This window comes from Misgurnus anguillicaudatus, chromosome 1, assembly GCF_027580225.2.
Source record: "Misgurnus anguillicaudatus chromosome 1, ASM2758022v2, whole genome shotgun sequence".
NCBI classification, from domain to species: domain Eukaryota; kingdom Metazoa; phylum Chordata; class Actinopteri; order Cypriniformes; family Cobitidae; genus Misgurnus; species Misgurnus anguillicaudatus.
This window is the reverse complement of record NC_073337.2, coordinates 9,629,718-9,773,896: the sequence shown is the minus strand read 5'-3', so window position 1 is coordinate 9,773,896 and position 144,179 is coordinate 9,629,718. Positions and strand designations below refer to the sequence as shown.

Genomic DNA, 144,179 nt, shown 5'->3' with positions numbered 1-144,179 from the left:
TGAATGTACCTTTACCGTGGGTTCACACCAGCCGCGTTTGAGACGTCAAAATTGCGCCCAGTTTGCCGCTTGAACAGTTTGAGTTTACTCGCCTCATTCGCGCATTAAAGCAACACTATGTAGTTTCCATGTAAAAATGCCTTACAGCTCCCCCATGTGGTTGAAAAGCGCAACAGTGCCTGGTATCAGACACTCTTCTGCAGGCAGGGGGAGGGGCGGGGCTGTGTTTCCTACCCTCCACCGTGTACTTTCAGAGTGTGCTTGTAGCAGCTAGGAGGCTGCTCAGGTTGCAACAACAGTACAATTTATCCAGTTAAAAGTTGTTCTATCACTGAAATAATTTTAGAGACATTATTTAAAGGTAAAAAAATTACATAGTGTTGCTTTAAAGCCGTGCGTGAAATTCTAGTAATTGAGACATTCACCCAGAAATTTGCGTCATGGGAGGGGCTTCTGCGACTCTGCTTGCTTCATGTAATCCCGTCAGTACTAGAGCAAGCTCCTGATTGGTTAACGCGCCACATTTTTCCGCCAAAGTTCACATTTTTCAACTTGCGCGTTTGCCGCTGCAACCCTCAATTCGCGTCATTCGAGCGAATAAGGTGGAATCGCGTCTACCGCGCTAAGCGCCTCATTTGCGCCGCGAGACCTCCAGACGCACGTCAACGTGTCTTTACATTGACTTAACATTGAAATCACTCGCGCTTGACGCCTCTACCGCGGCTGGTCTGAACGCAGCATTAGACCGCCAGCGACAAGCAGTAGCAGAGCAATGTGATCACATTCATTTCAATGGACGCTTGGCGTCTCTGCGACACATTTGCATAAAGTTAAACTTTCTTACTTGCTCGCGTCGCTGGACACGCTGATATTGTCGCCTACGGTCGCTTTTGCTCATGTTGCCGGAAGTCGCCATACTTTCATTTAAATTAATTTGATTAAGTTGCTCTGCTACTGCGCATTGCTGGTGGTCTAAGTTGGGCGGAACTGATTGGAAGAGACACAACGTGCTAACACGCAAAATGTGGTTATAAAAGAGTCATTATCATGGAAGAACAAAAAAGACAACATTTGTTGCCAGATATACTTTTAGGGTTGTTAATATTCCTAGGTGGCCTGCCCCAGTAAAGTCAATGTGTGGAAAACTGATTTCTGTAGTTCAAAGTTAAAATGGAGTTGATAATTGGAATCTGTTTACTTTTTGATATTACTGGCCTTATTTTGGACTTGTAGTGCATGTTATTATAAGGACACCCCCCACTTCTGATAAAATCCTGTCCTACATTTTTATCTTGTTAAATATTTGTTTCATCTCAGCTTGTAAGTTTGGTTTAAGCATCTGCATACATTCTGGTCATTTCAATGAGGTGAAGCCAACAGGAACATGCACAAGGCTGCTCCTGAGTTTTTGCATACTGTGGTTATTATTTTATTTGCATGTTGGCAGACGCCTGTGGGAAAGTTTAAAGTATCTGCATGTTTCTAGTATGACAATCATATCCAAAACTTTAGATTGTGATGAATAGTTGATATGAAATTGACCTAAACGTCATGACTGCAGTACAGCTTTGAGCTTTACATTTTCTTTTCAGCAGAAAATCAATGCTTATATGTAATATGAGCATACATGTATGTTAAATGTGAATGTGCAAAATGAACATTTTTGCTGTCGTTGCCTGTTATGAGCTTTATTTAAATGATTGTTTATATGCACATTTTATCACATTAAGTTTCAGTTTTGTTTAAAATGAGCTGAACATTTTTTCCGCCAAAATAGGGTTTTTTCCTTAATCACAAATTTCTTTATATTGATGTTCTCATCACACACATTTTTACTGGTTTAAACTGAAAATTACTGCTTTCTTTTCCTCATTTGATCACAAGATGCTGTTAGAAAAATCGATTTTGAGATTTTGTCTTTAACATCATGTAAAGCTTTTACCTTGTATTTTAAATGTGGAGATTGAATGTGATTGGACTCTGTTTACTGTACTTGTATGTGATTTGCTGCCTGGTCTACAGAGAAATATTTAAGAACAAATATTTTAGGCCTTAAAGGATAATTCCGGTATTTAACACTTTGAGTCTCATTTCTGGTTTGTTTTGGATGAACTACAGTGATGGACACAGACATTTTGACAATGGGTCGTGTCTTGAGTTTTTGACTCGTTTAGAAGCATCTCTTGACTGCTTCAGAATGGAAGTCAATGGCCATGCACAAACATGTCATTAAAACAACACTTAACGTTCATTTTCAAAACTGTGTTACTCACCGAGTGGTTCGTGGTGTTCGTTGATGATTAAAAACAAGTTGTGTAGCGAAATACAGTTTCTGTCGTGTTTTATTTGGCATTTTGTAAAATTCCGTTGACTTCTCTGGAAGACTGTTTGCTCGCTGATATATCACTCCGCCGCCGGGAAACAGAAAAGGGACTGTTTACATGTGGTTGTTGTTTTTTCTCTTGGTATCTCTCATAATAAATGTTTCCCATATTTGTAGGGCTGGACCAGAATATTCGAATATTCGTTCCGTGGGTTGACATTCGATTTTTTAAGTTTTGAGATTTGAATATATATATAGGCTATATATATATATTTTACAGCGTTAATGCAGAGCTTTTGCCAAGCAGGAAGTGCGCTTCACGCTCCCGCTCTATAGGTGGCGCAGAGAGACCAACATCCACAGCCAACAGCCACCAAACGGCCCCAGTAGAAGAGATCGCCTCAAACAGAAAACGCGCTTCCTGCTTTGGCATTCACGCTAATAATGTTGTTAATAACGTTCAGTTTCTTGCAAAACCTGATTGATTTGCTTCACAAGACGTCAATATGTCACACGGAGTTATGGGGGATTACTGTTGTATTGGATATATATGCTTTAGCTCTTAAAGTGTGCGGATCTGTTTATGCTTTAGCTCTTAAAGTGTGCGGATCTGTTGACTTGCATGACGGAGCACTGGGGTTTCTGCAAAATATCTTCTTTATTGTTCTGCTGATGAAAAAAGCATATTGGATGGTGTAAGTGTAATAAATAAACTTGATTTTGAAAGTATGCTACCGTTTTATTACAGTTTGTTGGACTACGTTCATTCATGCTTCAGACTCAAATATAGAGCGGAAGTATATACGCGGTTGTGAGGTATCTGAAAAAATAGTTCCACTATAGCAAATAACACGGATTGAAATCATATATTGCGCCAATATATTTGTTTTTAATCATCAACGAACACCACAAACCACTCGGTGAGTAGTACAGTTTTGAAAATGAAGGTTAAGTGTCGTTTTAATGACGTTTTGTGCATGGCCATTGACTTCCATTCTGAAGCAGTCAAGAGACGCTTCTAAACGAGTCAAAAAGTCAAGACACGACCCATTGTCAGAATTTCTGTGTCCATCACTAGGGCTGCACGATATATTGAAAATTTATCGTCATCGCGATAACTATGTAAGCGATATGCGTATCGCAAGGAGCTGCGATAACTTGCATTTATTTTACGTGTCTATCATTTGTGTGTTGCATGCATAGATCGTCCAAATTACACCAATCAGAAGGTGGTTCCCACACACTTACTTTACTTGGGCGGCTCTCTCAAGTATATTAACAACTGCCCACGTATATTTAGCATCAAATTTTGTCTTTTTTTGTCCGTGATAATGACATTATGCGTGAGAGCACGTTGTGTCTTTTCTGATGAGTTCGCTGTGCGTTCGCGTGCTTTCTGTTTCTCGATGAATTAGGTGCGACGAAAAGCTGTCACATTGTATCCTTCCATGTTCCTGAACTTGATCAGTTTTATCCATTAGAGGTCTTCACGGAAGGACACGAGTCTATAATTAGAAAGGTCAGTCGGGTCCGAGTCGGTCCCATTTTAATAAATTCAGGTACCGGGTCTGTTTAAACCCAAGTCGATCAGAGACGGCCGTGAAGAGTCAGTCAGCGCTAACGCACTATAGCGCATGTGCAGTCTCAAGCGTGCCTTCGGTTTCTATGGCGATGAAAACTTACTCTTGTTTATATAAAGTCCCGGCCACGCGCAGCACTTTCTTTCTCCCATGTTTATAGTATTATTATCAATGAACCGTCTTTTTATATCTAAAATGTTTGCTACAAAGATGGTAGCAAATAACCAATGTTAATGCCAAGCCCATTGTACTAAACGAGCAGCACAGTCATTATGTAAGCTGAATCTACATACTTTATATAGAGCATACTTTTGAATCTAAAATAATGACGGATTAAGCTCTTTTAATCTGCAACAGAGGAATAGAAAGAGAGGCACCTTTACTGCTTCTACACAAACCTATCAACTTTATAATCTTTAGACCTATTTATAATCCATAGACCTGCATTGTCTATCATTAATATACTATACATTTAATTGTATAAAGTTAGTCTTTTTACACCTCTCACAATGTTAAAAAATATTCACAAGTTCATTCAGCTTTGTTCATGTCAAAGAGAAAGGAAAGAGAGTTTGGAGTGGTTGGATTTATGAAATTAATATAAATATTCAATAAATCAAAGTACTACGTTATGGTCACACATTACTAGTTTTTTGTCACATGTATAGCATCATTTAATTACATCTTAAGAATATGCATTACCTCTTTATTTCATTGCATATCTAAATGCTAAAATAAAAGCAAATAAAAATATAATTTCTCTGAGTAAGACATAACGCAAGGCATATCGCCATCGCACCCACCAACAGAACTATCGCATATCGCATATTTTCTCATTATCGTGCAGCCCTATCCATCACTGTAGTTCATCCAAAACAAACCAGAAATGAGATTTAAAGTGTTAAATACCGGAATTATCCTTTAAATAAAATCGGAATAATCAAATGTTGGTGTTGATAGCATTGTGATATTTCTTGATAGTTTGGCATGTTCTGGAATTTTGCTAAACTCCGAAAACTCTTCCTATACACATTTTAATTAGTTGTCCTGTATTTTATCCACTGTTTGAAAAATAATAGGAAAATCTAAGGCTTTAGCCGGATGATCCTTTACCTTATTGCTGAATTAGAAATGCACACTGGTGCACTATTTGACGGGACAGGCAGTGGTTGTGTTGTCTGAAATTATAGTGGACATTGTCAAGTGCACTTATTCAATTCCATAATGCATCACAATAATGACTGTACAACCGATGTACACTCAACCCAATGCAGAAAAAAATTATTAAATTGGCCCAAAATATGATTTAAATATATGCGATATATATATATATATATATATATTAAAATGTATTTCAGGGGTAACAAATACATTTCTATTTTTTACAACCACCCACATGGCCAAAAATATGTTTCCTGGACAAAATATAAGTTTGTATAAAATGTATCACGCGTAACTATGGTCACTTTCTAAAGATTTTCAAACTTTATAAAAAAAATAAAATTAGTTTCCTGATAGGGAAATACTCTGGATGAATTCCCATCACTGTGTTTTTTTATAATTGTGCCCACCATGTTTTATTTTTAAGATTATTATGCCACGCTGTACTTCATTGTCTGGAATATTGAGATTGACACACCACCTTCAATGTTCTCAAAACCAAGCTTAACAACTCTTTCAAATTTTATGACAAATTATTAAAGACATGTGGATAAAAAACATGAACTACTCTGTGGATGAATGTCCATTTTTTTAAATGTTGCATTATTATTATTATCAAGATTTTTATGTTATAAGTCAAGACGTTAAAGGGGACATATCATGAAAATCTGACTTTTTCAATGTTTAAGTGCTATAATTGGGTCCCCAGTGCTTCTATCAACCTAGAAAATGGGAAAAAGATCAACCCAGTAACTTAGTTTTGGTAAACCATTCTCTGCAAACATGTGAAAATAGGATATTGAAATTTGGCTCCCCTTGTGATGTCAGAAGGGGATAATACCGCCCCTTAATCTGTACTATCCAACCACGACACTTCCATGTAGTGCACAGATCAACTCATTTGCATTTAAAAGGACACACACAAAAACTGCAAATTTTTGCTCACACCTACAAAGTGGCAATTTGAACATGCTATAATAAATTGTACATGGGATAATGAGCTAAAACTTCACATATGTACTCTGGAGACACCAAAGATTTATCCTACATTTTAAAAAAGTCTTGAGAAATGTCCCCTTTAAAGCTTTATCAAAATGAGGTGGTGCAAAAACCCATTGATTTTAGGATGAGGGAACTAGTTCTGCTAAAATGTGAACTTTCTGTGTTGACTGCTGCCCTCTACTGGAATAGAATAGCATGGTCTTCATTCTACTGAAAATTGAAAATGTCATTTTTGTTTATTTATGGTTTTATAGTGTTATGCTGACATGGGGTTAATGTCCTCAGTTAACTGCTTTGTTGTCTTTGGGTTTAGTTGTGGATGTGCAGAATGTCGTCTTATCTATGGCTCACTGCTGCTGTTGCTGTTACACATCCTCTATAATTGCACATAGATTACTGGTAAATTTTTTTGAAACACTTGATTGAAATATTTCATTAAAATCTTTTAATCTGAAGTGCTTAAATGTTTGAAATTACTTTAGTAATACATAAATTACATACTTTTTAGAAAAACATAGTTGTGCCAAACAGATTAATTTCTTTTATTACAAAAATTTGAAATGTATTACAAATATTCTTGAAATGATGACTTGACTGAATGGATGTGCACTCCTTCAATAGAGAAAATCATCTCTGGATGAATCCTTAACAAGCTGCTTGATTTGGCAAATTAGGCAACACTGAAGATGATTAAATATAACAGCAGTAGTTGTAACATATCCTTTATTTGTCAAACTGTCAATCAATCTGATTTAGGACCTATTGATTTATGGCTTTAAGCGGTGAATTAAATATATTAGCATTGTTGTGCTTTTATGATAGTGTCTATCATGCCTGACCTGTTCCTGTGTGTGTGATCCCCACCTTTCTGCAACAATTGGTTCTTCCTTCCTCTCCCCCAACCCCTTTGTAAATGAGTAGGTATGATGGTTTCTGAAAATCTTGATAAGGGTGAGTTGCTCCAAAGGTTCACATCTCAGACAGAAAAATTAAGCTTTAACTCTGACTTAGGGTCTAAAATACCTTAGGGCTGCATGATTATGTCAAAAATCATAATCATTTATAGGCTACTGTATTTCACTGAATTAAAAATTATGAATTTGAAAAATACAATCAATTGCAAGGCTGCAGAAAACACTATTGCGGACTTAGAGTATGTAGGCTACTAAGGATTTTTTTATATAGTCAGTGAGGCATGAAACTCCAGAGCTGAAAATGAGTCCCACTCTTAGTTTCAGTAAAACATGATACTCATCCTCATGCTGCCAAATTGATGACAACTTACAGCTCTGTTAAATTCTACAATATAGTATTTATTATTTTCTATATCCAACTTATTCAAGTGTCTTTCCGGGACCTTGCACATGCCGGCAAATCATTGGCAGTGTGAATGAAAAAAATCGAACGATCCCGAAAAAAAACAGGATGCATTTTTCGAATGTCTGTGTAAAAAGGGCTGTACGAACACTCAACAGGCTTTCCCATCGTAGAGATACTGGCTGACTATTAAAACGGACGTCTCGCACAAAGAAGGGAAATACGTCACGTCACTTACTTCCGTGTTCGAAAATAAGTTGGATAGAATTTGTAAAGTATAGTTTATACTAAATTCTAGAAAATATTACTGTAACAGCAGTGTGAGTTATTGATGCAATCGATAACACAGGGGGCCGTATTTTAATGATATAAGCACATGGTCTAAAGCGCACGGTGCAAGTGCACTGGATGTCTCCGAATCCACTTTTGCTAGTTTAACAACTGGAAAAATGGTCTATGCACCTAGCCTGGGTGCCAGCCGATCTTAGCCCCGCCCACAAGAATGTGAAAACGGGAAGATCGGTCTGGCGTTTCTCCGTTGAGGAGCTACTATGCTTGGACAAATGCTGGTCGAACCAATCAAATTATGAGGGCGGGCTTTATACGATGATGGACAGATAATCAACAGTAACGTAATGAACCACGTCACCAAAGAGCGCGTGTGTTGAATGGCTGCTGCTGTAGAGTTCAGATGTGTGGAATGGATTCTGACATTGAGTCTGTTCTAAAATATATCGACAGAGCATTGATTTTAAAAGAGGAACAGAGAAACACGAGCAGGGCATTTGTTGATGTTTTTGCCGTCCTTCCTATTCGGCAAAAGTTGGTCGCAACTGAAATGGCTAACGTTATCACGGCGATGCAGCTCAGCGTGCACGACGAGATGGATATAATTAGCGGTCGTTGCCAGCTTCTTTTCGGAAGCCCGGAATCGTGGTTGCTGAATAAGTGGAGGGACATGCTAGGCTCCAATATTTTCAAGCAAACGTAATGGGTATTGTCGTGGATGAAGTTCACCTAACGTACAAATGGTAAGAGATAGTCTTACTCTACTCTATGACTTAGTAAATACTTCATGTTGTGATATAAACGAAATGTTGTAAACATAGTATGTGTTGATGTACATTCGCTAACTCAGTATAATCACAATGTTAGTGTCATTGTTGCGAAATAACTAGCAGTTCGGTCAGGCTGTAAAAGACGTAACGTACGTCACACACTCCGTTGCTCTGATTGGTCGTAGGTCTATCCAGTTGAGTGCAGAGGCATTTTTCGGTTGAGACACGCCTCATAATTAAAGCTCAATGGAGCAGTATCAGACTCAAATTCTGACTAGAATTGAGTATGACAACGTCAGGCTACTATGCACCTGGTGCACAGTCTAAAAGGTTGTTCCTATTCATGTAATGAGTAATGGGTGTGTCTCGGGCGTAACACGCAATAAACCAATGAGAGTCTCATCTCCCTTTCCCTTTAAAAGCCAGTTGCGCAATCTGAATTCCCTATTTACATGGCGGAGTTTGTACGCGGAAAAAATGTAAGCAGAGGAAGAATACAACATGGCTGCTGCAGTCTGTGATGATCAGCTTAGTTTCTTGGAACATGTTGCCAGCACCGCTCTTTTGGATTCATCCTCTACGACATTAGGAATATTAGACTTTTCCATCCTGACCATGCAAAACAGTCCGTAGTCCAGGCTGGACTATTGCAAATAATCTCGTACATTTAATTCCTTTAATTTTTTATATTTAAAGGAACAGTATGTAGGATTGTGGCCAAAACTGATATTGCAATCACAAAACGTGTGGCTAAAACTGGTACTGCAATCACACAACTGGTGGCCAATACACAACATGACAACATAAACATCAGTTGAGGGCTGCAACTCCACTTTTTAAATGACAATATCCTGGCCAGACCACTGTTGTCAGTGATATAAGTATTGGAAATGAAAATGATTTCTTTTTTTTGTACTTGAAGTCTTTATTTATTTTCAACATTTTAACAAAACAAACAAACAAACAACCATATAAAAAAAAACATTTAAGAAAAAAAAAAAAAAAAAAAAAAAGGACAGCTTTAAAACACGATTAATTCACATTTACATTTTTGGCCAGTCATCAATAATCGTTACAGTCAAATTATAAAGTGCCTATATATGTAACCCTACAAAATAATAGACTTAGTCAAAAGAATCAATCAATCTCAATCAAAAATTTGTCCCCAAGATTTGTCAAATCCCTCCGTATCATCATTAGTCCTGGCTAAGAATTTTTCATATGACACAATTTTCAGCATATTTTCTTTCCACCTGTTCAACTCCGGAGGAGATGTATCCTTCCACACACTGAGAATCACTCGGGCAGCTGTAATCACTCCCACTTTAATAACCACAAGTGACATTTCAAAACTCCTGGTAACACAGACTGATCCCCTAATAAGCACAATCTTGGTGACATGGGTATTGTCAATCCAATCCACCTTCCTATACTGTCCAATACTCTTTTCCAAAAGGGGTAAACTGTCCTACATTCCCAAATGGCATGCAAAAATGTCCCTGGTTCTGATCTGCATTTCCAGCATATATTATTGGGCATAATTCCCATTCTGTGAAGTTTAGAAGGAGTGAAGTACCACCTATGTATTAATTTGTACTGAGTAAATTTACCCTTAGCCTCTCTTATATATTTATTGGAATTTGACAAAACTTGACACCAATCCTCTTTAGCAATGGTACAATTCAGATCTCTCTGCCATATGTTCCTCAAATTTTCACATATATCTTTTTTAAATTGTTAAATAATTTGTAGAAAACAGCTGCTCTATGTACTGAGCCAGATAATTCTAAAAACTCCACCACTGCATTTGTGTTTTGAGTAAATTTTCCTTTGGTAATACAATCCCTTATTTGTAAATATTTCCAAAAATTGTTTTTCCTAGTCAGACCATATTTTTGGGTTATTTCAGCAAAGGACATAAACAGTCCCTCTGAATAAAGATCACTTATTCTATGTATGCCTTTGGCAAGCCACTCATTCCAATATACAGTTTTTTTTCCAATCTGTGCAGCGGAATTGTTCCATAATGAGGCATAGGGTTGTCTTAAATGAGATACTCCACAGATCTTGTGTACTTCTGCCCAGACAGCTTTAGAATGCATGAGTACCGGGTTATAATGAAAGTCCTGTCCATTATTAGCCGCTCCCTGTGAAAGAACATCCAAGGGTGTAAAAGGGCTCACCAGTTCCTGTTCAATCTTGATCCAGCTCAGTTCAGAGTCCAGCCCTGACCAGTGTTTGACCAGTCTTGACATTTCAAATGCTAAATTATACAGTTTCACATTTGGAAGAGCCATTCCACCAATGTCTCTAGTGGCCCACATTTTCTTAATATTAACTCTTGGCTTCTTTTTGTTCCACAGAAAATCTTTAATTATTTTCTCAAATTGGCTAAATATATGTGGAGAAATTCTTACAGGTAACATCATGGAAACATAATTAAACTGCGGGGCCACCACCATTTTAATTATATTAATTTTACCCCATAATGATAGATTTAGTTTTCCCCATTTATCCAGATTTGTTTTTATTTTTAAAAGGAGAGGTTCCATATTTGAAAGCATAATGTCCTCTAGGTTTGGGTGTAATAATATTCCTAGATACTTCATACCTAAAGGTAAACATTTGAAATTGAATGTAGTAATATATTTAGAATGGCATGTTGCTGAAAGCGGCATGCCTTCCGATTTGTACCAATTTATTTTATACCCTGACAACCCTGAATAAGACTCAACACATGCGAGCAACGCTGGTAGAGATTGCATGGGATCAGTTAACACTGCTAAGATGTCGTCGGCATATAGAAACAACTTATGTTCTGTACCTCCTGCATGAACACCTTTGATATCTGTATTAGCACGGATAGCTTGAGCCAGTGGTTCAAGAAATATCGTAAAGAGTAGTGGGGACAAAGAGCACCCCTGACATGTCCCGCGTGTTAGAGGGAAAAAGTCTGACACCAATCCATTTGTTAAGACTGCTGCCCTCGGACTGGAGTATATAGTTTTCACCCATCTAGAAAATCCAGGACCGATTCCAAACTTTAAAAGTGTTGTCATCAGAAATTCCCATTCTACCCGGTCGAAGGCCTTCTCTGCATCAAGCGAGAAGGCCGCCACCGGATCCAAACTAGATTTACTTTTGTGTATAAGATGGATAAGTCTTCTCATGTTATCGCCCGAACACCTATTCTTAATAAATCCGACTTGATCACAATTGATAATGTCTGGTAATATCTTATCCAAGCGAGAGGCTAAAACCTTTGTCAAAATCTTACAATCCACTCCTAACAGGCTTACTGGTCTATAATTCGCTGGGTCTGAAACATCCCTATCCTTTTTAGGAATGAGGGAAATGAGTGCGTCGTTAAATGTACTCGGTAAGGAGCCTATTTCTAGTGCCTCAAGATAAACTTTGTGCAAGACCGGAGCCAGAATATCAATATATTTCTTATAGTATTCAATCGGGAAGCCATCCAAGCCTGGCGATTTCCCATTTTTCATTGAAAAAATAGCAGCTCTGACCTCTTCTTCCGTTATAGGTGTATCCAGCCTTGTTTTTTGCTCAACAGAAAGAGTTGGTAATTGTAAACCTGAGAAAAATGTCTCCACCTCTTCCTCCTTAAGCACACCAGCAGAGGTATACAAATCTTGATAGAATGATTTGAAAATTGAATTTATTTCCTTTGATGAGGTTACCACTTGGTTATCTTTTTTAATCATTGATATATTGTTTAGATTATCTTGCTGTTTCAATTGTCTCGCTAATAATCTGCCATTCTTTTCACCACCTTCATAGAATTTAGTTTTAAGCCTAAATAAGGCATATTCAGCCTTTTTATTATAAATATCATTTAATTGATATTTTAATTTACAGATAGCCTGGTATTTATCATTTGAATATTGTCTCGCCAAATCCTTCTCCAGTTCTCGTATTTCTTTATCCAAAGTTTTTTCTTTTTCTAAATTACTTTTTTTCACTTTTGACACATATGCAATTACCTTCCCTCTTATATATGCTTGGGACGCTTCCCATACCGTGGCTACTTTATCTGTCGAACCTATATTGACTTCAAAGAAAAATTTCAAATCTTTTGTTAACTCCTCACTAAACATTTTATTTTGCAACAACATAGTATTGAGCCTCCAGCGACCCTTTTTTGATTTATCTGTGTTCAAATCGATTTGTAACTCTACTGTGGCATGATCGCTAATGGCAATGGTACCAATCTCACAACCTACAACTGCATCTACCAAAGATTTTGATATTAAGGCGAAGTCTATCCTCGAATATGTTTTATGACAATTAGAATAAAATGTATATTCCCTTGAACTAGGATTAACTAACCTCCAGATGTCTACTAGGCTAAGGTCATCTGTCAACAAATGAATAGCGTCTCTGTCCCTAGGTGAAGATTTACCCCTGGGTTTGCTCTTATCTATTATCCCATCCATCACCTGATTGAAGTCTCCGGACAAAATAACCTGCCCCTCACAATCACCTATTATTTTGTTGATTCCATGAAAAAAATCTGGCTCCTCTTTATTAGGTGCATAAATGTTACATAGAATTGTTCGAACCCCGTTAATTAGGGCTTCCAAACATATAATGCGTCCTTCTTTATCATTATACTTTTTCAACATCACAAAACTTAAATTTTTATTAATAAGGATCATAACACCATTTTGTTTGCTTGAATATGAACTATGAAAGACGGTGCCCACCCAATCTCTTTTGAACTTTTTTGCCTCTTCCTCTCCTACAATGTGAGACTCTTGAATAAATGCTATATCTGTATTTTTAGATTTTAAGTATGTCAGAACCTTCCTCCTTTTAACTGGGTCCCCACATCCTTTTATGTTCCATGATATTATTTTAATGTACCTATTCATCTTTATCTATAGAGGAAAAAAAAGAAAGAAAGAAAGAAAAAAAAACACATAACACAACTCAAATATATAGGCACTCACTATTACAAAACACATCTGGCCATTCAAACTAGCTGTCTTAATAAAATCAAACATGAACAAAATGAACACCCCTCTTTGCATAGCAACCCTGAACAACGTTGCTAAGCGATCCCCACCACCCCTCCCACCCATCCAACCAAACTCACTATAGCTTAAGTCACTAAACGTTATCTGGTCCGTGAGACACGTTATATGTCAAATGGCAGCACAAACCATGCAGCCCCGCTACACCCATTGTTTGTTACCTTATAGTTTTCCGCTGACTATCACTTCTCCGATATGTTACATTACAGTCCTGTACTCTTCTAAGTCGACTCCTGCAAAAAGTTATCAGCCTTCTTTCCATCTTGGAACGTCTTCTTTTGTCCGTTCCACATAAAAACAAGTGTTGCAGGATAAGCCAGCCTATGCTTTACTTTTAGTTCTCGAAGACGCTTCTTCGCCGGGTTGAACGCTTTTCTCTTCTCTGCCAGCTCCCTCGTAACATCCTCAAAGAAGGAAAGCTTAGCGCCTTCCCAGTCGATCCCCCGTTTCTCTCTAGCCACTCGTAGTACTTTCTCCTTGGCAGATGAACGTAGAAAGCGGACAAGTATCGCCCTGGGAGGTTCATTCGGGTCCGGCATTGGTACAGGGGAACGATGCGCACGTTCAATTTCAAATTCACTTCCCGAAAGCCCAAATGCTTTATCTAGAATCTTCATCACATATTGATCCACTTTTCCGGGTTCCTCCACTCCTTCTTTAAGTCCGATAACCCGCACATTATTTCTTCTACTACGGTTTTCAAGGTCCTCCACACGTGACCATAACACCTCCAGCCTCTTGTCGCATTTTTCCACTTTTGCCTCAGTAATCGCGTTAGCATCCTCAATGTCTGATATACGCTGTTCCGCCTCGCCCAGCCTCGCTTTTATATCTTCCACTGAGTCTTTTAGTTCTTTAGTTGTGCCTTTAATAGTTGTGACATCTTTTGCCACCATCTGAAGAGTAGCATTCCTTTTTTTTATTTCTTCTAAAACGTCTTTTTTGATATCGCTCTCCATACTCTCCTCCGTTGCCGCTGTGTGGGTGTCATCAGTCGCAGGTGCTCTTCAGGCGATTCTAGCTCTGTGGTTTGGGCCACTAGCGGAGCCGTAGCGATGCTAATGCTAGTTTGCTTCCTCCTCGTGTTTGCTCCCTTGAAAAAGTTCGCTTTGTTATTACCTGCCATTTTTCTGAAGGCTGTAGTTTTATAAAACCTCAAATTCGACACAGAGTGTCAAGATTATGTTTACAATTGAAGTGTATGTCTCAAAATTCAGAAGATTAATCAACGGGTTATGGGAGCTCCTCTAGTGTGCCGCCATCTTTCTCGGTGGTCCCACGTGACTCCATGAAAATGATTTCTTAATGTCTAGTGACATATCAGGGCCATTTTATGATTAATTGATATACATTTCTTACATACGGTTCCTTTAAAAACGTTTGTGTGCTGCTGCGCATCCATTATGTGTAATAAGAAAATGCGTGTTGTCCCTTTAAACAACGTTACACTGGATGTGAAAATGATAACTGCGTCTGACTCAAACTAGCAAAAAAACACTTGCGTTGCGCATTTCCCAGAGGGTTTGATAGGGCCCAGGGTCTCTTTATCAGGGGTGTTTATTTATTTATTGTTTATTTGACAGGGACGTTGCACAACAAATGTGTTGCACAGACCAGAAATAGCTTCAAGCTAATTTTCATCTGTAGTCCCTGGACAGCGGCAAAGTGACAACAAGTTAATACAGTGTACAATAATCATTTCTACCAATAAGTCCACTCACAGTACAAAATACAAATAAAACACCTATAAAAATATCGTCTTAACAAATGCACTAACTGCAGTATTTACAACTATTAAAATGTACCTGCTATAACCCAATTTACCAATTTTTGTACTAATGATTACAAGACTGCCCATTTTTCAACCACTTTTTAAGGTTAAATTTAAACTGTTGCAATGTGGTACCCTCTCGCACAGTTAAAGGCAACGAATTCCACATCCCTGCTGCTTTTACTGAGAAGCAATTCTGTCCAAAGGTAGAGGATCTAAATTTAACATAACAGTCTCCTCTAGAGGTGGCTCGCGTTGTTCTCATTCCTACCTCTTCACACGATTTTACCAACATTCTCAGGGGCTGTGGTGCCAAATCATGAAAAATTTTATATACTAAACTAACATTCGAAAACAAAATAAAATTTTCAAACGTTAGTAGACCATATTTCTTCACAATATTACAATAGTGGTATGAAACAGGTTTTTTGTCTAAAATTTTAAGTGCCTGTTTATACAAGCTTTGGAGCGGCTGTAATACAGAGTTGGTTGCTAAAGACCAAGTTGTGCTGCAATAAGTAAAATGTGACAATATCATTGCATGCATATAAAGCTTAGCTGCATCCGTGCTCATTTGCTGGCGAAGATATCTAAACTCTGATAAATTAAATTTTACAGTTTTTATCAGTTTGGAAACATGCTTTTTAAATGACAGTGTCCTGTCCAACACCACACCTAAATACTTAACAAACTCTGCTTCGTGAATTCTTGTTCCTTTTACAATAATTTCCGGCGCCGAGTGAGAAGTATTCCTTGTTGAAAAAAACATGCTGACAGTTTTACTATAATTCAAAGTCAAGCATGATTGCTCCATCCAAGCTGAAATTTTTTCCATCGCTCCCTGGAGCACTGCTGCTGCATTCTGATTTTCTTTTGCATGCACATATATCACATATACATTTGTACATGCACATCAGCGTAGCAAGCTTTTCAAAAGTGTGGGGGATGGATAACATTTTAAATTTGATATAAACACACCAGAAACACGCGTATGTGCACCTGGGATGGAATTAAGCACCACCCATGACACAAACACATCCTCTCTTCTCTCATAGACCTCTTTCTCAAACTGTAACATTCATTTTTCATTGCTCACCTGTGAAACTTTCTGTGCCTCTCTCTCTCTCTCTTTAAACTGATGCCTCCAGCAACCTCATCTCCTAAACAAGGGTGCAGTGATAAAGGAATAAGGCTGTGGTACTAGCAAACCTTAGTGAAACTTAAAAAGTAATATACTAAATTAATCCAAAAATATATAATGGTAATAGGCTACTGTTGTTTAATGTCAACATTTATCAACTTTCAGCTTTCAACTTCACTTACAGGATTTCTCTTGAAAAAGGTGTCAATCTTCTCCTGCCTCTTTCTTTTCTGTATCTTATTTATACTGCGTGACAAAAAGATAGTGGTAAGCTTGAAAGTGACATGGTCTGACAGGACTGTGACTGCTAAACTTTGCTTACTTGCGCACTGAAAAGCTTATTTTCTTGTGTTGTAAACAATGTAACAATTTACCGTTTTTAAACATTAAAATAATATAGGCTACACTTTTCTTTCATTGTTTGCATACCTGTTGAAGAACTATGTCATCATTTCTCATTTTTTCTCCTCAACAAGTACAATCATACACAACCGGTAGTATTAACAAAGTATTCAGCTAATCAACAAACAATGCTCAAAATATCAAATTGATTGCACTAGGAATAAACCCATAAATACACTGCTAAACAATTGCAATCTATCCCTCATCCTCGTCAATTTAGCCAGCTGCTGAACAATAACCCAATTAGCATTAGTCCCAAATACATATCAAGCTTATTCAAAAACCTCAAAAGCATACATAGAGTTATTTAAATGTTTAATAAAGTTTTTTAAACACAAATTCAAAGTAGCCTACCTGAAAAATGGAGATGTAAATAAACAAAGTTCCCGCCTCCTCAGCGCGAGCTGACGGAGCTGACCGATCAATCTAACCCACCAAGAGAGGCGGGACTTAAGGCAGAACAGCCAATCATCAGCCGGTAATTCTCAACGCTGGCGTCATGTTTGAGAGGGGAGGGGGGAGAAGGGCAGCGCAGCGCAGCAGACACAGAGCGGCCAGAGAAACGGAGGAGCGACTTTAATAAGGCGTTCTTGCAAAACTGCATAAAAAGTGTGGGTGTTGAACCCTCTCACCAGGAAAAGTGTGGGTGTTAAAACACCCACATCCCCCACGGGTGCGACGCCCCTGCACATCAGGACAAATAGCCGGAAGATCATTTATATACACACTGAACAGAAGAGGGCCCAAAATGGAGCCTTGTGGCACACCGACTGGGCAATCTAAGAATGACGACATCGTGCTCTTAACTCTTGTGCAGTGCTTCCTATTCTTTAAATAAGATGTAAACCATCGTAATGTCTCTTCAGAAATGTTATGAGTGGACAATTTGGATAAGAGGATGTTATGGTTTACCGTGTCAAAAGCTCTTTTCAGATCTAAAAATATAGCCCCCACCACCCCCCCTTTATCCAACATGGCTTTAAGTTGTTCAACGAAATAACAAAGTGCCGTTTCAGTCGAATGATGTTTTCTAAAACCGAACTGAAGTGGATTCAGGGGGTGCTCTCCAAAATTCAAATGATCCATTAGTTGCATGGCCAATACTCTCTCAACTACTTTAGATATTACCGGTAGGATACTCACTGGTCTATAGTTGGCCAGCTCAGCTTTGTCTCCTCCCTTATGCAATGGTGTAACCACTGCCTTTTTTAGACAGTCTGGGAAGACCGCTTCTCTGATGGATCGATTGATTAACTGAGTAATAGGTCAACATAGGGTGGCAGCATTCCTTGTTATCATACACAAATCTAACCCATAACCATCCTGTGATTTAGAAACTTTAAGTTCTTGTAAAATTTTAATGACCTCTGGCTCCGAAACCTCATTTAAGTGAAACACTCGTTTTGTTAAATCTACAGATTTCAGATCCACTGTTCTATTATCAAAAACAACTGCCAATTCATTAACAGAATCTTTAAAAAAACTATTAAAAGCACTAGCTACCTTTTATTCATCTTGCGTTAAAACATTGTTTATTTTAATTTCATAACATTTCTGAGGCATTTTTTTCCGAGAAATAGTATTAATGTGCTTCCAAACCAAATGATTGTTTCATTTAGCTTGTGTTATCAAATCAATAAAAAAGTTTGCCTTCGAAATTCTTAATTCTTTCACTACTTTATTTCTGTAGTCCTTAAATAGACGCATGTCATTATCAATTTTCGATTTTATAGCCTGTTTAAGTAGAAAATCTCTTCTCCTCATCAAATTCCAAATCTCTTTTGTCAACCAGGGTAAATTTACTTTTTTATTTAAGTTAACACACTTTTTAATACATTTCACTTTAACATTATTAATTAAATCTAAAACGCTCCCACAAAATGGGTCTATTTCATCATTAGGATTTAAAATTTTCCAGTCAACCTTCTCCAACTCCTGATCAAAATGTACCAAGTCTTTATTGGGTATTTTATAAAAAGTCTCTTTCTTTGTCCTAAATGTAAATCTATTTTTGTTTAATTTCCTTACTATAAGAACTAAATTATGATCTGACATACCTGTAATAAAATTTAAAGATTTTATAATTCTGTCAGATTTATTTGAAAATACCAGGCCAATTTGTGTTTTAGATGTTTTAGTTATCCTTGTCGGTCCTTTTATTAGCTGTTCAAAATTATAAAGACCAGTTATTTCCTTTAACCTTTTCCTACTGTTTTTATCTATCCAATTAACATTAAAATCACCTAGTACAATTACTTCTTTACCAAGAGTATTTAATTATTTTTAAATCCCCTTAAATTATGTATAAAATGTAACATCAGCAGAAGGTGGTCTATAGAACCCAGCTACAATAAATGACATCTGAGGTGACACATAAATAGTTAAAGCAATACATTCAATCTCTACGTCAACTTTATCTTGCACATTAATCTGTTGGCATTGTAAATGCTCTTTAACATAAAACAGTAGTCCACCACCTCTTCCAATAGGCCTATCCCTTCTAAATATGCTATAGCCTGGAATGCGGTAGGCAGCTTGTGGAGAAGCCTTTGTTAACCAGGTCTCCGATAGACAAATAAAGTCCAAGTTCGAGTCAGTAAGCAATTTTTCCACCTGATCGATTTTAGTGGAGATACTCCTAACGTTTAAATGTCCCCCCAGCAGTCCTTTAGGTTTCGATTTAGCGTCCCAGATAACTTTAGTGTGGTTGAGTGTCTGAAAGAGTGTCAAGTCATACCTTCGTAACGATGGTTTTAAATGATGTAGAAAACTTCTCTTTTGGCATCGATTGATACGTTCTGTGGCATTTCTCCACCGCGTACTCCCCGCCGCTCCACTTCGTTCTCCCTCGACGCCTCGGGTGCTGTATCCCTGCTGAACCAACTCCAAACTAGGCTGTTCGTTTATCACTTCTTCGCACCCTTGATCCTCGAGTAGGGCACTATCCGCTGTACAAATATCCTGTCCAGTGAACCCAAAACACAAATCTCCATGCATCGATTGACTAGGTAAATCCAGGAAAAAATGCTCGCCGACATTTAATCCAGCCGGGTGGGCGCACACCACGTCGTCACAACCCGTCACTTTGTCAAAATCGCCGCTGTTGGAGAAAGGGCCTGGGCATTGATGAACGTCTCCCGATAACAGGAGACACAGGATAATAATCAGCGTTCCACCTTGCGAACATCGCACAGGCTGTTTTTTAAGTCTTTTTTTCAATGAAGTCAGGAGGGTCGGAAATACGAACGTGGTAGCCACAATAGTCTTCCCGTAGCCAAAATGCTTTTCCCCAAACTTGATGGAAACATTTGCCTCCTCCTGGTTACTATATCCATTTAGATTTAGTTTCAAATGCCATACTTGTTCGCCGCACTTTGGAACTGATAGTGTTAGAATAAACGCATAAAGCAGAAATGCCCACAGCACACCAAACCTACTGCACCTGCCCGCCGCCATGTTGTCCATTCTGTCTCAAATAATACTGGGTCAAAAATGCTTGACCAAAGCTTGTATTATAATTATTAGCATTATTTATAAGGTGAAGAACAGGTTTCACACACCAGCAGCTTCAGTAAAGCAAAAATAATGACAGATCAATGAAACCGTAAACTCAAGAAACAATAAGGTTACTCACATAACCCTGTTGCTAGCAATTGTGGTCCATATGAAAGAATATGAGGTGGGGCCCCCTGCCATACCCATTTCCCACCAAATAATCCAATCTAGCTATTAAAAATCAATAATTTAATTGAAAAATACAGTACAGTAATCAAATATTCAGAGAAAATGCAACATTCTTAACAAAGAGTAAAGGTTATTGTGACCCTGCCTGTGAAAACCCAGCTTAAGTAGTTATTTTTGCTTTAATGTTTTCTACATAAAATCATTCTATCAGGAATTGGACAAGAAGGGAACCCAAATGCAGATGTGACAGGGACAAAAATAATAATTTATTTAACAAAACTGAAAACAAAACCCACGAGGGGGCAACAAAACAGGGCAAATACTAAACTACACAGAACTACATAACATATTAACAAAACACTAAGCTTAAATTAGAACACACTACACTTAACTTGAACAGGAACACACTGGAAACAATGACTGGCAAGACCAACGTAGTAATACAGATGAACCCGTACTGAACAACACACACAAGGACTCTTAAATAGGGAGAAAATAAATTACATACACCTGGAACTAAGTACAATTAAGGGATCGAGGAAAAAGTGACGAGACCCGGCACCCGGGAAATGCGTGGTCAGAATAAATCAATACAAAAACCACACATCTCCCACATTAAACATTGTACTGTCGGAACCCTGCCATGCTGACTAGATCTAAATGCAAACAAGGATCTGGCAGGAGTCTGACACATCCTACATAATGTAAAGAACGTTCTTTGAAATTATAAACTTGATATATTTAATATTGACTGAGTAAGTTAATGTCAGCAATTAAAATCATAGTGAAATTAATGCTTAAAATCAAACTTTATCTCACATTAAGATTTGACACTTTAGTCTAATTTTCACAGGCAAGCTACTGACATACTGTATACTTGAGCTCTTACACACACCAATAAAATTGTAACATTTAAAAATGGCAAACAACAATGCATGTTTTCTAGAAATTTAACTTCTGTCTCAAATAAGACTGGGTCAAAAATGCTTGACCAAAGCTTGTATTATAATTATTAGCATTATTTATAAGGTGAAGAACAGGTTTCACACACCAGCAGCTTCAGTAAAGCAAAAATAATGACAGATCAATGAAACCGTAAACTCAAGAAACAATAAGGTTACTCACATAACCCTGGTTCCCTGAAATAAGGAGAACGAGCATTGTGTCAGTAGCTGACGCTATGGGGGAAACATCTGTAAAAGAACAGACAAATGGCATTTGAGCCTGTGAAATGGGGCTGAGATTACGCCCTTTATAAGTCCGGATCGAACAGCATATAGTACCTTTTCGACTGAACCACGCAGTCTAAAACAATTGCTGCGTGACGTTTAAGCACAGCCAGCTACGCAATGCTTGTTCCCGTTATTTCAAGGGAACAAGGGTTACGTGAGTAATCTTATCGTTCCCTTTCTTACGGTTCACTTAGCATTATGTCAGTAGCTGACACTATGGGGAAGATATCCCATCATGCCGTGCTTGTAACGGACTGTAACGGACTGTAAATCAGAGATGCTGAATGGGGCCTCATTTAACCAGCTATCGAGCTCAGGATAATGGAGCTCGAAGTGTAAAGCACTATATAAACAGTTCTTGTGTGTATAGGTGGGCTATCTGAGCGCACCGCCAATGTAATTAAGTTGTGATTAAGCTGACAGGATCTGCGTTTGTAAGGCAGGAGCTTCCAGGCTGTAAAATCTGACAAATGTAGACGACGTGGACCAGCCGGCTGCTTTACAATGTCTGAGATGGAAATCCCTGTAGACCATGCCCATGATGAAGCCATACCTCATGTAGAGTGGGCCTTAACAGCAAGGGGCAGCTCTCGTTCAGGGAGGCGTATGCTAATGAGATGGCTTTGATGATCTATTTGGATAACCTCTGTTTAGTGATAGGCATACCCAATGATCTGCGAAGCTTACAAACAGCTGTTCTAACTTTCTAAAGGAGAGAGGCCATCTGCCGGAGGAAGGGGGAGCAGGGAAAACCACTTGAACTCTGAAAGGTTCTGGCTGTACTGAAAGGCGTAATGGTCAAAGAACCAAGTTAAAAAGAAAAGATTGTGATGAATCTTACTGCCAGATGATATGACAAGAAGTTTTGTCTTTGGAAGATGGTAATCCTTCATCGAGAGAAAGAAAAGCCATGTTTAAGAATGATAGAACCCAGGAATGTCATGTCAATGTCATAGAAAAGAGCAGTGGTCCAAGCACTGAGCCTTGAGGTACCCTGGTATTGAGATGTTTGCGTTCAGAGAAATTACCTCTCCAGAATACTCTAAATGACCTACATGAGAGGTAGGACCTGAACCATAGTAGCGCCAATCCAGAGACACCCATAGCCTTGAGGGTAGACAGGAGGATGTAGGGATTGACAGTATCAATAGTGGGAGATACATGTACAGATTATTTGAAGGCTGCCCTTGCCTGCCTTTGAGGTTCAATGAGAGCAGCGCAGTTTCAGTGTAGTGACCGCTCTTGATACCAGACTGGTTGCTGTCTAGGAGGTTATTTTGAGTGAAGAAGGAGGAGAGCTGGTCTAAAACCACACGCTCAAGAGTCTTGGCAATTAAGGCAAAAAAAGAAACCGGCCTGTAGTTTTCTAACATTGCAGAATTAATTGGGTAATTAAGTGGGTTTCTTCAGCAGTGGTGTTACCCGGCCTCTTTAAAAGCTGTGGGGAATGTACCAGTGGAAAGAGATGAGTTGGTAATGTGGGTGAGAGCAGGAATAACCAATGGAAGAATGGCCTGAAGAAGATTGGTGGGTATGGGATCTAGCGGGCAGGTAGTCAGGTGGTTAGAAACAAAGATTGTGGAAACATCTGGTTCAGCTAGAAGAGAGAAAGAGGGGAGCGAGCATGCATCAGGAGTTTGAGCATGAGCAAGAGGTGGCAGCGCAGAGAACGGACTGCTGATGGTGTTAGTTTTCTTCGAAAAGAAAGAAGCTAAATCACATGTTTGCCAAGCCATGTTATTTTTTATTTGCTGGAGGCTGTTTTGGAATTGCGCTCTCGCACTAAATTGCTCCGTTTAGTAAATCTGGGCCTGTTGTAACTTTGCAGATTTCTTATGCTTAAAGGCAGGATAGGCAGGAATTATCTAAAAAACTTTTTTACAAATTTGTTTAAACTGTCTTTATTTACCAATGTATAGTAAAATGTAAGTACTCTGAAAAAGAGAGCATAAAACTTGAATGTCTGTAGACCTCTCACGACCACCTGTTTTAAACACAGCTAATTATTTTCATTCGGGACGAAACAAATGATTGGCTGTCACTGTCACTGTCTCTCGTAACCATGGCTACCACCCCTGTTGCTACAGGATCTGCCCACACATGCGCACACCCGGTTGATTTGAACGTGCACGAGGCACAAAATCTAAGAAAAGCAAAAGTACGGCAGAGAAAGAGCAATCAGAACTCACAGTATCTGCATATGCAGTCAGCGAAGGCAAACAAGGCATACAAAGGAATAAACGAAGAAATCAAACAAGAGTAAATATCGTGTGTGTGGCTTTTCCTCGAGTCGACGATGCGGTAGCGGTATTGTCTCCGGAGTGTAGTCCTCAGAGTCAACAATGGTTTCATCACGGAAACTCTTACATACAAAACACCGTATATGTTATGAATTTTCCTCGAAATTCACCTTCATCACAGTGTAACTGATGGTAATAAAAAAACTTGTATCAATGAAACCTGTTTTTACATTTGTCTTATAAATATAACTAGCTCGTATGTTACAGAATCAAACAAAATATATTTTAAACTTACCAGTATCGTTATGCTAGCTTAATTTTTTTTTTTTTTTTATTATGCTTAAACAAAAAATATACAGAACAGTACAATATATAGAAAAGAGTACATAACATAACATCGTGGGTTACATTACATAAACATAAAAATAAAGATAATTAAGTTAGCTGAAAGGATTGACACCATTGTAGAGTCTTACAAGCAACAGTATTTTTTGAATTCCTCAAGGAAATTAAATATATATCAACATCTTTCTTAAATATGAAAAAAGAAGGAGTTTTCTTTGAGAATTTGCATTTGTGAATATAAAATTTAGCAAGGAGAAGCAGCAGGTTAAGAATAAATTTAAAATGACAAGGGTCTAATCTCATAGTTTCACCAAAGAACACAATTTTTTGGTTTAAACAGAAATTTACAGAAAGACATCTTTTAACAAAATTTGAAAAGTCAACCCAAAATATTTTGCAGTATTCACCTTATTTTTCACGACAACAACGGCGGCGCCATTGCGCTCATTTTGTCAACGTTCTTCCGGCCGCATAGACGATGAGCAGCTGAGGCAGTGACTGAAGGCGACGCGTTAAGCTTAAAAAGCTCACTCGATCGCCTTTATGTTTCTTTCTTACCAATTTTAAGCCAACTGAGGAACACCCTTATCCCATGGTTCGACTACGATGTTCCGGTAACTTTAAACCACGCCGGGTGTTGAAACGGTGGCCAGTTTCAGGTAAGCTATCTTAGCTAACTTTGTGCTCGTTCGCCTAAAGTTAGATTTGTGAAGTCCGTTCTACAAATACACTTAAGATCAGTAACGTTAGTTTATAAAATGCAACTATTTGAATGGTTTTGATTGTCTACCTATATTTTTATATTTACGATAGTACAACGAGATTTTATAGTAGGCCTACATTGCATTCTTACAGTAGCCCACGTGATTCCTACAAGTTACTGAGATTTCAGATGCTAGAATGTCAGTTCATTTCTCATTCAGATATCGATAATGACCTATTAAACAACGTATTATTTAACACTGAAGTTAAATGTTGTATGTATAATGTTACCGTCTCTTTTTAATGCATCTCTCTCTTACACACTGTTCTGTTTAAGTATGGGTGCCATTTATATATTAATTCTCATGATGCAAGTTCATTTTAAATACTAACATAAAAATGTTTATGGTTATATTATTTTCACAGATGCATTGATGTGTAACGTTAGTGATGCAGTGGACAACTGTGAGGATGATACAATCAACATGTTCCTAAACTGTGATGCAGAAACACAATGGGAGGACCCACAACTACACTTTAAAATCACAAATCAACCTGAAGCAACCTACATCTGATATGGGAAAACAATGGTGCGGTTTCCCGGACAGGGCTTATCCTGGTCCAAGGCTAAAATGCATATTTGAGCTACAATAATTTAAAAACACCTTGTACTGACATACCTCAACATATATGAGTGCCATTGTTTTGTCACAAGATGCGCACCAGTCTTGTTGGTTTGTTTGTAAAAACTAAAATGTCCTAATATAATTAAATCCTAAACCCTGTCCGAGAAACTGCTTCAATGTGTTGAGCTGGCACAAATGTACATACTGTATCTCTGCTGAGAAACAACCATCTTTGTCAGCTTTACACAGGGTTGATATTGCATCCATTACACAGTCGCCAAGCACTTTACCAGTACATACACCAACAGCTTCCAGATAAACACTTGGGTTCAGCTCCTGATGACTCTTATAAAGCTGTGTCTTAATTTATTGCAGGGTGGTCTTGCTTTACATGTTGTAAAGTTACATTAAACCTTCATGTGATCAGATGTCATGCAGTAATATTAAACATTTACAGTGTGATCAGATGTTGTGCATTTATATTAAACCTTTACAATGTGATCAGATGTTGTGCATTTATATTAAACCTTTACAATGTGATCAGATGTTGTGCATTTATATTAAACCTTTGCTATGTGATCAGATGTTGTGCAATTATATTAAACCTTTACAATGTGATCAGATGTTGTGCATTTATATTAAACCTTTACAATGTGATCAGATGTTACCTGTCATGCAGTTATATTGAACATTTACTATGTGATCAGCTGTAACCTGCCATGCAGTTATATAAACCCTTACAGTGTGATCAGATATTATCTGTAAGGAATTTCTTAAACCATATGTGAGCTTTGTAGATTCCACTTAAAAGGATTTAAGTCTCCTGATTTGAAGGATGTTGGCAAGTTTGCAAATGAATTGTATCATGGTACCACATAAAAACGAAATAGTTATTGGACTGGCTAAGGTGCACATTTGCTATAAAAAAGACGAAATCACTGTGTAAATATTGGTAGACATACTTTTAATAATTTTCAATGCTGCTCCATCAACTCCTGACAGGACGAGGTAATTAAATATGCCAGGTTACTTGCCGCGGCCGCTTCATATCGTCTAACCACGAGACGATTGATGGGACAATATAAGACTATCCCAGCGTCGTATGAAGTTTTAACCGTGCACCTAATTTAAAACATTTACAGCTGTAGCGATATTTGTCATTTCGCTAAAGTTATAGTGAACTACAAACAATCTTCTAACCACCAAACTAACCACCGAATGCACTGTGCCATATTAGCAGCGGAAGTCGGTTGACAAAATGCGGAAGAGCGAAGAATTAAAAAGGGGCGTGGCGGAATAAGGTGAATATACATTCCCAAAATAAATGAAGGATTGTCTCATCAGCCTGATGACAAAAGGTGCACAGGGGGGAAATATTATTATTAAATTTAGCAAAGTTATAATTAACTGGGTAGCAGTTGTGTATAATTTTAAAGGAAATCTCAACCACTTTATTAGGTAAAAATATTTTTTCCTTAAGGAGCCAGAAATCTTCCCATACTATATCATCAAATTTATTATTCCAAAAGCTTACGCAAGCAGGTAAAGACATCTGATCTCTGTTAAGGATTGAGCGAATTTTTTTGTTTGATAAACTACTGAGAAGATTTTGATCAACAAATAGATCAACAACCCACTTTTCATTTAATGCTAGAAAATATTTGGTATCTGCAACATTTTTACCTTTATTGGATTATGCAGATATACTTTATATGAATGCCCCAACACAATATTTAAAAAAACTTGATACAGTTTTCCATAGTGCCTTGCGTTTTATTATTGGGTGTAGTTATCAAACGCATCACTGTATTTTATATGAGAAGGCAGAGTTACCATCCTTGTATACTCGAAGAAGTTTTAATTGGTATTGTTTTATTTATAAGTCGATTTGCAGTCTTAATCCACATTACTTGTCTCTTAACTTTTCAAACCCCAACGGACGCTACCAACTTCGCTCAAACGATTTCATGCATTTTAAAGTTCCTAGGGTTCGAACAGAGATAGGGAAAAAAGGTTTTACATATAATGCCGCCTCCTCTTGGAATTATCTACAGGATACTTTAAAGCTCACCACGTTGCCGTCACTAAATGAGTTTAAGCTGCTTTTAACAAATAACATGTTTTATCCCTTGGTAAATTGTTGTTGTGATTTATGAGTGTGTTTTATGTTTTGTTGTATATTGTATAATTGTATATTTTAACTATTTGTTGCTGCCTTCTTGGCCAGGTCACTCTTGTAAAAGAGATTTTAATCTCAATGAGTTTTAACCTGGTTAAATAAAAAGAACAGATTAGTATTATTAAATATAAAAGAAGAACATAACAGACCTTTAGGGCCAGGATTGACTAAAGGTTTCACACAATCAGGAATTGCCCCAAAAACAATGGCATATTCTCTTGGGGGGACTGGAAAAGAAAAAACTTGCATAAAATGTTCATAAGAGAGCAAGACACCCCTCTCATCTAACAGTTGACTCACTAAAAGTATATTTTTATCAAACCAATTATTTAAGAAAAGAGACTTATTTTTATATTTAATATTTTGGTTGTTCCAGATAAAATAGTTATGTGGAGAAAATTTATAGTTATATATCAGGGACCAGCATATTAAGGCCTGTTTATGAAAACTGGACAAAGTTAAAGGTATTCTGGAAATGTTATAATTGCAACGCAACAAAAAATGCAAACCTCCAACTGAACTAAAAATATAATTTGGGATAATATTCCAAAAAGATGTAGGATTGTTCAGGAAATATTTTATCCACTTAACCTTGAAAGAATTATTCAAAGTGGAAAAGTCCACTAAGTCAAATCCACCCATTGTCCGATCAGCTATCATAACACTCTATGCTAGCTTAATAGTGAGTACTAAAAGCCATCCTATTTGTTTATATTCATAGTGATAAAGTTAGATGTATTATTACATGTGATTGTGACATGATGTTGTTACATGCACCGCGCTCCTTCCTCTCCGCTCATCTCAGGTAAATGCTTCTCCCGGCAGAGCCGTTCATGTGTTTTGGGGGCGTGGCTTTAGAAGAAACCCAGAATGGAGGGGGTGGAGTGAATGGAAATAATTATCTGTGTTTAAAACATTCGTGAGAGGTCTATAGACCCTCGATTTTTATACTCTCTTTTTCAGAGAACTTACATTTTACATGTATTATATAAAGACAGTTTAAACAAATTTGGAAAAAAGTGTTTTTTAGACTTAAACCTGCCTACTCTGCCTTTAAATAGCAACATTAGACACTAACTGAAGTTAAAAAAGTAAAATCATAATCAAGGACCCCTAAGTACTTGCAGTATAAGTAGATTTTTTGCAGAATTGGGTATACCTAAATTTTAAGTTACCTACCCAAATCATTTGGAGTAAATTATTATCTTATTTTACAGAAAACTTAAAGAAAACTTATGTTATGCTCCACAACTAGTAATATGTATTAATGAAAAAAAAATATATAGATATAGATATATAGATATATATAGATATTTCTAACAAATTGACAGCAATTGTTATAGATGATGAGGACAGACTTACTTTGTTCCTGTTACAATAATCATTATACCAGAGATGTGGAAATGCAACAAAGCAGTCAAACAAAGCACGAGCCCATCTTTAAGGCGGTGCCACACCACACCGCAGGCCAACAAGGAACTGGGAAACAAAATCAAAACAAATGTACTGTACTTGCCAAACACACATAAAAGACAGACCATCATTGTTTGCATAACCTACATACATACCGAGTGATAGTCACATACCACATCCATCAATAAAGACATTTGAGAATTTAAAAAAGTATGAACAAATTGAAAATGATTTCAGTTGATGCAGAAAACAGGATTACGAGAGCCTGTACTTAACAATGACCACTTTATATCTTTTATGATCATTTAGTAAATGAAATGTTCATGCTAGAACACACACGTTGCCATTTTAGAATACTGGAAAGTAGAAATCATGTATCTGTACGTATAACACTATATTTATTATTGTTTATACTGCACTGTTGTACACGAATACTAAAAGCACACTGTACTTAGGCTTCCCTGATGTACCCACTTTGGCAAAAACTGACAAAAGGGCAGAGCCACAACAAGTTTGCATGGGCTCGTTGCAATATTATCTGTCTACAATGCCGGAGGCTGCAGTTTCAGGGCCGCAGTTCTAGGACCGCAGTTCCAGGACTCTAGTTTTGGAGGACCAAAAAAAGTGCCACCAATGAAGTATTTTCACCCAGTTTTAACTACTTTTAGAGTTTTAGATGTTTTTAAAGGTTTATTACACCCAAATACTGCTTTCTTTATTAAAAAATATCTGGTTTCTAGGAATGTTGAGTAATTATTGGGTCTAAGTTGCATTATTTAATAACTCATCAAGTAAAATAAACAAGGAATCATGATAGGCCTATAGCCTTTTCATTCAATCACATATTCAAGTACAGAGGGAATGAACAAGGATGACTCTGGAGTTATATTTAAAATTTGTGTATATTTGATAAAATTATATGTTGCAATTGTTGAATTTAAACACACAAAAACAAATTTGTTCATGACGTGAACAACATAGGAAGAACTGAATGGACTACGTCTTCACTGACTCCTAAGAGAGAGAAAGATAAATACATGAAGGAAACCAGCAACATTTAGTTGAACATGTTCAACTCTCTAATTTTTAATTTCAAATTTTAAATATCTTAGTCACCACAGAGCACACACATTATATACGATACAAACTCATATCAATCTTCATACCGAGTAAAGTTTATACTACTGTTGCATACTGTTCATTTTAATATAGGAACAAAGGTTCTTGAAACGTTCATGTCAATAAAGCCCATCTGAACTGAGAAAAAAACCCAGAGAAATAAATATAAATATTAAATATTTAAAAGCAGCACTACCAACCATCTGGATGCTCTCCCCTCTTTTCTCAGTTGTTTGTCTATAGACGGCTGCATATATGAGCAAAAACAAACACCTAATCCTAACAAAACTCTAGGTTTCTCAGCTGTTTATTTGTAGTATTAGGTGTCCGTAATAACATACTAAAAGTTTACCAACTATAGGCCTACCATGATTCCTTGTTTATTTTACTTGATGAGTTATTAAATAATGCAATTTAGACCCAATAATTACTCAACATTCCTAGAAACCAGATTTAATTTCAATAAAGAAAGCAGTATTTGGGTGCATTAAAAACATCTAAAACTTTAAAAGTAGTTAAAATTGGGTGAAAATACTGCATTGGTGGCACTTTTTTGGTCCTCCAAAACTAGGGTCCTGGAAATGCGGTCCTGGGACTGGGGTTCTCCAATTTGCCAGGTGGTGCTGTAACCTTAAAAATAAGGTTCTAGAACTGTGAACCTAGAACTGCGATCCTAAAACTGTGGCCTCCGGCATTGCAGATGGATAATATTGCAACGAGCTTGTGCAAACTTGTTGTGCAAAGTTTGTCAGTCTCTGCCAAAGGGGGTACCTCAGGGAAGCCTAAGTACAGTGAGCTTTCAGTATTCATGTACAACAGTGCAGTATAAACAATAATAAATATAGTGTTGTACGTCCAGATACATGATTTCTACTTTTCCAGTATTCTAAAATAGCAACGTGTGTGTTCTGGCATGAACATTTCATTTACTAAATGATCATAAAAGATATAAAGTGGTCATTGTTAAGTATAGGCTCCCGTAATCCTGTTTTCTGCATCAACTGAAATCATTTTCAATTTGTTTATACTTTTCTAAATTCTCAAATGTCTTTATTGTTGGATGTGATATGTGACTAACAGTCTGTATGTATGTAGGTTATGCAAACTATGATGGTCTGTCTTTTATGTGTGTCTAACAGGTTTAGTTATTGTAATCTTATTTCCCAGTTCTTTCTTTACCTGCAATGTGGTGTGACCCCACCTTAGATAAACTCCTGCTTTGTTTGACTGCTTTGTTAATAAGTGTTTCATTTCCTCCTCTCTGGTATAATGTTATTGCAACAGGAACGAAGTAAGTCTGTCCTCATCATCAATATTTGCTGTCAATATCTCCACAACACAGCAAAATCACCAGTGTTAAATGTACACTGCTGGTGTATACACTTGTACAATGTGATCTTACTGAGATATCAAGATTACATTTTCAAAGAATGTTTTTTATATGATAGATGATTTAATTTAAAAACATTAAATAAAAAAACTTGAGTTTTCACACAGACTGCATCATTTTATTTTTTAATTTTTTATTATAAGTATATATTATTAGTTGTGGAGCATAAAATAAGTTGTGGAGCATAAAGTTGTCTTTAAAATAAGATTTACTCCAAATGATTTGGCCAGGCAAACCCAATTCTGCAAAAATTTATACTGCAAGTAGTTAAGAGGTACTTGATTATGAATTTACTTTTATAACTTCAGTTAGTGTCTAATGTTGCTTTTTAAGCATAAAAAAATCTCCAAAGTTACAACACATACAGATTTACTAAACGGGGCAATTTAGTGCGAGAGCGCAATTCCAAAACAGCGCAGATGGTAGGGGTCATATCTGCAGGTTATTTACTAAAAACGTGCAAATTACATAACACAGCTGATGCTCCTGCAGGTGTGGGTGATCCACTAATGCCTGACGCGCTTGAATCCAGCACCATGGACATCTCAGAAGAAAATGAAGGACAAAAATGAAGGTTTACAAGAAGTTTTGAAACACCTGCTATTGTGTGACTTCTCCTAGTCACTCCTCTTTTATTTCCTCCAGCAAATAAAAAAAATAACATGGCTTGGCAAACAATATTTTTGAATAATATGTTGCTTGTACCACGTGCTCTCTCTGCCAGCAACAATTCCAGCCATTTCAAGCACAAAATGATTTTTTTGGCATTTAATAATGGCGCAAATACTAGTGTTGTAGTCAAAACCACCTAAACCGAGACCAAGTCATGACCAAGACCAAGACAGGCCGAGACCGAGACAAGACCAAGACTTTAAAGAGTCGAGACCAAGTCAAGACTAAGACCCAGACAGGCCGAGACCAAGTCAAGACCAAGACCACATTCTTAAGAAAAATGGTTCTATATAGTACTAAATAAGGGTTCTTCGGCTTGTAACAATAGCAGCACCCTTTTTGGTACTATATAGAACCCTTTTTTAGATGGTTCTATATAGAACCTTGCCTTGAAAAGTGCTACATAGAACCTCAGTGGTGCTATAAAGAACCCTTTCATTTAACAGCAGTCAGGTTTAACAGTTATAAACATGATTCTGCTCAAACTACCTGTTTGTCAGTAAATAGGTGAATGCTTGGTGAAAGATTTATTTATAATTTGAATTCACTGAATCCACATAAACCACTGTTATCAAGCCAATGGCGGACCTGCAGAGCTTCACTCACGATCCACCTAAAACAGACAAAAATAATAAGTAATTCTGCTATTACAAGTAAATGTGCCACATAATCACACAATCTCCAAAATGTTTTATCAGTAAATATCTATTATTATTTAAATGTCAGCATTGAAAAAACATGCATACATTACCTTTAAAAGCAGGATGTGTTTCTCATATCAAGCGGTCATATGCACTCTAAACACATGTTGTACCACATTCTTTTCATAACTAGTTTAATAAACATAAATATACATGTAATAGCTTTTTAACACTTCAACAAATCATTATCCTAGGTCATGAGTCCACTAAATATATCATTTAAAACAGTATGAAGCTTACCTGTTATAAAGGGAATGAAGCTTACAGTATAACATTGACCTGTTATAAAAGAAATAAAGTACAATAAGATCACACATAACTTTAGTTTTTTAAATGTTTTTAAGAGTAAATGATGATTATTGTACTCTCTTACCTGTTCGTGCGTGTGTGTGCGTGCGTGTGTGTGTTTGTGTGTGTGTGTGTGTGTGTATGCGATCAGAGAAGTTGATAAAATAATCAAAGGCATTGCAGATATGTGGGATTTTATCTTTGTCTATAAGCTAATTAAAGTGAACAAACACTAAAGAGCTGAAATCAACTTAACCATTTAATCTGAACTGTCTTTCGATGGTTGCCACTTAACACAATGCAGGCGTTTTTAGGGTTACACTTTGTTTTGATAGTCCACTTTGGACATTCTACTAACTATAAATAACTTCGCAACTACATGTCAACTAACTTTCAATAATTTGCAACTATACGTCAACTAACTGTCATTAGAGTATTAGTAGACGGGAAGGGTTAGGGTTAGGGAAGAGGTTTTGGTTAGTGGAATAAGTTGACATGCACCTGCAAAGATACTTATAGACAGTTGAAAGTCTGTTGAGATATCATCACAATAAAGTGTTAGTAGATATTAAGCAGACAGTTTACTAATTCTCTAAAGATTGGTAGTTGATAAGTAGTTGGAAGGTTACTTATAGTTAGTAAAATGTCTAAAGTGGACTATCGAAATAAAGTGTTACCGTTTTTAGTAATAAAATTAGAAAAATTGTCATTGGGAGAAACTTAAATGTCACGGAGTGACTTTTTGAAGGGGCGGAACCAAAAGTGGCCGAAGATTAGTTCCGCCCGGACGCTATACTTAAAACACCAGCCACTTCCGGGAACCCCGCGAGATCGAAATTGGGGCAGGATTGACAACAGGTGTGTTATTGAACGTGGCGATCGATGATTGGGCGATCCAGCCGGGAAGAGGAGTATAAAAAGGGCAGTAGGAATACAGGAAGTTGTTGTTGATTTCCAGCAGATGCTGTGGGTAGAGCGGAACGTTGGGGCATTCAGAGAGGAAACAGAGAGGGATATACTACAGATTTGGACCGAAGAAGAAGCGGGACAAACAGAAGATACAGGTTTGGAATGGGAAACCCGCTTGGATAAAACGCTGTGATAACTTGTGCTGCCTGTATGCAAAGAGAGATACTTACCCGAAGAGCTGCTAGGGGATTTGGAGCCCAGTGAATGTCACCCTTCTGGCTGTGTATGTGTGAGTAGCTGCAACGACAAAGAGAGGAAGATTAGCATCAACAGATCCGTGAGTACATTGAATGATTAATATATCTAGATACCTTACCTTGAATATAGAGTACCAACTGCTGTTGTGAATTGTGGAACAGTGTGCAAACGGCCCCACGGTGGAAAGGATTTGTGGGCGAGCCGGGTGTCGATTGTAACGAGAGGACGTTATTCTGTTGCGGCTGCAACGTCAACTGTGGGCCACTTACAGTACCAGTAAACTGGATTCTCACCGGGACGAGCTCTCGGTCCAAACGTAAGGTGCCGACCGTAAGTCACTAGAGTGTGTGAAGTATATTTGGTGAGTCTGTGTCGACGTGTGTACACTTGGAAATTGCAGTGCTGTGCCGTGTCCCTGTTGTTTGCACTTGTCCTTTAGGCTGAGAAGGAAATCCTGTGGGGAGGAAAACGTCTGCTGCGCCAGTGGTGACCACCCCTTTTATATCTGCCGCTTATAACTTCTGACCCTCTGTATCCATCGAGAGACAGTGAAACGATAGACAACCAAGTAAGGTACCCCGAACAGCGTGGGAAGACGTTAATGTGGGGAAGTATTCTCTGTTGTACGTAGTACTGCTGTGTGACCGCTGAGTGTGTTGATTTACTGTGGAGTTCTTCTGGAAGTTCGCCCCTGTCTAGATCTCTGGTCCCATAGTGTGGAAGAGAGGAGAGGGAAGCATTCAACCCCGGTAATTGTCTGCATCCCCGGCCTGGCCGTGGTAGGTCCAACGAACAGCAGTGCTCGAGTCATATCCCCCCCATCTGTCCTTGTGGAAGGTAAACGCGCTCAAGAGGAGCATACATCTTGGAAAGACTCACATGAGTATCCCTGGAACGAAGCTGAGCCTTCCTGGTCCATACACTCAGGACCGAGAGTTGATTTTAGTTCCCCCTTTCCCTTCCCCTGCTTACATTTTAAATAATTTAAATAAAGTTTATTTTAAAAGTACTTACCTCTTCTCGTGTGTCTGGTCATTGGGGTGCTCTTGGGACCTCCTCGAGATGGAACCTAGGAAGGGGCGTGACTCATGACATCTGTGGTCCGCTCCGACCTGTGACATAAACAATGTTAAAACAATGCCAACATCATATGCCAAACCTGAATAAACTGCATACAATTAATGATAAAAGTAAAATTGTGATGTGCCATCAGTTGTGGTCTTGACGAATCTTGAAATAAAATTCTGAGTCCTCTTTGTCTGAGACCAAGACGAGACCGAGTAAAAATGTGGTCGATTCCAAGACGAGACCAAGACCTTTAAAAAGTGGTCTTGAGACCGGTCTCTACAACACTAGCAAATACCAGCTATCACACGCACAAAATTAGTAAATCGCGTTGCGTAAATCATTTAAATAATCTCCTCCCATAAATTTTGCATCTAAAAGGGAAACTGCTAGGAATGCTTCTGCAATAAGGTCATTTGCAAAAATAACTAAAAAACTTTTTCAGCATTAATTATCAACTGCGAGTCTTTAGTAAATCCCAACGGTCGTTATTTAATGCCAAAATGATGGTTTGCGCTGGCACAAGCTGTTCTGATCTCACAAAGTTCCGTGGGATAGGCACAGAATTTTTTTGCTAATTTTTCTGCTTTATTCTTTTATATTTTCTAAACAATTGTCGCCTGGCATTGGGGTTAGAGTTCGGTTTGTGAGAATGCCACGGAAAAAGACCATCCGTGGTAGGGGCATGGAAAAATGCGGAGATCCGTGAGAATGCCACGGAAATTATTGTTGTGGACTGTAGACTGTCCCCCTAAAACGGGAGACTTCTGGTTTCCTCACTGTAGATTTGCCGTCTGTAATTAAAATAATGCCTTCAAATAACAGTGTCTAAAAAGTATAAGACAACTATAAAAAAACACATAACATTCTGACAAGCCTGTAACAGGTTGAACATTGAGGGGGACCAAAAGGACTCTGATTGACGGTTTGAACAAACGTCCGATAGACTTCCACATAGAATCAATAACAACAGTGTCCTTTTACTGTAGTTTATTTCTAATAACAATGGAAATAAATGAAGTAAATTACCTCTGCTTATATGTCATATCTAAAACGTATCAACTACTACACCGAGCTATCGTTACTGTGTAAAATTAATATGTTAGCTGCTGCCAAAGTTCTCTGCACAGTTGTAATATATGCTCGTCTTCTCCCCTCTTCATTGTTTCAGAGATCAGTTTACCTATATATGCTACCATTAATAATACAATTAGGCATAACAAATTAGGGATGGGCACAAGTACTCGATTGATCGAGTACTCGAATGTGGCTTTGCTGATCGATCACGAAAATGACGACAAGTCACAGCTAATCACTAAAATGATAGCAAAAGACTTAAAGCTGGTTAATGTTATGAAGCTTGTGCTTTAACTGGACGTGTTTAAAAGCGAGCTGTTTATGATGCACATCCACAAAGGGAGTTAATTAAACTTTCTGTACATAACTTAGTTGAAAACTTAGTTGAAGTCTTGCATTTTATGCAGATAGATGCACATTGTACATTTATGTTGAATAAAGGCTTACTATTATGTAGAGTGCGTCATATAGAAATTACTTCTGTTTGTGCTTATTAACCCTTTAGTTTCTCTTCATCACGCAACTATTCCTGTAAGAGGTTTCTGTTAAAAACATTTCATTTATTAATTATCTAGTAAGTGTTCATTGTTCTGTCATAGTTTCTTCAAAATTAAGTTTTATTTGAGTGTTTTAATAAAAATATTTTCATTTTCACCATGACGTGTACGCCCCGCCCCTTTGATTGCGCTGCCCCCAGTTAATCGAGTGTTCACTTCAGATCAATTTATTTATATAGCACATTTAAAAACAACCATGGTTGACCAAAGTGCTTAACAATGTCCAGAAAAAAATCACACACAAATAAGACAAATACAGTTAAAACATCAAAAATGTCTTAGCTCAGCTCGAACTAAAAACCAAGAAATACAGGTGTGTCTTAAATAATGACTTAAAAATTCCAACAGTCTGAGCAGTTCTTATGTGTACAGGTAAAATATTCCACAAATTCGGTGCCACCACAGAAAAAGCTCAGTCACCTTTATTTCTCAGTACATTGAGGAGAGCCTGATTGGACAGGCTCAGTGCTTTAACAGGAGCGTGGACATGTAAAAGATCTGATAAATATACAAAGATTCTTGCTAAATGGACGAACAAAAACGAACCTAAATTACCAAGTGCACCAACACAAGCACTTAAATCCTCAAACATTCTCAGTCTTATTTATATTAAGACAAATTAAGAAAATTCTGATCCAGGCATATTTTTAAATCTCTCAGGCAATTAAAAAGACACTTTACCAATTTACATTAAGCTTTGTATTGTTAGAACCCCAGTCATGTTTTTGAATGGTCGTGCATCATTCTCTCAGTTTCCCATGATAGGGGAGAAATACAGATTTCAGTGTTGCACTTCCTTCTTTCAAGGATGTAAAAATCATCATTTTGCTTCATTGAAAGAAGGAACTGCTATGTCTTTGTCGAGGGTGAAAGTCTACAGACACTCATTCCTCATTTTTCCAAGGTGAGGGCTATGGGTGGGACCTACTCAGGCTACAGACCTATTACAGATGGGTGGGACTTACGAAAATATACAAACACAGATGAAAAAAACAGACATTGTGGAGCGAGCCAGACTTCATGTTACAATAATAGTGAAAGGTTATTGAGGAGTAGGCCGGACCCTGGGCTTTGGCTGCGTGGAGGATCCCGGGGAAGACGCCGCAACCCTCCGCCTCTGCTGCGTAGAGAAGCCCGGATTGGCTCGATCTGCATCAGATCAGGATATGAAAGTTTGTTTTGTTTATGTCCCCGGGCAGGAAGAGGTATTTGCGCGTATTTATTTCACAGACGTGTTTCGGCTTCAGGCACAAGGGCTGAGCCAGGGCGTCAGTGGAGTATATGAGCTTGGACGGACTAGTAGTGGCCGTACTCTCGCTGTGTGCTTTCTATATAACATTTCCGCATCAGATCAGGATATGGACGTATTTCACAGCCGTGTTTCGGCTTATGAGCACGGAGCCAGCGCATCTGTGTAGTATACCTATTGTGCGGTGTACGCGTTTGTGTGCAGGATGTGGCATTTTCTTCTTTGGGAATATACATGTTTGGCCAAGCACTCTCAAAAATATTTCAAACTGAATGAAGTTTGCTTCTACCTATATTTTATATATTTTAGAATCCTTAACTGGAATCGACAGCCAAAGCCTGCAGGGATAAACGAACTTCTGACTATAAAGTGAGTGTTTCTATTTTCTTTGTTATACTAACATGGCATTTATGTACACAATAGCATATCTGAGCAGTGTTCCAATTAATGTGATTGGCTTGCAGAGCTGTGCATTGTGGGAGTTGTAGTTTTCCATAAAAAAGTGCCCTAAATTCACGTTCTGTCTTTTCTCCATTAAATAGGCACAAAATTTTAAATTTATGTTACATTTCGACTACAAATATGACCCACTTTCAATAAAGATTAATGTTTCTATCGATGAAATGTCCCTTCAAGAGACAGAAATGAAGCTTTGTCATTTGTTTTGACAGGCAAGTAAATTTGGAAGGTGATATTGTGTTTTCTAAAAATATACCCCATATACCAAGAAAACAACATAGGGCCCAATACTGATCCTTGGGGCATCCCACAAAAAAAGAGGGCCAGCAGATGATGAAAATTCACCAAGCTGAACAGAAAAACTTCTGTCTGTCAAATATGATTACAACCATTTAAGAGCTATGCCCTTAATGTAGACACACTGTTCAAGTCTAGATAAAGAATAGAGTGGTTGACCCTATAAGGCCGCAGTCAAGTCCAAAAGGAATAAAACAGCAGAGTCCATAGTTAAAAGAAGATCATTATAAACTCTTAAAAGAGCTGTTCCTGTACTGTGACGGGGTTAAAACCAGACTGAAAAAAGTACTAAATTCATCTATAAATGATTGAAGTTGATTAAAAATAACTCACTTTCGATAAAAAAGGGAGTTTGCACAACAGCATGTTTAAAAACCGATGGTACACACCCTGAGCTGAGAGACAGAGACAGTGTCAAAGACATCTTTAGCCAAGCATGCAGGAATAATGTCAAGGAGGCAGTTTTGCAGGACGTAGCTGTTTAACTATGTCAGAAAGATAGGAGAATGTTACCGGCTCAAACTCCTAAAAGATAGCTGGGGAAAAATATGGGGGAGCTACTAATATCCGTGATGGGTGGAAAACTGAGAGCAGCCATTTTGTCCACAAATTATTTCAGAAAGTTTTCACATAGTATTAAAGATGGCACAATACGATCTGAATCACATGGGTTAACTAGAGAATTAAAAACATTAAAAAGAACCTGATGCCACTGACTGTTACTGGCTACAAAGTCAGAAAAACAGTTTTAGCAGATTTAACTGCTCTCTGGTATTAACATAATGCGTCCTGCATCATTTCGAACAAGATTTTAAGTTTATCTCTTTTCCATTTTCTCTCGGCTACTCTGCAGGCATGTCACAGTCATCAAGATTGTAAAACGAGTCTTTAAAAATACAGCGCCGCACAGTTCGAAGAATCCACACCACTTCTACGGACCCGAACCCGCATAGGAGGAGAAGACACAGTTGACAGGTCGGCCTCTGAAGTCATTCTGGGGAAGACAGGACGGAGCCACCTGCCTCTCATTTATAGCGAAAACCTGGCACCAGGAACATAACATCCATCATGAGATGACATCACAGATGTGGACACCAGGCAAGCCTTGAATCTGACCAGGACACCTCTGCGCTTCCCCCGTCGTCTTCAACGCTTCTTGCGAGGAAAAGCACATGGTGATTGGTGTAAAAACGCTGGTATATCTGCCAGGACGGGTGTAAGGCCTAAAGTCTGAAAGGCTGAGTGGTTAGCGAGACTTGCTTGTAACACAGAGATTGGTAGTTCAAATCCCACGGCCGGCAGGAAATTACTGAAGTGTCCCGGTGTTGCAATGGATAGGTGAATTGCAGAGACAATCATCCCATTTCGCTTTTTTCATGTCTCTTTTCCTTACACAGAGGTCCTACAGATGTCAACCTTTAGACATGCAGAAGACGTCGAAAAAAAGACGTCGACTGGCTTTACAAAACAACCCCTTTTATGGACCAAATTTGGACGTCCAAAAATTACATGAAAAAGACGTCATTCCAACGTCACTTTGCGCAGTGGGTTTATGAGGTCCTACAGTTTGGACCTCTCATGCCTACCTGGTAACCCGGTTCTTATGTCCTGATTTGTGCGTAAACACCATGGTATGATGTGGATTCGTTCCCCAAAGTGTCATTTCGTGATGCAGCAATGAGTTCCCTTAAAAGTCGAACGTCTTGGTTACGACTGTAACCTCTGTTCATTAATACAAGGAACGAAATGCTGCATCTCATTGTCATAACTCCTTGTGCCTATAGAGCTCTCTTCATTATTTTCCAGAAGCTGACATGCCTTAAATACCTATGGCAGTGGTTCTCAACTCCAGTCCTTGGCCCCCCCAGAATGTTTTAGATGTCTTCTTATATGAAACACTTGATTCCACTCATCAGGCTCCTGCCAGAACATTTCCTTAAAGGATAATTCCGGTATTTAACACTTTGAGTCTCATTTCTGGTTTGTTTTGGATGAACTGCAGTGATGGACACTGAAATTTTGACAATGGGTCGTGTCTTGAGTTTTTGACTTGTTTAGAAGCGTCTCTTGACTGCTTCAGAATGGAAGTCAATGGCCATGCACAAACATGTAATTAAAACAACACTTAACGTTCATTTTCAAAACTGTGCTACTCACCGATTGGTTTGTGGTGTTAGTTGATGATTAAAAACAAGTTGTGTAGCGAAATACAGTTTCTGTCGTGTTTTATTTGGCATTTTGTAAAATTCCATTGACTTCTCTTGGAAGACTCATTGCTCGCTGATATATCACTCCGCAGCCTGGAAACGGAAAAGGCTCTGTTTACATGTGGTTGTAGTTTTTTCGCTCAAAAGAAATTTTTCCCACATTTGATGGCTCAGTGACCAGCCTTAGGTTTGAAGTTGAGCTCGATTGTGACTGTCTATACGCTAGACACGAGTTCCGTTCAGCGTCCTTGTACAGCAAAGTGGTTGTCGCCATCAAGTGGTCGGGAGTGTGCTAACGCTTCAGACTCAATAGAGCGGAAGTATATACGCGGTTATAAGGTATCTGAAAAAATAGTTCCACTATAGCAAATAACACGGATTGAAATCATACATTGCGCCAATATATTTGTTTTTAATCATCAACGAACACCACGAACCACTCGTGAGTAGTACAGTTTTGAAAATGAACGTTAAGTGTTGTTTTAATGACATGTTTGTGGATGGCTCTTGACTTCCATTCTGAAGCAGTCAAGAGACGCTTCTAAACTAGTCAAAAAGTCAAGACCCGACCCATTGTCAAAATTTCAGTGTCCATCACTGTAGTTCATCCAAAACAAACCAGAAATGAGACTCAAAGTGTTAAATACCGGAATTATCCTTTAATATACACACACTAACAAGCTGATGAACTGAATCAGGTGTTTTATATATGAAGACATCTAAAATGTTCTGGGGGAGGGGGTGAGGACTGGAGTTAAGAACCACTGCCCTACGGTATCGTTCGTCACCGATGTCATCATCTCTTGTCACCCAAAAGATGGACTAGTTTATCAAGATATTCAAATACTCAAATGCTAATGCCGTTTCCCAAAAGTGTAATTTCATGACGCAGCATCTCATTCACTATCTCAGGGAACAGAGGTTACAGTAACCAAGATGTTTTGCTTTATTTTTTAATCGCAACATAAAAAGTATGTCAGTGTTCTGAGAACATGTGTCCCTTGTTATTGTGTTTGTATGTATAGAGGTGGTGCTGTTAAATACTGAAGGGAGTTTGGAGCTGGTTGAGTTGAATCCACCCGACCCTTGAACTGTGGACCCTCGAGAGGCACAGGAGCTACAAGTTGGAGAACTCACGGTAAGGTTTACACAATCTGTAATCTCCTCCTCATTTCAATATTTTTACTGCTTGTGTTCAGGTAATGCTGGTGTGCTTTATATCGAATGCAACCATGCCCTGGAAACATTACTAAGTGACACACTCATTTCCTTCTCACACACAATGAAAATTCTGTACAGGATTAGCATTTAATCCAATAAGTTATATGAAATGGCACTGAGTAGACAGAGTTGTATGACATTGAAGTAACGTGAGCGTGATCTAAAAGCACTTCACTGTATTTTGATTTCACACGTCGATCAATCTGCACAGCACAACATGAACTCAAGCACACCTATTTCAAGGTGTCCCATGCAACGTATTGCTATAGAAACAAATAGCTATTCTGGGAAACAAATCAAACTTGAACAGTTGTGATAAACAGTGTGGACAGTCAGTCATTCAGATATGCAAAACAGTGTGAATACAGTCAAAATAGCATAAGGTGTATGTATGTGCATTGAGAGTCTCATTGACTCTCTGGAAGGACAGTAAAACTTTGCCAAAACTAGAAAGCTGGTCAATAATGGCTGAATTTTGTCAGTAACAATTCTTTGAGCAAGGCACCTAAACCCCAAATGCTGCACATGTTCATTATTCACTTGGATGGATTAAATGCAAATGTCACATTTCGAGTATGCGCTCCATACTTGACAAACGTACCACTTTTACCTTTTTAATTTCACGTTAGACCGCTTCCACATTTGTTTTACATGTCTTCTATTGAAAATGAACTACCGGTAGACCAACTCCAAGCCTAATTAAACACACTTAAACCTGCCAGTCAAGCTTTACCTGGCTCCCTATACAATTAGAGTCAAGTGTGTTGAAGCAGGATTAAGTATGCAGTAGGGTGGGTCTCGAGGAACAGGGTTGATGACTAGTCTGGTCTAGTTCATTTCAGTTCATCTACACTCTTAGAAAGGATTTACACATCTTTGTGCGTTAAGCTTTTAACACATTATTTGTAATTTTAACACATTGTGTGTCATTTTGTGTTGATTTTTTGTTCAAATAAAACACATGTTGTGTTAAAAGTAACACAAAATGTGTTGTTTCAATAATAACACAGAGATGTGTGGATTCCAGTGTGTTGTCCCAGAATCAACACTAAGGGACTGTTCGTTATTTATTTGAGGGGCCGCCGGAGTTTTGAGATCTGTTGACAAAAAAGACATGTCCCTTCACCTGCAATACATTTTCTGTGACCCTCCAAAATGATTGTGAAAAAAATGAATGACCCTCCCCGATAATTTATTGATTTCTGTACTGGTTCGCGCTTGGCAAAGATGTTCAGAAGCCATTGTTTTTTGCAACTATGATGAACGACAAACCACTGTGTACTTTACACATCACCTCCTATAGAGGACTAGTGAGAAATTGCATGTTTTCTTTCAGGCATCCTCGCACGAGTGCTCTTACGTTTAAGACTTAAACACGAGGTCTGTCCCTACAGAATCAAACTTAAAATGCAAAACCAATTTATATAGTTTTTCCCCAAAACCTCCAAGGTGCCACCTGCCATAGCAACAATCTACACATCCAAGCATAAACGCTTCCCATAAATTTAAATTTATTTTAAAAAGCTATACATTCCGAAAGTAATGCTACTTTTAAAATAAAGCAGGTATAGTGTATGGGTGATTTGGCATGGCAGCAAAATCCTGCGTTTGGCTCTACTAGATCATCATATGTGTTCAAACTTTAATGCTGTTGTTATGTCGACTGCAAGCTTGAATTTGACGCGTTGTTTTTTTTCTGATTCGTCTTGAAATACTGTATGTGTATATAAGTCCATGTTTGTAAATGTTGGCTGCCTGCAAGAGTTAATATTAACCTAACTTTACGCTCATAACCCCATGTATTTTTAAGGGCGTACCGGATGTGTCATAAAAATATGCCTAAGATTCAATATGAATTAATTTTTAATTAACGTAATCACAATTAGATTTAAAAACACTGTAATGTATTACTTGTATAGCCTTTGTTTATGAAAGAATATAAAAAATAATAACTTAATTTTTGCTATTTTTTTGCTATTTCACAACATTCCCACAGCTGCTCTGTTGCTGATGACAGGATTTCTGATTGTCCGTTTCTCAAACGGAGGGCTGCATCCTCGCATTTGCCAAAAATAGTAAACATCTACCAACCAGCTATTATAAACGCTATATCAGATTGTTTTATGTATCCTTATAGATAATGTCTGTTTTATATTTATGTTTGAGTATTGTTGGGTTTGAATATTGTTGTAATGTTGTTTATGTTTTGTTTAAATTTAGTTAGCTTATTACGAAAGATAGACCGTAATTTTAAACGCCATATAGGGCATTGTAAAGGTCAATTTGAAGGTAGAATTGTAATGGGTCAGACATTATTTTTCGAGTTTAATTTAAGTTTTTCTTGCTACTTCAAAATGAATTTCATTTCATATAATTTGTCTCTAAATTTTAATCGATGTTTTGTTGATAAGTTTTGTGAATATAAATTAATAAAAACAAAAAAATCAATGTCATTAATATTTAATGCTCGTTTAGCCGATTGCGCTTTTTGCTATTTCTGTGTTGCTAGCGGAGGACGTGCACGTACACTTTTAAAAATTAACGCCATACTAATTTTTATTTATTAATTGCACACTAAACAGCGACAGGTAAGGGAAGATAAGTGATTTAGTGTTTTTCTGAAGAATACAGTCGTTCGTACAAAAATTTTCAAATGGACTATAAGATCATAAATATGAACTGTGAACAATTAACTATTATAACTCCCTACATTAAAGCAATAAGCATTTCTGTAGGCTAAAGCTATACTTTATACTTTATAACTCTTATTATGTTTGAGAATTCGCGTCCGAGAGAGAGAGCGCGCATCAAAGAGCGCGCGTGTCAGAGAGAGCTTAAAAGTGATTGATATTGGTCAGGTCGGGTTTGGGCTGAAAAAATTGCAGGCATTGTCGGGCTGGGGTCGGGTAGGGCTTGAACACTTCGGGCCAGGGCCGGGTTAGGGCTGGAGTTTTAAGCCCGTGCAGGGCTCTAATGCAGCCTGCATATGCGACCTCCGAAGGATGCAGCCTTCTGTTTGATAAAACAGCCGCTGTTTGGATTTTGGAACAGAGAAAACAAGTTTTGAGCAGTTGTGAGCATTTTTATGTAAAAGCAGCAGAAACAGCTGCCTTTCAGATAGTGATATGCGTGGAAAAAATCTAATCTTAATCATGTATCAAGGAGTCCGTGGCAAGGGAAGGCTACCAATCTTACACACGCTCCGCCCATGCTGCCAGGATCTGAAAATTATCCAAAACTCCATTTCTCAAATCTTAAATTTGGGAGCTTGCATCCACTCCTGCCCTCTCAAATGCCTTGAAAATGTTGTCGATTGCACAATTTCAAATCACTGGGACCGAAAAGATATTTGAAGAGTTGCCTACACACATTCGCTATTTGCTGCTTCTCAAATGTTTTCAAGGGTTGGGGGATGGTGCGATTTTGTTGGGTCAGACCCATTTGTTAGCGATGGAGGAGGGACTGAGGGAGCTACATGCATTCAATAAGCCACTTTGAAATTTTGATGTTTTCATGAATACAAAAGTTGAGTGACCCTCCCCTTAGACTAAAAAAAAGTTGGATGACCCTCCCCTCAACAAAGAAAAAAAAGACATGACCCTCCTCTATTTTCCTCCGGTGGCCCCTTCCATAAATCCGAACGGTGCCTAATGTGTTGTTTTTAACACATCCGTTCTAAGAGTGTAATTTACACAAATTTATAATGCTTTAAAGGGTGTGTTGCAAGGTAAATTTTTCAACTAATTTGTGCAATTTGCTTGTAGATAATAGCCATTTAAACTGTTATCCATTGTATTTTATATTGTTGGGTATCATAAAATGAAATATAATACGAAAAAGCATTACGGCATTACGTTGGGGAGAGAATTTAGCAAACCTGCCTTGAGACCATTAAGAGTGACTAGAGAGACGAGTAAAGTATAGTATTCAGATAGCGCATAGATATATATAAACTAGACAGACAGACAGACAGACAGACAGACAGACAGACAGACAGGTAGATCCTGGAAGCGTCACATCTGGTCGCGGGGTAAGTGCCTCGACCAGCGACCAAAACGCACTCACTTCCTTACAGTCAGTAGTGGCGCGCCAATCGTGAGAGTCGTGACTTTCCCGGTGGGCCTGTCTGATAATAGTTATACATTGCGAGTTATATTAGCAACACCGTCTGGCGGCGTGATGTGCGGCCGGTTCCAGCAGCCCGCTGGTCAAACTGTGCAGCCTCTCTGCTCAACAAAGTATATAAAAGTGCTCCACCCGTTCAGCAGGTCCAACCATGTCCAGGATTTATAAAAATATGGGGATCAGTGAGCGGTTTCTCCTCAAATGGCATAGCATGTCGTCCTTTGATTTAAAAAGCTGCCGAACACCTGTTTATTGCAGTATGTATGCAGTCGGATCCGAGTGTGCTGCAGCTGCTGACCGCTGCTTCTGCGTATAAAATGATCATGTGATTCGTTATGATTGCATAAACAATATATCAAAGCATCCTTTTATTTCACAAAATAATATATTTTAGATATTATTTGATAGACTAGTAAGTGTGGATTAAGGATGATTAAAAATGGTGTTCAGGACATGAATGGATCAAATCAGCAGATTTGCAAAGTTTTATTTATCTCCACATATATCAAAAATAATAATTAGCATGGTAACTTTGCAGTATACCACATTATATATTTCCTACTATGTATATATGGTTTCCATACTATCTACGTAAGTATAAAACTGCAATAAATGTCTCATCTATCTCTATTGCTCTGGCTGAGGCTCCATCCACTTCTCCCCAACGTGACGTCATCGCCGAATTGCGAAAAAAACAAAAACATTAATACCAAAAACATAAAAAATGGTCTTTGAGACATTTTAAAAATGATATACATATCTTGAGTGATTTATGTACCCATTAATCAACAGTAGTGGTTAACCTGCAACACGCCCTTTAACTTCTCTAACACACAAGCTCAAACAAGACCAAAACAATAGATTTTAATGTCAAATTTACAAATGCTTTCACACAGCATGTCAAAACAAATAACATCATGTGCTAAACCTGACTTATAGTCAAAGTAAACATGCTGTTCATATGATGAATTGAAACACAAATATATCCCCTGTATTTTATTCCATTGGGGATGAAAAACAGCTGCTTGTAACAATGCAAATATATAAATCACAGCTGATACTCATCTAAGAAACAAACTCAGGTTCTTTCAATTACATGATGGTATACAATAAAGTAAAAGAGGACCTCTTTAGGTTGATCTTGTGTGGAAAAGGAACAATATCAGCAACACAAAAAGTAAGAGTCAGTGGAAGACCACCAGGACAAGAGAGATGTTTTCCTTCAGTCCCACCTGGATGCAGTAGATGGTGCATTCCCAAACATCACGACTGAACAATGTCAGGGTAGATAAGACATGGTAAAACATGAGATTTCTTTTTTACAGTTTTTTATTCGTTTTGGTAAAACCTCACAACTGTTTGTACAAAAATCAAAGGAGATCATCAAAAAGTCCGTTTTTTAAACATGTAATCACATGTTCAATTGATTTAATACAACACACAAAATTATACACTCACTTTTTCACCACACCAAATCAGTGTGTCATCAAAGAAATACCTTTCATATGAAGTAATTGCCTCATCACAATGCAATGCTCACAACACGTTTGATATGCTTCTCATCTGATTTGCGTAAATACATTTGACCAGCACTTAATCCAACTGATCTTAATGGTTAATCACTGACCCCTTTGGTAAACCTATATATTTTAATTTCAGCAATATACAGTATATGGATTTTGTGAACTACAGAAATAAAATGTGTGTTTGTACGAACATATACATTATGTGTGTAACCACACATGATAAAAAGGGGAGAGCATGGGCAAAAGTACAACCCCAAATCAGAATAAGTTGGGACACTGTAGAAATTGTGAGTAAAAAAGTCATGGAATAAGTTACAAATCTCATAAACTTATATTTTATTCACAGTAGAATATAGATAACATATCAAATGTTGAAAGTGAGATATTTTGAAATGTCATGCCAAATATTGGCTCATTTTAGATTTCATGAGAGCTACACATTCCAAAAAAGTTGGGACAGGTAGCAACAAGAGGCCAGAAAATTCAAATGTACACATAAGGAACAGTTGAAGGACCAATTTGCAACTTATTAGGTCAATTGGCAATATGATTGGGTATAAAAAGAGCCTCTTAGAGTGGCAGTGTCTCTCAGAGGTCAAGATGGGCAGAGAATCACCAATTCCCCCAATGATGCGGCGAAAAATAGTTTTCTAAGTTTCTCTGAGAAAAATTGCAAAGAGTTTGAAGTTATCATCATCTACAGTGGATAATATCATTCAAAGATTCAGAGAATCTGGAATGTGCGTAAGTGTCAAAGCTGGAAAACCATACTGGATGGCTGTGATCTTCGGGCTCTTAGACGGCACTGCATCACATACAGGAATGCTACTGTAATGAAAATCACAACATGGGCTCAGGAATGCTTCCAGAAAACATTGTCAGTGAACACAATCCACCGTGTCATTCGCTGTTGCCTGCTAAAACTCTATAGGTCAAAAAAGAAGCCATATCTAAACATGATCCAGAAGCAGGGGCGTCGGACTGGGGGTAAAACCAGTACTGATTACCAGGGCCCCTAAGAAGAGAGGGCCCTTGAAAAGTCTGGAATATATTATGGAAGTGGGGCATGGGGGCCCATCAGGACTGCCTATGCATAGGGCCCGAGATCTTGTGCAACGCCCCTGTCCAGAAGCACATGCGTTTTCCCTGGGCAGGCTCATTTAAAATGGACTGTGGCAAAGTGAAAAACTGTTCTGTGGTCCAACGAAACAAAATTTGAAGTTCTTTTTGGAAAACTGGGACGCCATTTCATCCGGACTAAAGAGGACAATGACAACCCAAAGTTGTTATTAGCGCTCTTTTCAGAAGCCTGCATCTCTGATGGTATGGGGTTGCATGAGTGCGTGTGGCATGGGCAGCTTACACATCTGGAAAGGCATCATCAATGCTGAAAGGTTTATCCAAGTTCTAGATCCATATGATCCCATTCAGACGTCGTCTCTTTCAGGGAAGTCCTTGCATTTTCCAACATGACAATGCCAGACCACATACCGCATCAATTACAACATCAAGACTGCATAGAAGAAGGATCTGGGTACTGAAATGGTCAGCTTGCAGTCCAGATCTTTCACACACAGAAAACATTTGGTGCATCATAAAGAGGAAGATGCGACAAAGAAGACCTAAGACAGTTGAGCAACTAGAAGTCTGAAATAGACAAGAATAGGACAACATTCCTATTCCTAAACATTGGTCCTCCTCCAGCTGTTCCTTGTATGTACATTTAAAGGCGGAGTGCACAATGTTTGAAAAACGCTTTGGAAAAAGAGACGGGCCGACTACCAAAACACACTTATAGCCAATCAGCAGTAAGGAGCGTGTCTACTAACCGACATCCGCGGATGTGTGGGGCGGGTCTTTTAAAAGAAGGTCCAGATTCTATTGGGGTAGGGGCGTGTTTGTTTAGGTGATTTCAAATATCAACATTGGCTTTCAAACATTGTGCACTCCGCCTTTAACTTTTGTGGCTTCTTGTTGCTGTCTGTCCCAGCTTTTTTGGAACGTGTGGCTCTCATGAAATCAAAAATGAGCCAATATTTGGCATGACATCTCAAAATATCTTACTTTCAACATTTGATGTGTTGTCTGTATTCTATTGTGAATAAGGTATGGGTTTGTAAGATTTGTGAATTGTTCCTTTCCTTTTTTTGCTCACAGTTTCGGCAGTGTCCCAGCTTTTTCTGATTTGGGGTTGTACAATTTTTCAGAAAAACTTGAAAATTTTAAAAGATAATGTTTTAGACAGATATATTTTTGTTGTGGTCAATAACTGACAAGTGTGGTCTATCAAAACCAGGTGAAATTTACTAAAAATGTAAAACTTCAGTATAATTTCACTTTAAACACAAGTAGACTAGTGTATTGTTACTTTCGACCCCACATGCAGGGATGAAATTAACACACAGGTGAGTCAAAAGTAAAACAACAAAACAAGATAGATTTTTGTGTTACACTTGGTTTTATAAAATATACATGACTATGACCTCATTAATATGTAACTGCAAATTTATTTTGTCATTTATCTTTGTAAAATTAATGAAAATAAATTTTTTTATTTGAAATTTCAGTTTTATCAAATGTTTCAAAAGTAACCAACAGTACAAACTTAAATTGTTTGAGAATAAAATATTTTTTTAACAGTTTGAACACTATTAATGAAATTAAATCAAATTAGAATAATATCAGTTTCCTCTCCCAGTGTTCCCTGGTTTTCGCGCTCCAGCCACAAAGGTATGCTACTTAAATGTCAAAAATCGCTTTTGTTTTATCTCTACTAACAGGGAGAGCGTGAGACTAGGGAATGGCTGTCTGGGAGGCGAAGGCTCCCTGTTGTGAGAGTTCTGATGAGAGATGGAGAAGTTGTTTGATCAGTCTCTGTAAGGCTTGTCCAGGGGAGTTCGTCCATGACAAACTTCGCAATTAAATTCAAGACTCTTGCCGCTTCCAGTGGATGGAACAACTCTGCCCTAAGGGCTCAATTTTTGGACGATCTGCAGGGGAACATTCAGGATGAGATCGCCTCTCATGATCTTCCCACATCCCTAGAGGGGATGATTGATCTGGCTCTCTGAGTCGAGGATCGTCACAGGCAGCGGAGGATTCAACGCACTTTCAATCAACGTATTTTGAATCCTTCACAACGCGTGACCAACACCACACCCACATCATCTTCCTCCTTTGCAGAGCCCATGCAACTGGGTCGGTTCCCGCTTACCACCGAGGAGAGGCAACACGTCTCGTTAATGGATTGTGTCTCTTTTTTGGTAAGCCGGGCATAGAGCCATCAACTGTCCGATAAAAGGTGTTGCCTGCCGGTAGATCCGGGAGTACCGGTGTGCGCATCTTCAATCAACACATCTTCCGGATCCCGCACCCTGTTGTCTGTCACTCTACACTTTGCTAACAGTGTTTTCCATTCCCAGGCCTTACTGGATTCAAGTGCTGAGGCGAGTTTTTTGGATGTTTCCCTCACTGAATCTTGGGGTATTCCTGAAGTGCCTTTATGGCACTGATCACTCACCGCATACCCTCTGTAAGTCTTTTTGGTTCTGGCAATCATCGTGAGGATATTGAACTTTACCTTTTACAATCATCACAATCACCTCTTGTTTTGAGGCACGATTGGCTGGTTATAGATAATCCTCACGTTGATTCGCAGAATAGTGTTGTTTTGTTGTGGAAATGGTCTTGTCTCTCTCTTGTCTTGGTCCTGCTCCTTCTGGCTCTGTCTGTTCTGTTTTTCAGATTCCTGTGGCCAATATCTCTAGGGTCCCGGCAGAGTATTCTGATCTGCATCAGGTGTTCAGTAAAGCCTGGGCTAAATCCCTGCCGCCTCATGGGTTGTATGATTGCGCTATCAATCTCCTCCCAGGTACTTCTCCGCCTAAGGGTCGTGTTTGCTCCCTATCTGTTCCTGAAAGAGAGGCTATGGATAAATACATTAACGAAGCGCTTAGTGCCGGTCTCATTCGCCGCTCCACCTCCCCAGCTGGGGCGGGGTTTTCTTTGTTAAGAAGAAATACGGTTCCTTACGTCCATGTATTGATTATAGAGGATTAAATGACATTACTGTTAAGAATAAGTACCCCTTGCCATTAATGTCTACAGCCTTTGAGCTATTACAGGGAGCTTGTGTGTTTACCAAGTTAGATCTGCGCAATGTTTATCACTTGGTGTGTATTAAGGAGGGCGATGAGTGGCAGACAGCATTTAATACTCCTTCGGGTCACTATGAATACTTTGTTTTACCATTCGGTCTCTCGAACGCTCCAGCTGTCTTCCAGACTATGGTTAATGAAGTGTTGGGAGACATGATTAACAAATTTGTCTTTGTGTATCTCGATGACATTCTCATCTTTTCTCCTTCCATGCAGATTCACAACCAACATGTTCATCTAGTTCTACAACGGCTTTTGGAAAATCAGTTATTTGTTAAGGCGGAGAAATGTGAGTTCCACACGGAGTTGGTTTCCTTCCTGGGTTTTGTTATCGCTGCTGGGGAAATATGTCCCGACTCCGCTAAAGTCAAAGTGGTCACCGAATGGCCAGTACCAGACATTTGTAAAGAGTTAAAGGGATTTCTGCGTTTCATTAGAAATTTTGGTCAGATTGCTAAACCTCTTACCGCGCTTACTTCCACTAATATGTGTTTCCGCTGGAATAATGAGGCCCAGAAGGCCTTTGATGAATTAAAGTCACATTTTATCTCTGGTCCTGTTCTCTCTACTCCAGATCCGGTTTATCAATTTATAGTGGAGGTAGATGCTTCTGATGTCGGGGTAGGCGCCGTTTTGTCTCAGCTGTCGCCCGCTGATGGGAAAGTGCACTCGTGTGCCTTTTTCTCGCATAGGTTAAACCCAGCAGAACAAAATTACAACATAGGTAATGGGGAGCTGCTGGCGGTTAGACTCTCTCCCATTGGTCTGCTTAAACCTTTGCCCGTGCCCTCCCCCCCGGTCTCATATAGCCCTTGATTTTGTCACCGGCTTACCAGCATCTGATGGTAACACTCTTATTTTGTCTGTGGTGAATCGTTTCTCTAAAGCGGTTCATTTTATTCCCCTGCTCAAACTGCCTTCTGCCAAAGAGATGGTTCAGGTTCTGATTAACCATGTTTTTCGTTTACACGGTCTTCCGACTGACATGCTTTCAGATAGGGGTCCTCAGTTCATCTCTCATTTTTGGCAGGAGTTTTGTAGACAGATCATGCCACAGCCAGCTTGTCTTCTAGTTATCACCAGACCAATTGGCAATGCGAACGGGCTAATCAGGATCTCGGTTGAACTCTCCGCTGTCTGTCTTATCGTTATCCGAACTCCTGGTGCCAACAGCTTCACTGGGTCGAGTATTCTCATAACTCTTTTCCCCTGTCCTTGACCAATTTATCTCCTTTTGAGTTATCCATCAGTTTTCTGCCTCCTCTGTTCCCCTCACAACCTGATGCAGTGTTTCCGTCTGCTCTAGTCTTTGTTCGAAGGTGCAAATGCACTTGGAGGAGAGCTAGAACCCTTTTATTACAAACTCCAGAGGAACCAAGGCTGTGGCTGATTTTCACAGGCGACCTTCTCCTAATTATGTATGTGGACAGAAAGTATGGCTTTCTTTCAAGAATCTGCCTGTCCGTAAATCTTTTGTAAGCTGGCTCGCGATTCATTGGGTCACACAGTATTGTTAAGGTCGTCAGTCCGGTAGTGGTTAAGCTTATGTTACCTCCCTCTCTTGGTCGGGTTTATGCTGTTTTTCACGTATCCAAAGCTAAATCTGATTTTCACCCGCATTAAGTCTCCAGTTTCTGCCCCTAAGCCCCCCGCCCCACAACTAGTGGATGGTGCTCCTGCCTGATCGGTCAGGAGACTACTTGATGTCCATCGTAGTGGCAGAGGTTATCAGTATTTAGTGGACTGGGAAGGCTACGGCCCGGAGGAGAGGTGTTGGGTACCGGCACTGGATCCTGGGCTGATCGAAGATCTTCGCCGGCGGTGAGGTGCGTCTCCCCTGAGTCCGTCCAGTGCCGGCCGGGGGGGGGTACGGTCACAACCCTGGGTTGATTGGTTGCACTGTGTGTGTTTGTTTAACTTTGTTTTGACAGCTCCTCACGTGTGCTCCACTTTGTGTCTCCTCCCTATTGTTTCGCTTATTGTTTTCCATCTGTGTCTTGTCTCCTTAGGCTTATTTAAACGTGAGGTGTTTGTCTTTTGTTGTGCGTTTGTTCTGAGTTTTCTGGGTGATCACTGCCATGTTTTGCTCGTCTCCTGCCTAGTATTTGTGATCTTGTCATGCCTGTTTCATTGTTTACTCACTGTGGTTTGCTCTCAGGATTTAGCTGAGGTTGGTGTGTATCACCCAGTCTGTTTTCTGCCTCTCGTCTCTGTGGAGTACGTATGTGAGCTTTTGCTCAGTGGATTCTTGCCTCATTGGTCGTTGACTCTCTCTCCGGATCAGTCATCGGTTTGTCTCGTCTTCAGGCAGTACACTGACCATTTCCATTGAGATGACCACTTTTGTTTACTTTCTCTCGCTCCCCCATCTGTGGTAGAGGTCTACACAGGTCCAAAAATTCCTGTCCAAAAAAAGACCCGTAAATGTGCTACACTGAACCGACCCGGACCCGTCTGTTATTTTGAAAGCTATACCCCGAACCGACCCGGACCTGTCTATTATTTAAAAGCTGGACCCGTAACCGACATGGACCCGTCTATTATTTAAAAGTTGGACCCGAACCCATTCGGGAAGACACAGACCCGACCGGCAAATATTCTTAAGCTAAATGTTATTAATAAGTCAATAAACAAGAAGCGAACATTAAAGTTTTTGTCTTACCCATAAAAGTTAGCCTTCTGCCTCCTTGTACCTGACTGTGACGCACAATCCTCATTGCCAAGAAAGTTCCATCCATGTTATTCCTTGACGATTAAAATGCTTAATGCTTATTCCAGCTTGAAAGTCCACTTTACAGTCACAGTGATGAATAACACAGTTTTACATTTGTTTTTTATTGGTTCAACTTGCATAATAATTTATACTGTTTGCCCATTTGGATTATAATAACGATTGCTCGTTCAGTGCCATGGCTGCTTTTGTTAGCTTTACTTCTTTGGTATCATATCTGTGCTTTTTGAGCAGAGTCTGTGCAAAAACTTTAGACATAACAGCAAGACAGTCAATTTATAGTATTATAATATACGCGCGGTATGGCGGAAAAAGTTCCCCCTTCTAAATAAAAGAGCCAATTGTCAAAGGTAAAGTCATTGCGTCTCACTGCAGAAGCTCCTGACTGGTAGCCAGAGAAACATTACAAGAGCACATGCGCATTAGCTGCATGGTTGGAGCAACCAAATATAAACTGTGTCCCAATTCAGGGGCTGCGACCTTATAAGCATGCGACCTTAAATATGAGCACTCGGTCTTTCAAGGTCGCAGCCTCAGAAATCCGCGAAGAGAACTGAAATGAGACGGTCTAACCTTCGGATGACCCATAATTGGCGTCACCTGCTGCGCCTGTTAGCAGGACATTGCGGAAACGTTTCTGACTTATTAAAATAAATATGAAATCAGAAAAATATTAATTTAGTTTAGAAAATATGACACGTTGATATAGATTAAACTATTCAACAGTATATTAAATTTAATTCATCAACCTTAAAAATATATGCATCATAAAAATAATAATATTAACACAAAACATAACTTATAATACTAAAACAGTGACAAACTTTTTTTGATAAATACACACTTTTATTTAATGAAGGTTTTAATTGTTTATTTTATAATATCCAGCCGCCGTTGCAGGCGCGCAATGAATCTTGGGATATCCTCGGCTGTTAAGGATCCATTCGTTCTATCCTTAACAGCGCGGAGAAATGAGGACGCATTTTGAGGCTTCATTCTAAGCATCCTTCGAATTGGGACGGCCTTACCAGCCTGAAGTCGCGCTGCTGTGACGCAATCGGTCTTAAAATACGTCCTTAGAAGGTCGCAGCCCCTGAATTGGGACACAGCTATAAACTTTTTAACGAAATTTGAGGGTAATAGAAAAAATTTATGCAACAGTTAATCTAAGTTTTACCCACAATGTTAAACAGACCCGAGACCCGAAGTAATAGATTGAGACCCGACCCGGACCTAATCTGTGGTCAGGTTTGCACCCACTGTTTCTCCTGCATTATTTAATAAATTTTACTTGCATCAGAATTCCTCTCTGACTCATCCCTCACACTCTCAGGCTGCGTCCGAACCGCATACTGTTCAGTAAGTACTGAATGAGATAAGGTACTTACTTACTGACTGTTAAAACAGTAGGTACTGCATAGTATGAATTCTAGTAGTATGAATGCGATTCAGACATACTACATCTGCCATGTTGATACATCACATGACATACGTCGTCATCACGTCATGTCATACCAGCGTGAAAACTACTGTATAGTATGGAAGTAGGTTTCACACCTACTTTTCTATATCCAATCAAATCACAGTGGAAAATACAAGCCACGCCCACTATTCACATTGGAAATACGTCACAACACAGAAGTAAAGTCTATCATGACTTCTGGTTAACGAACGTGGACTTAAAATTTCAGGTTAATTGTTTAACAATCTCTGACCAGAGTTCATTTAAAATATTTTAGCCTTGCAAGTACTGTAAAAAGTCTCTGAACAGATTTTCTGTCTCTATGTACCCATCGAGGGGCAATCTTCCGATCTCTCTGATGAAGCCAATATGGAAGTGACTTAAACTGCAATTCATCGACCGGCGGCTAGACCCAAACTTTACTTACACGAGGGCCACATCTGGTTTTCAAATAACGGTAAAGGGCCGTATACTATGAAAGACAAATGTAGCTCTAATGATTTCATAGACTTTCATCTTCACCCTACTTTTATAAACACTTTTCACTACTTTCATGCTTCGTGGGCCGGATAAAAGGACCAGATTTGGCCACCTCTGTACTAGACTCACAGTAAAGGACACAGATGAGCTGATAGGAAGGCCTTACAAAATCACATTGACGTCAATCGGAGCAGATAACTTTACTGCTTGAAGCCACAACTGAAACCAATAAAAGGAGGGCAAACAAGGACATTTTAAAGATTCCCTCCCAGCTTTCACACTTTCCCTGTTTTTTACCGGCCTTTGTGCAAAATTATCACTGTACTGATTCTAAAATGACACAAGCAACACGCAGGCTGCTGCTTCATGACCCTGGGCCACTATCTGCCTGCAGATGGCCCTGTCCGTCTATCTGTCTGTCTCCAGTTTTATTCTGTATCGAGGTCCCGGAGGTCCACATACAGAAAGAGTCAACATATTTAGAGCAGCTCTTCAAGGTTAGATGAAATCAAAGCAGCTTCAGCAGCCACTGTGGGTGTATGAGCTTTATAATAGAAAAGTTAAAATGTTACTCCACCCTGGCCTAATGTTTCCTATATGAATATAGAGAAGTCACCGTAACAGCTGTGGCACACAAATGTACCTTAAGGCATTAATAAACTATATCTTTGATCATCCACTTTATGGACTTTACTGTAGGCCAAACCTTATGTTCAGAGTCATTGGGTTGCTCCAAACCAAAAAGACATTAATAATCCTAATTTACCATTTTAAGAGCTTTAAAGATTTCCGTTGTAACATTATTTGCATGACATTTACTCACCCAAACCAGATCGTATTACTGTAATACCAAAAAGTTTCTATTCCATTAATCTGATGAAAATGTTGTGTTAGAAATTACAAAATATACATATATTACTGTAAAAAAAATGTTAGGAAAGACAAAAAACAATATTCACAAATACCAATCATAAATAGAAGTAGGCTTGCATCTATTTTATATATATATATATATATATATATATAAATATATATATATATATATATATATATATATATATATATATATATATATATATATATATATATATATATATTTAACTTATGTATTTCCAGGTTTCATTTTGGCATTGGAAATGGTCAGACCATGCTTTGAAATTCAACAACAAATGCAACATTTTATCTATAATGACGTTAATAATTTTTGTCTACAAAGTTACATTTGAACACATGTGGCGTGCTGCACATCCACGCTGTGAACCGCTCATGTTATCTTGCAATATTCCATCTCGCAAATCAACTAAATGTAACTAAAAAACCTCAATAAAACTTTATATCTGAAAATGAATATACTGTAAAAGCAGTGTTTTTTTTACTAGTGGTGTTTCTCCTGCACTATTTAAAGGTGCCCTTCCTCTGTCGTTTTTATTGTTTTATACTGTTGTCTGAGGTCTACTCATGACGTTTGCATGGTTTTACATCCAAAAACATCAAAAGCAATAAGTAATAGGCCATTTTGTACCCTGGTTTTGAGGCTGGTTAGAGAAATCCGTTTTAATGGGCGGGCCGCATTGACGACTTGGAAGCCCACTGCTATGATTGGATAACAGTTTTTCGTAGTCAAATCACTGATCTATATAAATGACTGGATTGCGCATGACGTCACAACTGTGAAGCCACCGCGCCGCCATGTTGGTGTACCCAAACTGTTAGGGTTTGGACAGATGAACCCAATAGCGGACGATGAAGGGGTTAACAAAAGACTTTAATATCAAACAAGACAAAAACAAAAGCCCACGTGGGGGCATACAGCATAGACAGACACAAAACACTAGACTAGACTAGACTAGACTTGACAATAAAACTCTTGACTTGACTTGACAATACTTGATAACACACCGACAATACAAAATGAACCTGCACAGAAACAAGGACAAGAGAACATTATATAAGAGAAACTAAACAAGATAACTAGTAGGGACCAGGTGATGGGAATAAGTAATAATTAACAATAAGCAGGAGGACGAGGGGGCGGGGACAATGACAAGACACCGGAGGCACATGCCCAATTGCACAGCCTTAAGAGCGTGCATATCATGAATGCTGGGTCTCATTTGTTTTCTGAGAATCTACTGAACCTACTGGTAACTTGTTTGCCACGTAGCAATAAAAAATATACTAAAAACCTTGATTATTCTGGTTAGTCACATTGTACTGCTATTATTTTGAACAAGACTGTATTTATTTCTACTCATTGTTTTTGTTGTATCTTGTCCAAAGTTAATGTCTTGTCTTGTACTGTATTTTGCTGCATTTATTGCATGCACTGCAATAAAACGCAAATGTGGCTAACTGGATGTATAAATAAAAATGTTAAAATGTTCTCTGGTGTTATTTTGTTTCCTTTTTGAGTTAGACTTCATAGAGCCTTAACGAAAAAAGCATTGCAATCATTCAAAGGACATAATGCATGCTTACTCTATTAAAGCAGAATAAATAAAAATGGCCTAACATTGTTCAGACCAGCTTAAATATGTTTATGAGTGTTTTCCTGTGTTACTAAAAGGCAAACAGGAGGAGAGACGACAAGATAAAAACATCATTTTAATTTTCTTTTTGAATGAGATAATGACATGTTTTAAAACAGAGTGATAAAGAGTGGATGAGAATGAAAAGAAACAGACCATGAGTGTCAAGTGGTTGTTCTCATTATTTGACCCAATCACGACATACTTCCCTGGATTCAGCTGCAGTACAGATGCATAGAATATTGTAACAAAAGTTTATTTCACTAATTCATTGCAAACATGTGCCACACAGGTCGGAGCGGACCTAAGATAGCTGAAAGGGTCACGCCCCTTCCTAGTTTCCACCTCGAGGAGGTCCCAATGCCACCCCAATGACCAGACACACAAGGTAAGAATTGAAATTTAAAATAAGCTTTATTAAATAATTTAAAAGTTAGGTTTGGGGAAGGGAAAGGGGACTTAAAAATAGAGGCCTCTTCTGGCCTCCAGGCAAGTATATAAAAAAAGAGGGGAGGGGACGGGGCCTTTTGGGGGTTTCTTCTTTCCGTGGCACCCTCCGTTATCCTGGAGGCAGAACTTCACCGGAGGTAAATTGTGAGTATGGTCCGTACTCCTAGTTCCTTTGGTACACGTCTGCAACACAGAAACGTCTCTTGGTAACACTCTCTAACTTTGCTCTTACTTGCAGGTGGCAGCAGCAGTGGATGTGGGGAGTGTGTTTGCAGTTAACTACTCTTCGTTCTCCTTCTTTAGAAGGCTGGGGCTGTAACACAAGATCACACTTCACCTTTAACTGAACTTTCTCTTACACGCAGCAGCAGTAGGTGTGGTAAGTATGTTTGCAGGTTAACTGACTCTTCGTTCTCCTCCTTTAGAAGGCTGGGGCTGTAACACAAGATCACACTTCACCTTTAACTGAACTTTCTCTAACGTGCAGGTGGTGAGTAAGCGGTGGGTACAGTGGTTATCTGTAGTCTTCCTTTCCCAGGGCCTTAGTTTGGAAAGATGGATGCCGTCACTGTCGAGCCGTACGCTGCCCTCTCCTTCCTTTGCGTGGGATTTGCTGGACTCAGGACAGGGGCGCACCTTTGGAGAGGCTCCGTAACAGGCAGTTAGTAACCAACTAAGCTTCAGCAATTCAATACTTTCACTCTCAGGAAAGACCAACACTCTAAATTGTACTCATGTACGATCTTCACTGCTTGCACCTCCTTCCACCGTCACCACCGTAATACACGTTACTCGGGCCGGAGACTCCGTAGCGTCTCACTGCCCTCCACACTGGTCTAGTGGACAGCGTATAATAGACTGACCCTTCACCTGCCACACAGCGTCTTCTTCATTCCAATATGGCCGACTCCAACCGATGGTAGCTTCTGACAACAAGTACACACAGCACTTCACTGCAATACTTTACTGCTCCAATGTACATCCTCACTGCACTGCCACCTCGATCAGTTCCACGGCACACTGATCAGCTTTTCTGATTGACTTGATTTCTCAGCTTATTTCTTTTCAGTGGCTAGAGCTGACAGAGGAGGTGGAAGTTAATTTTCACATTCACGACACAGCACAAACACACATGGACCTAACACATATAAAAAATACAAGTAAAAACGGTTTTATGTAATGTATAAATACAGAATTCCTCTCTGACTCATCCCTCACCATATATCGGAAAACCTTTTTTTTATGCTCCCATTGGGTGGTTTTTCAGGCCTTTTTTCGGAAAAGATGTATTTCGCAGAATTACAATTGCATGAGATGAAGTGATGTACAGTAATAATCAAATAAAGATTTGATTTGTTTAAAGCTGACTAACTTTGCCTGACTAGAAGCAGATTTTGCAGGTGTTGCTATCCCAAACACATGCAGTACATACTGTTTCACAACATTCTTGTGTAAAAACCTTGAGATAGCAACCAGTCATATCAGCATTCATAGAAAATACAGTGCCAACGTAAAATTAAACAATGTTAAGTAATGTAGAATAGAATAGCTAGATATAATGAAATGAATATATAACTAATAAACTATATATATGGTCTAGTCTTGTGCATTGTTGTATGTGTTTGTTTTTTACATTCTCATTTATAGCAGGAAAGTGCAAATGTCTTTCAGGTCAACCATCCGAAGAGCCGACAGTCTGAAGAGAATCTTGCTGAGCAAGTCAAAGATGATAACAATCAATGTTAAATCTGCATGTAAATGTCACCCACATAATATTACGTCACCCACATAATATTATTAATATTACATAATAATACGTTTTTTTTCCACTAATCTCTGTGTTTGGTTAATGAAAGTATAAGCATACTCACACTATGCGTACTGTCCTTTACATGGGTGTGGTACCCTTTAAGCCTGAAGTATAGTTCAGTTTTTATGCATACGTGGGGGTCACAGGCTTGTACTGGAGTTTGTAGGCCAGAAGATGCAATTTGTCTCAATGCGCAAGCGGGGAACACTTATCTACAGGAATGGTTTGCATGACTGCGTGTTTCGACATGCGGTCACGTAGCCATAAAAACAATATACTTTAGATATAAGCGTACTCTGTTATGCTATGCAGAGGTGGTCTCTTGTACGATGTACTTTGTTTGGGCAGGGTGTGTGTGCTTACTGTGCCAAAGTGTGACACTTTAGCTGTAAAACTGTAAAAACACAATTGCATGCCGCCGAGTCTCATCGCATCCCAAACGACTCTAGATAACAAAGGTGTGTTTGACTACATGCGTGCTGCGCAGACCCATCAGTTTATGACATGAAATAACCGGGCGAGAGATTCAAAAGCTCAAATATTGCACATGGGAATTCATTGGATGATTTGAATGATCATAATTTGCATTTTTCAATTGAAATTTTTATATTTTACCATGCTACATAAATATTTAAGTTGCGTTAATTTAAAGCAAAACTTAAAGCATTAGTGTGCTGAAAGTTCTAACACAAGAATTTGTTATTTTGAATGTTCAATATGGGAGAGCGGGGGTGAAAGTATCAGTATTAGAAACCGTAACTTTAAAAGATAATCTTTTAGACAGATTTCGACTTTCACATTGAACATAAGTTTACATCATTGTTACTTTTGACCATGTCAGCTGGGATGAAACAAAGATATTTAATATTAAAGGGGATGTAAAATAAACCTTTGGTGTCCCCAGAGTTTGTATGTGAAATTTTAGCGCAAAATCTGTCGGTTCAGTTCTTGTCACGGAGTCCTTGTTTTATGTCACACTGCCTTTCTGCGTTCTTGTTTGTTTAATGTTCTGGATTGTTTAATATGTATGTCCTTTTGCCTGTCTGGACTATGATTACGGATTACCCTAATAAAACTGCTATTGGATCTTTGTGTGTGTGCGGTTCGTGACAATTATAGCATGTTAAAATTGCCACTTTCTAGGTGTAAGCAAAAATATCATGTTTTTGGGTGTTTTCTTTTAAATGCAAATGAGCTGATATCTGTACAAAATGGCAGTGCAGTGATTGGATAGTGCAGATTAAGAGGCGGTATTATCCCCTTCTGACATCACAAGGGGAGCCAAATTTCAATGACCTATTTTTTCCACATGCTTGCAGAGAATGGTTTATCAAAACTAAGTTACTGTTGATCTTTTTCAAATTTTCTAGGTTGATAGAAGCACTGGGGACACAATTATACTGTAGCACAAAATTCAGATTTTTGTAATATGTCCTCTTTAACAAGATCTTTGTTATTGAATGGGGAGATCGCAGTGGTCAGAATTGCAGCTGTAATCCAACAACCCAGTTAAAAGAGCCAATCTCTCAAATGAAAATCACGTGAGGGAGGGACTTTTGGAACGCCCAGTATGGAGAGGGTCTTGTTCTAATCAGAGCTCTTTAGAAAAAGAGTCCAAAAAGCTTTTAGATTTTTCTTAATAAATATTCAATAATGTGCTATGTATATATCTTGTACCTGTTTGATTTTTAAATATACAAAGAACAATATAAAAAAAGACTCATATAGCACTTCTTCATTAAATTTATTGTTAATTATAATAATACTCCTGGCTCAGTGTCGTTTTCTTTTTGTTGTTAATATGAACATCTGATGAGAGATGCCATCTTGATCACTTTCAATTATTATTAATCCCTGAATGTATTAGTATATGCATTTTATCAATACAAGGAATTAATGTATTAACCCCTTTGCCGGTGTTTAATCATTGTGCTTTATTTTGATTGGTTGATCAGCATTTTTATTGTTTTTGAACGCCAAAACACATGACGTCCATTCTAGTGGACGCACGGTCTTGAGGGGCTAATTTATTGAATTTCATTTTCTTAACCAGCAGAATCACAGTGGCATAAACACTCCACCCATACATTTTATGGATAAATATGCACTATGCCATCACTCTCTAATTACACAATAATGGATGAATCTGCATTAAGAAAAACAATTACCATAAAAAGGTTGTTTATGGTTTGTTATGTGTTGCTAAGGTTTTCCTGAAATTCTTTTAGTTTGGAGTTTGCAGAGTTTGTAATGCACTACCGTCACTGGGCTACTGCTCTCAATTTCTGAACAAATTTCTGAACAAATCCCTACAATTTTCTGACATTTGAACTACACTCTTCAATGAGTGAAAGACCTGACTGATAAAAACTGCCAACCCCTTTCTGATATTACATACACGTGTGACCTTACAGCTCTGTATAGCACTCCTCCACGTCCACTTGAAAGAGGAACTGCTGCCAAAGGTAATCATCTCTCTCTCTCTCCCTCTATCTATCTATCTATCTATCTATCTATCTATCTATCTATCTATCTATCTATCTATCTATCTATCTATCTATCTATCTATCTATCTATCTATCTATCTATCTATCTATCTATCTATCTATCTATCTATCTATCTATCTATCACCCCATTTTTTGTTTAATCAACTTAGATTTACAAGTCATATCAACTTACTATTATCTTGAAGAGATGAGTTGTTATAGCTTATAAAATAAAATTAACTTTATAAGTTATAACAACTCACCTCTTATCAAGATAAATAATAGTAAGTTAAAATGACTTGTAGATCTGAGTTGATTTAAGTCAACAAATATGTGTTTCAAATGTTTTTACATATGTATCTGAACATGTTATATTTTTTATAAAAATGTACCCACTTGGTGATTTTGGTTTGTAGTAAAAGTGTTTGTCAGCGACTCTGAGGATTTTACAGCACAATGACATCTCAGGTTGCGCGGACGGTCCTGCGTCTGGAGGCATCTGAAGTTGGGGAACTGAAAGATGGCATCAATTTTAAGAAAAACTCGGAAGATGGCAAATGTTACATCATTTTCAAAGACAAAGATAAAACACGAGCCTGCAAAAACCAATGCAAGCACCAGGGAGGACTTTTCATTAAAGACATAGAGGATTTAGATGGCAGGTTGGTGAACCTTTAAGCTCATGTAAATATATGTAAATGTAAATTTTGGTTCCTTTTTTTGCATAAACACACAGTTGATTAATGTTAAGTGCAAATACAGAAAATAACTATGTAGATAATTTTTTCTCATTACAGTTTTTCTCAGTCGCTTTGGTACATTTCTCGAATCATACTCACAATTTGCAAAACAGTAAGTGCATTTCTCACAACAATTTGTACAAATAGCAAAACACCATGGATTACCTGCAAAAGCCACTCTTTTACTCAAAATACTTAGTTCATCTCTCAAAATTAAATATCTATGTCAATGAACATGTCAGTGCCATCAGAATAACAAGTCATTGTGTCATTGTGTACGGATAAGACAGTCAAATTGTTTAGTCATGTTGTCAATATAACAGTTTACTCTGAAGTGATGTTCTGATGTAAACTATGGCTAAAGTTTTGACGACAAGTATTGTAAATTGTAAGTTACACTTAGTATAAGTTATGTGTGAGTTTGATTGCAAGAGACTTGACTAAATTTACATTTAACGCTTTTACTGTTTGTACTGTAATTCGTTGAAAGACCATGTCATTGCCATAAAGAAAGATAAAGACAGCACTGCAAGCACTGCATAGCATAAAGAGAAAAAAAACAAAAGTAGAAATGTGAACATGATAGATGTTTAAAAGATGTCTAACCATAGCCCAAGAATAGATGATGCATATACTTTTAGAACATGTAAAAGAAATGAAAGCAAACACCTTGAACACACTTTGCTTACACGTTGGAATATCATACATCTTCAAGTTATTTTGGCAAAAATGGCATGTAACCAAATTCAAGGTTATTTAGGGTAGAAGTGGGTTACTCATAGCCGGACTATATTGGGTCAATAGTTAGCAGTCATTTCAACTTCTCGGTTTTTGCTTGCTGGGGACATTTCTGTCTGTTAGAGAAATTCAAGATTCACCTGGGAGCAATTTACCTATTCAGGACAGATTTAGAAAAAATGTCTAATGGAAATGTATAGAAATATGTTTGACCATATCCTGTATTTTGACAACATGTTCAACCATTTTGCATGTAAAGACTTATACTATGAAGTAATGCCTAAATATTGTGGGGGGGGGAGACTATTCAACAGACACCCATTATAATACATTTTGATCAACATGACATAAGCAACTGATAATGTAGGAAAAAGCAGAGAATTGTACATAATCATTTGCATGGATGTACCAAAGCATTTGCAACTTGTTCAAAGAAATGAGAAACTGCTTTTTTGATGTGCACAAGTGACACAGTGATGTGAGAATTGAACAAGCAGTTTTGAGAATTTCAATTCTGATCTGAGAAATGTACCAAAGCGACTGAGAAAAACTGTAATAATTCACGCAAAAAACATGATTCACACATGCGTAGACTATTTCACATGCATGATATCTAATTCAGATACACAAAAATATATATATTCGCAAAAAAACGATGTACACACACAAAATAAAAATTAATATTCATAAAATACGTTTCACAAACGAAAAAAACAATTCACAAATGTAGAACTGTGTACGAAAAGTTTTAAATATAGAGTTTATCATGACTGTGAATGTACGAATCGTCTTTTTTATGTGTGAATTGTTTTGAATTCGTGTGTATGTTTTTTGAGACTTTGGTGGCAGCGTGCTTCTCCAACGTGGGTCACTCGTACGCTTTAGCCAATCAGATGCAAGCTTACCATTCAACCAATCATAAACCGCCAAGAGCGCAGCACTCAAGGAGCTCAGCATTGCACACCTTTGCGCAATCAACTGAAATGAAGCTTCACGTCATCAACCAAGCATGGCGAATGAAGTGCAGGATATACGTGTAAGTTATTACTTTATTTCATATTGTTACTCATTCACACATTACACTCGCTGTTTACAAAAGATGAATAACGTGAATGACGTTAATCGTGTTGCAAGACAGACTGTCTTACCTAACAGTAAGAAGGAAGGAGAAGTGTTTTTCAAAGTTAAATCAACAACTTTGAGAGTTTATATGAAAACACAAAAGACAGCTAAAATGCATTTTAAGCAGACGTTTTTGTGGGTTCTACATCTGTGCATAGACAGGCTAAATCTGTTCATAAGTGGTTCAGTTTCATGACAGTAGCCTAGTAAATCAGTTTACATATAACATTGATTCTTAATTCTTGATATTGTTTAATGTCATTTATTCACCGATTGTATTAAAGGACTCTCGTTGTGTAATACTATCACAGAGCAGTTTTCTTGTGTTGCTGGGACAGCACATTGTTGCAGTACTCAGAGCTCAGTGAAGTTCACAGCTGTACTGAAACGGTTGAAAGCTGACACAGACCTAGAACAATGGTAATTTTTATTTAATCTACATTTTACTGTAATGTAGTATTCCAAACTTTGCTGTAATTTTTATTAATGTTAACATGGCCACTGTGTGTTTTCAGAGGTTCTGTCTGCAAGACCCAAAGAAAGGAAGCTTGCTGATGTATTAAGGTACAACACAAAAATGTTGCAATGTAGTATTTTACACACACACACACGCACGCACACACGCACACACGCACGCACGCACGCACGCACGCACGCACTCACTCACGCACAAACACACACACACACACACACACACACACAAAATACATACTATATGAGATCAGGCTCATTTCACTGAAAATGTTTATGTAACGGATAAAGTTTATACGAGTGGTTATTACAGAATAATCCATTACAATGTACAAAACAACAGTCCTGTCCAGATTGAGGCTGCGGTGTGACATTCAGGACGTCAGACGATTAGAAGTATTGCAAATGCCATGTAATAAGAAGCAGTATTTGATAAAAAACTGCGAAAGATTTTAAAGACTAAAATGATAGGAATTTACCTTTTTTCATTTCAGGAGTACCTTTTAAAAGAGTGTCACCTGTAAGCTGCCTGACCTCACAGTCCTCCAAGTAGCAGAGGCGTTTAAGGACCTTGCCAGTGCTGTAGCCCCTTCGGTCACCACTATCAGGATGTCACATGTCAATTCTTTGGTGGATTTTGGCTTTGGCAGAGTTTAGTATGGAAGTGTGCTGTCATACCAGCAGCAACAACTCGCAACCTTAATCGCTATCAAGATGCCGCATAACTACAACCTCTGCAACTATTTGGCTACAACCTTGACACATCTGTTTGCTTGATAGTTATTTATATTTACATGTTTACATTTCTGAAGTTAAGGTAGTTATTTACAGTATATTACATACATACTTTACTGCAATGTAAATGTTCGAAGTAATTTAGATTTACATTCATGCAGTGCAGGCAACACTGAATAAAAGTTACTTACAGTATATTTACATTCATTACTGCATTGCAAATGTTCAAAGTCATTTATATTTACATGTTTACATTCCTGCAGTGCATGCAACACTAAATAAAAGTTATTTACAGTATATTTAAATACATTACTGCATTGCAAATGTGTAAAGTCATTTATATTTACATGTTTACATCCATGCAGTGCAGGCAACCCTGTACTAAAGTTATTTACAGTATATTTAAATACATTACTGCATTGCAAATGTTTAAAGTCAATATTTACATTCCTGCAGTGCAGGCAACACTGAATAAAAGTTGATTATATACAAGTCAATATTATTTATACCTGAACAAAACTAAATGCAATACTTGGTTCACTGGATAAGGCAACGTCCTTTCTCAGCCAGCGACGCACTTTAAGGGTCAATGGCACGATCAAATCATCACTTTTAAAATGACTGCAGATCCTTGTATGAGAAGTGATGTTAAATCGCTCGCGTCGAATGTTGTGAATCCATTTTCTGTGTGATTTTTGTCCACAAAAAACATTTGGAAACTCAGACTTTTGAGGAGTCCTCACATAACTGGACACAGCAATGTTCAGCTTAACTACTTTCTTTCCGCTGTTGATATTTAAACTTTCTGGAAGCCATTACTATAATGGTTAACTATATAATGCTATAAATATACTTTAGTTATAAATCGCTCTCAAATAAATTTTATGAAAGCATTTTGCTGCTAGTACACTCAGATACGAAATGCGCTAAGTAAATATGTGACCAGTCACGGAAAGTAGGGACACAAGTCGGATCTGGGGCATTTTGAGTTATTCATAGATTCTGAAAGTGCAGATTCTAAGCTTTCCAACGATGTGTAACACATGGAAATCTGATAAGATTTGGAGAAGTTGTGGCCATTTGAATGTAACACATTCAAGAAAGAGAATGCTGAGAAATCTGAGAAAGAAAAAAGTTAACACTTTCCCTTTTCCCTGGCTGGAGAGACAATAGGGCTCATTTACATCTCATTTAGCTAAGCCATACCCCCTGTAAAGCCGTTTTGAGATACAGAGGTTCTACCATCATATGTAGTATTTTATTACAGAAGTCCGAATGACAAAATGCAAAAATAAACAGGACTTTTAACGTTACCTTTGCGGGGATCACAAGTCGAATCCAGTCTGTTTCAGATGTGTGAATCATCCAATGATTTTTGTCCACAAATGCGTATAATCCGTGAAATATAGATATATAGTCTATTTCGCATGAACTTCTGGTAATACAATATAATATACAATCTGAGGACTATTTACATCGTAACATGTAAGGGTATATCAGATTACACTCCGGTATTTACGTTCCGTTAAACACATGAACCCGCCTTCAAAGTTTGTATTTAAAATAGATAATCCAAAAACAGCACTGTCGAAAACGTGAAGTCCTTAAGAGATGTTACCAATCGCTCGCTCGTTCCTCCATCAGGCAATGACTTCATGGAAAATATTGATAGACAAAACATGTAGCCAATTGTATAAAGAATACAACGATCTCTGTGTAACTTCTGTGTGTTTGGACAAATAACAGTCAGCCGCGTCACTGACTTTATGGGGCGCCGCAGTCGGATGACGTCAGAGTACCGCGAGAGCGAGTCGAAATTAAACTACTCCGTAAGATTTCTTAAAGAGCTCTCGCGGTACTTTGACGTCATCCGACTGCGGCGCCCCATAAAGTCAGTGACGCGGCTGACGTATATGCGGTTGACTGTTATTTGTTCCGCCCCAGCTTCTTTTATATTTCGTTTGTTTTGTGCGCCCGAGCTTCATTTACAGTCTGGGGAGACGCACGCTATAAGTTTGAAAAAATAAATAAAACTCAGCAAACATGTCTTAAGGGACAGAGCAGCCACGTCACTACAGTCACGTGACTTCACGCTCGAGCCGGAAGAGAAGACAATGCTGAATAAAGTCGTAATTCTTGCTATTTTTGGACCAAACTGTATTTTCGATGCATCAACACAATTTTACTGACCCACTGATGTCACATGGACTACTTTGAGGATGTTTTTATTACCTTTCTGGACATGGAAACCGTACATAGATTTTCAATGGAGGAGACAGAAAGCTCTCGGACTAAATCTAATGTTAAAACATCTTAAACTGTGTTCCGAAGATGAACGGAGGTCTTCTGAGTTTAGAACGACATAATGGTAAGTCATTAATGACATTATTTTCAGTTTTGGGCGAACTATCCTTATTCAGTAGTCACGCTGTTCCCTTTGGGGGCGGAGGTGAAAACACAAGCTTATACAGTATGTAAATACACACAGACAATGACGCCCCCCGCTGCACGCTAGAATCTCCGGAAAACAAGCCTATTTTAACCGCAAAATGTACGCTTTTAAATATACATAAACTGCTATCTCAAACATGGAGAGGCTTCTTCGTGATCTCAACTAACAGATTCTGCAATAAAACGAAAATCACAAATTTTGAAAAAAAAAAACTTTGTTTCTCATTTTCTCGAAACTTGTGCTGCCGACTTGTGTCCCTGGTTTCCGTGACGGGTCACATATGCTCAGATTTTTCCGGAAATATGTGAGGAGAGCCAGATTGCGCAAAAGGTGTGCAATGCTGAGCTCCTTGAGTGCTGCGCTCTTGGCGGGTTATGATTGGTTGAATGGTAAGCTTGCATCTGATTGGCTAAAGAGTACGAGTGACCCACGTTGGAGAGCGCGCTGCCAACAAAGTCTCAAAAAACACACACACGAATTCAAAGCAATTCACACACGAAAAAGACGATTCGTACATTCACTGTCATGATAAACTCAAAATTTAAAACTTTTCGTACACAGTTCTACATTTGTGAATTTTTTTTTTTTTTTTGTGAAACGGCTGCCAACAAAGTCTCAAAAAACACACACACGAATTCAAAGCAATTCACACACGAAAAAGACGATTCGTACATTCACTGTCATGATAAACTCAAAATTTAAAACTTTTCGTACACAGTTCTACATTTGTGAATTTTTTTTTTTTTGTGAAACGTATTTTATGAATATGTATTTTTATTTTGTGTATGTACATCGTTTTTGCGAATATATATATTTTTTGTGTATGTAAATTAGATTTCATGCATGTGAAATAGTCTACGCATGTGTGAATCATGTTTTTTGCGTGAATTATTAATGAGATAAAATTATCTCCATAAATAACCAGTATTTCCATTTTTTCCAATTATTCTGTTTACATTATATGTACAATGTCTATATGTTTGTTAATATTTCACAGACATAATAAACCATAAAGATTTATTATATGTCAGCCATTGTGCATGTGTGTGTGTGTGTGTGTGTGTGTGTGTGTATTTTGTGTGTGTGTTTGACAGAACAGTGCGTTGTACTAAACACTACTGGAAACTTGATGTGTCCACAATGGAGTATGTCAACCCACCCGACAGCTTTATGCAGGATGAACTTGGTAATGACATTTTCAAAACATCTCATTCAACCTCCATATTATCTAGTTGTAATGATGCAGCAGAGAAGTTGGACACAAATGCAGTAGTTTGTTGAAAATAAGACAAGATAATCCACAAGAACAGAGACATGAACAGAAGACCACACAACAGTAAGGTAAAAAAGGTCAAAATATCATTGATATCTCATTTGTTATTTTCTATGAATTAAACATAGAGGACAAAACCTTTTTGGAATGTTTTAGTTTTTTATTGTTGTGAGTTTCTAATTTAATTAATTGAACAATTTCAGTAAATCTAATTCTATTTTTATTTTAAACAATGCTATACAACAGTGATTCCTCTCTTATTAGTGAACATTTTATGAATTTAACGACTTATGCGATGAATTAGTTGTCACTACAGTGGTACCTTTTCAAAAAGTATACTTTTGTACCTAAAAGGTGCATATTGGTATCTTAGAAGCACATACTTGTTCCTTAAAGGTACATATCTGTACCAAAATGGCACGTATTAGGATCTGTTTTGAAGGTGCTGTCCAATTGACAACTTCTGTACCTTTTTTCTGAGAGTGTAAATGTTCTGAGAAATCCAGTATGACATATTGCATATGAAGGTGAAATAGGAAACTAGAAAATTGTACATCATTAAGTGCATGTACCAAAGCATTTGCAAGAATCCAAAACAATGAAAACGTTGCTTTTATGTTGTGCACAATAGACTATGAGGCTGAACAAAATGTTTTGAAAATGTCCGGAATTGGGACGAGAACCCAAGCGCAGGGGTTAAACAAAAGAGACTTTATTGTGACACAGCAAGAAAACAAAGCCCACGTGGGGGCATAACAACATATAAACACAGTAACTTCACAAAAGACAGACTTAACACTAAACTTGACTAGACTTTGATATTTAGCACTAGACTGGATATCACAAGAAAAGTACAAAACGATCAAGCACAGGACTAGGAATTCAGTGACATTGAGGCTACGTTTACACGTGGGCGGCTATTTTCATAAACAGACATTTCAACCTCTCTGGTTTCAAAAATAATATTGTGCACACATGTCAGTTTTCAGAAAAGTGTTAATTTACACGTACCCGTGCATATATGCCGTCAAGAGAAGATCAAGCCCACGTAAGCCAATCACCGGCAGTGATGGTGGTGACGCGGACTGGTTCTTCACGTTGGAGAGAGGAGTTGTTGCAGTAGGTGTTCGATGACGTCAAAGTACCGCGAGATTTGAAATTGGACCTCTACGTGTGATTTCTCAACTTGCTCTCGCGGTACGTTGACATCATCCGTCTGTCGGTTCTTGCATAAAATTCGAACATGCGTAAAATTGCTGACCTCCGAGCACTCTTCTCTGCTCCTCGACATAATGGAGCAGCTGTATTTGCTAATAGAAATACACGAAACGAGTTTGCACTAACTTAAATGTGATCTTGGAAGTCACATGTAAACATAGGTCACACTTTTGACGTAGGTGCAAGCTCTTGCGCATACTCTGTGACGTTGCCTGCTTAAACATCCGTTTGTCTTAGTTTACACCAACCGTGCAACTGTCACAGGTCGGAGCGGACCACAGGTGTTGTGAGTCACGCCCCTTCCTAGTTTCCACCTCGAGGAGGTCTCAAGAACACCCCAATGACCAGACACACGAGAAGAGGTAAGTACTTTTAAAACAAACTTTATTTAAATATTTAAAATGTAAGCAGGGGAAGGGGGGAAAGGGGAACAAAAATCAAACTCTCCGTCCTGAAAGTATGGGCCAGGGATGTTTGGGCTTTGTCACGGGAATACTCATGTAAGTTTTTCCAGGATGTGTACTCTTCTTTAGCGTGACTTTCATCCACTGTTCCAGCTAACTTGTTTCCTGTCTTACAGATGGACCATCCGTGGCTCCTTTCCGTCTTCCTGAGGCAAGAGAGAAATTACGGTAAGTATCACGTGGGCAGGGGTGAGTACCTTGTACTGCAGTATCTGAATCCGGGGCAACTGGAATCTCCAAGGGCAAATGGGCTTCCTTTAAGACACAGAGATATATTAATGGTTGGTCCTTTGATGTTTCCACAGAAAGGTAGGCATTCCTTCGTCGCGGAGATGCCGGTGGATGTCCCAGGTGAGTGGCTCGCTTGTACAGAGACGGATACCCAGGGGTGACTAATTCTTCAAAGGTACGTGTCCCAGGGCAGACAACTGTGACTCCACTCTAGACATACAAGAAGATATTCACAGGTGAATGGTTCTTAGCTCTAGGCATACAAAAACATACTCCCAGGAAGTGATACGTCACTGTGGCATACGAGTGTGTGTACCAAATGAATGGCTAGGTCTTCTCTCCCTCTCTAGACATACAGGTATGTATTCGCAGGTAGGAACTCTTAGCTTTAGCTTGTAAGGGCGTACTCTCAGGTAAGTGACTTACAGCTGTAGGCATACAGGTACGTATTCACAAATCGGTGTCGCTTAGTTTTGGGGCATACAGGTGTGTATCCACAGGTAGGTGACTCATCGCTTTAAGCATACAAGGTGGTGTACTCAGGTAAATGGCTCTCTACTTTGGGGGCCTACAGGTACGTGTTCACAAGTACAGGACTCTTTGCTTTGGCGTGTAGGGGCGTACTCTCAGGTAAGTGGCTTGCAGGTATGTATTCACAGGTGGGAACTCTTAGCTTTAGCTTGTAAGAGCGTATTCTCAGGTAAGGGGCTTGCGGGTATGCATTCACGGATAGGTGGCTCTTGGCTTTGGGGCATACAGGTGGGTATTCACAGGTAAGTGACTCTTCGCTTTTAGCATACAAGGGACGTACTCAGGTGAATGACTCTCTACTGTGGGAACATACAGGTACGTATTCTCAGGTGGGTGGTTTACAGGTGTGTATTCACAATCGGTGGCTCTTAGCCTTGGGTGCTTACATGTGCGTATCCACAGGTAAGTGACTCCTAGTCTGACTCTGTAGTGAATATACGAGGACAGAGAAAACATTCAACTTACGGACCCTTTAAGAGATGGACGATAGGCCTTGGCCTCGTTAGGGCTGGAGATTTCCCCGCAGGATTTCCTTCTCAGCCTAAAAGGGTAAGTGCAGACAACAGGGACACGGCACAGCACTGCAATCTTCAAGTGTACACACGTCGCAATGCACTTCACACACTCTAGTGACTTACGGTCGGCACCTTTGGACCGAGAGTTCGTCCAGGGGAGAATCCAATACACTGACACAGCAGATGGCCCACAGTTGATGTCACAGCCGCAGCAGAATAACGTCCTCCCATTACAAACGATACTCTGCTCACCCACAAATCCTTTCCACCGTGGGGCCGCTTACACACTATTCCACAACTCACAACAATGGTTGGTATTCCATATTCAAGGTAAGGTATATAGATGTTTTGATCATTCAATGTACTCACGAATCCGTTGATGCTAATCTTCCTCTCTTTGTCTTTGCAGCTACTCACACATACACAGCCAGAAGGGTGACATTCGCTTGGTTCCAAATCCTCTAGCAGCTCTTCAGGTAAGTATCTCTCCTTTCATAAAGACAGCATAAGTCAACACAGAGTTTTATCCAATCGGGTTATCCATTTCAAACCTGTATATTATTGTTGTCCCACTCCTTCTTCGCTTTGTGAAGGTCCAAATCCTCAATATATCCATCTCAGTTTCCTCTTCAGATGCCCCGAACGTTCTGCTCCACCCGCAGTATCTGCTGAAAAATCAACAACACTTCCTGTATTTCTGAATGCCCACTTTATACTTCTCTTCCCTGCTGAATTACCCAATCAATGATCGCCACGTTCAGCGACACACCTGTTGCCAAACTTGCCCAAATTTCGGTCTCCCGGAGTTCCTGGAAGTGACTGGTGTTCGGGGAATAATGTCCAGGCGGAACTAATCTTCGCCCACTTTTAGTTCCACCCCTTCAAAAGTCACTCCGTGACACAACCGAAGATTTTCAAGATCTCCACTCTAGCCGGAGTTTTTAGAAACAATCGGTTTCAGAGGCGAGTTCTCCGTTTGCGTCTAAACGAAGGTAAAATCTCTCAGTTTTTAAAAATAACCATGTACGTGTAAACAGGGCCTAAACAAAAAAACTAAACAAGATAACAAGGGGAAAACAGGTGAAGGGAATGAACTAATGATTAAACAATTAACTGGGAGAACAAGGGAGCGGAGACAAGAGACGAGACACTGAAGACACAAGGTCATGAGCCTCCACATAGAACATGGGACTGCCAGAACTCTGCCATCATGACAAGACATTAAAGAGTAACTAAACCCTAAACCAACTTTTTTTAGTTAATGATCTGTAAGAATGGGGCTTTATTAGTGCTGTTCATTGATTTTAGTAACTTTTTTGACATTTGGATATAAAGTGTTTAAATACTACAATATACGGTGTAAAAACGCCATTTAACGTTAAAAATATAATTTGTGATCTACGCAACAGACCAGTATTATTTTCCTTATGAAGATGATGCATGTAAAGATGTTAAAAATATTGTTACGAACAATAAAAATACATTTTAGGAAAGACATAAAAAATAGGATAGAAATAAATGTGAAAGACATGATAAAAAAACGGGAAATTATTAAACATGTAGAAAACATTATATTACTGCAAAATAAGATTACATTAGCATTTTCAGACATGTACGTGGATATTTTCAGATGCAAAACAAAATATTTGCAATATATTTTACATAGACTGTAAAAACATGGACGTAGGGTCTGTGACATCACCCATATTTGTGAAAATCTTTTTTTAAGCCAATAGTTGAAGATGAGCTGGGTTTAATGTGGTAATCTGTGTCAAATTTTTCTATCCTAACAGTTGCTCATTGCCCAGTGGGACTGTTGCAATCTGTGAAGTTCCTTTGGGTATTAATAGACACCTTTTTAGCTGACTGTTGGTTACTTTTGGGAACTTATATATGAGTAAAGTTATCAATTGCAGCATCGCAAGGTGAGCTTTTTCACTTAGTGGCTGATGACTAGCTTGTACCCCCTCGGGTGTGTGGCTTTGCTACGGCAGGGATTGGCATTGCAACCTGTTGGGCTAGCTCCACCTCTAGGGGGTAGTAACGACTCAAGGTACAGGTACCACGCGCTTAGTGACTGTAGTAAAGGTGTGCACTTTGGGTCACTTTACAGTAGTCCAGTTAAGCCTTTCCTGGCTTTTCTTGCCCAATATGGCGGTTTGGCAAATGATCTTAAGGATGGAGGGTGGTCCCATAGTCCATTGGGTTTGGACCACCATTGTGCTTGGACACAGTATGTTCTGTCCTGCACACCTCCGCTCTCACTGGTGCATCACGTAGCAGAGACTTCTTTCCTATTGTGATGCTGAGGGTGGTGGGTGGTCTCATAGCCATTGGGTATGGTTGACCATTCTGAACCCCCCTAAGGCCTGAATTCCATCATCCCTTCGACCCCTCGACATGGCTTTGGAGTGACTTTTCAAAATGGCTCATGGGACCATTCGACTCTTCCGTGTCAACGGCACTCTTTTCTCCCCTGTGGAGAGAGAACCCCTGGATCAATGCCTTTCTTTGGTCTTCTAGGTCTAGCCTTGTTCCCTCTTCAGACCTTTGGACCTCAGAAGCCCCACTTTGAGCCTTGGTATCTCCAAGTTTCTTTGCTACCAATGGGTGCCTTGAACTCACTTTATCTTGAGACCCCGGTCTGGCCATGTGCCCAAGGTTCATACAACTCCATTTCGAGATCAGGTAGTGATCACCCATGCCCTTCCTAGTATGACCCAACATTGGTTTGTCCGGTACGTGCGCTCCACACCTACTTGGACCATACTCAGAATTTTACAATTTCTGATCAGCTCTTTGTCTGTTTTGGAGGTCAGCAGAAAGGGAAGGCTATCTCCAAAAAGGGAATCGCTCTTGAATCGAGGATGCCATCTCTTTGGCATATCGTTCACAGAATTTGCCCTGTCCACTAGGGGTATGGGCTTATTCTATTAGGAGTGTAGTTTCCTCCTTGGCACTGTTTAGTGTCCCTCTTTCAGACATCTGCAGAGCTGCAAGTTGGGCTACTCCTTCGATCCTGATTTATATTTCCCCATTAAGACCTTGGGTCTTCCCTGGGCGGGTTATACCCTCGCCCTATGCCATGCTAGCTCCACGCTTTGTAGCTCTGGCTCTGAGTTTGTTTCCTTATTTTTGGAAATGTTTTTCACTTATACCTCCCATAGATAGTTTGTGTTCTCCGCATGTCTCTCCAAAACCTCCCAGTGTCGGGTTGGCAGCAAGCCTTTGTGGAAACCTTTTTGTGTCCCATTTGGTACGGTTCACTTTCCCTGTGCACGGGATGGTTATTGACCTATGCAAAGTTCCCTGGAACATTGCTTGCTAGCTCCTCTTTGGCATAGGTGATAACTTGCTCAGCATTGCGGCATCTTACATAGGGAACCCCTAGTGTCACTTCATCGACACAACGTCGAGTGAGTAACAGAAGGGGAACGTCTTGGTTATGTATGTAACCTCCATTCCCTGAGGGAGGGAACGAGACATTGTGTCTCTCAACGCTGACCTCCCACTGACCAGATGGTCTTTAGATCGGCTCCTCAGCACTAAAACTGAATGAAATCGCCTTACGGCCTCCATTTTATACATGGATCTTCGGGCAAAGTCACGGTATGTAAATTTCATTTGTATTTTATTCGGCAACTCTCATTGGCCCATCATAGAGAATCCGAGCGATTGGTCTCTCAAGGTCGAACCCCTAGTGTCACTTTATCAATACAACGTCTCATTCCCTCCCTCAGGGAACGGAGGTTATATACGTACATAGAGTATGTCATAGGTTTGCTCGTGTTGTAATTGGATTACAAGTGCTCTTTGTTATTGTGTTTGTATAGAGGTGGTGCTGTCAGATACTGATGGGAGTTTGGAGCTGATTGAGTTAAATCCACCTGATCCTTGGACTGTGGACCCTCGAGAGGCACAAGAGCTACAAACTGGAGAGCTCACGGTAAAATACAACAACGACTTAAACAATCTGTAATCTGTTCCTCAATGCACTGCTTGTATCATGCAATGCTAGTGTGTCTTAAAAATGAAATGTTATTATATCTTATTTATACACCAAGGCGTTTACACCAAGGCGTTTTGTTCCAGTTTTCAAAAAAGCCAGCAGCTTGGCACCGAGACTTATGAAAAATATTCAACTTTTGGTAAAAAGCTCTGCTCGTCAATGTCACAACAATAGGCCTATGCACAAAAATCTGATTTTAACTTATAGTCTGAACATAGTCAAAATTGCATAATGAGTACTGGATGTGCATTGAGAAAACACAGACAGGTAAGGAGGCGAGAGTGGAGCAAACCCTATCGCTAACCCTGGACTTTACACTTTTTGCATACTCACCCGGGATATCATCAGAACTTCTGCATTTCGGTTTTCAATAAACTTGTTACATTTATATTACTTACCTCTGTGTTGAATTAATCATTTTGTCTGTTGTTTTCTTACACATTCTTGAAACTAAAAGCTGAAATCAGTGGGTGAATAAATGTGATGTATGTCTTTTGTGTTAGTTGACATACATTACACATGCGTGTATGGAACTCAAAGCAGGAGTCAAGCGGATGATGTTTGATCCCTGGCTGACAGGACCGGCGTTTGCTAGAGGATGGTGGCTCTTACACGAACCTCCATCTGATGCCATGGAGAGACTCTGTCAGGCTGATCTCATTTACATCAGTCACATGCACTCCGACCATCTGAGGTTTGTTTCTTACCCACCAACAAATGTTATGGTAACACTCACTCTTCATTTGGTCAGCTTTTACAATTAGGTCAAACGTCTTTTGTTAGGTTATGTCTTGTAAGCATTTACATGGAGGCTTTAACTCATTCTTTTTTGTTGTTGTTTATTGAGAAGCTAGCGGTACACAACACAATAAATGTGATTGGGCTGAATAAACACTTTTCTCCCTCTGGAGCACACAGTGTTGCCAATTATATTCAACGGAAAGTAGCTAAAGCTTGCTTGGAAAGTCACTGAATGCTAGATTATATCATTACTTAATTAGCATATTTGTGATGTCATAACGCCGTATTTGGATTCTTACTATATTGGCACTTCAAATGCGTTTCATATTTCTCTTACTCTCTGAAGTGTCACAAACTATATTTTACAAAAAATTTAACCAGATACACATGATGCTTCAAGCTGAAAAACTTTTTTTTAATTTGTATTAAAATACTTTTCACAATTGATATTTTTTCTAAAGCAGTTTACAGAAAATCCTGCCTTAATGTTTTAAGTCTCCAGTGTGCAGCCAAAGATAAGTGTGACAAAGTCTGTTTTAACTTAAAAAAAATGTTTTACATTTTTTCTTTTCAGCTACCCCACTTTAAAATTACTTTCAAAGAAGCGTCCTGATATTCCCATTTATGTTGGAGACACTTCACGCCCGGTGTTCTGGTGAGAGAAACACAAAGACAAATCAAACTGCCAAGATGTTGCCAGACACTTTCCAAAAACTAACTGTGTTTTATTTCTGTCCTGTAGGTACCTGGATAGAAGTGATGTGAATTTAACAAACATCAATGTGGTGCCCTTCGGTGTATGGCAAAATGTATGTTATTTACATGCTCTATACTCTTTACTTATGTACACATGTGTGATGTAAATGTAATCATGTTAAATTGATATTAAAAAGTTGATATTCACTTTTTTATTCTGCCATTTCCAAGGTTGATGAGCATCTGAGATTTATGATTCTGATGGATGGCATTCATCCTGAGATGGATACTTGCTTAATAGTGGAGTATAAAGGTATTTTGTTCTGCCATTCTGTAGCCTGAACGCTTTTGAGTTTTTGAACCTGATCCCGGGTCAGTTAAAAGGTGTTGTTTTTGTCTTGAGCAATTTCCATTCAAAACACCCTGTCCAACCAGTTTACACTTTACAGCTTTACTTTATTGAAATAACTGTCAATTATAATTTGCTCATCACAAAGCAAACTGCATACCAGTCTTTTGACATTTAGCTGACATTTGGTTTTAAAGGTACCCTGATTATAAATACATATACTTTATGGCTTAACACTGGCATAGGCTATATATGAAATATAAAAACATTACAAATTTCATGGTTGTAATAAACTTTAAGAAAATCTTTTCATCACAATATGTGAGTTCAAAACGATAAAGTGCTTTATGAGGTTTAAGCACAAGTTTGTATTATTCATGTTCAGCCTAATGATGTTCGTCACTGTCACTCAAAGTGGTCGATACCTTTCAAACTTTTTAAATTTTAAGTTTAAGGCACATTTTCTTTACATCAGTACCAATGGCTGAGCATAATACAGTGAAAGTTGTTGACTTGCATATGAAGTTCCTAACTGCAATTTTATAGGATTTTATATGTAAAAAAAATTCATAAACTTCAAATTTTATTTGCTTTCATAAAACATTTCTGTAAAAAGATTTTATTTAAGTGCACTAAAATAGCAAAAGCTCTTCAAACATTTGAAGTCTGTCTCAAGGTCACATGATCCTGAATACGGTCGACTGTACCAGACCAAACAATGGACGTCTCCCACACGGTGTGGATGTGATGATGAGTGACTTCGCTGGAGGTGCTTCTGGCTTTCCGATGACTTTCTATGGTGGTAAATACAGCGGTGAGTTACACAAGTGCATTACTGCCATCTTTGAACGGGTGAATTATGAAAATCAAAGCTGTTCATGAGAGCGTAAAGAAATTATCATCATAAGCACATGTATGGGAGAATGAATACAATGACTATTTTGTATTTATTGACCATTGTCTGGTCTTATGATCTCATGGTTCATTTACTTTGACAGAAACCTGGAAGGCAGAGTTCATCAAGAATGAAAGAAAGAAACTGCTGAACTATAAGACTCAGCTGGTGAAAGTTTTACAGCCAAAGATTTACTGTCCTTTTGCTGGTTACTTTACAGAAGCTCATCCATCAGACAGGTCAATGACATTTTTATCTCCTAATAACCTTGTGACCATTAGAAATAAATTTAATTCAACCATGATATAGAAAAAATACCATGATATTGAAATGTGAGTGTAATCATTATGGTCTGTTATGAAACAATATAATAATCCAGGTTAAGATGTATCAGGAATATTTCATTGTGACTAACAGGTACATAAAGGAGACAAATAAGAAGAACAGCGCTGAAGACCTGAACGCATCCATAAGGACGAGCTGCCCAAATACTCTGACCTGGACTCCTTTACCCTCTTCTGTGCTGGATGTCGCTCTCGCTCTAGCAGATCAATCTAACACGTCTGTATTCATAGCTTTACATTTGACTAATTATGTAGTATGTGTAAATTAGTGTGTAAGCATGGATGTTTATGTAGTATGTGTGCATTAGTATGTAGCATGCATGCTTATGTAGTATGTGCTAATTAGTATGTAGCATGCATGTTTATGTAGTATGTGTGCATTAGTATGTAGCATGCATGTTTATATTAGTATTTGTGTATTAGTATGTAGCATGCATGTTTATGTAGTATGTGCGCATTAGTATGTAGCACGCATGTTTATGTAGTATGTGCGCATTAGTATGTAGCACGCATGTTTATGTAGTATGTGCGCATTAGTATGTAGCATGCATGTTTATGTAGTATGTGTGCATTAGTATGTAGCATGCATGTGTATGTAGTATGTGTGCATTAGTATGTAGCATGCATGTTTATGTAGTATTTGCGCATTAGTATGTAGAATGCATGTTTATGTAGTATGTGTGCATTAGTATGTAGCACACATGTTTATGTAGTATGTGTGCGCATTAGTATGTAGAATGCATGTTTATATTAGTATGTAGCATGCATGTTTATGTAGTATGTGCGCATAAGTATGTAGCATGCATGTTTATTTAAGATGTGCGCATTAGTATGTAGCATGCATGTTTATGTAGCATGTGTGCATTAGCATGTAGCATGCATGTTTATGTAGTATGTGTGCATTAGTATGTAGCATGCATGTTTATGTAGTATGTGCGCATTAGCATGTAGCATGCATGTTTATGTAGCATGTGTGCATTAGCATGTAGCATGCATGTTTATGTAGATGTGCGCATTAGTATGTAGCATGCATGTTTATGTAGTATGTGCTAATTAGTATGTAGCATGCATGTTTATGTAGTATGTGCGCATTAGTATGTAGCATGCATGTTTATGTAGTATGTGCACATTCGTATGTAGCATGGATGTTTATGTGTGCATTAGTATGTGGCATGTAGTATGTGTGCATTAGCATGTAGCATGCATGTTTATGTAAATGCAATTATGTCCATCTGTTGTTCTGCTATTATTATCATTTCTGTTTATGATTTAGTATGCATACTTTTCTTTTCTGCTTTAAACACCACAATCACAGGAATGCAATCACTCAACCCTCGAACGGTACAAAGATCTTTAAGGACAACTGGAACTTTGATTTGTATTTGGATGAGCTGAATGCTGCCATTTCCCATGATATCTTTAAATACAAATCCTGGATCCAGTATTATTATAACTGGGCGGGATTTAAAGGCTACAATCTGGTCATAAGGGTAAAGAAAGTTTTCATAACCCAACTGGTGTTGGATCTCACAGATATAACTGCAAACAAACACATAAACCAAAGCAGTCAGTTTACTGTATATTGTGCATCAGGTCATTGAGACGGATGATGAATTTGAGCCGCTGGATGGAGGTTACGATTATCTGGTGGACTGCATGGATCTTTCCTTTCCAGACAGGAGACCAGAGAGAGATCACGCATATGAGGAGGTAACTCTGAATTTCACTGGAAGTGTTATCATCGCTTACTTTCAGGACCTAAACCTTCATGTTGTTTTGTTCTGTATGTATGGCTTTAATGTGTTTATGTTTAGATTAAAAATAGAGTGGGTGTGATGAGACACGTGGTTGTAAATGGACGACTCTGGGACGACCTGTACATCGGCTTCAATAACAGAATGAGTCGAGATCCTGATGTTTACCATCACAAGTAAGATAAACATCTTTTCATTTGAAGATATCAAAAAAAAGATAAACTATGTGAGGTCACAATACATAAACACATCTACTGTCTCAGATGCACTTAGAATAAAGGTACAAAGCTGTCACTGTGACGGTACCCTTTAAAAAGGTCCTTATGTTTAGGCACAGATACCTGTGAGGTACAAATATTCACTCTTATTACACAGCTTTCTACAGTGCTTGATTCTGATTGGCCAGTCGCTACATTTCAATGCATGTTATTGTGAGACAACAACTGCCTGAAACTATTAACAAACGGTAACCTGGATGCTGCAAATCATTTTGTTACAGTTTAATATTACACAGAGGAATAATGTACAGGCAACCAGCTGTTATCGAAAAATAAGCCCAAACAGTGTGATCAGGACACAATGCGAAGCCTATACAGGTCTAGACAGATATCATATAGGTATACATTTATACTTTCTGAAAGAGAACTGTTCCAGTGACAACATTTGTACCTTGTTTATCTTTTTCTGATAGTGGTAATATTATGGTACTTGGATCTGTTAGAGTAATAGCAGGTTTTATTTTGTTACATACATCAGTGACTCTGAGGTTGTGACTCAAAAACAAGTCAATGATCGCTTCTGATTGGATCACAGCCGCAGGCGAATAATGCCTAGTGCAAATAATAAAATTAACCATATAATCTAATATTGGAAAAATACACTTAACAGCCTTTAAAATGTACATCTGTTTTTTAATAAATAATTAAATGATTTAGTGAACTCATTTGTTTTTTTTACTGTCAGGTTTTGGAATCATTTCCAGACAGAATTACCACTAACAGCTCCAGACTGGGATCATTTCCTTCAAATTATCGCTGAACAGACGGATGCTCAACATTCAGATCTGTCACAGGAGAATGGTTTCTGTCTGCTTTCTTAAAGCAAAAATATGAATACAGAAATAATTACAGCTTTTATAACAATCACCCAAACACTTAGAAATTCATAGTTTTCATTCATGGCAGTGGCGGAGCCAGGGATTTTTCATAGGGGTGGCCAGGCAGGGGCCAGCATTACTCTGGGGTGTCACATATAAAATCTCTAACATCCCACCTTAAAATACTTTAAAATACTTTCACACACACACACACACACACACACACACACACACACACACACACACACACACACACACACACACACACACACACACACACACACACACACAGGTCACTAGCCCTGTTCCTAGAAATCATGCAGAGTTCAGCTCCAACCCTAGTAGGCTTTATGCCCAGCTGCACGACTTCCTGAACTGCAGCTCCTTGTTTCCTGTCTGCCATTGTTGGGCAGGCTGATTGATCCAGGTGTGTCTGATTATTGTTGTTGTAACTACTGGGGTCGGGCACACCTGGATTAATCAGTTTGTACAATAATGGCGGACAGGAAACGGGGAGCTGGCTGAAGTTCGGGGGGTAGTGCAGCTGGGCATAATGCCTATTAAACACACTTGAATCTGCCAATGTCCATGGCTACCTAAACAATTGAGTCAGATGTGTTAAAGCAGGGTTAAGTATGCAGTAAGGTGGGTCTCGAGGAACAGGGTTGATGACTTGTCTGGTCTAGTTCATTTAAGTTCATCCAAGTCATGATTATTTTGTATAAAGTATGTGTAGTCAACAGTGACTCCATCTAGTGCCTACAGTTTCATGACACACTTGAATTGAAAGATTACTTGGAATAGATTTTTTATTCATTTTTATTCATTTGTACTAAATTTAAATTGTGTAAAAAAATGTTTTTACAGGGATGTAATGAAACATATATAAAATATAAATCATGCTTGTAATATATAACCAGTGTGCTATTTGTAAAAAAATCAGGGGGGGGGGTTCTCAAATATTTTTATTCATGAAACCATGGGCTTATATTGATTAATCAGTGTATTAAGCTATTTCTCGTAACTTTTGAAATAAAATATGTATAATGTCCTACATGCACCCACCATGAGCGTGATTCGAACTGCTTTGGTATGATAGTCAAATGCTCTTACATGAGGGTTGCCATGAGCTCTAACATCTGTCACTAGAGCACTTCTTGAGGTTGGGACGTGAGGTTTACTTTTACTGCACAGCTGTCAGTAAAATGGACTGGTAAATGGACTGCATTTATATAGTGCTTTTAACAGACCAATGGCCATCCAAAGCGCTTTACAATTAGCCTCACATTCACCCATTCACTCACACATTCATACACCGACGGCGGAGTCAGCCATGCAAGGCGCCAGCCAGCTCGTCGGGAGCAGCTGGGGTTAGGTGTCTTGCTCAAGGACACCTCGACACTTGGTCCGGTGGAGCCGGGGATTAAACCACCAACCTTCCGGTTTGTAGACAACCTACATGAACCAATGGAAACCAATTTTCAAAAGGTAATGGAAAGTAGCTGCTTTCTGCTTTTTGAAAATTGTGTAGATTGACTTTGCAAATTGAAAAATAGGGCCAATGAAAACATTAATTGCGCAAAACGCCCATATATACCAAAACGTTTTTGTGCTTGCATGGGGTGGTTTTTCAGACCTTTAGGAAAAGGTGTATTTTTGGAAATAATGAAATAAAGTAATTTCTACCGGAATCTATAAATATTTTAAATGAAAAAATTTAGTTCTTTTTTCTATCTTTATTATTTATTTTTTGTATTATATAGTTCCTATATTGTGATTATTGTCTATTCTGTGCTGTGTGTATGTTTGTGTACTACTGCAGCTGTGAGTCCAAGACAAATTTCCTGTAAAGGACAATAAAGTATACTCTAACTCTAAAGATGTTTAATTGAACAATCTCTATGTCGATGGTCTCACTAACTTTGACTGACTAGAAACACATTTATACTAAACACATTTACGGTTTCACAACATTTTTGAGTAAAAACCTTGGTAACAACCACTGGAGACTCATATCAGCATTCATAGAAAATACAGCCAAGGTGAAACTAAACAACGTTACGAAAAGAAATGTAGAATAGAATAACTAGATTTATTACACGGCTCTCTGGAATGCTTGATTCTGATTGATCAGTTGAGACATTTGCAGGTTCATTCTTTTCAAATAATAACCGCTCCAAAGTAATAACGCATAGCCGGTACTACTTGTATGTTTTTAAATCCCTCCGCGCCAACAAAGATTACTGTTTGGCGCCATCTTGTGACAAACACTGGACAACCACAATTAAGAATGGAAAATTTTGACATTAATTTTAACATGTACGGAAAAAACAGAACATTTAAACAGTGGATAGAAGAACGAACAACGACAAGACACAGAGAGCTTACTGAGACTGAACTTGAAAAAATAGAGCATGACAGCTATGAAGCCAACACAAAAAAAATACAGAATGGGCATTAAAACTTCTCAAAGACTGTCTAAAAGAGAAAAAATGGAGACAGACAAGTATGAAGCAGAGGATCTTAATAAGGTATTACGATCATTTTATGCATCTGTGCAAAGTTTTGCGGAAGGATAAAAATGTTAATTTAAAACATATATGCCAATAAAATGTTTCAAATTCATATTCATGTCCAGTTTCTTTTTCTTATGTGGCAAGTAGCCGTGTAATAAGCGGGATAATGTAGAGGCAGCCTGTAGTTATCGCGAATTTCCCGATAACTACCGGCTGCCTCTACATTATCCCTTACATAATGAAATGAATATATAACTAATAAACTATACAGTATACAGTCGTATGCAAAAGTGCACCCCTGACAATTTCTTTTTATTTCATTTTTAAATATTTGGGTGTTTAGATCAGCAATTTCATTTTGATCTATCAATGACACAGTAATATTTCAGTAGAAATTATCTTAATATGTAAGCTTAGTTTATTTATGTATATCATTTAGACCATTTAGACAAATATTCTGTATGTTTACATTGAAAATATGTAATGTGTTAAAATTGTGTACTGTCTGTTTAAGAATTTGGAGACAATTTTGTCAATGTGTCATATTTTCTAAAATATATCATAATTTTTCTGATTCCATATTTATTTTAATAAGCCAAAAATGTCTCCTGTGTCCTGCTGACAGGCGCGGTGTGCGTGCAGCAGCTGGCGCAAATTATGGGTCCTCCGAAGGTTAATCTCATTTCAGTTCTCTTCGTGGACTTCTGAGGCTGCCACCTTGAAAGACCGAGTGCTCACCTTTAAAAGGGATACTCCATCATTTTGTCATATTAAACTATGTTATTACCTTAACTGAGAAGAGTTGATACATACCTCTATCATCTTAATGCATGAACTTAAGCACTGTGGCGCGCGGCGACACTTTGGTAGCACTTAGCTTAGACCAGTTCATTCAATGGTACAGAGATGAAGTTAGAAATGACCAAACACATCAACGTTTTCCCTATTTGAAACGAATAGTTATACGATCAAATATAGTGGCACAAAATAAAACCTGGCTCTTTTAAAAGCGGGTTAAAAAGAATAACTATAATGTATGCCGCAATAGCACTTTTGGGAGTACTTTGACTTGCCTGAAAAATCCGCTCCCCTTCTCCCTCTCATGCTGAGAGGGAGAGTGTGGGAAAAACTATTAAATATAATTTGTAGTTAAAAGTTAGACCCCCCATAATAGTTTTGTCATTTCTATTTGATAGTTATTGGATTAAAAATTGGTTAGTTAATTATTCAGCACATGCATGTATATCAGAGGCGGTCTTAACATAGAGGCATAGGTAGGCGGCCGCCTGGGGCCCCCCACCAGCGGTCAAATTAGGGGGGGCCCCAACAACCTAATAAATAGCTTACATAAATAAATAAAACCCTTATCATCACGAACACTTCAAAAGCATTGTAAATTGTATTAATATTCTTAAGAAATACGTTGAAACTTTAAAATGTCCAGTTCATGTTCTGTCACTAAACACTTACACCCCCTTCTTTCACAATGAAATGGACTAGTCCATAACGGTGCGCACTGCGGCGCGAAAGGTAAACGTGACACTGGGACTGGGAAAGTACACGAACAGAGACGTATCAAGACAAATAAATGCGAAAATGGGGCTTTGGTGAGTCAACATTGATAAAAATGATTTTGTGGTGAAGTAAATGATGTTACTACAGAAAAAAATATTGTAACCCTACAGGGCTCCAGACTGTGATTAAATAGTCGCATTTTGCGAGTATTTTCCCCGTCTATGTGACTATTTTTTATTAAACGTCGCACTGGCGCGACTGAAATTTAAATACAATTATATTAATATAATGCATAGGCGATTACGTCTGCGGCGCATTCCTGTTGCTGCCGCTCCCCCGCCGTTCTATCACAGCTCAGGTGCATATCACCTCTCTAAATCCATCTCTTTTGTACACTTTTGACCGCTTCTGCCCTGATTGTTTTGAGGGGTGGTCTATGGAGACTGCAGGCGAGAGCCTCTGCTGTCGTTTTTGGGAGAAATGACGGGTTTAAAAATGACGCGAACTAATATTATGTCAGAGTCCGGTGCTTGTGTTGTAATTAACGATGCTGCACAGTGTTTTTTATGTGTATGTAAGAGCTTTCTCTGATATTTCAGCGCAGTTGATGAAATAATCTCCCCGCAACCTCCACACGCTTGCAAAATGACACTAATAAAAAAGGCGGAGATCAGCTGCTTTAGTTATCAACGAAAGCCTAAAAATAGTGCTGTACACTGCATATTCACGCTAGAAGTCAGAAAAAACGTAATACATTGTGCTCAGTACCTCATTTCAAGTCCTGGCCAAATGATTTCTTCAGAGTGCATGGAGACATTTTGTAGTGATTACAGCACAATAATGTGATTTCTTTATGTGTTAAAGTAGCCTAAAGCTTTTATAACTAAGTAATAAAAAGTTGATTGTAAGTTGGTTTACAGTAAGGCAAATATTATGTTAAAAATAAAAGTATGGTCAAGTAAAAAAAAGTATGTATATAAAGAATACAATTATTTGTATTTGTAATTAATTTGTTAATGCATTAAACATGTTTGGACTTAGGTTTTAATGAATTATTAATGCATTAAACATGTTTGGACTTAGGCTACGTTTACATGGAAACGATCTGAAAAGAAACCGCAAAAGTGGCGTTGCGTTATCACTTTTTATTCCGCGTTTATACGAGCATTTTGAGGGGGAAATCTGCATGCATGGTGACGCAAAAGTGTGTGATATTCTATGTAGTATGCACTCCAGGCGGCTAGGTGGCAATGTAAAGCACTGACACACAACAACACCAAGTCCGTGAGCCTGCGTACAACCTTCTTCCTGGTTCTCCCAGGTCTCGTCCAAAGCCGTCTGGTTTGCCTCCGACGAATTGGCGCATCAACAGTTTGACTGAGGTAATTAATGCGCCTTCTCTGATCAGTAATACTTGCTGTGAATAATTCGTACAACTGCTGGAAAGACTTGTATATTTATCAGAGCTGCTATGGCAACTTGAAGGTCCGACGTATGGAAATAATCTGACATGTTTGTTGTTATTTTCCTGAACTGGCGCATGCCTGTGACGTAAACACGTACGCGACGAGAGCCACCGTGAGCAGACTTTTGCGTTTTTAATAGGGCCGGGACTTTAACGCGTTAATTAAGATTAATTAATTACACAAAAAATAACGCGTTAAACATTTTAACGCATTTTAATCGCACTTATTAATAGAGTCATTCGTAAATGCTGCAGACCCTGTTTTAGTTCGAGAACTCCGGAGTTGTGCTGCAGTTTAAATAAAAGTAGACGGAACCTAAACGAACAGCTGATTTTAACGCATCAGTTTCAAAGTAAAAATGATTTATTCTGGTAAATGGAGGTTTGCAACGGAGGTTTTGCCCAATAAACATCTACCAACAAACTACAGATTATTTTAACATGTATCCTAATGTCTGTTATATGTTAATGTATGAGTATTGTTGGGTTTAAATATTGTTGTAATGTTGTTTTGTTTCCATTTAATTAGCTTATTGCGAGTTTAATTTAAGTTTTGTTTGCTACTTTAAAATGAATTTCGTTTCAAATAATTTGTCTACTAATTATAAACAATGTTTTGTTGTTAGGTTTTGTAAATATAAATTAAAAAGAACATTAAAAGCAACACCGTGCATCTCATAAGTCCTTTTCACACATACAGTCTTTACTGGTAATTTACTGGTAAATTGCAGTTAACATGTCATGTGTGAACAGAACCTTTCCAGTAAATCAGTGCTCCCAATTTACCAGTAAGACAGGTTGTAAGATTAACAGTAATTTGCCGGTAAGCGCTGTGTGTGAACGAAAAATATAGCATTACCGGCATTTAGATGATGTCAGACCGCGCTGACAGATCGGCGGGCCAATCAGAAAGTTTTTTATACAGGTGACGCGGTTTCCCCCAGACTGTTTACAGACGTTTCCACACACATGTTGCTTAAAAGTCGAGCACACCTGAAGTTAACATCCACATTTCTTCACCAAAGTTGTTTAAAACAGCTTACCATCTAATTGCCAAATTGCCGACGTCCTTAGCACACCATCTGTGAAGCCTAATGTGCAAACACGCAGGTTCCGTTTGACGCCGCCTAACGCAATGTTGTTTGGTCAGATGGTCACGAGCAACTTCGCGACCGTTTGCCACAGATGTGAAAACAAAATACGGACCGTGGATATTAAGTCATAACCCGCCGTTTACAAATACGACACGGACGGAGCTCGCCGGCCGCGCGCCACAGGTAACTTCCGCTTTCTCTCCGAGTTTACCGGTATTTTGATACTGTTGTGTGAATGATGTCTTACTAGTAAAAAGACGGAAGGTCACTGCATGTGTCAACAGCACATTTTTGTATTCACTGGTAAATTCATTCTGGTAAATTCTTGGTAATTTACCAGAATTACTGTGTGAAAGAGGCTATTGATGCATATGCTACCGAATGCCAAAACATGCAGTGAGTAGCCTATATCACTTAAAAATCAGCTTGGCAGTGCCCAGAAATTACATTTACACGCGCATTTAGAGCATATAGCAGCACGTTTGATTTGCGGTGTGCTTAAGACTTTCAAAAATCAACTTCATATTAATTTTAATAGGCTACTTTGACGGAGGACACGCACAGAGAATAGCGACGGCAGGTAAAGGAAAAAAGTTAAATGGTGTTTTTCTGACGAATAGAGTCAGTTTGTAAGAACATTTTTAAATGGACTATAAGATCATCAATATGAACTCTGAACAATGAACTATTATAAACATAACAGCAAGAAAACCTGAAGAGGATCTTGCAACATTAAAGAAACAAGCATTTATGTATGCTAAAGCTATATATCACCTCTTATTTTTTAATTTAGTTAAGTTTCAATGGTAAGACTAAAAGCGCGTACATTACGCAGCGCTTTTCACTTCTACCATAAAGACTCAGAAGGCAAGTGAACGTTTGAATGACATTTATTCCATGTTAAAATAAAAGACAGAAATTCGAATCAGTCTCAAAATAAAAGAGATGCTTGAGTCTCATAAGATTTTGGCATATGCCCCGCCTTTCGTCCGGGTCTAGCTGTTGTCCGGCAGATCCTGCCTGATGTTGAAGGCAGGGGCGGAGCCTACCCCCAAAAGTGAAATAGATCAACTGGCTTGATTGCTAGGATATCAAAGAGATGTCAATCCTGAAACAAAAGAAAATGTTAAGGAATCAGACTTCTTAAGCTACAACAGCTATTTATTGGAACCCCCCAAAAATAAAGCCACAATAGGCATAGGCATTCACTTTAATGTCTGATTCACACAAAAGGAATAGGATAAGAATTACAATATGCTTCGTCGTAAAGTGCCACGGTAGGCTTTACATGGATAGGTAGCCCCGATAGGTGATATGTAAAGCCACGATAGGCCACAACGATCGATAGCCCCGATAGGCAATGTGTAAAGCCACAATAGGCCAAAACGATCGATAGCCCAGGTAGGCGATGTGTAAAGCCACGTGGATTGATAGCCCCGATAGGCGATATGTAAAGCCACGATAGGCCACAGCAATCGATAGCCCTAATAAGCGATGTGTAAAGCCACGTGGATTGATAGCCCCAAAAGGCGATATGTAAAGCCACAATAGGCCACAGCAATCGATAGCCCTGATAGGCGATGTGTAAAGCCACGTCGATCAATAGCCCCGATAGGCGATGTGTAACACCACGGTAGGCCACATCGATCAATAGCCCCGATAGCCGATATGTAAAGCCACGATTGGCCACGATAGGCCACTTGATCGACAGCCTCGATAGGCAATGTGTAAAGCCACGATAGGCCACGTTGATTGATAGCCTCGATAGGCAATGTGTAAAGCCACGATAGGCCACGTTGATTGATAGCCCCGATAGGCAATGTGTAAAGCCACGATAGGCCACGTTGATTGATAGCCCCGATAGGTGATGTGTAAAACCACGATAGGCGATATGTAAAGCCACGTTGATCAATAGCCCCGATAGGCGATGTGTAAAGCCACGATTGGCCACGTCGATCGATAGCCTCGATAGGCGATACGTAAAGCCACGATAGGCCACTTGATCGACAGCCTCGATAGCCAATGTGTAAAGCCACAATAGGCCACGTCGGTTGATAGCCCCGATAGGCGATGTGTAAAGCCACGTCGATCGATAGCCCCGTAAGGTGATGTGTAAAACCACGATAGGCGATATGTAAAGCCACGTCGATCGATAGCCCCGATGGCGATACGTAAAGCCACGATAGGCCACTTGATCGACAGCCTCGATAGGCAATGTGTAAAGCCACGATAGGCGATGTGTAAACCCACGTCGATCGATAGCCCCGATAGGTGATTTGTAAAACCACGATAAGCGATATGTAAAGCCACGTTGATCGATAGCCCCGATATGCGATGTGTAAAGCCACGATAGGCCACATCGATCGATAGCCCCGATAGGCGAGAAGGCCGTGGAGAACACTTACAGGGCAACGTTTTGCAATTTAGTGCGAAGACCGCAAAGGGCAAGATACGGGGCAATGATATGCTGTATGCAACAAAGACGGTTACGGGGCAACGACTTCCCATGTAGCGTGAAGACCGAAGGCAATGATGCGGGGCAACGATATGCTGAATCATAATAAAGGCTGCGGAGGATAGATGCGGGGCACCATATGCAATGTAATAAGTCGGTTGTGGTATTCATGACACAATGTAACCATATGCTGATTAGCGAGAAGGCCATGATACACATCAACAATTTGCAGTATAGCAGTATGACTGCGAATGCTGGATACAGGCAATGATATGCCACGCAGCAAGGAGGTCACGAGAGCCATGCAATGGGGCAACAATATACCCTATAGTGAGAAAGGCTGCGTATGCTATGTCGGAGGCTGTGATGGAAAGCGACAATATTCCTATAAAAGGCGCTATGCCACAGATAAGTTTAGCGAGAAATGAGACATGGTTGAGTAACCTACACCACCACCAGTATCTGCTGGATCGTACTTTGATCATTATGCAGCTTAAAGCTATAGAAACTGATGAAACGTTGCATTTCAAGTGTATTCACTTTTCAAAGTATTTATGTAGTAAAAAAATGGGATTTTGGCTATGGCTTTAAATTTCAAGTGTATTGATGGCAGGAAAAAAATTAAAATTACCTAGGAAAACAGAATCATAACATTAACATGAAATTGATAAAACAAAGAAATTAAGGTTATTGAATTTTAAGATTAGTAATTATAGACTAGAAAGATTAGAAAATATGGAAGTAAATTAATCTAAACTGTACGAACTAAATGTGAATGAACAATACGCACTTGAATGCTTAGTGTCTTGACTGGAGTGTTATTCAAATCCTGAAACTACTAGAAGGTGCGGGATCAGGTTATGTCAATAGACCACGATCAATGATAGCCGACACCATCAATTGCCCTTCTCACGCAGAGATTATGAATACTACACAGAAAATGCTTCCAGGATTTGTCCGGAATCATTAGACTTTTGGGTCATTTATTCTGCCGATTATTTTTCGGAGTCATGCTTACTGCGAAAACCCGGAAAGACATGTGATACATGTAAAGTCCTGCACATGCTTGACTTTTAAGCGCTTCTGAAGTTCGCCAGTTATTCGTAACTCGTATTTTAAATGAGATCATGAGGAGCGCGTGATGCGCTGCTCTGTCATGCAGGTGAATGATCTCAGCTTTAGCAGCACGTATAGTGAGCACGCATCGTTTCACACGGAGAACTTTAAACGTGCATCTTTCGCAATTTTACTAGGTTCTCTTTACGGGAGCGATCCCAGAACATTTACGGGATGTGATTGTGTTGCCACGGTAGCCTCAAACAATTTTAGAGAACATATTTTAGACCATACTGCGAGTCAGACTTCACCTAAAGTCTTTGACAACATGCGATTGACTTGTTTATCCATTAAAGTTTAACTTAATGATATGTGAAAATGTTCAGCATAATTCTTACATAACCTGCAGTTGCAACACCAATATGCATAGCATGATTTGCCTCATAAGAAACTTTTCAATAAACGAGTAATGCTTTGACTTCGTTGCACCTGAACTTGTAATGCATGTAGCGTGGACTTCGCACTAGGGTGGTTAAAATGCACGCTGGGTTTAAAATCAATGAGAGAGAGTTCCATTCCCTGTTACAAGGTAATTTTCAGACCGCTAAGGTATCAGTGATGTGCAACAAAGTTTTAAGAGGTTTGCAGACGAAAAATCCGTTGAAGATTAAGAAAGTTATGATATTTTTATTATAAGAAATCAGAGGAAAGTTATATGGATGTCTATGGAATGTGTGTGACCGAAATGCTGCTTATTTACATGTTTTTGCTTATAACTTTCTCATTTTATGTTCATGAAATTTTAACAGAAGGTAGAACTTTGTTAGTACTTTCAAATTAAATTATAAACATTTGCTGTTTTAGTCAGAATGGGCATCGGACCCATGTTAACCATTATTTTTAGAATGATGCCTGCAGTGGACGTTGTGACATGACGTTCACTGTAGTCTAAAACAAGAACGTAATATGCAAATTTTCGCGATTTATTTAAATACAATCTCCTCCATGCCATTACCATGTTTCAGCACCAAGATAAAAGATATATATTGTGGTCCATTTACGTTTTATTATTGTCCAGAGTTTAGTGGAAGCACATCGACCGGTTGAAAGTGACACTCAGTTTTAAACCGTTGCTGTGAACTAAAAACACCTCCGAATTGAATACTCAAAATATCAAACGCTTCCGGTGTTCAGACTTGACGTATTTATTGTCGTATTTAGTGAAAACATACTACAACCTTGCGACGATGACTGAATATTGCATGAGACGCATTGTAAAAGTACCGCGCGGGCGGAAGCAGATTTTATTCGATGCGCGTACCCGCGATGTCAGCATTGCTATATTAAATAGAATAAATATATTGTCACATTCCCAGTACTATCGTGTCGGCAATCTCACGGGCTGTGATATAATGATAAAAAACAAATAAAAATAAAAATAATTTAATGATGTAACTTACCTCACACCAAATTAAAATGACAGTACATTTAATGCCACAATTCTTATGAAATGCAATCAATTGATTTCAACTGTGTGACAGCGTTTCCGACGGTCGTCGGACGAAACATTGATAATTGTACATTTGACCGACATAACCAGACAATTACTCGCAATTTGCGCAAGAAATGCAAGTTGAGCGTTACGACTGCGTGCTTATTCCCGTGTTAGTATGCCAATGTGGCCTATCGTCAGTATTGAGCAGGCTGCATAGTGATGTTAACAGTGACATTAACAATGACATTAACAACTAAAATAAGACATCCCGTATATTTTGGTCAAAGACTGCAATAACTGACAAATACAGTAGGTAACATTTAATATGTCCCTTAAATTGGTAGGAACAGGTAGGCACATATCGGGAAGGTTGAATAGGATAGACATATTCAGGAAAATTATGTAAAGCAGTGACCTTACCTTGTTTCTTAGGCAGACACATATGATTTTACACCATTTTGTCGTTTACGCATTTTTTACCATTTGTTTACAACAAACACGCACACAGGGAGCTACACTGCGACCAAAATGGTCGCATATGCGACCTTTTGAACTGCCGTTGCGACCCTAATTTTTAATGGGTCGCAAATGTGCTACCTAATGTTTTAGACAATATTCTATGATTTGCTATAAGCATTTATTAAAACAGAAATGTGGATTTTAAGAATACGTTTTATAACGTGCTCTGAGCCATCAACACGTTGGCTTCATTTTGCGTAAAAGCACGTCGTGTCTCTCCCTATCAGTGTGCGTTTGCGTGCTCAGCTGTTTCTCAATGAATTAGGTGCGACACGACGCAAGCGCAGTCAGTGTCTTCCATGTTTCTGAACTTGAGCAGAGGTCTTTCTTCACTGAGGACGCGGGACCCGTATGGTTCCGGGTTTATATTTTAAATGGTCTGTCGGGTCCAGTTAGGTCCTAGTTTAATTACTTTGGGTCCCAAGTCTGATTAATGTTGTGTTTATAACCCGAGTCGATCGGAAAACGGCCATGAGCGCCACCGCGCTAAAGCTCGAGTGCAGTTTCAGCGTGCCTTCGGTTTCTATGGCGATGGTTCTTGTTACGACCACGCGCAGCATTTTTCTTTCTCACATTTTTTTAATAATCTTAATATTAATAAACCATATCTTTTCTAAAACCATATTGAGTTTAGACAGAGATTGTAGCAAAAAGCAATGCTAATGTCAAGACAATTGCACTGAACGAGCAAATCAATGTAAAGTCTGTCATCGGGACAGCAAGTAGACTTTTAAATCTGAAACAATGAGTGGATAAAGCTTTTTAAATCGGTAAGAGAGAAATAGAAAGATAGAGCAGAAGCATTAAAAGTGCCTATCTAATAGAAATTATTACCATTATAACATCAGTCATAACATCAGTCACATTTATAATATATAGACCTGCACTGTCTATTAATATACTATACATAGTATTGTATTATATTGAGTTTGATAAAAGGGGTCTAATTGCTTCTTATATCAGTGCAAAAACAGTAGGTGTTTTCGTGGTGCTTTGACAAACAGTGTCAGCTTTGTTAATGGCAAAGAAAGTTTGGGGTGGTTAGATTGATGAAATATAATGTGAAATTAATATTAATTTTCAATAAATCAAAGTATTGTGTTGTGTCACACATTATTAGTTCTTCGTCACATGTATAGTAGACCATTATTTGTCAGTGGGTAATAATTGCCTTTTTTACCGGCTACCACCACCAAGTAAATTTCAGATCTGTGGGAAACACTGCAACGTTTAAGAAAACAAGGCGACATGTGCAAAAGATGGCAAGTAAAATAAAAAGCATATCTGTATGTAATACAGTTTCATTATTGTTCATTATTATCCAGAGCGCCTTAATATAACTTGAAAAAATATGTGCGACCAAATCATATTTTGCGCCAGTAACTGAAAAAGTTGGTAGCGCAAGTGCCACCAGTGGAAAAGGTTAGTGTAGTTCCCTGGCACAGATAATTAAGACAGTTGCGTTCGGGTCTTTTTGACGTTAACTTACTCACGCGTTAATGCCGTGCTGTTGAAACGCGATCGCCTTTCAGGAGGAATAATGCCGTAAAAAATATATATATATCTTTGCTTTACAGAGCCTTCGTGTGGTGACTCTCGTTTAGATGAGAAGACAAAGATATTTTAGTTAGGAAGACATCACCCTTCGGTGTTTACCATGAACCGTAACTCCTCAGGCAATCAATATGATCAGTGACACCTGTGCAAGCGTCCAGTGAGTTGCTATGGTCGATTACAGTTTACGCTTAACAGGACTGCATTGCATTTTAATCTGTTCATTGAAATGAAACGGCCTCATTCCTTGCGTTTTTGTGCCAAGTTTGCGAGCTTCCCTAAATAAGGGTCTTTGGCAAATATGAGTTGCGTTCGAAGGGACTGGTCAAACACGCCTACCGTAACCTTGTGTTGCAGTCTGTGAGAACGAGCGGCAAATGAGACGAGTAGCATATCGTGGATGAGAGATCCTGGGAAAAGGTTAAATTGGCACGAAAACATTGCGGGCCGAGTAAACATACCGAATTCACAAATAAGCAGAGGAAGGGCGAGCGTTTTGACATCCGATTCTGCTTGGTACGAGTAACAATCGCTTTGAAAACGTTTGGTTTGCACTAAGCATCGAGCAAACGAACTTCAGCTACGACACCTACGGGCAGCAGGAGAGAGTGTTAGTTCAGCGTTTAAATAGTCAGCATTGAGCTGTGATTGGTAAGCCGATTTTATGAATGAATGTCGTGGTATTAGAGTCTTCCTGGTAGAACTTACGCTGACGCTTTCATATCTGAATCCCACTTAAGAAAACTATAAACCATGTGCAACTTAAAAATGTGCATAATATATTTTTTATATTTTAATTTTAATATAGGCTATATAGTATATTATGTTTTGTTGTTTTTATACGTGAGGTGGGGGATCCGCGCAAATAGGTACCGGAACACAGACAGTCAAAACAACACATTAGTGTTGATTCTGGGACAACAAACTGCGTCATCCTGGAATCCACCCATCTCTGTGTTATTACTGAAACAACACATTTTGTGTTACTTTTAACACAACATGTTTTATACTTGAACACAAAATCAACACAAAATGACACATAATGTCTTAAAATTACACATAATGTGTTAAAAGCTTACCGCACAATGATGTGTATAAAATTAACACATCATTTCTAAGAGTGTATACTAAAAATCCATGTAAAAAAATTACTTCTTAATGTTCTCAGGTCAAATATTTATATGTGATTAAAATGCGATTAATTTAGATTAATTAATTACAAAGCCTCTAATTAATTAGATTAATTTTTTTAATCGAGTCCCGGCTCTAGTTTTTACTCTTTAGACGAGAACGCGACGGTAGATCGTTTTTAAGATTTCCACTCTGGAGGGTGGTTTCACTTCCCCCAAAACGCCGTCGCAGTGTAAACGAAAGGCACATCCGATAAAATAGTTTTACGTTTTTACCCTTGAGCGTTCTCGTGTAAACAGGCCCTTAGTTTTACTGTTTATTTTTTGTTTTTACACGACCCAGTGACTGGTGCCACCAAATTGAGGCGCCACCAACTGTACAACTTGGTGGTGCCAGTGCAACCTCTCTCAAATGCTAGTCTGGAGCCCTGCTGATGTTATGTTTGGGATGTTTTCGGGGTGCTATTGAGTATTAATTTGGCCACAACTTTCAGCAAATGGAATGATTTTTGGTGAAAAATCTTATGTTGACACATATTTTGGGAAAATGCTATGAACATTTTTCAAAAACTCAACAATACACTGTGGGAAAATTCACAACCCTTTTGTTATGTTTGTGAAGAAAACATCAAAGAAAACCTATTTTTAATATAAAGGGCCCTATCTTGCACCCAGCGCAATTGACTTTGTCAGTGACGCATGTATCATTTCGTATTTTGCACCGGCGCACAGCGGGGTTTTCCCTCCACAGACGCACGTCGGCAAACTAGGGAATGAACTTGCGCTCCCTGGGCGGTTCAGCGCAAAAAAGGAGGCGTGTTCCGGCGCAAACCATCCCTGATGCTATTTTGCAGTTTCAAAAAACAATTGCGCTACTAACCAAAAAAAACTAGTCTAAAGTCAGTGGTGCGTTGCGCGTAGTTCATTATGCTATTTTAAGGGCGCATGCTTGACCATAATGTTTAGCGTGCACAACGCGCATTGCTTATCTAATCTACATAGATGCAACAGTTAATTTTGCAAATCATAAATTGTTACAATAAAAAATATTAACACATGAGATAGGGGAAACCATTGTAGTGAGCATTGTGGTGATAGTTGTTATGTATTGTGTGGCTGCGTTAAAAAATTCTCATGCAAATAACGATTAAAATATTTTCATAAGTTTGTTGTGTGGCTGTATTACGTTTATTTTATGTAAATTATAATTAAAATGTTTTCATAAGAAACCTTAATGTATATGAACTTGATTTGTATAAGCGTACTTTGGGGTTGGACCTTGCTTGCGTTTCTTGGGTCCGATTTCAAAGCCCCCAAACAGTGGTGAGGGTGGACGCAGCGATGTCCTCTGCTGGCGTCAGGTCATGTGTAGAGGCAGATCCACCTCCCGTTACACGGCGTGCCCGATTTATTCTGGCAAGCTTGAGATTCCCCCGTCTCCTGACATCATTGTAGCGCTTGGCGCAACGATGGGGAAGCCAGCTAATGAGACAATTGTGGCTATTTCCTCTCACGTCTGTTTAACCAACGCTGATTTGGGCGGGTTTCTCCCATCCCAATACAAAACAACTTCTCTGTCTTTGACTGCTCTTGTAAGAACGTGGGTCTCCTCGGCTGTGAACCGCTTCTGGCGTGCGCCTGGTAAATCCGTCATTATAATAGCAACCCGCCATGGAACTTGCGCCCTTGCGTTTAAAGGGAATGTTGGATAGCGTTCTGATTGGTTTATTTGACGTTACGCCCAAACCACACCTATGAATAATTAACCTACTTCAGACCAACCCCTTATTGATTTGCGCCTGGCACAAGACTTATTTCTCCCGCCGGGAAAATAGCAACAGCGCCCAAGATCCGCCCACAAAGTCACTTGCGCTTTGCGCTTCGCACTTGCCTTTCAGATCGTTAAAATAGGGCCCAAAAAGTGATTGTAGACTGGATTTTTAAAAACCTTTTATCACAGTCTTGGGCATGTGAAAAATAAGTAACAACCTTGGCTTTGATGCATTGCTAGTTTTTGTGCAGCATCAGATATAAATTATTTCTACCTCATTTACTGTTCGTGGCTGTTTTTGCCCCATTGACTTATTCTCTATTGGTTTGTGTAGTGCTGCACTTTGTGTGACCTCTGCTTTCCATCTTCATTTTGGAGTAAAAAAATACCTTCGCCTAGGGCCCCCAATTTGCTAAATCCGCCACTGAACACAATTCATGTTGTTTCCACACAATATTCAGTCAATTAAAATGTTTCTAAAATGCTTACATTTCCTTTTCACTCAAGCTTACCTCATACCAAAATCATGGATCGTTCTTATCTTTTTTTACAAATGCTTAAACACAGCAAGACAGAAATTAAGACCTAATTTACCAAACTTTAAATACAATATAAAGCCTCTACTTCTGCACCAACAGCAGCTTACAGTAGCCTAAAAGAGCTGATAAGATTTACTGTATTTTAAATATTTTATAATAGCTGATATTCAATGTCTTTCCATGACATGGCAATGTACAATAAAAAGGCACTCAATACAAAACAATACAGAACAACACAATGAAGCAGAAAAATAAAGTAAGTGCCTAGATGAGAAAGAGTTGGACTAGGAAGAGAACAACTTAACGGAAAGAACTAGTAGAGCCAGGACAAGGGATAAGGAGAGAGGAATGGGGAGAGGAGTAAGTGCCAATCACACAAATGCGTTTATGGCAGTTGCAGGCACCTTTTTTAAATGATATTCTATGGACAGTGAGGTATGCGGACTGTTTATGCGTGCCGAACGCCTTGCGGTTTTTGCTGCCGGTCGCAGCATTCGTTATTGGCCCTGTCCCAAATGGCACACTCCGGACTTGTGGCCTTTAATGGCATCATAGAGTGCAGACTTTAGGGACCCTTGATGCGAGTCCACGTAGGTGCACCGGAGTCGTATTTTGGGACAGACTTGAGCGCCACGCCGGAAATAGGAAGAGAAGTTGACCGTCGTCTGATTGGTCTGTTTGCTCTTTCGCAAAGACTTCTGGGTTGGTAAAGTGTGCAAAGCCTGCTGCAGTGCGGGCTTCGCCGGAGACCGCATCAAGGAGGCAAAGGGGGCGCTGATGAGCACACTTTAAAGCGTAAAAATGACAAATGGGACACCCTACGGACTCATAGACTAAGCGAGCACGCGCAATTTAAAGCCATGAGCCGGAAGTCCACATGAAGTGCGTCATTTGGGACAGGGCAACAGAAGGGGCGCTGAGAGCGGAAAAGCAGCCGACGTCATTCGCGTCTTTCCATTGTCAAATAGAATGAGGGGAGAGGTGGGCCTTATGTTGTGGTGAGGGAAGTTTACAGTTGCTTTGAAGAACCGGACTCCACTCGCTCACTCTCTCCTGTGTGTTTGTGCATCTCTCACCCTCAAACATGGTCAGAGCAAGCACCCTCTTTTTAAAGTTTCTGCTAATATGACAGTTAACAGCAAAAGAGTGCTCACACTTCAATATTTCATTGACAAGACAGCTGACTCGGTGGTTGCCTAGCAATATTAAAAGCCACGTCACGCCTTGTGTTTCCAAGTGTTTAAAACGTGTTTGGTGTGATTAGAAGTTCAAAGGAGAGTAAAATCAGTTGTCACTGATGAACAGTGATGGGAGAAATGCGTTACTGTAATTCCACTACTTTTAGCCGTAACGAGCATGTAACAAAGTATTTTTTAAATCAAGTAACGCAATTACAATTACTGAAATTTAAATGAGATCGTTACTCGCGTTACTTTTTTTTGTAAAAAAATAACACTTCCAGACAAGACATTTCTGATCTAACGTTGCAAGACCGTAGTAGGCGGTGCAATGAATCATTAAACTTCATCATGGCTGACAGTGCGAATAGAATGAACATGAAAAATCTAAACGGAACAACATACCTTTGTTTAAAAATTGTGCGCAAGTCTTAATCCATCCGGTTTGTAAATTATCTTTGCCAAGCAATCCCAGTTTGACATCAACTTGCATTTGTAGTCCACAAAAGCAATAAATCTGAGAAATGTTAATATATTCTTAGATGTTTACATTGGCCTTCATGGAAGAGAACGATCTGCCATTGTTGTTTCCAGTAAAATATTCACACTGCGCTGTACAACTGTTAAAACTCCATAGTATGTGTGAGTGCGAATTTAGTTTCAGTTTTAGTTTCAGTTTTGGTTTCATTTGCTCCGTATTCGACAAAACAATCCACTCGCTTTGTGTCCGTCCAACAAAACAATCCACGTACTCCGTTTTCTGATTAAATATCTTCCTTTAATCTTGTGTACCATTTAAATCAAACATAAAAAATATACAAACAATATAGGACCAAACAGCGCACTACCCGCCGCAAGCTTCACAAGCTGTGTCTCGATTCAAGGGCTGCGACCTGCTAAGCATGCGACCTTAAAGCGATACTCCATCGTTTTGTCATATTAAACTATGCTATTACCTTAACTAAGAACAGTCGACAATACCTCTATCATCTTAGTGCGTGCACTTAAACTATAATGTATGGTGGAATAACACTTTTGGGAGTAGTTCGACTCGGCGCAGTAACACTCTCCCTCTCATCATGAGAGGGAGAAGGGGAACGGATTTTTCAGGCAAGTCGAAGTACTCCAAAAAGTGCTACTGCGGCACACATTATAGTTATTCTATTTAACCCGCTTTTAAAAGTGCCAGGTTTTATTTTGTGCCACTATATTTGATCGTATAACTATTCGTTTCAAATAGGGAAAACGTTGATGTGTTTGGTCATTTCTAACTTCATCTCTGTACCATTGAATGAACTGGTCTAAGCTAAGTGCTACCAAAGTGTCGCCGCACGCCACAGTGCTTAAGTTCATGCATTAAGATGATAGAGGTATGTATCAACTCTTCTCAGTTAAGGTAATAACATAGTTTAATATGACAAAATGATGGAGTATCCCTTTTAAAGGTGAGCACTCTGTCTTTCAAGGTGGCAGCCTCAGAAGTCCACGAAGAGAACTGAAATGAGATTAACCTTCGGAGGACCCATAATTTGCGTCAGCTGCTGCACGCACACCGCGCCTGTCAGCAGGACACAGGAGACATTTTTGGCTTATTAAAATAAATATGGAATCAGAAAAATTATGATATATTTTAGAAAATATGACACATTGACAAAATTGTCTCCAAATTCTTAAACAGACAGTACACAATTTTAACACATTACATATTTTCAATGTAAACATACAGAATATTTGTCTAAATGATATACATAAATAAACTAAGCTTACATATTAAGATAATTTCTACTGAAATATTACTGTGTCATTGATAGATCAAAATGAAATTGCTGATCTAAACACCCAAATATTTATAAATGAAATAAAAAGAAATTGTCAGGGGTGCACTTTTGCATACGACTGTATACTGTATAGTTTATTAGTTATATATTCATTTCATTATGTAAGGGATAATGTAGAGGCAGCCGGTAGTTATCGGGAAATTCGCGATAACTACAGGCTGCCTCTATATTATCCCGCTTATTACACGGCTACTTGCCACATAAGAAAAAGAAACTGGACATGAATATGAATTTGAAACATTTTATTGGCATATTTGTTTTAAATTAACATTTTTATCCTTCCGCAAAACTTTGCACAGATGCATAAAATGATCGTAATACCTTATTAAGACCCTCTGCTTCATACTGCTTCTCCATTTTTTCTATTTTAGCCAGTCTTTGAGAAGTTTTAATGCCCATTCTGTATTTTTTTTGTGTTGGCTTCGTAGCTGTCATGCTCTATTTTGTCAAGTTCAGTCTCAATAAGCTCTCTGTGTCTTGTCGTTGTTCGTTCTTCTATCCACTGTTTAAATGTTTTGTTTTTTCCGTACATGTTAAAATTAATGTCAAAATTTTCCATTCTTAATTGTGGTTGTCCAGTGTTTGTCACAAGATGGCGCCAAACAGTAATCTTTGTTGGCGCGGAGGGATTTAAAAACATACAAGTAGTACCGGCTATGCGTTATTACTTTGGAGCGGTTATTATTTGAAAAGAATGAACCTGCAAATGTCTCAACTGACCAATCAGAATCAAGCATTCCAGAGAGCCGTGTAATAAATCTAGTTATTCTATTCTACATTTCTTTTCGTAACGTTGTTTAGTTTCACCTTGGCTGTATTTTCTATGAATGCTGATATGAGTATCCAGTGGTTGTTACCAAGGTTTTTACTCAAAAATGTTGTGAAACCGTAAATGTGTTTAGTATAAATGTGTTTCTAGTCAGTCAAAGTTAGTGAGACCATCGACATAGAGATTGTTCAATTAAACATCTTTAGAGTTAGAGTATACTTTATTGTCCTTTACAGGAAATTTGTCTTGGACTCACAGCTGCAGTAGTACACAAACATACACACAGCACACAATAGACAATAATCACAATATAGGAATTATATAATACAAAAAATAAATAATAAAGATAGAAAAAAGAACTAAATTTTTTCATTTAAAATATTTATAGATTCCGGTAGAAATTACTTTATTTCATTATTTCCAAAAATACACCTTTTCCTAAAGGTCTGAAAAACCACCCCATGCAAGCACAAAAACGTTTTGGTATATATGGGCGTTTTGCGCAATTAATGTTTTCATTGGCCCTATTTTTCAATTTGCAAAGTCAATCTACACAATTTTCAAAAAGCAGAAAGCAGCTACTTTCCATTACCTTTTGAAAATTGGTTTCCATTGGTTCATGTAGGTTGTCTACAAACCGGAAGGTTGGTGGTTTAATCCCCGGCTCCACCGGACCAAGTGTCGAGGTGTCCTTGAGCAAGACACCTAACCCCAGCTGCTCCCGACGAGCTAGCTGGCGCCTTGCATGGCAGACACCGCCGTCGGTGTATGAATGTGTGAGTGAATGGGTGAATGTGAGGCTAATTGTAAAGCGCTTTGGATGGCCATTGGTCTGTTAAAAGCACTATATAAATGCAGTCCATTTACCAGTCCATTTTACTGAGAGCTGTGCAGTAAAAGTAAACCTCACGTCCCAACCTCAAGAAGTGCTCTAGTGACAGATGTTAGAGCTCATGGCTTTTAAGTAACCCTCATGTAAGAGCATTTGACTATCATACCAAAGCGGTTCGAATCACGCTCATGGTGGGTGCATGTAGGACATTATACATATTTTATTTCAAAAGTTACGAGAAATAGCTTAATACACTGATTAATCAATATAAGCCCATGGTTTCATGAATAAAAATATTTGAGAACCCCCCCCCTGATTTTTTTACAAATAGCACACTGGTTATATATTACAAGCATGATTTATATTTTATATATGTTTCATTACATCCCTGTAAAAACATTTTTTTACACAATTTAAATTTAGTACAAATGAATAAAAATGAATAAAAAATCTATTCCAAGTAATCTTTCAATTCAAGTGTGTCATGAAACTGTAGGCACTAGATGGAGTCACTGTTGACCACACATACTTTATACAAAATAATCATGACTTGGATGAACTTAAATGAACTAGACCAGACTAGTCATCAACCCTGTTCCTCGAGACCCACCTTACTGCATACTTAACCCTGCTTTAACACATCTGACTCAATTGTTTAGGTAGCCATGGACATTGGCAGATTCAAGTGTGTTTAATAGGCATTATGCCCAGCTGCACTACTTCCTGAACTTCAGCCAGCTCCTTGTTTTCTGTCTGCCATTATTGTACAAACTGATTAATCCAGGTGAGCCTGACCTCAGTAGTTACAACAACAATAATCAGACACACCTGGATCAATCAGTTTGTCCAATAATGGCAGACAGGAAACAAGGGCTGCGTCCGAAACCGCATACTGTATAGTAGGTACTGAATTAGATGAAGTACCTACTTACTTGGCGTTAAAACAGTAGGTACTGTATAGTATGAATCCTGGTAGTATGAATGAGATTCGGACGTACTACATCCGCCATGTTGCTACATCACGTGACATACGTCGTCATCACATCGTGTCATTTCAGCGCGAAAACAGCCGCGTGCATCTTCTTCTTCGTTGTATAACTCCTCGTCCGGGGCATCATGGGATAGTGTAGCGTCCATCGTATGCACACTGCAAAATCTAACCGGAAGTAGTAGGTCATCCGGGTACTTTTCGCATACTGATTTTAGAATACTATGTATTCGGACATACTACTCGATTCGCCTACTGCTTTTAGCGTACTATATAGTACGTAGTAGGCTGTTTCGGACGCAGCAAAGGAGCTGCAGTTCAGGAAGTAGTGCAGCTGGGCATAAAGCCTATTAGGGTTGGAGCTGAACTCTGCATGATTTCTAGAAACAGGGCTAGTGACGTGTGTGTGTGTGTGTGTGTGTGTGTGTGTGTGTGTGTGTGTGTGTGTGTGTGTGTGTGTGAGAAAAAGTATTTTAAGGTGGGATGTTAGAGATTTTATATGTGACACCCCAGAGTAATGCTGGCCCCTGCCTGGCCACCCCTATGAAAAATCCCTGGCTCCGCCACTGCCATGAATGAAAACTATGAATTTCTAAGTGTTTGGGTGATTGTTATAAAGCTGTAATTATTTCTGTATTCATATTTTTGCTTTAAGATAGCAAACAGAAACCGTTCTCCTGTGACAGATCTGCATGTTGAACATCCGTCTGTTTAGAGACAATTTGAAGGAAATGATCCCAGTCTGGAGCTGTTAGTGGTAATTCTGTCTGGAAATGATTCCAAAACCTGACGGTAAAAAAACAAATGTGTTCACTATATCATTTAATTATTTATGAAAAATCAGATGTACATTTTCAAGGCTGTTAAGTGTATTTTTCCAATATTAGCATGATGCTGCTACCCAGTCTCACGAAATTGCGTACCTATAGTCACATAATTTTTTGATTCTTTTTCGTGATACTGTCTCGAATTTCCACATTTTTTCGTGATCGTATCATGAATTTCTGTTTATGTGTCATTGTCACGTATTGGTTACTCAACTGCTTTTTCCTATTTTCAAACCATTTTCGCTTCGGTTTAGAAATTCGTGATACGATCACGAAAAAATGTGGAAATTCGTAACAGTATCACGAAAAATAATCAAAAAATTATGTGACTATAGGTACGTAATTTCGTGTGACTGGGCTGGATTATATGGTTAATTTTATTATTTGCGCTAGGCATTATTCGCCTGCGGCTGTGATCCAATCAGAAGCGATCATTGACTTGTTTTTGAGTCACAACCTCAGAGTCACTGATGTATGTAACAAAATAAAACCTGCTATTACTCTAACAGATCCAAGTACCATAATATTACCACTATCAGAAAAGATAAACAAGGTACAAATGTTGTCACTGGAACAGTTCTCTTTCAGAACGTAAACATTTATACCTATATGATGTCTGTCTAGACCTGTATAGGCTTCGCATTGTGTCCTGATCACACTGTTTGGGCTTATTTTTCGATAACAACTGGTTGCCTGTACATTATTCCTCTGTGTAATATTAAACTGTAACAAAATGATTTGCAGCATCCAGGTTACCGTTTGTTAATAGTTTCAGGCAGTTGTTGTCTCACAATAACATGCATTGAAATGTAGCGACTGGCCAATCAGAATCAAGCACTGTAGAAAGCTGTGTAATAAGAGTGAATATTTGTACCTCACAGGTATCTGTGCCTAAACATAAGGACCTTTTTAAAGGGTACCGTCACAGTGACAGCTTTGTACCTTTATTCTAAGTGCATCTGAGACAGTAGATGTGTTTATGTATTGTGACCTCACATAGTTTATCTTTTTTATCATATCTTCAAATGAAAAGATGTTTATCTTACTTATGATGGTAAACATCAGGACCTCGGCTCATTTTGTTATTGAAGCCGATGTACAGGTCGTCCCAGAGTCGTCCATTTACAACCACGTGTCTTATCACCCCCACTCTGTTTTTAATCTAAACATGAACACATTAAAACATACAAAACAAAACAACATGAAGGTTTAGGTCCTGAAACTAATCGATTATAACACTTCCAGTGAATTTCAGAGTTACCTCCTCATATGCGTGATCTCTCTCTGGTCTTCTGTCTGGAAAGGAAAGATCCATGCAGTCCACCAGATAATCGTAACCTCCATCCAGCGGCTCAAATTCATCATCCGTCTCAATGACCTGATGCACAACATACAGTAAACAGACTGCTTTGGTTTATGTGTTTGTTTGCAGATATAGCTGTGAGATTCACTACCAGTTGGGTTATAAAAACTTTGTTTACCCGTATAACCAGATTGTAGCCTTTAAATCCCGCCCAGTTATAATAATACTGGATCCAGGATTTGTATTTAAAGATATCATGGGAAATGGCACCATTCAGCTCATCCAAATACAAATCAAAGTTCCAGTTGTCCTTAAAGATCTTTGTACCGTTTGAGGGTTGAGTGATTGCATTCCTGTGATTGTGGTGTTTAAAGCAGAAAAGAAAAGTATGCATACTAAATCATAAACAGAAATAATAATAATAATAATAATAATAATAGCAGAACAGATGGACACACAAACATGCGTGCTACATACTAATACACAAATACTAATAAAAACATGCATGCTACATACTAATGCACACATAATAATATAAACATGCATGCTACATACTAATACATAAATACTAATAAAAACATGCATGCTACATACTAATGCACACATAATAATATAAACATGAATGCTACATACTAATACACAAATACTAATAAAAACATGCATGCTACATACTAATACACACATACTAATAAAAACATGCATGCTACATACTAATGCACACATAATAATATAAACATGAATGCTACATACTAATACACAAATACTAATAAAAACATGAATGCTACATACTAATACACACATACTAATAAAAACATGCATGCTACATACGAATGCACACATAATAATACAAACATGCATGCTACATACTAATGCCCACACATACTACATAAACATGCATGCTACATACTAATACACAAATACTAATAAAAACATGCATTCTACATACTAATGCACACATAATAATATAAACATGCATGCTACATACTTATACATAAATACTAATAAAAACATGCATTCTACATACTAATGCACACATAATAATATAAACATGCATGCTACATACTAATACATAAATACTAATAAAAACATGCATGCTACATACTAATGCACACATAATAATATAAACATGAATGCTACATACTAATACACAAATACTAATAAAAACATGCATGCTACATACTAATACACACATACTAATAAAAACATGCATGCTACATACTAATGCACACATAATAATACAAACATGCATGCTACATACTAATGCCCACACATACTACATAAACATGCATGCTACATACTAATACACAAATACTAATAAAAACATGCATTCTACATACTAATGCACACATAATAATATAAACATGCATGCTACATACTTATACATAAATACTAATAAAAACATGCATTCTACATACTAATGCACACATAATAATATAAACATGCATGCTACATACTAATACATAAATACTAATAAAAACATGCATGCTACATACTAATGCACACATAATAATATAAACATGAATGCTACATACTAATACACAAATACTAATAAAAACATGCATGCTACATACTAATACACAAATACTAATAAAAACATGCATGCTACATACTAATGCACACATAATAATATAAACATGAATGCTACATACTAATACACAAATACTAATAAAAACATGCATGCTACATACTAATACACAAATACTAATAAAAACATGCATGCTACATACTAATACACAAATACTAATAAAAACATGCATGCTACATACTAATGCACACATAATAATATAAACATGAATGCTACATACTAATACACAAATACTAATAAAAACATGAATGCTACATACTAATACACAAATACTAATAAAAACATGCATGCTACATACGAATGCACACATAATAATACAAACATGCATGCTACATACTAATGCCCACACATACTACATAAACATGCATGCTACATACTAATACACACATAATAATATAAACATGCATGCTACATATTAATGCACACATAATAATATAAACATGCATGCTACATACTAATACACAAATACTAATAAAAACATGCATGCTACATACTAATGCCCACACATACTACATAAACATGCATGCTACATACTAATACACACATAATAATATAAACATGCATGCTACATATTAATGCACACATAATAATATAAACATGCATGCTACATACTAATACACAAATACTAATAAAACATGCATGCTATATACTAATACACACATACTACATAAACATGCATGCTACATACTACACACACATGCATGCTACATACTAATGAACACATACTACATAAACATGCATGCTACATACTAATACACAAATACTAATAAAAACACACATACTACATAAACATGCATGCTACATACTAATGCACACATACTACATAAACATGAATGCTACATACTAATGCACACATACTACATAAACATGCATGCTACATACTAAAGCACACATACTTCATAAAATGTATTCTACATACTAATGCACTCACACTACACACACATGCATGCTACATACTAATGCACACATAATACATGAACTTGAATGCTACATACTAATGCACACATACTACATAAACATGCATGCTACATACTAATGCACACATACTACATTAACATGCATGCTACATAATAATGCATGCAACATAATAATATAGACATACTACATAAACATGTATGCTACATACAAATGCCCACATACTACATAAACATGCATGCTACATACTAATGCACTCATACTACATAAACATGCATGCTACATAATAATGCACACATACTACATAAACATGCATGCTACATACTAATGCACACATAGGGGAGAGCGGGGTAAGTTGTCACACGGGTAAGTTGTCACACTGTTAATAACTCCAACACTAGAGGCTCTATCTCAAAAATCAAATAGCCACTTTATGTGACTTCTTCTTCTATAGTGAACTTCCTGTTCACATGTGGTCAAGATCACTGTAATCTGAGGTTAGCACAATTTTCTTATTTTTCTGCTTAAAAAGTAAAAAAAAATCACTTTACATTTTATGCAATACAACTTTGTTAGGTGTGAATGTTTAAAATGATTATTTTGCACAAAATAGAGGAGACCGTAAAGTGTCTTTTGATACTTTAGCTAAAGTGATATGATGAGCTAAACTTGAGATTTAGACAACATTAGCACACAAGTAAGTATGGGGCAAGTTGTCTCAATGACTTTGGGGCAAGTCGTCACATCTGACAACTTGCCCCTGTACAAACAAACACATCGAACATGCTCAGAAAACATGATATAGAAAAGAATAAGCCTCAATCTAGCAAAAAGCTGTTTCAAAAGAAAGGGAAGCAGAAATCTGGACCTATGAAAAACAAGGCAGCTAAAAGAAGAAAAATCATGCAAGAGTCATCATCAGATGATGAAGAGTGCTTCTGCCTCGTCTGTGTAGAGCCATTTTCAAAGAGTCGTCCAAAGGAGACCTGGGTAAAATGTGTAAAATGCAACAATTGGGCCCATGATGCTTGCACCTCAGGCCAGGCAATTTATGTGTGTCAGAATTGTGATTCTGGAGATGAGTCCTATTAGTCATACAGGGCATCTGTTTTGTTCAGAGGTTAAACATGTTAAGTTAAGCAAGTTATCTGCAGCGTTCCATTCAGTTATCTGGTTTTATGTGAAAGCCATAGAACATTTGAACCAAAGTTCAAAGTAAAGTGGTCTTGCCACTTAATTGAAATGTGCATTATTTGGATTGAAATAATTGTTTTTCCAGATTCTCCAGGCACGGATGTTTATATTTCCAGTTTGGTTTGAGTTTAAAAATTAAAATCAATATTCACAATTAAGTAGTTGTGTTCTCATTTTTAGATAATCTAGTGTGACAACTTACCCGCCCTAGTGTGACAACTTACCCTCCGATGGGGCAAATTGTCACAAGTGCACAGTCACTATTCAACAGTCTACAACTCTGTAATGAGATAAGATATAAAGATGTTATGAATACAACATATGTGCCCAAGACTTCCTTCTTTCATTTGGTATGAGATTTATACCATTTTGATGTATGGTGCTCAGTAAATGTTAGACAGTGTGAAAAGTGTGACAACATACCCCGCTCTCCCCTACTACATAAACATGCATGCTACGTAATAATGCATGATACATAATAATATAGACATACTACATGAACATGTATGCTAAATACTAATGCACACATACTACATAAACATGCATGCTACATACTAATGCACAAATACTACATAAACATGCATGCTACATACTAATGCACACATACTACATAAACATGCATGCTACATACTAATGCACACATACTACATAAACATGCATGCTACATACTAATGCACAAAAACTACATAAACATGCAAGCTACATACGTGTTAGATTGATCTGCTAGAGCGAGAGCGACATCCAGCACAGAAGAGGGTAAAGGAGTCCAGGTCAGAGTATTTGGGCAGCTCGTCCTTATGGATGCATTCAGGTCTTCAGCGCTGTTCTTCTTATTTGTCTCCTTTATGTACCTGTTAGTCACAATGAAATATTCATGTTACATCTTAACCTGGATTATTATATTGGTTCATATAACAGACCATAATGATTACACTCAATATCATGGTATTTAAATTATTTAATTGTTATTTCTAATGGTCAAGAGGTTATTAGGAGATAAAATGTAATTGACCTGTCTGATGGATGAGCTTCTGTAAAGTAACCAGCAAAAGGACAGTAAATCTTCGGCTGTAAAACTTTCACCAGCTGAGTCTTATAGTTCAGCAGTTTCTTTCTTTCATTCTTGATGAACTCTGCCTTCCAGGTTTCTGTCAAAGTAAATGAACCGTGAGATCATAAGACCAGACAATGTGTAAATAAATACAAAATAGTCATTGTATTAATTCTCCCATGCGTGTTCGTATGATCATAATCTCTTTATGCTCTCATGAACAGCTTTGATTTTCATAATCCACCCGTTCAAAGATGGCAGTAATTCACTTGTGTAACTCACCGCTGTATTTACCACCATAGAAAGTCATCGGAAAGCCAGAAGCACCTCCAGCGAAGTCACTCATCATCACATCCACACCGTGTGGGAGACGTCCATTGTTTGGTCTGGTACAGTCGACAGTATTCAGGATCATGTGACCTTGAGACAGAGTTCAAATGTTTGAAGGGCTTTTGCTATTCTAGTGCACTTGAATAAAATCTTTTTACAGAAATGTTTTATGAAAGTTCATGAAGTTGATGAATTTTTTACATATAAAATCCTATAAAATTGCAGTTAGGAACTTCATATGCAAGTCAACAACTTTCACTGTATTATGCTCAGCCATTGGTACTGATGTAAAGAAAATGTGCCTTAACCTTAAAATTTAAAAAGTTTGAAAGGTATCGACCACTTTGAGTGACAGTGACGAACATCATTAGGCTGAACATGAATAATACAAACTTGTGCTTAAACCTCATAAAGCACTTTAGCGTTTTGAACTCACATATTGTGATGAAAAGATTTTCTTAAAGTTTATTACAACCATGAAATTTGTAATGTTTTTATATTTCATATATAGCCAATGCCAGTGTTAAGCCATAAAGTAGATGTATTTATAATCAGAGTACCTTTAAAACCAAATGTCAGCTAAATGACAAAAGACTGGTATGCAGTTTACTTTGTGTCAGATTTGATGAGGAAATTATAATTGACAGTTATTACAATAACGTAAAGCTGTAAAGTGTAAACTAGTTGGACGGGGTGTTTTGAATGGAAATTGCTCAAATTGCTCAACACCTTTTAACTAACCCAAGACCAGGCCCCAACACTCAAAAGCGTTCAGGCTACAGAATGACAGAATAAAATACCTTTATACTCCACTATTAAACAAGTATCCATCTCAGGATGAATGCCGTCCATCAAAATCATAAATCTCAGATGCTCATCAACATTGGAAATGGCAGAATAAAAAAGTGAATATCAACTTTTTAATATCAATTTAACATGATTACATTTACATCACACATGTGTACATAAGTAAAGAGTATAGAGCATGTAAATAACATACATTCTGCCATACACCGAAGGGCACCACATTGATGTTTGTTAAATTCACATCACTTCTATCCAGGTACCTACAGGACAGAAATAAAACACTGTTTTTGGAAAGTGTCTGGCAACATCTTGTTAGTTTGATTTGTCTTTGTGTTTCTCTCACCAGAACACCGGGCGTGAGGTGTCTCCAACATAAATGGGAATATCAGGACGCTTCTTTGAAAGTAATTTTAATGTGGGGTAGCTGAAAAGAAAAAATTTAAAAAGTTTTTTTTAAGTGAAAACAGACTTTGTCACACTTATCTTTGGCTGCACACATGAGACTTAAAACATTAAGGATTTTCTGTAAACTGCTTTAGAAAAAATATCAATTGTGAAAAGTATTTTAATACAAATTAAAAAAAAAGTTTTTCAGCTTGAAGCATCATGTGTATCTGGTTAAAATTTTTGTAAAATATAGTTTGTGACACTTCAGAGAGTAAGAGAAATATGAAATGCATTTGAACTGCCAATGTAGTGCAGGGCTCGAAACTGCGACCATTTTGGTCGCATATGCGACCGAAATTTAATCTGTGCGACCTTAAAATATATTTGGGAGCATTTGTGCGACTGCCCATTTTGTTGTGACGCGAGTTGATTGTGATCCTGCGTGCTGGCGCTGTCCAAGGTTCAGTGTTCTCTCCAACGATACATAACCAATCAAATTTCACCATTAAGTTCTTGCGTTTAATGAAGACCGCAGATTGGCTAATATGAGCGTCAGTCATTCCTTGTTGCCGTGGAGCGCGGAAATGTGAAAAGACGAACGCGTCGCGAGCATGACGAGAGCGAGCCTATTACAGCTAAGGTTATTACTGTATTTTTACGACGATCCAGATTCAAATGTAACTCCACCACCGGAAAATACGAGTTGACGTTAAACCTTTTAGAGAGAGTGGCTCTGCTATGAAAATGTAACTTACTGTGTTTACTGTAAATCCTGTAAAACGGCGTTAATGGCGGAATCAAAAAATTTTAAGCGCCAGACGTACCTTGCTTAAACATGGCGAAAGTGCCAAAAACATAAGACGTGTGTTTATTATTGATGGAGACACCGAGCTGTCGGTCAAAGTGTGTTTGATGGTGTATGTGCGCATGCGCTGGTGAATGGACATCCAACAAACATCCTTGTGGTCCATGTTGCTGTGGAATACGACAATGCTGATGGTATGTTTTTGTTGTATTTTTTAAAACACTGCCTATTTAGTAGTAAAAGCATCCTGGTAATGCAGTTATCAATACCAATATATATTAGCCTTCTATATTAGGGTCACTTTTTTGTAATGTCACAATTAATCAGTGTTTTACTTGTTTGCTAGATTTTCTATGTAATCTTAATCATGTTACCTGTAATTGTTAAATTATTATTGCTGCTATACTATTTCAACAGCATTTGGGTATTCATTTAGGAATTTATGCAGCAAAAAATAAAATAAAATAAAATAAAATAGAAGACCAACTTTTAAATGCTGGCCATAGGATGTGTGTCACAGTTCTCTAAACTAAAAGACGACAAAGGCAGGAATTACAGAAACTTACAGGACTTTAATGACGATAGACAGCAAAACACGATGACAAGGGTACAAGCAGACGAGATCAGACCATGGACAGGCACATGAGGGCAAACTATAAAGGGTGAGTGATAATGACAGACAGCTGTAACTATTGATGATAATTAACAAACACAGGTGAGACTAATTAAAGGTAACTAACACAAAGAGCAATGATGAATAATGATAACAATGAACTAAACAGAACCAAAACCCTGACAGTACGCCCCCTCCCGGTAGGCGCGACCTCGCGCCGTAGATAAACAACAAAAGGGGCGAGTGGGAGGGAGCAACAAACAAAAAAGAAAGTGTCCAAAAAAAAAACTGTGATGAAAGGTGAGGGAAGGTCTAGAGCAGGACCCAAAGACCAGACGAGACGAAGCCCCAGGGTGGAGACGCTGGCGGAGGGCGCCAGGGTGATGGAAGTCCTAGTCCCACCCTGGGGACAGACGACAGCGTGGACAACGGAGGGAGGATCCAGGGCGGGGCCACGCGAGCGGAGAACCCGGGGGAAGCCGAGGATCCGGAGGGACGTGGCGGAGCTGGTGGGTCTCCCGACCGAGATGTAGGAGGATTCCGGAGCCACGAGGCGGAGCCAGAGCTAGGGAATCCCGTGGTGACGTCTTCGGGAAGGAGGAGCCCAATGAGCCGGAAGGGTGGAGTAAGAGACACACAGGGGAACGAGGAAAACCCGGAGGTGAGGGCAGGACGACGACTGACCAGGGGCGGAACCAGAGGGGTGACCGAAGCCTGGTGACGTCGTAGTGGGGACGGGAGCTGACGGAGAGGAGGGAGGAGAGACCCGAAGCGAGGCCGCTGGTCCGACGAGCCGAGGCGACCTCTAGGTCTCAGGGAGCGGGGGAGGAGAACTGGAGAAACCCCCGAGACAGTGGGCAGAGAGGCACACCTCGGCTCCGACGAACCAGCGCCGGTGACGCGCTGAGGATGAGCTGAGGTGTGACGCTGTGTCCGCTGACGTAGCTTCGGGTTGGCTGGTGCGGGAAATCCAAAAGGGAAACCGGACGGGACCGGCAGCGCTGACCAACAGCGACTTACGAGGGGCGGGCTGGACGGAATCAGTGGTGACGATGAGGGGTGGGAAATGTCCAAAGCACAATCCGAGCAGATGTTAGAAACCCCAGGGACCGTTATTGGCTCACCCTCAGCGGCGGGGAGATAGACGTCCTCCCTGACGTCATTAGCAGCTCCCACGGCGGCACCCCGGAAACTCTGGTCACGCAACCTGGTCAGGGGGAACATCCGGGGTTTTGGCGACGCTGGGCTCCGAGGGTAGCTCTGGCTCGCAGGTCGCACTGCCGGGTTCTCCACCTGCGGTGGGCAGGAGTTCCGGGTAGGGTGATGTCCGTCTGGTCTCTGGGGGTGGCGATGGTCCGTTGGACCGTCCGAAGTGATCGGACGGTCTCCCTGCTCCAAACCGAGTGCTTGTTTAAACGAAAAATCCATAAATAAAGCTAAAAACGAAACTCATTTTTCGGAAAACAATAAACTCTAATTTGTAACACGGGGGAAAAAACACTAACACGCCACAAACGTTTGGTCTGATCTTCTGTCACAGTTCTCTAAACTAAAAGACGACAAAGGCAGGAATTACAGAAACTTACAGGACTTTAATGACGATAGACAGCAAAACACGATGACAAGGGTACAAGCAGACGAGATCAGACCATGGACAGGCACATGAGGGCAAACTATAAAGGGTGAGTGATAATGACAGACAGCTGTAACTAATGATGATAATTAACAAACACAGGTGAGACTAATTAAAGGTAACTAACACAAAGAGCAATGATGAATAATGATAACAATGAACTAAACAGAACCAAAACCCTGACAGTACGCCCCCTCCCGGTAGGCGCGACCTCGCGCCGTAGATAAACAACAAAAGGGGCGAGTGGGAGGGAGCAACAAACAAAAAAGAAAGTGTCCAAAAAAAAAACTGTGATGAAAGGTGAGGGAAGGTCTAGAGCAGGACCCAAAGACCAGACGAGACGAAGCCCCAGGGTGGAGACGCTGGCGGAGGGCGCCAGGGTGATGGAAGTCCTAGTCCCACCCTGGGGACAGATGACAGCGTGGACAACGGAGGGAGGATCCAGGGCGGGGCCACGCGAGCGGAGAACCCGGGGGAAGCCGAGGATCCGGAGGGACGGGGCGGAGCTGGTGGGTCTCCCGACCAAGATGTAGGAGGATTCCGGAGCCACGAGGCGGAGCCAGAGCTAGGGAATCCCGTGGTGACGTCTTCGGGAAGGAGGAGCCCAACGAGCCGGAAGGGTGGAGTGAGAGACACAGGGGAACGAGGAAAACCCGGAGGTGAGGGCAGGACGACGACTGACCAGGAGCGGAACCAGAGGGGTGACCGAAGCCTGGTGACATCGTAGTGGGGACGGGAGCTGACGGAGAGGAGGGAGGAGAGACCCGAAGCGAGGCCGCTGGTCCGACGAGCCGAGGCGACCTCTAGGTCTCAGGGAGCGGGGGAGGAGAACTGGAGAAACCCCCGAGACAGTGGGCAGAGAGGCACACCTCGGCTCCGACGAACCAGCACCGGTGACGCGCTGAGGATGAGCTGAGGTGTGACGCTGTTTCCGCTGACGTAGCTTCGGATTGGCTGGTGCGGGAAATCCAAAAGGGAAACCGGACGGGACCGGCAGCGCTGACCAACAGCGACTTACGAGGGGCGGGCTGGACGGAACCAGTGGTGACGATGAGGGGTGGGAAATGTCCAAAGCACAATCCGAGCAGATGTTAGAAACCCCAGGGACCGTTATTGGCTCACCCTCAGCGGCGGGGAGATAGACGTCCTCCCTGACGTCATTAGCAGCTCCCACGGCGGCACCCCGGAAACTCTGGTCACGCAACCTGGTCAGGGGGAACATCCGGGGTTTTGGCGATGCTGGGCTCCGAGGGTAGCTCTGGCTCGCAGGTCGCACTGACGGGTTCTCCACCTGCGGTGGGCAGGAGTTCCGGGTAGGGTGATGTCCGTCTGGTCTCTGGGGGTGGCGATGGTCCGTTGGACCGTCCGAAGTGAACGGAAGGTCTCACTGCTCCAAACCGAGTGCTTGTTTAAACGAAAAATCCATAAATAAAGCTAAAAACGAAACTCATTTTTCGGAAAACAATAAACTCTAATTTGTAACACGGGGGAAAAAACACTAACACGCCACAAACGTTTGGTCTGATCTTCTGTCACAGTTCTCTAAACTAAAAGACGACAAAGGCAGGAATTACAGAAACTTACAGGACTTTAATGACGATAGACAGCAAAACACGATGACAAGGGTACAAGCAGACGAGATCAGACCATGGACAGGCACATGAGGGCAAACTATAAAGGGTGAGTGATAATGACAGACAGCTGTAACTAATGATGATAATTAACAAACACAGGTGAGACTAATTAAAGGTAACTAACACAAAGAGCAATGATGAATAATGATAACAATGAACTAAACAGAACCAAAACCCTGACAGTACGCCCCCTCCCGGTAGGCGCGACCTTGCGCCGTAGATAAACAACAAAAGGGGCGAGTGGGAGGGAGCAACAAACAAAAAAGAAAGTGTCCAAAAAAAAAACTGTGATGAAAGGTGAGGGAAGGTCTAGAGCAGGACCCAAAGACCAGACGAGACGAAGCCCCAGGGTGGAGACGCTGGCGGAGGGCGCCAGGGTGATGGAAGTCCTAGTCCCACCCTGGGGACAGACGACAGCGTGGACAACGGAGGGAGGATCCAGGGCGGGGCCACGCGAGCGGAGAACCCGGGGGAAGCCGAGGATCCGGAGGGACGGGGCGGAGCTGGTGGGTCTCCCGACCGAGATGTAGGAGGATTCCGGAGCCACGAGGCGGAGCCAGAGCTAGGGAATCCCGTGGTGGCGTCTTCGGGAAGCAGGAGCCCAACGAGCCGGAAGGGTGGAGTGAGAGACACACAGGGGAACGAGGAAAACCCGGAGGTGAGGGCAGGACGACGACTGACCAGGAGCGGAACCAGAGGGGTGACCGAAGCCTGGTGACGTCGTAGTGGGGACGGGAGCTGACGGAGAGGAGGGAGGAGAGACCCGAAGCGAGGCCGCTGGTCCGACGAGCCGAGGCGACCTCTAGGTCTCAGGGAGCGGGGGAGGAGAACTGGAGAAACCCCCGAGACAGTGGGCAGAGAGGCACACCTCGGCTTCGACGAACCAGCGCCGGTGACGCGCTGAGGATGAGCTGAGGTGTGACGCTGTGTCCGCTGACGTAGCTTCGGATTGGCTGGTGCGGGAAATCCAAAAGGGAAACCGGACGGGACCGGCAGCGCTGACCAACAGCGACTTACGAGGGGCGGGCTGGACGGAACCAGTGTTGACGATGAGGGGTGGGAAATGTCCAAAGCACAATCCGAGCAGATGTTAGAAACCCCAGGGACCGTTATTGGCTCACCCTCAGCGGCGGGGAGATAGACGTCCTCCCTGACGTCATTAGCAGCTCCCACGGCGGCACCCCAGAAACTCTGGTCACGCAACCTGGTCAGGGGGAACATCCGGGGTTTTGGCGACGCTGGGCTCGGAGGGTAGCTCTGGCTCGCAGGTCGCACTGCCGGGTTCTCCACCTGCGGTGGGCAGGAGTTCCGGGTAGGGTGATGTCCGTCTGGTCTCTGGGGGTGGCGATGGTCCGTTGGACCGTCCGAAGTGATCGGACGGTCTCCCTGCTCCAAACCGAGTGCTTGTTTAAACGAAAAATCCATAAATAAAGCTAAAAACGAAACTCATTTTTCGGAAAACAATAAACTCTAATTTGTAACACGGGGGAAAAAACACTAACACGCCACAAACGTTTGGTCTGATCTTCTGTCACAGTTCTCTAAACTAAAAGACGACAAAGGCAGGAATTACAGAAACTTACAGGACTTTAATGACGATAGACAGCAAAACACGATGACAAGGGTACAAGCAGACGAGATCAGACCATGGACAGGCACATGAGGGCAAACTATAAAGGGTGAGTGATAATGACAGACAGCTGTAACTAATGATGATAATTAACAAACACAGGTGAGACTAATTAAAGGTAACTAACACAAAGAGCAATGATGAATAATGATAACAATGAACTAAACAGAACCAAAACCCTGACAATGTGTAAAGCCCGGCGGTGGTGTTTTATTTTTAATAAAATAAATCTATTAACATTTACATTGTAGTTGTGGTGCTTTTTAATTTTTGGATGGATGCGCCTAAATTATTGCTGGTGCTCCTAACTCTTAAAAGTTGGGAGCACCAGTGCTCCCAAATAAAAAAGTTAATTTTGAGCCCTGTAGTAAGAATCCAAATACGGCGTTATGACATCACAAATATGCTAATTAAGTAATGATATAATCTAGCATTCAGTGACTTTCCAAGCAAGCTTTAGCTAATTTCCATTGAATATAATTGGCAACACTGAGTGCTCCAGAGGGAGAAAAGTGTTTATTCAGCCTAAGCACATTTATTGTGTTGTGTACCGCTAGCTTCTCAATAAACAACAAGAAAAAAGAATGAGTTAAAGCCTCCATGTAAATGCTTACAAGACATAACCTTACAAAAGACGTTTGACCTAATTGTAAAAGTTGACCGAATGAAGAGTGAGTTTAACCATAGCATTTGTTGGTGGGTAAGAAACAAACCTCAGATGGTCGGAGTGCATGTGACTGATGTAAATGAGATCAGCCTGACAGAGTCTCTCCATGGCATCAGATGGAGGTTCGTGTAAGAGCCACCATCCTCTGGCAAACGCTGGTCCTGTCAGCCAGGGATCAAACATCAACCGCTTGACTCCTGCTTTGAGTTCCATACACGCATGTGTAATGTATGTCAACTAACACAAAAGACATACATCACATTTATTCACCCACTGATTTCAGCTTTTAGTTTCAAGAATGTGTAAGAAAACAACAGACAAAATGATTAATTCAACACAGAGGTAAGTAATATAAATGCAACAAGTTTATTGAAAACAGGAATGCAGCAGTTGTGAGTATGCAAAAAGTGTAAAGTCCACACTCGCCTCCTTACCTGTCTGATTGTCTTTCATTTCTGTGTTTCTCAATGCACATACAGTACTCATACATCTTATGCAATTTTGACTATGTTCACACTATAAGTTAAAATCAGATTTTTGTGCATATTTTGTGCACTTTTGTCATCCCAGAACGGGAAAAAAATTCATGATTAAGTCTGTGATTACCTGTGTCTCTACACATGTTGTATATTTGATTCGTTGTCCTTGCGGACTGGGGTATGTTGGCAAAACTTCACGTCAACTAAAGCAAAGAATCAGTGAACATAAAAGCACCATCAGGAGAAAAGATTTAAATTATCCAGTAGCGGCACACTTTTTATCTCATAATCATGATGTGTCAACCTTACGGTTTTGTGGGATAGAGGTAGTCAGAATGCCACCTAGAGGCGGAAATATTGAATTGCTCTTACAGAGACGAGAACTCTTTTGGATTTTTACTCTAAACACGTTATCTCCTTTCGGGATGAATGATGAGGCAATTTATAATGTAATGTTATAATCTTATATTTCTCTAAAATGTATGAGGAAACATTATTGATTATGATGGTGACTGTATGAAGATGTGTTCTACCATTCATTGACCTTTATTATAAGGATGTGTTCTACTATCTATTGTGATATGACGAGTTTATGAGATTTATATTCTATTATTCATTGTAATATGATGAGTTTATTAGTTCTACCATTTATTGTAATGTGATGAGTTTATGATGATGTATTTTTCCATTCACTGTGATTGGTTGTGATGAGTTTATGATGATTTTGTGTTGCTCATTGTGATTGGTTTAGTCTTGACCTTGACAATGTGATTGGTCAAGATAATCTTTTTAAATACACGGAAGTGACATGTATTTAATAGATGTTTTGATGCCTGAAGAAGATCGAAAGATCGAAACGTTGCAATAAATCATTGATAGTTTTTTGCAAGTGGATAGTGTGCGGGATTTCCCTTTTTTCTGTCTATATTTGGACTTTCGTGTCTTTTTTTCCTACGCACCTATCGCACACAGGTGTGCGACGTTTATGTGAGTGCATATTGTTGTGACATTGAAGAGCAGAGCTTTTTACCCAAAGTTGAACATTTTTTAACTCTCGGTTCCCAGCTTGAAAAGCACTGTGCTTCCACTGGAAACAATTGAAAACATACGCCAGCCGCCGGTGTAAACGCCTTGGTGTATAAATAAAATATATTATAATTTAGTTTTTTAGACACACCAGCATTGCATGATACAAGCAGTGCATTGAGGAACAGATTACAGATTGTTTAAGTTGTTGTTGTATTTTACCGTGAGCTCTCCAGTTTGTAGCTCTTGTGCCTCTCGAGGGTCCACAGTCCAAGGGTCAGGTGGATTCAACTCAACCAGCTCCAAACTCCCATCAGTATCTGACAGCACAACCTCTATACAAACACAATAACAAAGAGCACTTGTAATCCAATTACAACACGAGTAAACCTATGACATACTCTATGTACGTATGTAACCTCCGTTCCCTGAGGGAGGGAACGAGACGTTGTATTGATAAAGTGACACTAGGGGTTCGACCTTGAGAGACCAATCGCTCTGATTCTCTATGTAATGGGCCAATGAGAATTGGCGAATGAAATACAAATGAAATTTACATACCGTGACCTCGCCCGAAAATCCAGGTATAAAACGGTGGCTGTTAGGGGATTTCATTCAGTTTTAGTGCTGAGGAGCCGATCTAAAGACCATCTGGTCAGTGGGAGGTCAGCGTTGAGGGACACAACGTCTCGATCCCTCCCTCAGGGAATGGAGGTTACATACATAACCAAGACGTTGCCCTTCTGTTACTCACTCGACGTTGTGTCAATGAAGTGACACTAGGGGATCCCTATGTAAGATGCCGCAATGCTGAGAAAGTTATCACCTATGCCAAAGAGGAGCTAGCAAGCAATGTTCCAGGGAACTTTGCATAGGTCAATAACCATCTCGTGCACAGGGAAAGTGAACCGTACCAAATGGGACACAAAAAGGTTTCCACAAAGGCATGATGCCAACCCGACACTGGGAGGTTTTGGAGAGACATGCGGAGAACACAAACCATCTATGGGAGGTATAATTGAAAAACATTTCCAAAAATAAGGAAACAAACTCAGAGCCACAAAGCATGGAGCTAGCATGGCATAGGGAAGACCCAGGGAAGACCCAAGGTTTAAGAAAAGGAAACTTAAAGGGGAAATATAAATCAGGATCGAAGGAGTAGCCCAACTTGCAGCATTGCAGATGTCTGAAAGAGGGACACTAAACAGTGCCAAGGAGGAAACTACACTTCTAATAGAATAAGCCCATACCCCTAGTGGACAGGGCAAATTCTGTGAACGATATGCCAAAGAGATGGCATCCTCGATTCAAGAGCGATTCCCTTTTTGGAGATAGCCTTCCCTTTCTGCTGACCTCCAAAACAGACAAAGAGCTGATCAGAAATTGTAAAATTCTGAGTATGGTCCAAGTAGGTGTGGAGCGCACGTACCGGACAAACCAATGTTGGGTCATACTAGGAAGGGCATGGGTGTTCACTACCTGATCTTGAAATAGAGTTGTATGAACCTTGGGCACATGGCCAGACCGGGGTCTCAAGATAAAGTGAGTTCAAGGCACCCATTGGTAGCAAAGAAACTTGGAGATACCAAGGCTCAAAGTGGGGCTTCTGAGGACCAAAGGACATCAGTAAGGTCTGAAGAGGGAACAAGGCTAGACCTAGAAGACCAAAGAAAGGCATTGAGCCCGGGGTTCTCTCTCCACAGGGGAGAAAAGAGTGCCGTTGACACGGAAGAGTCGAATGGTCCCATGAGCCATTTTGAAAAGTCACTCCAAAGCCATGTCGAAGGGATGATGGAATTCAGGGCTTGGGGGGGGTTCAGAACTGTGGACCATACCCAATGGCTATGGGACCACCCACCACCCTCAGCATCACAATAGGAAAGAAATCTCTGCTACGTGATGCACCAGTGAGAGCGGAGGTGTGCAGGACCGAACATACTGTGTCCAAGCACAATGGTGGTCCAAACCCAATGGACTATGGGACCACCCTCCATCCTTAAGATCATTTGCCAAACCGCCATATTGGGCAAGAAAAGCCAGGAAAGGCTTAACTGGACTACTGTCCAGTGACCCAAAGTGCACGCCTTTACTACAGTCACTAAGCACGTGGTACCTGTACCGTGAGTCGTTACTACCCCCGAGAGGTGGAGCTAGCCCAACAGGGTGCAATGCCAATCCCTGCCGTAGCAAAGGACCCAACGTGCTCTGGACAAGACCCTACTGTTCTGCCAGGAGATGGCGCAGCATGCAAATGCACTGCCACAATGCACACCACCTGTGATGGCGGACAGGATAAAGAAATGAAAATTAACCAATGGTGATCCTCAATTTCATTATGTTATCATGCACATCTGGAAAGAAAGGTACCGAGGTCAGACATAACCAAGGCATGTGCAATCACAAGTTACCACTCAGCCAGCTCAGAACCCTGGGGTCTGGTAAAGGGTCCAACAGCCCGATGCTCTGAGCGGCCCGGGAAAGCACAGCTGCCATCTGGGCGATATCTTGGACAGCGCCACACACCCGAGGGGGTACAAGCTAGTCATCAACCACTTGGTGAAAAAGCTCACCTTATGATGCTGCAATTGATAACTTTACTCATATATAAGTTCCCAAAAGTAACCAACAGTCAGCTAAAAAGGTGTCTATTAATACCCAAAGCAACTTCACAGATTGCAACAGTCACACTGGGCAATGAGCAACTGTTAGGATAGAAAAATTTGACACAGATTACCACATTAAACCCAGCTCATCTTCAACTATTGGCTTCAAAAAAGATTTTCACAAATATGGGTGATGTCACAGACCCTACGTCCATGTTTTTACAGTCTATGTAAAATATATTGCAAATATTTTGTTTTGCATCTGAAAATATCCACGTACATGTCTGAAAAGGCATCTTTTAGAGTTATTAATGCTAATGTAATCTTATTTTGCAGTAATATCATGATTTCTACATGTTTTATAATTTCCCTGTGTTTTATCTTTCACACTTATTTCTATCCTATTTTTTTCTTATGTCTTTCCAAAAATGTATTTTTATTGTTCGTAACAATATTTTTAACATCTTTACATGCATCATCTTCATAAAGAAAATAATACTGGTCTGTTGCTTAGATCACAAATGGCATTTTTGATGTTAAATGACGTTTTTACACCTTATATTGTAGTATTGAAACACTTTATATCCAAATGTCACAAAAGTTACTAAAATCAATGAACAGCACTAATAAAGCCCCATTCTTACAGATCATTAACTAAAAAAAGTTGGTTTAGGGTTTAGTTACTCTTTAATGCCTTGTCATGATGGCAGAGTTCTGGCAGTCCCATGTTCTATGTGGAGGCTCATGACCTTGTGTCTTCAGTGTCTCGTCTCTTGTCTCCGCCCCCTTGTTCTCCCAGTTAATTGTTTAATCATTAGTTAATTCCCTTCACCTGTTTTCCCCTTGTTATCTCGTTTAGTTTTTTTGTTTAGGCCCTGTTAACACGTACATGGTTATTTTTAAAAACGGAGAGATTTTACCTTTGTTTACACGCAAATGGAGAACTCGCCTCTGAAACCGATTGTTTCTAAAAACTCCGGCTAGAGTGGAGATCTTGAAAATCTTTGGTTGCACGATTGCATGTAAACTGAGACAAACGGATGTTTAAGCAGGCAACGTCACAGAGTATGCCCCAGAGCTCGCACCTACGTCAAAAGTGCGACCTATGTTTACATGTGACTGCTACTCTGAACGCTTCCAAGATCACATTTAAGTTCGTGCAAACTCGTTTCGTGTGTTTGTATTTGCAAATACAGCTGCTCCATTATGTTGAGGAGCAGACACGAGTGCTCGGAGGTCAGCAATTTTACGCGTGTTTGACTTCATGCGGCGCTGCAAAAACCGACAGACGGATTATGTCAAAGTACCGCGAGAGCAATTCAAAATTAGACCTCTACGTGTGATTCCTCAACTCGCTCTCACGGTAATTTGACGTCATCGATAACCTACTGCAACAACTCCTCCCTTCAACATGAAGAACCAGTTCGCGTCACCACCAACGCTGCCGGTGATTGGCTTACGTGGGCTTGAGCTTCTCTTGACGGCATATATGCACGGGTACGTGTACATAAACACTTTTCTGAAAACTGACATGTGTGCACGATATTATTTTTGAGAGCTTGAAATGTCCGTTTATGAAAATAGCCGCCCACGTGTAAACATAACCTCTGTCTGTTAGAGAAAGTCAAGATTCACCTGGGAGCAATTTACCAATTCAAGACAGATTTAGAAAAAATGTCTAATGGAAATGTATAGAAATATGTTTGACCATATCCTGTATTATGACAACATGTTCAACCATTTTGCATGTAAAGACTTATACTATGAACTAATGCCTAAATGTTGTGTGGAGTGAGACTATTCAACAGAGACCCATTATAATACATTTTGATCAACATGACATAAGCAACTGATAATGTAGGAAAAAGCAGAGAATTGTACATAATCATTTGCATGGATGTACTAAAGCATTTGCAACTTGTTCAAAGAAATGAAAAACTGCATTTCTGATGTGCACAACTGACACAATGATGTGAGAATTGAACAAGCAGTTTTGAGAATTTCAATTCTGATCTGAGAAATGTACCAAAGCGACTGAGAAAAACTGTAAACAATGCCATGACTGTTACACACCACACAAACACGCAGTGCGGCATAACAAACAGACCGCCAACCGCAGGCCAAAAGCAGAGCGCTAACACAAAGTTGTCCGCCACCGAAGCACGCACACCCAGGAGAAGAAAAATTTTCAAAAATATATATGGATTATCAAATTTTAATGATCCCGGACGAGCCCCCAATAAATGTTACGACCCAAGGCTGTCTAGGGTGAGGGATGTAACATTTTATTTGAAAAACTTTTCCTTTTTGGGTGTGTGTGTGTGTTTGTTTGGATGGCAGGAGACAGACACGGGAATAAACTGAAAATTATTTATTAAATGTGAACCAGTGAACAAAGTGACAAAAGTGTGAATAATAATAATGATAATAATGATAATGATAATAATAATAAGAAGAAGAAAACAAAAATGAGAATAGAAAAATAATATTTACAATATTTACAGGGGTAGAACACAAAACACAGAACCAAAGGAAAGGGGACGAGAGTGGTGCTAAATCAACGAAAGAAACAAAACAAAACGAAGCTAACTATTTTTAAAGACCTCTAAACTAACTAAAGAAAAGAAAAAGAAAACAAAAGGGTCTTCAGCGTATACACGCCCTAACTAAACTACACTAGCTAGCTAAAAGTCTATGGAGCGAGATATGTTTCTTTATTACATGCGATAAATTAAATGATCTGAGAGAAATAAAACTATTTGAAAGAAAAAGTTATCACACTGATAGCAAAGAAGCATTTCATGAGAAAAAAAGAATATTTGAGAGAAAAAGTTTTCATACCAATAGCAAAAAATTATAATATTTGAGACTAAAAAAAAGTTTTGAGAGAAAGTATTTTCTCATTATAGAAGATAAAAAATATACATTTGAAATTTTTTTTTATTATTTCTGAGAAAAAAAAATCTCTCAAGTACATGTTTTTTGCTATTAGTGTGAAAACATTTTCTCTACAAAAAAAAGTGTTTCTATCAAAACGCTTTTCTTTGCTCTCGATGCAATTTCTTGCTCTCGTGTCAGGATTTTGCTTTCTCTGTGAAAATTGTGTCATGGGCGGGGCCACGTTCCTATTGGCCAGTCGGGAAAGCATCGTCTTGTCTTGGGAATCGAACTGAATCATTACACCGTTGTTCGGTTCACCTAGATAGATGGCGTCTCTGCTTTTAGTTGAGCACGGACACTCTAATGTTTGAGTAAGATGATGACACACAACTCGATGGATAGCTGGCTGAGCAAGGTCACAGCACTGAAGATTAAACATTAAAAAATGAAATGGTACTCTTATTCATGAATGAATGTGTATTATATTACTAGCGTGCTAATCGCTAATTAGCCATCATGCTAGGTAAACTTGCAAATGCCAAATGAATGTTTTGATTCACTCCTTAACTTAGTGAGTAGTTTCTACCTTTGCACTTGCTAGCCTCAAAGCACCTGAAGAGTAACTGCTTGTTCATCATATACAACCTCCTGTACAACTTTCAACCAATGTTAGTGTGCATGGAGGAAGTACAGAAAAATAAGGGACCTAGCTGCCGCAGCGCGGGGGGCCACACACGCCTACGGTGACCACAGTCCCGATGTCGTACGTGCCAGTGGTGGTATATCATAACTTAAATGTGTTTTTGTTTTCATAAAAATATTAACATTGATACCATTATAATAAGATAGCTGCTATTGAAATCAGTGTGAACAGATGCACTCAGTCTCTCAATATCACAACTTAAGTGGTCATATTGAATACACAGCTATGACAATAATAAATAGGGCAACAAAGTAATAATAATAATAATAATTTGTTACACTTATTTAGCGCTTTTCTGCAACACTCAAAGCGCTTTACATAAAGGGGGAATCTCCTCAACCACCACCACAAAAAATAAGCTTTGGAGGAACTTGTGAGATGTGAACCATATTTTTATTAACTTATTAAATTAACAGATCCATAACTTAGTAATTAGGAAGGTTCTCTGTCAAGTTCAGCTGTCTCGAATTTTTCTTGCGCTCCTCTGATGTCATTCACTTGGACTTGATTTATTCAAAAACTCCCCAACTGCTTTGCAATCAGAAGCTTAAGCTTACCTGAAACTATAAGGAAAATAGACTATAGAGGCTTTCTGAAATGAATGAAAGGACTAGAGATGACTATTGGAGCATGTCAGACCTACTTTTTTTATAAGTGTAATTCTTGTCACATTGTCACTTGTCACAATTTAACACATAATTGTGTTATGTTTGGAACAACACTGGGTGTGTTAATTTTAACACATTGTTTTGTGTTAAACTATTCAACACATGTGTTATTTCGTATTGATTTTGAGTTTATGTAAATAAAACACTAGATGTGTTGTCCTTATAAGAAAGATATCTCAATTTAACACATTCGTTTTAAGAGTGTATGTAAAATACGGGACAAATCGCGTCCCGTATTGATTTGATACGCGTCATTTTGCCCGTAAATACGGGACGATTTCGTGTTTCACGGGACGGGTGGCATTGCCCCCTTCCATGCACACGTTGGTTGAAAGTTGTACAGGATGTTGTATATGATGAACAAGCAGTTACTCTTCAGGTGCTTTGAGGCTAGCAAGTGCAAAGGTAGAAACTACTCACTAAGTTAAGGAGTGAATCAAAACATTAATTTGGCATTTGCAAGTTTACCTAGCATGATGGCTAATTAGCGATTAGCACGCTAGTAATATAATACACATTCATTCATGAATAAGAGTACCATTTCATTTTTTAATGTTTAATCTTCAGTGCTGTGACCTTGCTCAGCCAGCTATCCATCGAGTTGTGTGTCATCATCTTACTCATACATTAGGGTGTCCGTGCTCAACTAAAAGCAGAGACGGGCGGCATCTAGGTGAACCGAACAACGGTGTAATGATTCAGTTCGATTCTCAAGACAAAACGATGCTTACCCGACTGGCCAATAGGAACGTGGCCCCGCCCATGACACAATTTTCACAGAGAAAGCAAAATCCTGACACGAGAGCAAGAAATTGCATCGAGAGCAAAGAAAAGCGTTTTGATAGAAACACTTTTTTTTTTTAGAGAATATGTTTTCACACTAATAGCAAAAAACATGTACTTGAGAGATTTTTTTTCTCAGAAATAATAAAAAAAAAATTCAAATGTATATTTTTTATCTTTTATAATGAGAAAATACTTTCTCTCAAAACTTTTTTTTAGTCTCAAATATTATAATTTTTTGCTATTGGTATGAAAACTTTTTCTCTCAAATATTCTTTTTTTTCTCATGAAATGCTTCTTTGCTATCAGTGTGATAACTTTTTCTTTCAAATAGTTTTATTTCTCTCAGATCATTTAATTTATCGCATGTAATAAAGAAACATATCTCGCTCCATAAAAGTTGGGGAAAAACATACAAGGGTGGCACTCACTCCTAAACTAGTGTGTCTAATACAAAATTAATATTTCCCTATGTGTGCACAATGTATGTCGCGCGACAAACTTACCTGTCCGCCTTTCCCTGGCACGGGGAAAATGAAACGCCAGAACATTCAGGACAAAACAACGGCATAAATGAGATAACGAAAAACAAGAATGAACTGACATACACAGGCGGGGTAAATATAACAAGCGAAACAGACAGTACACAGTAACAGAAGGGTGTATAGTAATTGTACAGTATATACAGAAGATGAGCCGCAATGACTGACGCGCGTTTGAACTGGCGTCCTTTTTAAAACTGTGGGAGAATGGAGATTGGTGGAGCGTGATGTGACGTCATTTATATGCTGCAATGATTGACATGTTGATGGTCCAACCGTGTATCTGGAGAGAGAGACAGCGGAAAGAGAGAGAGAGAGAGAGACACACAACAACAAAGACACACCTACACGGACGTAACAGTATGGATAAGAAAGTCAAATTGTTTAGTCATGTTGTCAATATAACAGTTTACTCTGGAGGGATGTTCTGATGTAAACTATGGCTAAAGTTTTGATGACAGTTATTGTAAATTGTAGGTTACACCTTAGTGTGAGTTATGTGGGAGTTTGATTGCAAGAGAGAAGACAAATTTACATTTATACTTTTATTGTTTGTACAGTAATTCGTTGACAGACCATGTAATTGCCATACAGAAAGGAAAAGACAGCACTGCATAACATAAAAGTAGAAATGTGAACATGGGACAATATATTTAGGGAAAACTGTACATGCAGTGCTGTAGGAATCGCACTGAAGTATTCCTATTCCTCCTGACCCAGCAAGCATGTTTGGCTAAAACAAGGCTAAATGTGGGCTGCCAGTGAAAGTCTAATAGACGTCTAACCATAGACCAAGAAAAGATGATGCATACTTTTAGAACATGTAAAAGAAATGAAAGCAAACACCTTGACCACCTGTTGAGTTTGCATACATGTTGGAATATCATACATCTTCAAGTTATTTTGGCAAAAATGGCATGTAACCATATTCAAGGTTATTTAGGGTAGAAGTGGGTTACTAGATGGTCTATAGTTAGCCATCATTTCAACGTCTCGGTTTTTGCTGGGGGACGTTTCTGTCTGTTAGAGAAAGTCAAGATTCACCTGGGAGCAATTTACCAATTCAGGACATATTTAGAAAAAAAAAACGTCTAATGGAAATGTATGGAAATATGTTTGACCAAACCCTGTATTATGAGAACTTGTTCAACCATTTTGCAAGTAAAGACTTATACTATGAATCAATGCCTAAATGTTGTGTGGAGTGAGACTATTCAACAGAGACCCATTATAATACATTTTGATCAACATGACATAAGCAACTGATAATGTAGGAAAAGCATTTGCAACTTGTTCAAAGAAATGAGAAACTGCTTTTTTGATGTGCACAAGTGACACAATGATGTGAGAATTGAACAAGCAGTTTTGAGAATTTCAATTCTGATCTGAGAATTGTACCAAAGCGACTGAGAAAAACTGTAATATGTTTAATTTATATAGCGCCTTTCCCAAGCTCAAGGTCGCTTCACACGTTACATAATTTCAGCAAAAGTAGACAATACAAATTCATATTCGTCTGACATTTGCCCAGAACGAGAATCACACGCAGCTGCATGAGAGAATAGTAGAAGACATATATACATATACAAACCACAAAACAATCAGTACAAGTGATAGGACTCTACATAGATGACAGTACATAAACCACAGACTTAACATTGCAAATAGCATAAGTGATTCTTATACATATGTTACTGATAGTGTAGGTTGAACAGATGGGTCTTTAGCAGCGATTTAAATTCAGGCAAGGAAGCAGTGGTTATAAGTGAAATAGGTAGGGAGTTCCATAATGTTGGGCAATGACCAATGGCGGTTCTAAATTTCACTAGGGGGGCCAAGTAGGGGCCAGTGTTTTACCAGAGGGGCACATAAAAAAACGGCAAGAAATTATATTTAAAGATTATAGGGACGGTTACAGGAATTATTTTAAGACAGGACTAGGCCTTAGTTTAATTAGGAAATATAACTAGTTTTAACAAACATGCCTTACTAAATACATTACTTGTGTGCATTTTGAAGCAAAACAAAGGGCACTGGTGTATTTTAAAATATGGCATTGCAAGTTGTTTTCAGTTTGGACAGCTCTTACATTTATTTTAGTCTAGGACTAGTCTAATCCCTTTCCGGGAAACTGCCCCATAAACTTTATCTTACTTTACAATCATATAAATCTTTATTTAATACAAGTGAGTGCAGGTGCAAAAGGTGAGCTTGGCTCTTTTCTAAAGCCCCCCAACCGAAAATCATGCGAGCCTACATAATAAACTTTATGAAATGCAAACTTTTATAAAGACAAATGTTTGTTTTAGTTTACATATAAACACACATTGCTAGACAGTTAGGGACCACAATCTAATCAGTATTTAAAATAATATTTATTTTAAATTGTAAACATTTTTACATGACACATTTAATTATATTCCTCCAATTTTATGCACGTATATGTAAGAGCATAATTACAGCGCTTTTTACAATGTGTAAACTTTAAAAAGTTAGTGAAATGTTGGTTTTGCCGGTTGTTGATGACAGCTGTGAATGATCACCGCGCTTAAGCAGCCACGTCATAGGAGAACAAGTGAACAGTGTCTCAATGTCAAGTGAGCTAGAGTCCTTACCAGTGCCTAAACTTGGATACACATTCTCAACATCGGGAAATTGGAAACAAATTGAGACACTCGCCGAGCAGCACCCAGCACCCACAGCCAGCCACAGTGGTTGGGTGCGCCGCTCTAATTTGCCCGTTTAGAACGTTATGCGTCGGATTAGTTCCGCTTTTGGCGCTCGCGTGTAAAATCAAAATAAATGTATACTTTTTGATTTGGTCAGCACGGGGTGGCCACAGGGGTGGCCAGGGACTTGTCTACAGAGGCACGGGCCACCTTTGGCCTCCGTGTAGAACTGCCACTGGCAATGACAGAAAATGATCTGCCACCCATAGAGGATAGACGGTACCGGGGAATACATAGAAGTCGCATAAGCCGTTTAATGCATAAAATGTTCACTAATAAGAGGAATGACTGTTGTATAGCATTGTGTAAAATAAACATAGAATTAGATTTACTGAAATTGTTCAATTAATTAAATTAGAAACTCACAACAATAAAAAACTAAAACATTCCAAAAAGGTTTTGTCCTCTATTTTTAATTATTGGAAATTAACAAATGAGATTTCAATGATATTTTGACTTTTTTTACCTTACTGTTGTGTGGTCTTCTGTTTATGTCCCTATTCTTGTGGATTATCTTGTCTTATTTTCAACAAACTACTCCATTTGGGTCCAACCTCTCTGCTGCATCATTACATGAAGTTAACAAGTTAATTAAGGTTCAGGAGCAGGACCAGGCCTCAACTAATCAGCTCATTTCCCGTTTGTGTATATATACAACGTACCTACCTTCAACACACGTTTGTCTCAGTTTTTTCGACATGGATTCCGAGCTGCAGATCAACCCCTCTGACTCCGAAGACGACCTATTCGGAAACTATTCTCCGTCACAGAGCATCGTCATGTCTTCACAACAAACCCCAGGCAGCCAAAATCCACACCGGTTGCGTTCCGTCGTAGAAATCCCTCGATCTACCGGGCATTCACGGCACAGTTCATCATCGAAGATTTCTCCAACCCCGACTCGACAGGATCATTCTCCTCCGCAAACGAGAACTACCAACGATCGCTACAGGCACGAAAGCCGGCGCAAACGCTCTCCTCGTCAACCGCGCCATTACACAACAAACCGCAATAATTCTCAGCGCACTCACGCGACGTCCCCCAGAAGAGAGAATGCCATCAAGAATTGGACCGTGGCTCGCCTCCAGCGAGCTCTTAAAGATAAAGGTATCCACTTCAGCCGATCTGACAATAAAGCAGAGGCGGACAGAGTACACAGCTTCAGTACTTGAGTAAAAGTACAGTTACCCCTTGCTAAATTTTACTCAAGTAAAAGTAAAAGTACTATAGTCAGATGTCTACTTAAGTAAAAGTACAAAAGTACTTGTTTTTAAAAGTACTTGAGTATCAAGAGTACAAGAGTAAATTTTCGAAATGTTGCATTACTACTGCCACAGTGCACATTGAACCACATGAGATGATTGACAGCTGTACAGCAAATGATAGAGCTCTGAGCTCTGAGGTCAAATCTGAAGCAAATCAGGAAGAGGAGACACAAATCGCTCTGTTCACTGTTTGAGCTCTTCAGATTGCATAAATCAGTGGAAAATTAATAGAAATGTTATTCTTTAAGACTAAATATTTTACTAACATGTGATAATTAATCGTTATTTCCCCAAATATGCTCACCATTGTACTAATAGCCCTGGCGGATTCTGTATATTTTATCTATTTGAACACAAATAAACCGGAGAAGAACAGAATAAATGTTTTACAAATGATGATTTCTATTCAAAATAACGAGCGTTACAGATTCATTATTTTGGACTCCTGACATAAATTAAGAAATTAATGTTATTGCAAACCAGTTTAATCATAAACAGTAGTCAAATGTCGAAGCTGGAGTCTTAAACCTGTCTTGTGATGCTGAGTTTGTCCAGATCAAGTGTTTTGACGAGTAATTCATTTTGAACAACAATAATCCGGGCTCACCAGTGATTCTGGCCGCTGAAGTTTTGTTTTGGCAAACACTTGAAAAGAAAACGATCATTAACTTGTTCAGAAAATTTAAATAGTCTGCCGAGGTGGGGCCACGGGTTGACACATTCCCAGAATGGACCTGCTGCGTCTTCATCCAATGTTTCGTGAGTGGTTTCGTCTCTTATCTAAATCTGACCATGGTGACTTTGGCAGAAAGCTGAAGGTGATTGCTGATAGGCTGTCCCAATCAGTTGCGCCTGCACAATCCAATCACGTTTAAGAGAGGGAAACAACAAATTGAGGGTTTCTGATATTTTTATTTTTTCCTTTTTTTTTAAGAAAAAGTAACTTGTACTTACGGTTATGGATAGAAATGTAGTGGAGTAAAGAGTAAAATATTTGCTTCTCAAATGTACTTGAGTAAAGTCATGAGTACTCCAAAAAATTATACTTGAGTAAAGTACAGATCCCTCAAAATTGTACTTAAGTACTGTACTCAAGTAAATGTACTCCGTTACTGTCCGGCTCTGCAATAAAGCAAGACTTTTTCAGCTTTTCACAGCATCTACACAGACTCCAATTTCAAATCCCGATCCTCCAATCGTCACTCATGACGTCACCGCACTGCCTCCACGGCGACCTCAGCCAGAAACATGTGCGCCACCTAGTGGAGACCAAGCAATACTACCCTCAACATCCGCAACTTCCACATCAGATTTAACACACATTATGACATCTTTCTTTGCATATTTAAATTCACAAACAGCTCAAAATCTCTACAGTCATTCATCCCTCCATCCCAGCATCCATTCTTCTACCCTTTCTTCTGGCACCAACAGCCACATAGCTCCTGTCATTTCCGATTCTTCCTTACAAAATAACCCTATCCAAGTCCCTCTTGCAGCAAACACAGGGTTTCTACCTCTCAGTGGACCTTTTCAACCTCCTCCTATTTCTTCATTTTATCAAACTAATCCAACCCTGCTCCCCCTCCCCCCCCAACCATACCCCTCCCTTCCTCAAAACCCCCACTTCCTCCAAATAAATACTAGTCCAAATACCCTGGCCACAGCCGCTCCGCCTCCTCGTCCAGCTTCATCAATTCACCGACCCTCCCCAGTCTCTTCAGGCATACGTCTTCAGATTTTATCAGGTAACTATACAAATCTAGCCCAGCTCCTCCATCCGTCCCTCATAAATACCAGCCAGCCCAGAGAGCTGCAAACCAGCCAAGGCTTAATGCAGTTCAGTCAGCCATTAAACTCTCGTTCTAAGGAACTCACTCCCACCGAATTCGCTTTAGCTTTCTCGATTTACAGAGATATAATTTGCTCCGTTTATCCCGATCGAAGAACCGAGCTAGACGATTACCTCTCAATCATTTTAGACATGGCCGTGCGCTTCAGAGGAACAGGCTTCTACAACTATCATGTTCTTTTCGCCACCCAAGTAGCAGGCCGGTTACAGCAATTCAATCAGGGGACCTACTGGGGCACTCTTGATGCAGAACTCTACTGTCGGATCTTTGCAGCACGCACTTCCATGTCGTGTGAACTATGCGGAGCACCATCACATCCAGCTTCAGCATGCACCATCACACCCTCCCAATCCCAACCTTCCTCACGCAAAACATCAGTATTCAATAGATTATCCGCAGCAGCTCCACCTCCTCCTTTAATTCCGAAACCTCTCAACACACAGCCCACAGCCAACGTTCCTCCCAAAAGCATTGACAAAAGAGGACGACCGATCCTCTACCAAGGAGGCAGAATGGTGTGCAACAACTTCAATCATCTCGGCTGCTCTCTTTCCAACTGCAGATTCCTACACACCTGCTCCTTCTGCGGAGGCGCCCACTCCAAACCCTCCTGCCCCCACAACCCAACTACTGTTCCCGACTGACTATTACAGTATCTTAACACACCAGTCAAGGTAGAAGAATTAGCCACCGCCTTACTAGACCACCCCGACAGAGAATTCGTAGACTTCCTCATTAATGGATTCAAAAACGGCTTCCTTCCAGGCATAGAAATAATCCCAGACACTTCTCATATCTCACATAACCTCCAATCCGCCCTCTCAGAACCAGACATCGTCGACACATTAATAGCCAAAGAAGTCCAAGAAGGTTTCATGATAGGCCCGTTTAAAGAACCTCCTTTCTCTCTTTTTCGCATCAGCCCCATTGGAATCGCCACCAGGAAATACTCCGGGAAAAAGAGATTAATTATAGACCTGTCCTCTCCACACGGCACATACGTTCCCAGCATCAATAGCATCATTCCAGCCCCAGACTTCTCCATGAAATACGCTTCCATCGAACAAGCCATCACTCTCATCCGCAAAGCAGGCCATGGGGCATGGCTCTCTAAAGCAGACATCACCAGTGCTTTCAAAGTCCTACCCATTCACCCAGAATTTTGGCGTTTCTTTGGAATATTCTGGAAAGGAGCTTATTATTTTTCAGTGCGCCTCACTTTCGGCTGCAGAAGCAGCCCGAAGATCTTCGACTCCCTCTCGGAGGCTTTATGTTGGATTCTCATCAATAACCACAAGCTTCCCTACGTCCTCCACCTCCTCGATGACTTCCTCATCATCACACCTACATCCGCACCTCCACATTCAGGACTTTCCACCCTTGTCAAAGTGTTTTCTGAAATATGTGTACCCCTTTCAAAAGAAAAGACCTTAAGGCCCTGCACCTCCATTGAGTTTTTAGGCATCACCCTAGACTCTATCTCTTTTCAAGCATCTCTACCTCTGGAGAAAATACAACGCATTGCATTGCTCCTATCAAACTACATTCTAGCAGACAGATGCACAAAGCAACAACTGCTAGCGCTCCTCGGCCACCTCAACTACGCCATCAAAATAATTCCCCAGGAAAGTCCTTTATTTCAAACCTACTAGCAAAAGCAGCAACAATACCCTCTCTACATGATAAAATCACCTTGGATGAAGCTTGCAAAATGGAAATGCGGCTTTGGCAGCAATTCCTGTATTCATGGAACGGCATATCCTTCTTTTATAACGACTACATCACACATCCAGAAGACATACAGATGTACACAGACGCAGCGCCTTCCATCTGATTCGGCGGCTACTACAGCTGTCGCTGGTTCGCTTCTGAGTGGCCCCCAGAGTTCAGCAATCTAATCCAGCAGTCAGATTTTCCCTCATCAGCACTTTACGAAATGTATCCCGTCATCATAGCGGCCATCCTTTGGGGGCACGAATGGTCCCGACATTCCATACTCATCCACTCCGATAACTCGGCAGTAGTCGAAATCATAAATAAAGGCAGATCCCGTTCCCTGGCTATCATGCAATTAGTCCGCAGACTGACACTTATATCAGCGCAACATTAGTTCATCATCAGAGCAGCACACATTCCAGGATACTGCAATAGCATAGCTGACTCATTGTCCCGTTTTTCTTTTCAGAAGTTCAGAATCTTAGCTCCAGAATCAGACATGCATCCCACGCCAGTTCCACTGTTTTCAGCCACCATCTTCAAATAAATCCACAGCTGGAAAACCTTTCACAAGCTTCGAGAGAAGCTATTCTCAATGGCCTTGCCCAGAGTACCCTCTCCGCTTACTTGACCGGTGGGAATTGTTTCAAGGCGTACCATTTCTTCTACCAACTCTCATTCCCTATAATGAATGTTTGGTCCATCTGCAATTTCGTTACTCACGCCCATTCCTACCAAAACATCAGGGCTTCCTCCATTCAGACTTATCTATCTGGAATTAACTTCATCTACAAACTTGCCACTGGCGACCAATGCCAAACCATTTCTCACCCTCACGTATCTATGCTGATTAAAGGTCTACGAAAACAAGAACCAATCCCCAACGTTAAATGCCTGGCTTTAACTTCTGACCTCCTCAGCCAATGCATCTACACACTACGTTCTGGCTACTCAAGCCCATCGACCAACCAAACATTAGAATGCATGTTCCTTCTCGCTTTTTTCGGCTTCCTGAGATGCTCTGAATTCGCCCCGTCGACTTCAACCTTCGATCCAGCCATCCATCCCAGCCTCTCAGACATCACCGCTCATACGTCAGATTCTCTTATCTATAACCTAAAGAGAAGCAAAACCGACCAACTTGGAGAGTCATTTCCAATATACATATTTCGCCTCCACTCATTCCTCAGTCCTTATGAGCCGATTTTGGAATATGTTTCTTCTAGATATGCCAATCATTCATCTCCCAAAGAACCACTCTTTCTCACAGAAAACAGGAAAATGGCTACAAGATTTTGGTTTAACAAACATTTCCAAAATATTCTCAGGACCTCCGGCATATCCCCCGAACGTTACTCTCTACATTCATTCCGGATCGGAGCTGCCACTACAGCTGCCAGGATGGGCATCTCAGATGAGACGATCAGGGTCTTAGGTCACTGGTCATCTGAAGCATACCGCTCGTACATCCGTAATAATCTTCACGATCTCCGTCAAGCCCAAGCCCGCATCGTTTCATCCAAACCTTTTGGGGGTCTTCAAGTAACTCAGCTTACTGCCTACCGAGACGAAGCCCCCACTCTGAGTCTCCCGGGTCAGACTCCCTGATCAGCCAGATGGAGAATCGACGTAACTTCTCCTTTTCCCATTCCCTTTCGAGCCTTATTCTATAATAAATCTATTAGCAATTCTATGCAGTTGTGGCGTGGTCCTTGCTAGTGAAATGAAGTTAACAAGTTAATTAAGGTTCAGGAGCAGGACCACGCCTCAACTAATCAGCTCATTTCCCGTTTGTGTATATATACAACGAACCTACCTTCAACACACGTTTGTCTCAGTTTTTTCGACCCCACCCAGCCCTCCCTTTCATCCCACTTCACCCCCGACCCCCCCCCCCCCCAACCTCTAACTTCGACCCCACCCACCCTTCCCCATCTAAATTCATCCTTCCATCCCACTTCCCCCCGACCCCACTCTTCTCTCCTTCAATCTCTAACTTTACTTTCACAGGCTGTATCCAGGGGGGTCTTCAAGTAACTCAGCTTACTGCCTACCGAGACGAAACCCCCACTCTGAGTCTCCCGGGTCAGACTCCCTGATCAGCCAGATGGAGAATCGACGTAACTTCTCCTTTTCCCATTCCCTTTCGACCCTTATTCTATAATAAATCTATTAACAATTCTATGCAGTTGTGGCGTGGTCCTTGCTAGTGAAAACTAGATAATGTGGAAGTTGAATGAGATGTTTTGAAAATGTCATTACCAAGTTCATCCTGCATAAAGCTGTCGGGTGGGTTGACATATTCCATTGTGGACACATCAAGTTTCCAGTAGTGTTTAGTACAACGCACTGTTCTGTCAAACACACAACACACAAAAAATACACACACTCACACGCACAATGGCTGACATATAATACATCTTTATGGTATATTATGTCTGTGAAATATTAACAAATATATAGACATTGTACGTACATATGTAAACAGAATAATTGGGAAAAAAATTGGAAATACTTGTTATTTTCTGTATTTGCACTTAACATTAATCAACTGTGTGTTTATGCAAAAAAGGAACCAAAATTTACATTTACATATATTTACATGAGCAAAGGTTCACCAACCTGCCATCTAAATCCTCTATGTCTTTAATGAAAAGTCCTCCCTGGTGCTTGCATTGGTTTTTGCAGGCTCGTGTTTTATCTTTGTCTTTGAAAATGATGTAACATTTGCCATCTTCCGAGTTTTTCTTAAAACTGATGCCATCTTTTAGTTCCCCAACTTCAGATGCCTCCAGACGCAGGACCGTCCACGCAACCTGAGATGTCATTGTGCAGTGAGTCGCTGACAAACAGTTTTACTACAAAACCAAAATCACCAAGTGGGTACATTTTTATCAAAATATAACATCATGTTCAGATACATATGTATAAACATTTGAAACTCATATTTGCTGGCTTAAGTCATTTTAACTTACTATTATTTATCTTGATAAGAGATGAGTTGTTATAACTTATAAAATGTAGTTAATTTTATTTTATAAGTTATAACAACTCATCTCTTGTCAAGATAAATAATAGTAAGTTGATATGATTTGTAAATCTAAGTTGATTAAAAAAATAGGTTTATAGATAGATAGATAGATAGATAGATAGATAGATATAGAGAGGGAGAGAGAGAGAGATGATTACCTTTGGCAGCAGTTCCTCTTTCAAGTGGACGTGGAGGAGTGCTATACAGAGCTGTAAGGTCACACGTCAGAAAGGGGTTGGCAGTTTTTATCAGTCAGGTCTTTCACTCATTAAAGAGTGTAGTTCAAATGTCAGAAAATTGTAGGGGAGAGCAGTAGCCTAGTGACGGCAGTGCATTACAAACTCTGCAAACTCCAAACTAAAAGAATTTCAGGAAAACCTTAGCAACACATAACAAACCTGTCAGGTTTATTCAACTTATACCTAAACAAAATTAAGACACATCCGACCAAGAATATAGGTTTAATTCTCGTGAGGGAAAGCATCAGAGAGCTTTTTATTAAGAAATGCTCAAGCTGTCTATTCTCGATTCTTTGTCTGCAAACTCATTTTATTCATGTGAGTTAACACCCACAAAAGATAAGTAAAAAAACAACCACATGTGTCATGAATGTAACACGCACACACACACACACACACACACACACACACATATAAAAACATTTTAAACTAGACTATGCATAAAAGCTGTGTTAAATCTAGACAAGCAAAAACTTTCCACCGCCCCAAAATTCTTGGATTAGAGCTGCAATTCTGACCACTGCGATCTCCCCATTCAATACCAGGGATCTTATTAAAGGGGACATATTACGAAAATTTAATTTTTCCATGTTGCTATAATTGTGTTCCCAGTGCTTCTATCAACCTAGAAAATGCGAAAAGATCAACCCAGTAACTTTTTTTGGTAAACCATTCTCTGCAAGCATGTGAAAAAATGGGTCATTAAAATTTGGCTCCACTTGTGATGTCAGAAGGGGA

The 144,179-nt window shown here is 39.2% G+C and overlaps 2 protein-coding genes and 3 long non-coding RNA genes across 7 annotated transcripts; 3 read left to right on the top strand and 2 right to left on the bottom strand.

The window, feature by feature from the left end:
* Positions 1-16,188: 16,188 nt before the first annotated feature.
* Positions 16,189-17,494, bottom strand: LOC141361433 (uncharacterized). The gene is made up of 3 exons (XR_012367503.1): positions 17,164-17,494; positions 16,590-16,653; positions 16,189-16,426 (listed from the first exon to the last, which is right to left on the bottom strand). It is a non-coding gene; the product is annotated as an uncharacterized lncRNA (long non-coding RNA).
* Positions 17,495-34,506: 17,012 nt separating this feature from the next.
* On the top strand, positions 34,507-35,680 carry LOC141351476 (uncharacterized). Its single transcript, XR_012359786.1, has 4 exons — positions 34,507-34,646; positions 34,729-34,897; positions 35,007-35,135; positions 35,252-35,680. It is a non-coding gene; the product is annotated as an uncharacterized lncRNA (long non-coding RNA).
* Positions 35,681-64,348: 28,668 nt separating this feature from the next.
* LOC129432719 (cytidine monophosphate-N-acetylneuraminic acid hydroxylase-like) lies at positions 64,349-85,112 on the top strand. Of its 3 annotated transcripts, none has more exons than XM_073862597.1 (15): positions 64,349-64,433; positions 64,872-65,117; positions 71,808-71,899; positions 78,779-78,891; positions 79,458-79,648; positions 80,270-80,350; positions 80,438-80,504; positions 80,623-80,704; positions 81,417-81,542; positions 81,739-81,874; positions 82,053-82,196; positions 83,295-83,469; positions 83,573-83,689; positions 83,794-83,909; positions 84,697-85,112. In XM_073862597.1, the coding sequence occupies exons 2-15, from the start codon at positions 64,912-64,914 to the stop codon at positions 84,830-84,832; spliced, it is 1,782 nt and encodes a 593-aa protein (XP_073718698.1). In that variant the 5' UTR covers positions 64,349-64,433; positions 64,872-64,911; the 3' UTR covers positions 84,833-85,112. The 3 variants fall into 3 exon arrangements, with proteins under 3 accessions (XP_073718698.1, XP_073718663.1, XP_073718734.1); XM_073862562.1 differs by having other exon boundaries at positions 64,350-64,433; positions 81,417-81,554; XM_073862633.1 differs by lacking the exons at positions 64,349-64,433; positions 71,808-71,899 and having other exon boundaries at positions 64,986-65,117; positions 81,417-81,554.
* On the top strand, positions 65,130-68,573 carry LOC141361428 (uncharacterized). Its single transcript, XR_012367499.1, has 3 exons — positions 65,130-67,475; positions 67,571-67,619; positions 68,021-68,573. It is a non-coding gene; the product is annotated as an uncharacterized lncRNA (long non-coding RNA).
* A 24,300-nt stretch (positions 85,113-109,412) lies between the features above and the next one.
* On the bottom strand, positions 109,413-143,001 carry LOC141349227 (cytidine monophosphate-N-acetylneuraminic acid hydroxylase-like). The gene is made up of 13 exons (XM_073869068.1): positions 142,794-143,001; positions 142,434-142,525; positions 124,652-124,764; positions 122,971-123,161; positions 115,899-115,979; positions 115,752-115,815; positions 115,549-115,633; positions 114,701-114,838; positions 114,380-114,515; positions 114,075-114,218; positions 109,852-110,026; positions 109,632-109,748; positions 109,413-109,532 (listed from the first exon to the last, which is right to left on the bottom strand). Exons 1-13 carry the CDS (start codon positions 142,997-142,999, stop codon positions 109,413-109,415), a joined length of 1,662 nt encoding a protein of 553 aa, XP_073725169.1. The 5' UTR covers positions 143,000-143,001.
* Between the last annotated feature and the right edge of the window lie 1,178 nt (positions 143,002-144,179).

Coding starts and splice junctions, on each gene's coding strand:
- LOC141349227 (XM_073869068.1), bottom strand. CDS start 142,999: ATGACATCTCAGGTTGCGTGGACGGTCCTGCGTCTGGAGGCATCTGAA. Junction 115,980..122,970: donor ATGCACTCCGACCATCTGAG/GTTTGTTTCTTA, acceptor TTTTCTTTTCAG/CTACCCCACATTAAAATTAC. Junction 115,816..115,898: donor ACCTCACGCCCGGTGTTCTG/GTGAGAGAAACA, acceptor TCTGTCCTGTAG/GTACCTGGATAGAAGTGATG.
- LOC129432719 (XM_073862562.1), top strand. CDS start 64,912: ATGACATCTCAGGTTGCGCGGACGGTCCTGCGTCTGGAGGCATCTGAA. Junction 81,555..81,738: donor CTATGGTGGTAAATACAGCG/GTGAGTTACACA, acceptor TTACTTTGACAG/AAACCTGGAAGGCAGAGTTC. Junction 82,197..83,294: donor CTAGCAGATCAATCTAACAC/GTCTGTATTCAT, acceptor CCACAATCACAG/GAATGCAATCACTCAACCCT.